This window comes from Abramis brama (genome assembly GCF_963993115.1).
Source record: "Abramis brama genome assembly, chromosome: 5".
Classification (NCBI taxonomy): Eukaryota; Metazoa; Chordata; class Actinopteri; order Cypriniformes; family Leuciscidae; genus Abramis; species Abramis brama.
In genome coordinates this window covers 3217695-3347244 of record NC_139967.1, presented here as the reverse complement: position 1 = coordinate 3347244, position 129550 = coordinate 3217695, and the positions used below count along the sequence as shown (strand labels likewise).

Below are 129550 nucleotides of genomic sequence, written 5' to 3'. Positions count from 1 at the left end.
AACTGAAATATAAAAATATATAAAAACTATATAGTCATATTTTAAAAACAAACTAATAAAAATGCAAAACACAACAAAATTACTAAAACATTTACTTAAATTAAAATGGAAACATGAAAATGCAAACATAATTAATTCAAAATATTAAAAACTATAATAGCAGCTAAAAAAGGATTATGATTTTTTCATAATATTGTGACATTATTTCCATGACAATTAAAAAATTTCCTCCATATTTAGCTTTTTTTTAAAGCAATAAACTGTAATACAGTGCTTGTGTGTGTGGGTGGGTGGGTGTGTATTGTCATTAAAATAATCTTAAAGGTACAAAATGAAAAAAAAAAAATATATATATATATATATATATAAATGAGGTTTTTGTTAGGTAGAATTGAATGCACAAATCACTGAATATTTGAATTCACCTAAACCCTGAAATAGTTTAGTTTTGCTCTATAAATGCAACATGTGTAATGTTGCTGTTCTAAGTTCTGGTGCCAATTTTAGAACCAGTTCTGGATGAAATTTAATTCTGATCTAGACTCTGGATGGGATCAATTTGGAAATTGGTGAGAGAAAAACGTTAGTTGATTTACAGTATATTACCCATATTAATGTAATGCATGCCACTTTGTAATATGGGGAATAAAAGGCATATCACATCATGCACATCAGTTTAACAAATACTTCATTGTTTGCTTCACTTTGCAACTCAAATCGAACCCACGTGTACTGTTAGATAAATGTATATGACCATGTATGTATGCTGTGCATGAAATCAGATGGATAAAATGTGATCACTCAGGTTTTTATGGTACACACGATGTACCAGTGCACATGATTAGTATTAGTATACAAGAATTTTTCCTTAGACTTTCACTTACAGCATGGGCAGAGAAAGCTTCCGAACTTTTGTTTGTGAATGCAACGGATTTCCACAATCTTAATAATAAAAAAATGTTGTCAAAAGGAATGTTTTATCTCATTTCATCTTTATTGAATTCTCATCAAGATGAATGAAAATGTAAATGTTTATTCTTTTGCATGTGTATCTTTAATTAGATGCTCTGACAAAATGTTGGGGTTTGAAACAAGGTATTCATTTGTAAGAATAAAAATCTAAAGAGCGTAATCCCTGACAATTTGTTTATACATTGTATAGACTAAACGGTTTCAACTAAGAAAAGCAAGAGTATCAGCAAAAAACATATCTTCTCTGTAATATTAGATGTTGTAGCTCACATAAAATTACAGTTGTGTGTTGATTTCCCACATTAAAGGGGTGGTATAATGCCCTTTTCACAAGATGTAAAATAAGTCTCTGATGTCCTCAGAGTGTGTGTGTGAAGTTTTAGCTCAAAATACCCCACAGATATTTATATATAGCATGTTAAAGTTGTCACTTTTTGAGGGTGAGCAAAAACACACGGTTTTTGTGTCTGTTCCTTTAAATGCAAATGAGCTGCTGCTCCCGGCACAGGGGGCGGAGCTTCAACAGCTTGCACTCACACACACATGCACTGAAAATTTCAAAAACTTTTAGCCTTTTATGTTCAAACCGGAGTCAGACAATGATGGAGAGACTCAAGAAGAAGTGACAACATGTAGAAGCAACAGGACATTTCTGAATGGTTAGTTGATGAATTTATGAAGCTGATGTGTAGTTCCCTTACGAGAACGTTCTCTCGTACTGCGTTGCAAACGCTGTGGGAAAACTCCTTTTCTCGAGAATATTGAAGCCTTTATTTTAAAACGCATTGCTGCAGCATAAGCGAGAGCATCAGGCTCGCGCGAGCTAGCTGATAGGCTATGCTGCATGCAACTGCACGAACCAATGGCAAGAGAGCAGAGGCGCACGAACCAATCAGAGAGCTTGGCGCCCTGCCATACTCGAGCGCGCCAGATAGGGCGTGGCAGAAGAGTATAAATACAGAGAAATCTCGCCATAAAACAGATCTAATCTCCTTCAGCTTCGAGACTCACCTCTTCGCTGAAATCTCCAGAGAGAAGCCGCTCGTCGTTGAGAAGCCCTTCAGCGGAACAGCTTCAGGTTTTGGCAGATCATCCTCGCAGATCGCCGGCTGAGCGTTTCCCTGTGGCATCCGACGAGTATCCTTTTTGCACTATCTAAAAGAGCATACCGCTGTTTTCACAGCGCGCGAACAGCGTTGTTTCAAATGTCTGTTTGCGAGTCCTGCGGGGTTTCCCTGCATGTGTCTGACAGACACACACTGTGCGCGGTCTGTCTCGGTCCTGAGCACACCGAGGCAGCGCTCACTAAAGGCGGCTGTCCACACTGCGACAGCATGACCATGGCGGTTCTCCGGTCACGTCTCGCCCTCGCTACTTCAGAGGGCGAACCCGCTTCACTTCCGTCTTCGGCGCCCCACGAGCCCCGTAGGAAGAAGCGACGAGATCAGAGGATCCCCGAAAGCGGTGAGGTTGAAGAGCTCACGCCGGGTCTCTCCCCGCGTGCTTCACCCGCCTCCCAATCCCCGGTTCTGTTCGTGAGAAGCGACCAACGCCCCTCTCTCGAAGCGGCGGGACTCGTTTCTTTTGGCGGATCGGCGGATGAGGATGACGCTGTTTCTGTGGCGGCATCCGAGAGCGAGGAATGGTCGGGCTCTGTGGACCCCGCCCCCTCTTCTCTGAGCGATCGTCCTGACACACGTGCGAACATCGACGCCGAACTTTTCCGTGTCATGTCTCGCGCTGTCGACGAACTAGGACTCAACTGGCTTTCCCCAGCTGAACCTGCAAGAGGCCGCCTCGACGAGTGGTACCTGCCGGGCCGCCAACAGGCCCCCCGTCAGCGCGCCGCTCCTTTTCTGCCGGAGGTCCACGAGGAGCTCACTAAAAGCTGGCGCGCGCCCTTTTCAGCGCGAACGCGCACTTCCGCTTCTCACACCCTCTCCTCTGTCGACGGCGCTGAAGAGAAGGGCTACGTGTCTCTTCCCCCCATCGAAGAAGCGGTCGCCGTCCATTTATGTCCTCCCACTGCAGGCAGTTGGAGGTCTAAGATGACGCTGCCGTCTAAGCCCTGCATGGCCAGTTTGATTGTGCTTGAGCGCCACCTGTGGCTTAACTTGACGGAGATCAAGGACGCAGATAGAACCGCCTTCTTAGACTCTCCGATCTCCACATCTGGTCTCTTCGGCCCATCTGTCAGCGGCTTCGCGGAGCGCTTCACCGAAGCACAGAAGGCTTCTAGTGCTATGAAGCACTTTCTCCCCAAACGCTCCAGCTCGGCTTCACGGCGTCCCAAGAGCGCGCCGCGGCCAGAGAAGTCAGTTCCTCAGGTTCATCAGCCCCGCCCAGCGGCTGAGACCGGTCAGCGCTTAAAGCCAGCGAAACGTTACCCTTTCCCTAAGCGCCAGGGACCCAGACCGAAGCTCACGCTCGACCTCGAGCCGAAGAAGCCGTCCTAACCGGCAGAAAGAGGGGTTCATGTCCCGCCGCGGCCGGACCAGCCCCGAAGATCGCTCGAACACTGCTCACAGCCCCCTCTTCAGTTCAGGCGGCTGGAGTAGTTTTAAATGCAGAAATAGGGCCTGCTATCTGTCATGCACCTCTGCACACAAACGCTGTTTTAACAGCGACCCACAAAAAGCACAAATCGAGCAAAATTTCACTTTCATGTCTAGTCGAGCCCCCGTCTCCGGGCGCTCAGTCTTCAGATATGATCATACCTCTGGTTCATCGGGCTCTGGCATGGCAGGCCATACCCGGAGTCTCAGAGTGGGTAATGAACATCATAAAGCGCGGTTACTCTCTTCAGTTCTCCCGCAGACCACCACGCTTTCGAGCGGTTATTCAAACTTCAGTAAGGAGCACACTAGTTCATGTCCTCCGCACCGAAGTACAGGGTCTGCTGGCAAAGGGGGCTATCGAGAGAGTTCCCGCTGCACTAAGCGAGTCAGGGTTTTACAGCCGTTACTTCCTCGTTCCGAAGAAGGACGGCGGCTTAAGACCCATTTTAGATCTCAGGCATCTGAACAAAGCCCTCATGACACGGCCGTTCAGAATGCTTACAACCAAACACATCCTGGCGCAAATTCGCCCAGGCGATTGGTTCTTTTCAGTGGATCTAAAAGACGCGTACTTTCACATCCAAGTGAACCCCCACCACAGGCCATTCTTGAGATTCGCCTTCGAGGGGCAGACATACCAGTACACAGTTCTACCTTTTGGACTGGCACTGGCACCTCGTACGTTCACGAAATGCATGGATGCAGCTCTCTCCCCCCTGAGACAGCGGGGAATGCGCATCCTGAACTACCTCGACGACTGGCTCATTTTGACTCAGTCAGAGGCGGAGTCCAATACTCACAAAGCCTGGCTTCTCAGTCATTTAGAATGCCTGGGGCTCAGGGTGAACTTCTCCAAGAGTATTCTGTCCCCCAGTCAGCGTATCACGTTCCTGGGAACAGTTCTAGACTCCGTACTTATGAGAGCGTGGCCCACTTCTACCCGCGCTCTCTCAATCCAACAGCTCGCCGCGTCGTTCACGAAGGGCACTCATGTACCCCTTCGAACGTATCAGAGGATTTTGGGCCTTATGGCTTCGGCAGCTTCAGTACTCCAACTAGGTCTACTGCGCATGCGTCCTCTTCAGCTGTGGCTAGCACCTCGGGTACCCCCTCACGCTTGGCGTACAGGTATCCTGAACATCAGGGTGGACCAGCATTGCATTCTAGCACTGGCCCCTTGGATGAACGCCAGCTGGTATCAGCAGGGCGTGAGCATGGGAGTGGTCTCAGAAAGAAGGGTCATTTCGACAGACGCCTCCAACTCAGGTTGGGGAGCCCTGTACGAGGGCAGGCCTGCCTCCGGCCTCTGGTCGAGCTCGGAGAAACGCCTACACATAAACTGCCTCGAGATGAGAGCAGTTTTTCTGGCCCTAAAAACCTTCCTTCCACACCTGGCAGGACACCATATCTTGGTCCGGACGGACAACATGTCAGTGGTGTCCTACATAAATCGCCAGGGCGGTCTCAGATCCCGCAATCTGCTCGCCATAGCTACCCAGCTGCTACTTTGGGCTCAGACCAATCTGCGCTCGCTCAGAGCAGCTCACGTGCCGGGCACGTTGAATACAGGAGCAGACATGCTCTCTCGGGGCAACGTTCCCCCAGAGGAATGGTCTCTCCACCCCCAGACAGTTCTCCTATTATGGGAAATCTTCGGACAGGCAGAGGTAGACCTCTTCGCCTCAGAAGACAACTGTCACTGCCCAATCTTCTTTTCGAAGAAAAAGGACGCGCTGGCCCACGACTGGCCCAATCGTCCCCTTTACGCGTTTCCTCCGGTCTCGATGCTGCCTCAGGTCATCGAACGGATCAGGAACACGGGATGTGCGATCCTCTTGATAGCTCCTCTCTGGCGGTCCCAATCTTGGTTCCCAGAGCTGATGCAGCTGTCAGTTTCAGACCCTTGGCCAATTCCTCTGAGGAGCGACTTATTGGCTCAAGCGAACAGAAGGATATGGCACCCCCGTCCCGACTTGTGGGCCCTTCATGCCTGGCCGCTCAACGGCTACCCCAGGACCTCCCAGAGGGCGTCCTGAATACTATTCTGGAGGCTAGAGCTCCGTCTACTAGACGTCTCTACCACCTTAAATGGTCAGTGTTTTCCAGCTGGTGTCAGGCTCGAAACCTCGACCCTCACTCTTGTGAAGTACCGTTGGTTCTTTCCTTTCTCCAGGAGCTGTTGGACGCGGGACGTTCCCCGTCCACACTCAAAGTGTACGTGGCAGCCATCGCGGCTTTTCACGTTTTGGTGGCTGGCTCTTCTCTGGGAAAATGCGACCTTATTGTTCGCTTCCTTAAAGGAGCCAGGAGGCTCAACCCGCCTCGGCCTCCCTCAGTGCCGGCCTGGGATCTTTCTCTGGTTCTACGGGCCCTCAAGGGGCCCCCCTTTGAACCCTTGGGGTCCACGGACCTAAAGTCCCTTTCCCTGAAAACTGCTCTGTTACTGGCACTGGCGTCAGTCAAAAGAGTAGGGGACTTACATGCGCTTTCCATAAGCGCTTCCTGTCTTGAGTTTGGCCCCAACGACTCTAAAGTCCTTTTGAAGCCAAAACACGGTTACGTGCCTAAGGTGCTCTCTACTCCGTTCAGAGCGCAGGTAATTTCGCTGTCGGCCCTCCCAGTTTCGGGAGAAGACAGTGATGCTCATACGCTCTGCCCTGTTAGAGCGTTGAGATTATACTTGGAGCGTTCGGCCTCGTTTAGGCAGTCCGAACAGCTCTTTGTCTGTTTCGGGGGCCGAACCAAAGGGTTGCCGGTCACGAAACTCACGCTATCCAGATGGATAGTTGATGCTATTGCTTTAGCATACACCTCACTGGGCCTTCCTTGCCCCATGGGTGTCAGAGCTCACTCCACGAGAGGCATCGCCTCCTCGTGGGCTTGGACTAGTGGTGTCTCTATTGAAGACATTTGTGCGGCGGCAGGCTGGTCAGCTCCGTCCACATTTGCGAGATTTTATAACTTAGAGGTCCCTGCTTTACAAGCACGGGTTCTCTCAATCTAACCTCGGCTCTCCGATCCGGGTTAAATATCTAAGTTGTATGGGAACTTTACATGGGCTGGCCCCTTTCGCCCTAGCCTATGTACACACCAAGTATCTTTAGACCCGATGTTCTGGTCTGTGGTATTCTGGCTACTTTCTATCCCGGAAATTCCTGGATTAGAGTAGCCACGAGACTTAGCACGGCGTTTTAAAAAGTGTTCCCACAGCGTTTGCAACGCAGTACGAGAGAACGTTCTCGTAAGGGAACGTACTTGGTTACTTACGTAACCTCGGTTCCCTTAGAGATAAGGGAACGAGTACTGCGTTGCCCTGCCGTGCTATCCTCGAACATCAGGTATTTTCGTTCAGTCGATTAGACCTGTTTTATGGCGAGATTTCTCTGTATTTATACTCTTCTGCCACGCCCTATCTGGCGCGCTCGAGTATGGCAGGGCGCCAAGCTCTCTGATTGGTTCGTGCGCCTCTGCTCTCTTGCCATTGGTTCGTGCAGTTGCATGCAGCATAGCCTATCAGCTAGCTCGCGCGAGCCTGATGCTCTCGCTTATGCTGCAGCAATGCGTTTTAAAATAAAGGCTTCAATATTCTCGAGAAAAGGAGTTTTCCCACAGCGTTTGCAACGCAGTACTCGTTCCCTTATCTCTAAGGGAACCGAGGTTACGTAAGTAACCAAGTACGTTATCTTCTAGTCATTGATTAGCATATTCTGTCATGATAATCTATAAATTGTGTTCCGGGGGAGGGGTTTATGTAAATTATAGGTTTGGTGATGTCACTAACCTGGGAGGAATGTGGTGTAGTAAAAGCGATTTCTTTAAAAGCAAATATCTCCCTTTGCTTTGAACTTTGAGTGTTGTAACTTTGCAGATGTTGTTTATGCTCAAACAGCAACATTACACACTAACTAAAGTTAGAAAAGTGAAATCATAATCAACCACCCCTTTAAACTTTTTTTGGTTTTTCAAAATTTAAGTAATGAAACAATACTATTAACTACAAGTTACTATTAAATACAATTAACTAATGAGACACATAGATGCAGTGTCTTTATGTAAAGTCAAATCTTTAGTTTGAAGTAAGTCATGTTGTTTGTGGAACCATCCTAAGGCCTAGATGATGCAGTCAGCGGAGATGTGCCGAGGAGGACCATTTCCCCTTGGCATGGTGGAGTCTTGACCTGCAAACAGAGGTGGACAGTAACAAAGTACATTTACTTGAGTACTGTACTTAAGTACACCTTTTGAGTATCTGTACTTGAGTATCATTTTTTCTGGAAACTTTTTACTTTAACTTCACTACATTTGAAAGACAAATATTGTACTTTTTACTCCACTACAATTCTGTCAAGGTCCTTGAGTAGAAAGTAACATCAGTCAGTGGATGATTTTGGTTGCAGGGGTTGCATTTTGGTTGAAAATGAAAGTCGGTTGACGTCAGAACCCGACTGATGTTGGTTTCTGACGTCAACCCGATTTTCATTTTCAGCCACAATACAGCGTCTGTCCAACGTTGGAGATCAACGTCAATCTGACATTGGATTCTGACATAAACCTGATTTTCATTTTCAACGTTGGGTTTGGTCTTCTAAATGCGAATTTTGTCACTTTTTTGGAGCACACTAGCTTATAGATAACAGTAAGGCTAACATTCATACTAAAAGCCAAAAAACTTTAAATAGGCAATATTTGAGGGAACAGCCATTTTGGGTGTCTGAAACCATTGTGGACGTTATTGAGTGACTTATTCAATCTCACATTCAATCTCACATTCAATCCCACTACTGAACTGTGTTCTAGAAATAAATGTGATATTGATATTAGTGCAGGCATAGATTCAGAGGCATAAGGTATTATAAGTATTACACACAACAATGCAACAATAATAAAACAATGCATTGACATTTACTTTTTACTTTTGATACTTAAGTACTTTTAAAAACGAGTACTTCTGTACTTTTACTTAAGTAAAAATAGGTCTTTACAACTTTTACTTGTAACGGAGTAATATTTGACCAGTAGTATCTATACTTTCACTCAAGTAAGGAAGTTGTGTAGTACTTCGTCCACCTCTGCCTGCAAAACACACACACATGCTGTATGAAACGGTGTATTTGTACACTCGTAAACTCTGATGTGCTATGTGACATCACTCACTGTTAGGATGTTGTGACATTACAAGGCTATTTCAATGACACACTCCACAAGATAATACATCTCGGATATCTCAGCTTAAAAGTGACTGAAACCTTCCGTTCGTCTCAGTATTATAAGGCTGATCTGAACAACAAAAGATAAAAAAAAAAAAGAAGTAATTACTCAACGAGTTAGTAATTCGGTTGCCCGTTCCTGATTTTAATGTACAAAGCAGCAGTCAGTAGGCTACACTATGTTATATACACTTTGAAGTATTATTGCAGTACATCATATTAGCTAAGAACTGAACAAAAAAAGCTAAATTTTTTATTTTTTTAAAGCGTTTTCTTTTAACACTCAAAGTGTTTCGTTCTTCATTATAATTATAGTAAATGTCACTACTTCAGCACAGAAGCCGTAGGGGTTGGGGTGCCACTTTTGCTTTATTGTGAACGTACTTGGTTACTTACGTAACCTCGGTTCCCTTAGAGATAAGGGAACGAGTACTGCGTTGCAAACGCTGTGGGAAAACTCCTTTTCTCGAGAATATTGAAGCCTTTATTTTAAAACGCATTGCTGCAGCATAAGCGAGAGCATCAGGCTCGCGCGAGCTAACTGATAGGCTATGCTGCATGCAACTGCACGAACCAATGGCGAGAGAGCAGAGGCGCACGAACCAATCAGAGAGCTTGGCGCCCTGCCATACTCGAGCGCGCCAGATAGGGCGTGGCAGAAGAGTATAAATACAGAGAAATCTCGCCATAAAACAGGTCTAATCGACTGAACGAAAATACCTGATGTTCGAGGATAGCACGGCAGGGCAACGCAGTACTCGTTCCCTTATCTCTAAGGGAACCGAGGTTACGTAAGTAACCAAGTACGTTCCCTTACGAGAACGTTCTCTCGTACTGCGTTGCAAACGCTGTGGGAACACTTTTTAAAACGCCGTGCTAAGTCTCGTGGCTACTCTAATCCAGGAATTTCCGGGATAGAAAGTAGCCAGAATACCACAGACCAGAACATCGGGTCTAAAGATACTTGGTGTGTACATAGGCTAGGGCGAAAGGGGCCAGCCCATGTAAAGTTCCCATACAACTTAGAAATTTAACCCGGATCGGAGAGCCGAGGTTAGATTGAGAGAACCCGTGCTTGTAAAGCAGGGACCTCTAAGTTATAAAATCTCGCAAATGTGGACGGAGCTGACCAGCCTGCCGCCGCACAAATGTCTTCAATAGAGACACCACTAGTCCAAGCCCACGAGGAGGCGATGCCTCTCGTGGAGTGAGCTCTGACACCCATGGGGCAAGGAAGGCCCAGTGAGGTGTATGCTAAAGCAATAGCATCAACTATCCATCTGGATAGCGTGAGTTTCGTGACCGGCAACCCTTTGGTTCGGCCCCCGAAACAGACAAAGAGCTGTTCGGACTGCCTAAACGAGGCCGAACGCTCCAAGTATAATCTCAACGCTCTAACAGGGCAGAGCGTATGAGCATCACTGTCTTCTCCCGAAACTGGGAGGGCCGACAGCGAAATTACCTGCGCTCTGAACGGAGTAGAGAGCACCTTAGGCACGTAACCGTGTTTTGGCTTCAAAAGGACTTTAGAGTCGTTGGGGCCAAACTCAAGACAGGAAGCGCTTATGGAAAGCGCATGTAAGTCCCCTACTCTTTTGACTGACGCCAGTGCCAGTAACAGAGCAGTTTTCAGGGAAAGGGACTTTAGGTCCGTGGACCCCAAGGGTTCAAAGGGGGGTCCCTTGAGGGCCCGTAGAACCAGAGAAAGATCCCAGGCCGGCACTGAGGGAGGCCGAGGCGGGTTGAGCCTCCTGGCTCCTTTAAGGAAGCGAACAATAAGGTCGCATTTTCCCAGAGAAGAGCCAGCCACCAAAACGTGAAAAGCCGCGATGGCTGCCACGTACACTTTGAGTGTGGACGGGGAACGTCCCGCGTCCAACAGCTCCTGGAGAAAGGAAAGAACCAACGGTACTTCACAAGAGTGAGGGTCGAGGTTTCGAGCCTGACACCAGCTGGAAAACACTGACCATTTAAGGTGGTAGAGACGTCTAGTAGACGGAGCTCTAGCCTCCAGAATAGTATTCAGGACGCCCTCTGGGAGGTCCTGGGGTAGCCGTTGAGCGGCCAGGCATGAAGGGCCCACAAGTCGGGACGGGGGTGCCATATCCTTCTGTTCGCTTGAGCCAATAAGTCGCTCCTCAGAGGAATTGGCCAAGGGTCTGAAACTGACAGCTGCATCAGCTCTGGGAACCAAGATTGGGACCGCCAGAGAGGAGCTATCAAGAGGATCGCACACCCCGTGTTCCTGATCCGTTCGATGACCTGAGGCAGCATCGAGACCGGAGGAAACGCGTAAAGGGGACGATTGGGCCAGTCGTGGGCCAGCGCGTCCTTTTTCTTCGAAAAGAAGATTGGGCAGTGACAGTTGTCTTCTGAGGCGAAGAGGTCTACCTCTGCCTGTCCGAAGATTTCCCATAATAGGAGAACTGTCTGGGGGTGGAGAGACCATTCCTCTGGGGGAACGTTGCCCCGAGAGAGCATGTCTGCTCCTGTATTCAACGTGCCCGGCACGTGAGCTGCTCTGAGCGAGCGCAGATTGGTCTGAGCCCAAAGTAGCAGCTGGGTAGCTATGGCGAGCAGATTGCGGGATCTGAGACCGCCCTGGCGATTTATGTAGGACACCACTGACATGTTGTCCGTCCGGACCAAGATATGGTGTCCTGCCAGGTGTGGAAGGAAGGTTTTTAGGGCCAGAAAAACTGCTCTCATCTCGAGGCAGTTTATGTGTAGGCGTTTCTCCGAGCTCGACCAGAGGCCGGAGGCAGGCCTGCCCTCGTACAGGGCTCCCCAACCTGAGTTGGAGGCATCTGTCGAAATGACCCTCCTTTCTGAGACCACTCCCATGCTCACGCCCTGCTGATACCAGCTGGCGTTCATCCAAGGGGCCAGTGCTAGAATGCAATGCTGGTCCACCCTGATGTTCAGGATACCTGTACGCCAAGCGTGAGGGGGTACCCGAGGTGCTAGCCACAGCTGAAGAGGACGCATGCGCAGTAGACCTAGTTGGAGTACTGAAGCTGCCGAAGCCATAAGGCCCAAAATCCTCTGATACGTTCGAAGGGGTACATGAGTGCCCTTCGTGAACGACGCGGCGAGCTGTTGGATTGAGAGAGCGCGGGTAGAAGTGGGCCACGCTCTCATAAGTACGGAGTCTAGAACTGTTCCCAGGAACGTGATACGCTGACTGGGGGACAGAATACTCTTGGAGAAGTTCACCCTGAGCCCCAGGCATTCTAAATGACTGAGAAGCCAGGCTTTGTGAGTATTGGACTCCGCCTCTGACTGAGTCAAAATGAGCCAGTCGTCGAGGTAGTTCAGGATGCGCATTCCCCGCTGTCTCAGGGGGGAGAGAGCTGCATCCATGCATTTCGTGAACGTACGAGGTGCCAGTGCCAGTCCAAAAGGTAGAACTGTGTACTGGTATGTCTGCCCCTCGAAGGCGAATCTCAAGAATGGCCTGTGGTGGGGGTTCACTTGGATGTGAAAGTACGCGTCTTTTAGATCCACTGAAAAGAACCAATCGCCTGGGCGAATTTGCGCCAGGATGTGTTTGGTTGTAAGCATTCTGAACGGCCGTGTCATGAGGGCTTTGTTCAGATGCCTGAGATCTAAAATGGGTCTTAAGCCGCCGTCCTTCTTCGGAACGAGGAAGTAACGGCTGTAAAACCCTGACTCGCTTAGTGCAGCGGGAACTCTCTCGATAGCCCCCTTTGCCAGCAGACCCTGTACTTCGGTGCGGAGGACATGAACTAGTGTGCTCCTTACTGAAGTTTGAATAACCGCTCGAAAGCGTGGTGGTCTGCGGGAGAACTGAAGCGAGTAACCGCGCTTTATGATGTTCATTACCCACTCTGAGACTCCGGGTATGGCCTGCCATGCCAGAGCCCGATGAACCAGAGGTATGATCATATCTGAAGACTGAGCGCCCGGAGACGGGGGCTCGACTAGACATGAAAGTGAAATTTTGCTCGATTTGTGCTTTTTGTGGGTCGCTGTTAAAACAGCGTTTGTGTGCAGAGGTGCATGACAGATAGCAGGCCCTATTTCTGCATTTAAAACTACTCCAGCCGCCTGAACTGAAGAGGGGGCTGTGAGCAGTGTTCGAGCGATCTTCGGGGCTGGTCCGGCCGCGGCGGGACATGAACCCCTCTTTCTGCCGGTTAGGACGGCTTCTTCGGCTCGAGGTCGAGCGTGAGCTTCGGTCTGGGTCCCTGGCGCTTAGGGAAAGGGTAACGTTTCGCTGGCTTTAAGCGCTGACCGGTCTCAGCCGCTGGGCGGGGCTGATGAACCTGAGGAACTGACTTCTCTGGCCGCGGCGCGCTCTTGGGACGCCGTGAAGCCGAGCTGGAGCGTTTGGGGAGAAAGTGCTTCATAGCACTAGAAGCCTTCTGTGCTTCGGTGAAGCGCTCCGCGAAGCCGCTGACAGATGGGCCGAAGAGACCAGATGTGGAGATCGGAGAGTCTAAGAAGGCGGTTCTATCTGCGTCCTTGATCTCCGTCAAGTTAAGCCACAGGTGGCGCTCAAGCACAATCAAACTGGCCATGCTGCGGCCGAGAGCTTGAGCGGTGGTCTTCGTGGCCCGAAGCGCCAAGTCTGAAGCGCTACGGAGGTCTTTCAGGGTGTCCGGGAAAGGGCCTGACTCATCCATGGAGCGGAGGAGTTTGGCCTGGAACGCCTGAAGTGTGGCCATGGCGTGAATCCCCGAGGCAGCTTGGCCAGCGGTGGCGTAGGCACGGGCGGCCAAAGCTGAAGTGGCCCTGCAGGGCTTAGACGGCAGCGTCATCTTAGACCTCCAACTGCCTGCAGTGGGAGGACATAAATGGACGGCGACCGCTTCTTCGATGGGGGGAAGAGACACGTAGCCCTTCTCTTCAGCGCCGTCGACAGAGGAGAGGGTGTGAGAAGCGGAAGTGCGCGTTCGCGCTGAAAAGGGCGCGCGCCAGCTTTTAGTGAGCTCCTCGTGGACCTCCGGCAGAAAAGGAGCGGCGAGTCCTAGTTCGTCGACAGCGCGAGACATGACACGGAAAAGTTCGGCGTCGATGTTCGCACGTGTGTCAGGACGATCGCTCAGAGAAGAGGGGGCGGGGTCCACAGAGCCCGACCATTCCTCGCTCTCGGATGCCGCCACAGAAACAGCGTCATCCTCATCCGCCGATCCGCCAAAAGAAACGAGTCCCGCCGCTTCGAGAGAGGGGCGTTGGTCGCTTCTCACGAACAGAACCGGGGATTGGGAGGCGGGTGAAGCACGCGGGGAGAGACCCGGCGTGAGCTCTTCAACCTCACCGCTTTCGGGGATCCTCTGATCTCGTCGCTTCTTCCTACGGGGCTCGTGGGGCGCCGAAGACGGAAGTGAAGCGGGTTCGCCCTCTGAAGTAGCGAGGGCGAGACGTGACCGGAGAACCGCCATGGTCATGCTGTCGCAGTGTGGACAGCCGCCTTTAGTGAGCGCTGCCTCGGTGTGCTCAGGACCGAGACAGACCGCGCACAGTGTGTGTCTGTCAGACACATGCAGGGAAACCCCGCAGGACTCGCAAACAGACATTTGAAACAACGCTGTTCGCGCGCTGTGAAAACAGCGGTATGCTCTTTTAGATAGTGCAAAAAGGATACTCGTCGGATGCCACAGGGAAACGCTCAGCCGGCGATCTGCGAGGATGATCTGCCAAAACCTGAAGCTGTTCCGCTGAAGGGCTTCTCAACGACGAGCGGCTTCTCTCTGGAGATTTCAGCGAAGAGGTGAGTCTCGAAGCTGAAGGAGATTAGATCTGTTTTATGGCGAGATTTCTCTGTATTTATACTCTTCTGCCACGCCCTATCTGGCGCGCTCGAGTATGGCAGGGCGCCAAGCTCTCTGATTGGTTCGTGCGCCTCTGCTCTCTCGCCATTGGTTCGTGCAGTTGCATGCAGCATAGCCTATCAGTTAGCTCGCGCGAGCCTGATGCTCTCGCTTATGCTGCAGCAATGCGTTTTAAAATAAAGGCTTCAATATTCTCGAGAAAAGGAGTTTTCCCACAGCGTTTGCAACGCAGTACGAGAGAACGTTCTCGTAAGGGAACATACGTTTTCTCCTGTTTTTGGCTAGTAAGGGAGTCAGTTCAGTCTGTATTTTTGTTTTCTTTTTCTTTGATAGGATACTAAGTTTTCTCTAAAAAAAGGTAGATTGAATTTTGTTTGTTATTTTGGCTTTCTCAACCCTGAAGTTAATTTGCTTCTATTTGATGTCTTGTGCTGCTGTTTTCCAATTTGAACAACTTGTTTCAAAGTAATAAAAGAAAAAGAAACAAGAAGTCAGTTGTATCAGAAATTATTTATGTTATTCTCCTGGACCCTAGACCTGGGACGTAACATTATATTTAACTTTTGTAGCCGACTACGCCACCTAGAGTGAAAATTGAGACCCCAGGAACTCAATATTAGAAACAGGTTCTTTATCGGAGAAGGGAACAGTGGAAAACAACACCCAGAAATAGCAGTAGAAAAACTATTTTATTACAATACAATTGTTGGCAAGAAAGATGAATCAAATGAATAAAAACAAAGGGAAGCAAGTCTAAAGTCCAGATCTTGTTCAGCTCAGTCTCTGCTAGGCATCTGTATTACAGCTGACGTCCATTTATGCTCAGTCCCACATAGAGGCCAGTATCAGCCCGATGCTGGAACGGACGAGAGCGAGCCTGCTTTGCACAATTAATTTTAGGCTACTTGAGTGACTTTTGAATCGGCCGATATTTTAAGGAAGTTCTAGTTTTACTTTATAAATTTATAAACTGTGCCGAGAAATCAAGGCACCAATCAGAAACGTTGAGGCGGGCTTTACACATGACGATCGCTCTGATTGGTTTTAGGTCTAGCCTATCCAGAGGCATTTGAGCGACGTCCGTTGGTGAAGCGCACCAACTTTTAAATGCATTATTATATTCAAATTGCAAACACATGACAGTCTCCATGAAAGACCCACTGGCAGATGAACGTGCTACTACATTTCTCTCCGAAACGGTAGGAAATTAAATTAGATTTAATAGAGGATTTTAACTGTGACAAGATGATTGACAGGGCAGTTTACATGACGGGATGCACGCGACAGATCCGTCCGATAAAGATGACGAAGTAGTATGTCCCAAAGTTGCCTACTTTTTTGCTACACATTCAAAAGTAAATACATTTTCTTCACAAAAAGAGTACATATGGTGTAGTGTAACCATAGACTGTAAAAAAATAGAGTGTAACAGGCGAATTGGGACGCAGCATATGGCTTTACACATGACGATCTCTGATTAGTTTTAGGTCTATCCAATAATCCCTACCACATGCATCATCTTCTGCCTATTTTTCTAAACTGCTTAAACAGTGCTGCTCTGTCATCAACATGTTAAGCCCACCCTGACTTTTTTAATCATAGTTAGGACATGCAGAGCAAATTAAAATTTTCTAGTGGTATGTATTCTAGTGGACTAGTGATGGGGACGAGACCGCCTATGCCGAGTCCGAGTCAAGACCGAGTCTTTGAAGGAACAAGTCCGAGACGAGTCCGAGAAAGCAGAAATCAGTCTCGAGACCGGTCATCACTAGTCAGCTGTAATACAGATGCCTAGCAGGATTGGACTCTACAGCCACCTACGAGTCAACAATAGATGAGCTGTGCAAAGTATCGTCGTCATCGTTATCGATGGACTACCAAGATAGATAGTCATCTGCTTCCTTCCCGTTATTTTATTTCCCTGATTTACAATCCTCTCAATATAATTCTTATTTTTCACATTCAGAGAATTAAACTAGCACAACAATGAAAAAGGAATATAGCGACTCAATACAGGATCTGTAGAACATTCACATCAATGTTTTATTCACATTAAGTCAAGTCAGCTTTATGTATATAGTGCTTTTTACAATACAGATTGTATCAAAGCAGCTTCACATTGATAACATGAAAATAATACAACAAAGTTTGTTTCTAGAAGTTTGTTTCTAAATAAGGCAGATCAATAATATTGTTGAATATTAAATGTCCCCAACTAAGTGGCCCCAGTGGCAAGGAACCAAAACTCAGGTGACAGAATGGAGAAATAAACCTTGGGAGAACCCAGGCTCAGTCGGGGGCCAGTTCTCCTCTGGCCAACGAGCGAACAGTGTATGATTATGATCCAGGCAGCGTTACAGGGCAGAAGTCAGATTGGTTGTGTCGATGAGACCTTCACAGGGCTGATGAAAAAGTGACTGAAACCTTCCGTTCGTCTCAGTATTATAAGGCTGATCTGAACAACAAAAGATAAAAATAAAAAAAAAGAAGTAATTACTCACCGAGTTAGTAATTCGGTTGCTCGTTCCTTATTTTAATGTACAAAGCAGCAGTCAGTAGGCTACACTATGTTATATACACTTTGAAGTATTATTGCAGTACATCATAGCTAAGAACTGAACAAAAAAAGCTAAATTTTTTATTTTTTTAAAGCGTTTTCTTTTAACACTCAAAGTGTTTCGATCTTCATTATAATTATAGTAAATGTCACTACTTCAGCACAGAAGCCGTAGGGGTTGGGGTGCCACTTTTGCTTTATTGTGAACATACGTTTTCTCCTGTTTTTGGCTAGTAAGGGAGTCAGTTCAGTCTGTATTTTTGTTTTCTTTTTCTTTGATAGGATACTAAGTTTTCTCTAAAAAAAGGTAGATTGAATTTTGTTTGTTATTTTGGCTTTCTCAACCCTGAAGTTAATTTGCTTCTATTTGATGTCTTGTGCTGCTGTTTTCCAATTTGAACAACTTGTTTCAAAGTAATAAAAGAAAAAGAAACAAGAAGTCAGTTGTATCAGAAATTATTTATGTTATTCTCCTGGACCCTAGACCTGGGACGTAACATTATATTTAACTTTTGTAGCCGACTACGCCACCTAGAGTGAAAACTGAGACCCCAGGAACTCAATATTAGAAACAGGTTCTTTATCGGAGAAGGGAACAGTGGAAAACAACACCCAGAAATAGCAGTAGAAAAACTATTTTATTACAATAAAATTGTTGGCAAGAAAGATGAATCAAATGAATAAAAACAAAGGGAAGCAAGTCTAAAGTCCAGATCTTGTTCAGCTCAGTCTCTGCTAGGCATCTGTATTACAGCTGACGTCCATTTATGCTCAGTCCCACTAGAGGCCAGTATCAGCCCGATGCTGGAACGGACGAGAGCGAGCCTGCTTTGCACAATTAATTTTAGGCTACTTGAGTGACTTTTGAATCGGCCGATATTTTAAGGAAGTTCTAGTTTTACTTTATAAATTTATAAACTGTGCCGAGAAATCAAGGCACCAATCAGAAACGTTGAGGCGGGCTTTACACATGACGATCGCTCTGATTGGTTTTAGGTCTAGCCTATCCAGAGGCATTTGAGCGACGCCTGTTGGTGAAGCGCACCAACTTTTAAATGCATTATTATATTCAAATTGCAAACACATGACAGTCTCCATGAAAGACCCACTGGCAGATGAACGTGCTACTACATTTCTCTCCGAAACGGTAGGAAATTAAATTAGATTTAATAGAGGATTTTAACTGTGACAAGATGATTGACAGGGCAGTTTACATGACGGGATGCACGCGACGGATCCGTCCGATAAAGATGACGAAGTAGTATGTCCCAAAGTTGCCTACTTTTTTGCTACACATTCAAAAGTAAATACATTTTCTTCACAAAAAGAGTACATATGGTGTAGTGTAACCATAGACTGTAAAAAAATAGAGTGTAACATAGGCGAATTGGGACGCAGCATATGGCTTTACACATGACGATCTCTGATTGGTTTTAGGAGTTTTAGGTCTATCCAATAATCCCTACCACATGCATCATCTTCTGCCTATTTTTCTAAACTGCTTAAACAGTGCTGCTCTGTCATCAACATGTTAAGCCCACCCAGACTTTTTTAATCATAGTTAGGACATGCAGAGCAAATTAAAATTTTCTAGTGGTATGTATTCTAGTGGACTAGTGATGGGGACGAGACCGCCTATGCCGAGTCGGAGTCAAGACCGAGTCTTTGAAGGGTCGAGTCCGAGTCAAGACCGAGTCTTTGAAGGAACAAGTCCGAGACGAGTCCGAGAAAGCAGAAATCAGTCTCGAGACCGGTCATCACTAGTCAGCTGTAATACAGATGCCTAGCAGGATTGGACTCTACAGCCACCTACGAGTCAACAATAGATGAGCTGTGCAAAGTATCGTCGTCATCGTTATCGATGGACTACCCAGATAGATAGTCATCTGCTTCCTTCCCGTTATTTTATTTCCCTGATTTACAATCCTCTCAATATAATTCTTATTTTTCACATTCAGAGAATTAAACTAGCACAACAATGAAAAAGGAATATAGCGACTCAATACAGGATCTGTAGAACATTCACATCAATGTTTTATTCACATTAAGTCAGCTTTATGTATATAGCGCTTTTTACAATACAGATTGTATCAAAGCAGCTTCACATTGATAACATGAAAATAATACAACAAAGTTTGTTTCTAGAAGTTTGTTTCTAAATAAGGCAGATCAATAATATTGTTGAATATTAAATGTCCCCAACTAAGTGGCCCCAGTGGCAAGGAACCAAAACTCAGGTGACAGAATGGAGAAATAAACCTTGGGAGAACCCAGGCTCAGTCGGGGGCCAGTTCTCCTCTGGCCAACGAGCGAACAGTGTATGATTATGATCCAGGCAGCGTTACAGGGCAGAAGTCAGATTGGTTGTGTCGATGAGACCTTCACAGGGCTGATGAAAAAGTGACTGAAACCTTCCGTTCGTCTCAGTATTATAAGGCTGATCTGAACAACAAAAGATTTTAAAAAAAGTAATTACTCAACGAGTTAGTAATTCGGTTGCCCGTTCTTGATTTTAAAGTACAAAGCAGCAGTCAGTGTATAGTGTATATTATATACACTTTGAAGTATTATATATTTAATATTGCAGTACATCATATTAGCTAAGAAATGAACAAAAAAAGCTAAATTTGTCTAAATTTGCCTCATATCCTTCAATTCTGGCCCAGTTCTTGCTGGGTCCTCAGCCCAAAAACTGGCCCACACACTGAAAACGGACCGGCCCAGATGTGGCTTACACCCTGTAAAATGACTCTTACTTAAAGGTGCCTTGTGTAAAAATAAATAAATTCATACTCCACATTCCATACCAGATGGGGGCAGTATACCTCCAGAAAGTGAGTTGGTCTACTCTAGAGTATGAATATCTTCAAGCTACTCCCCTTCACCTTTACCAGTGAATATGTTCATATTCGTTTTGTTCATATTACATTTTTATTGTTAGTTTGAATTACATTAATTTGACAGACAGCATTCGCTGATGTTGACCAAGCTAGCGCCAACGTAACCAGAGCTGCCAACTCTCACGCATTCACCGTGAGACACACGCAAACACTTTTCACATGCTCTCACGCCACACATCAATTTTCTCATGCACAGAAAAATCGCGAAGCAAAGAGGACACGGAGACCGACAGACTAGACAGAGCAGGTTAGTTATTATATAAAAAAAATCTCAGCTCTCAGATTCTGTCAATTTTATTACGCAATTCAAACAATAAATACCGTTTTGGCGCTTGTAAATGTTACACGACAGATCCCTAGCGCATGTGAACCGATCATCTCTACTAGCTAATAGTAAAAAAATCACGAACACTGAAAGATACAGTAACGTTAGGCTACAACTTACCAAAATGTATTCCTCATACATAATAAACCAATAGACCAATCAGTGTTTTTTATCAGCGTGAAGAGGTCAATAACACAGCTGGAGAACAATTATGTCAGATTTACCTCAGGAAAGCCATTTAATATAGCTACATAATATAGGTCACGTAGTTGGCAAGAAAAAAATAGCAATAGAGATTGTGCTATGTGTACTATATTACAATACTGTATTTTATGAACGTTATATACGTTTATCGAACAGCCTTCGATACATTTCTATGTTATAACTTCCCGAAAATCTACACAAACATATAAAACAAACTTCTAACGAAATACTAACAGCATCTTACTTACCAATCCAAACGAAATGTTGCAAGTTCGAAGTCAAACCTCATTTTTTTCATGTCCATTAGTTGTCTCCAGCGATGGAAAGCAGTGCCAATGTTTACTCTGGTTCTGTTCCTTTTTTATCAGATTTTATTTGAATGTAGTAGTGGGCTGTAGGCTACTTTCCACACGATTGACATCAGGTTCAAGTACGCCCACAAGCCGTGCGAGTTATTCGTGTATTGCATGTTTGACTGGTGGTTATGTTGCCGGCATACCGCCTCCCATGGCCGAAACTGGTATTACGACACCTGTCGGGCCGTGGCTAGTAATGCTAATGCTAATTCAGGTTGATATCTCTGCAGCACTATAACTTGACATTTTTTTAATGACATCATCGCCCTTATTTCTTCTCATTCTTTTGATGCGTGTAGCTCATTTTTGGGATATTTTTACCTCAATTTTTACATAAGGCACCTTTAATGATATGTCCCAATAGTGTTTACATGATAATCTATAATCTTTTTTAAAACATGTTTTGATCGAAACTGTAATCACTGATGTTTATGTCAGGACTCGAAAGACAGAAGGAAACAAGAGGCAAAAGGTTTGGTGTATCCAGAAAGAGCAACATACTTGTGTGCCGTCTGACTTTCGCATTCCTTCATGGACAATGCCATGGAAGCCCGATGCCAGTTTCTTTCCCACTTCATAAAGAGAGTCAAAGGATCCTGAAAAACACACAACAGCATGAGACTGAACTGCTTGTGACTAAATATGGAATTCCAAAGCTGCCAATATTAAAAATAAATAAATGCATAAATAAATATACAAATAAATGTAAAAAAGAAAAAATAAATAAATAAATAAATAAATATACATAGAAAAGCAAAAAAAAACGAAAATAAATAATTATTTATACATTTATTTCCTTATTTATGTATATATATATTTTTTCCATATTTATTTATTTATTCTTTTATTCATTTATACATTTATTCATTTATACATTTATTTATTTATACATTTATTTATTTTTACATTTATTTATTTCTACATTTATGTATTTCTACATTTATTTATTTATTTATTCATTTATTTCTTCCTACATTTCTTCCTGCGTAGGGTAATGAGGAGGGCGTGGTTTACCTCAGACATAGCAATCGAGCTCAGAGTAAGCGAAGGCGAAGGGTTGAGGCCACAGTGACACCCTGTGGCGAAATACAATAAGTATAGCTCACTGACGTTGATACGGTCTGTGACTGCGAGGTATATAGTCAAAATCCTAAATCTTACTGTGTGACATGGATAGGCTATAGGCTACTCTTTATTCCGGACATGGCCGTAGAACATCGTTTGGTCTGGATTTGTAAAATGTCCTGGGCTAACAAACATGAAACAGGGACTCTGAAACGGAAGCGCTTGATATTTTCCATTTTTCGGTCAGAACTCACGGAAAGGAAGCTGGGCACATATAGGCTACAGTGAAGTCGACGCAAGCATATTGAAACGACCAATGCTTTTGAAACGAGACCATTGCATTTTAATGTAGCCTAATTTCCAAAAACAATACTGACAGCAACAGAAACATTTTTTTTATTCTATTAAGCGGTGGTAGTCTTTAGCCTACCTCCATAAACTCATGTCCAGGGGCAACCTTATTAAATGTATGAACGTCACGTTAATCCACAAGCTGCTGAATTTTCTGCCGTGGCATGCAAAATTTATTTTGAATGGCAGATTCTGACATGATAGCCAGGGGACTAAGCTAAGGTTTGCACGGATGAAATAGTGCACATAGAAACGTCTCCGTGGACGGCGCCGTCTTTTATTTCAACCCGTTATATTCGCTGTAGGCTATCACTGCCATAGTTTGACCAAACTCCTCGCCACAATCATTCCCTTTAAATAGACTCCATAATGGTTTGCCAGCTGATGATGATGATGATGATAACAATAGCCTATAATAATAATAATAATAATAATAATAATAATAAAAAGAAAGAAAGAAAGAAAGAATGATAATAATAATACAAATTAAAAAGTTATGTAGGCTGCTAGCTATTTTTTGTTATGTTTTTGGGCTACAGAAATTTTTACAAAATTTAACAATAAATAATTTGATTTGATCTTTGAAGTAGCCTATTAGATAGAGATAGCTTCGATATTTGATCACTATGGTTGGTTACAAAGACTTTACTATTCTGAAAATAATAACGAGATACAAACCTGTAACTATTCAATCGACTTTTCTTAAATTCAAAACAAAATATTAATGCATTCGTAATTTCCATTTCTGAATAGTTGCTATATGGTCACGCAGGTTTGCGCATTAAACTCATGGCCCCGAAAAATAGCCTATCAACAATTATGTTGTTTCCCCGAACATGACCCCTCTCTGCCAACTTTTTGAACATTTGGTCTATTTATTTATTTATTATTATTATTATTATTTAAATAACGCATAGGCCTAAATAGAAATGATCAGAAACAAATCCACAGCTGAACCGCTTCAACGTCAAGTTGTTTTTGATTCTGTGTATTTTAAGGAATCAAACGAGTGGATTGAACTCACTCATTAAGACAGTGACTTTCTGCCACCTGGTGTCTGTTTTAGTTTCATATTAAACGTAGGCCTATCACTTCATTGATTCCATCATACATATTTATGTCTTCAAAATGTAAAACACTTCATAATATTTGTATGCACTTGTAGGCTAATTGCTGTGTAAATGCATTAAGATCTCTTCTGTATTGATGGCTCTGATGAAGCTCTGGTTGGATTTTAGTGGTAGGCTAACTGCCCTACAGTCTTATCCTCTAACTGAATTTATCGATGTGGATTAACGTGACGTTCATACATTTAATAAGGTTGCCCCTGGCCTGGACATGAGTTTATGGAGGTAGGCTAAAGACCACCGCTTAATAGAATAAAAAAAATGTTTCTGTTGCTGTCAGTATTGTTTTTGGAAATTAGGCTACATTAAAATGCAATGGTCTCGTTTCAAAAGCATTGGTCAATATGCTTGCGTCGACTTCACTGTAGCCTATATGTGCCCAGCTTCCTTTCCGTGAGTTCTGACCGAAAAATGGAAAATATCAAGCGCTTCCGTTTCAGAGTCCCTGTTTCATGTTTGTTAGCCCAGGACATTTTACAAATCCAGACCAAACGATGTTCTACGGCCATGTCCGGAATAAAGAGTAGCCTATAGCCTATCCATGTCACACAGTAAGATTTAGGATTTTGACTATATACCTCGCAGTCACAGACCGTATCAACGTCAGTGAGCTATACTTATTGTATTTCGCCACAGGGTGTCACTGTGGCCTCAACCCTTCGCCTTCGCTTACTCTGAGCTCGATTGCTATGTCTGAGGTAAACCACGCCCTCCTCATTACCCTACGCAGGAAGAAATGTAGGAAGAAATAAATGAAGAAATAAATAAATGTAGAAATACATAAATGTAGAAATAAATAAATGTAAAAATAAATAAAAGAATAAATAAATAAATATGGAAAAAAATAAATATATACATAAATAAGGAAATAAATGTATAAATAATTATTTATTTTCGTTTTTTTGCTTTTCTATGTATATTTATTTATATATATATATTTTTTTTACATTTATTTGTATATTTATTTATGTATTTATTTATTTTTAATATTGGCAGCTTTGGAATTCCATAACTAAACACACCTGTGTAGATCAGGCGAGGAACCAACCAGTGTGAAGATTACAAATAAAATCAGTAAACGGGCTGAAATTGACACATGAATAATTAGCAGGTTTTGCATTTAAGTTCATGTTCCTTCTCAGCCAATCTCCAAGAAAACTAGAGAGATTACAAGCACAGTCCTGATATACTGTGTTACATAGAAGTCACACAGTTATTATCTTCTATTTAATATCTGTATTTGTCCATTTCTATTCTTCCTTTTTTAGCTTTTTCTAAAATGAAGAAAAATGAATAGCAAATTATTAGAAACATCTCTGTGAATGCACCAACTAATCAATACAACTAAAGATGAAAATAGTACAACAAATATCATGTTCAGATTTTTAAGCAGTTAATGTCAAATCATATTTATCACCGAAAGTAATAACAAAAAGAATAGAAAATAACAGATGGTAGAAATAACATGAACCAACGTAATAATGACTCACTGTCATCTAAACTGGAGAGATCTGGCACAGCGGCAGCTCTTGATCCTGGAAGGACCTGGGACACACAGACTCCAGACCTTCTAGACCTGGCCTGGCACACACACCAACTCAGGATCTGCGTCCGGCGTTTGCTTGATCCTGGAAGGACCTGGAACACACAGAGACTCCCGCGGCCCGGGTCGGGCCGATATTTCCCGCCACTATCCTCGGGCCGGGGCGGGCCGGGCCCTTGATCAAGCATTTGAGTTTTTCTAATCATTACTCTATTAGCCTAATTGGCTGGGGAGAAAGCTATGCCATAATCAGAAATATTATATATATGTTAGGGGTGGAACGGTGCATGTATTCATATTGAACCGAAACGGTACGGGCGTCATGGTTCGGTGCATATTTACACAGAGAATACACGGTATAAAAATAAATAAAATTTGCGTGCAAATTAATTAATGTAATGCGGAGCTACTGTTAGATATGCGGGTTCTTTAGGGACACCTAATCTGTAGCTCCGCCTTAGCTCTGAAGCTCTGTGGCTATAATGAACAGGCTGCGATGTAAAGATTGCAATGCTGGATTATGTCGGAAAGTCGCAAAGTGTTTACTTATATTTGTGTGTGTGTGTGTGAGGCGCGGGCGCGATCGAACAGTGGAAACATAAAAACATACTCAGTCAATTTTGTTTATACAGGACAGCATTCAAACTGCAAAGTGTTTAAGTTACTGTTAATTAAAATGAAGGAAAATAAATATATTAATCTGAAATGTAGCAAATGAATTTTCAATTCATTCACGTACAATTACCAAACATATCAAGGTCTTTTTGTTTGTAAGAGTGCAAGGGCTTTAGATACTGCTTTGGATGCGACTAGCTTAGTGAACTCTGTACATTGTTCGGTTCCGGCTGAAGTAGAGCCCGTGCAGCAGGGCAATTGGGTGAAGGTGAGACGCTGTAGTCGCGGGACAAAACACTGCTCTTCTGTTCTGATAACAACATTAAACAGGTTCTCCCCACTCAGTGAAACACCCACTGAGAATCCTGTTGAATGTGCCCTAGTTATTGGTGACCACCAGCCACCAAAGTCACATGTTTGCCGGGAGCCAGGGCGCCTGACATCAAAGCAAATTTAAAAGTGCTGGCAAATGCTAATCGTAAATTCTGTACGATTATTATTCATGTCGGCACAAATGATGTTCGACTCTGCCAGTCGGAGATCACCAAAATTAATATAAAAGAGGTGTGTGAACTCGCAAGTACAATGTCAGGCACTGTAATTTGCTCTGGCCCCCTTCCTGTTCGCAGGAGTGATGAGAGAGTCAGTAGATTGTGTTCACTCAATGGCTGGCTGTCGAGGTGGTGTCCGCTTAATAATATAGAATTCATAGACAATTGGAAAAGTTTTTGGGGCAAACCTGACCTGTTGAAAAGAGATGGTATTCATCCCTCCTGGGATGGTGCTGCTCTTCTCTCTAGTAATATGGCTCATAGTCTTAGAGCTCAAACATGACAATCTGGGGCTTAGGTCAGGAAGCAGACAGACTGGCTAAACCGACCGTCTGCTAGCTGTCTCACGTCACCAAGGTCTGATAAATCCATTCACGTAGAGACTCTTTCACCAAGCTATCATCACATAGAGACTGTGTCTGTTCCCCGAATTTGGAAATCCAAAAAACGTTTCAACCCATCTAAGGTTAAAAATGTAATTGATGTTCAACAAATAAAAAATAGCTATAATACATGGCCCAGCCCCAGTCGTTGAATAGTTAGGCTGATTGGATTATCATCTATGCATTTGAATAGTTATGCTGATTGGATTAGGATTGGTGACACTCTAGAGTCTAGGGCGGGTTCCTAAACCTGTATACTTCATTTACATGCTTTGTTCAGAGTGTATTCACCTATATATAAATCCCTCCCCTTGAAATGTATATAAACTACAATGTCTACTGCCCTAGTTAGACTTGATCACTGCAGCTACCGACAGCTCGTGTTCTAAATAAAGAATCCTGCTGAAGAAATAACCAAGTCTCCTGGTCTCTGCTTTGACAAAGGAAAAGTTTCCAACAGATGTCTGAACCGAGGTATGAACCGAACCGTGACTTCTGTGTACCGTTAAACCCCTAAAATATATATATATATATATCTTAAGCAAAGTAAAGTAGGCCTAAGTAATGATAGATTTTGTATTTTCAGTCATCAGATTCATTTACATTGTGACTTAGATTTAATCAACTGAAAACAGTGGCTGTGTGAACCAAATGGCCCACAGTCATATGGCCCATACAGACAAATGGCCCATAGAAACTGATGGGTGTGAAACCACATTGCTCAAGGTAGATTGTAGTATAGATCGATCTCCTGTGGGAGGTCCTCACAGTTTTCCTTTGTTTGTAGCCCTTTTGTCTTCATGTATAAAGTTCTGTCTCAGACACAGAACGTTGGGTTAAGATTGTTGAAGGGCGACATGCTAACATCGCTGCTGAAGGACTGCTACACTACAAACCTTCAATAAATTCTTCTCCCCACAAGAACTCTGGTCAAGCTTACTTATTTTATGTATTGGAGAAATCTAATACATTGGCGAGCCACCCAAACGACTGCTCGGCCAAATACACCAAAATCTAACAGTAACATATGTGTACAAAGTTGCACAAGTTAGGCTACAAAGATAGAAAATGCAATATGTCACGTGTCTTGTGCAGCGTCTCCTCCACGCATCACTCCGGGCCGGCTGTGCTGTATTGTGTATCTTAAGTGCAACATGGACCTTGAAGACGTAAAGAAAAAAAGAAAAACAGGAGAATTAACTTTGAGCAAGTTTGGAGGAAAGTCGGAGGTATGGAACCATTTTAAACAAGTCGTGGGCAGTGACAACATGTGTGTTAATAAAGACTCACTGTTATTCTCAAATGCGTACACATTAAAAGATAATAAAAAGCTGGTTTCTAGATTGTATGATAGTATGCAAGCTTCCAAGAATCATTCATCAGTATACATTAAACAAAAATGGGAGAAAGAGTCTGACTCACAAATAACAGATGAAGACTGGACAGATATATGTGTGATACAGGCAAATACCACAAACTCAAGATCCTGGAGGGAATTTGGATGGAAGATTTTTTATAACTCCCAAATTAACAGCACTTTATACAGGCTCACAGAGCTGTGGCTTTTGCTGGAGGCAATGTGAAACCCTGATGGCTAATCACTATCATATTTTCTGGGCATGCCCAAAAATAAATTTATTTTGGCAAGGAGTAGTGGCAGAGATTGGGAAAATATTGGGAGTAGACGTTGATTTTTCGTTCACTACTATATATTTAGGTAAAATACCAGGAAATGTCTTAGACAAGGATAAATATTTATTAAAAATATTGTTAGCAAGCAGTAGGAAAGCAATAACCCGTAAATGGTTGCAGGTTGACCCTCCAACTAAGGATCAATGGCTAGGGATCGTAAATGAAATATACAGTATGGAGAGACTTACATTTATATTAAGGCTTAAATTTGACAAATGTAACAAGTTGTGGGGAAAATGGATTATGTATGTAAACCATTGAGGAAAGTGTGATATTGTATATCAAGATGTTGGAATTATTTTGTGATACTGTCTGATATTGTAGCATCCATGATAACTTTGTGTTCTTTGTTCCAATAAAAAAAAAGTAAAAAACAAACAAAATAAAGACTCACTGTCATCTAAACTGGAGAGATCTGGCACAGACGGCAACTCTTGATCCTGGAGGGACCTGGGACACACAGAGACTCCAGATCTTCTAGGCTTGACCTGGCACACACACCAACTCAGAATCATATTGCATCCCAAACAATAAGTGTAGGCTATTGTGATTGTCAGAACATTTGGTAGCCTAACTAAACACAATTTTATTGAGTTTAGTGACAGCATAGTGCATTAATTGGTATAGGCTTCTGCTTTTACTGTTGCTTGATACAAATTTTACAATTTCAGTTAAATTCTTGTGGTTTTATTCCGATCTTTATTCAGTTTGGATACGTATTGGATATAGTAGATACATGTTAATTTCTCTCAAGAAAGAAAATCACACCTAATGCTGTAAACATAGGCTACAGAGATCCCTTCATCTGGTATAATTAAAGGTTAAAAATAACTACTGTACTCAAGTACTGTACTTGTTTGTATCTCGAGTCTGCGTTTGTAAACTGTACCTCACTACTGTGTCTATAGACTGCGTGTTTGCACTACAGGAGGATAAATTCTGATAATTGCTGGACTGACCTGCTCTCACACATGCTCCCTGCCTGTGACGTCACGAACAGAACTGGCGCCTGTGACGGCTCGACACTCCTGGGGGACAGCGACGACTCCTCCGGGTTCGGGCAGCCGACAGGAGTTCCTCATTCACTGCTCCTCCCCATCAAGCAGACGGCAGCAGGCTCTGGCCCACGGCGAACGGTGGAGACTCCTCCGCTCCGTCCTCCCTGTCTGTAGATTCCTGTAGCTCAAACAGTAGAGCGTTGGTGCTTGCAACGTCAAGGTCATGGGTTCAATTCCCAGGGAAAGCAAGAACTAATAAGAATGTAAATGTGTAACTTGAAATGCAATGTAAGTCGCTTTGGATAAAAGCGTCTGCCAAATGCATAAATGTAAATGTGTCATGATTCACTGTAATGTAAATGTCCTCCTGTTCTCCACTGTCGTTGCTCCTCCGTGAGACACTCGAGACTGGTGCTCATCTCGGCCTCATCCTGCTTGCATCAGTAACTCAATTAAATAATGTTTAAAATATTAAGAATCATTAAAACTGCTCGACTGAAGAACTGGCTGTTGTGTGACAGTAATTTCATCTATTAAATTAATCTAGTTATTTATTAGTCTGCAGACCTGCCAACCTTGAAATTATTTTTGAGTACCATCAGTGGTACATTATAAACAGGACACGCATTAGCTGAATAAACGTTAGCCAATACAAGCATATTTATAGAAAACTGTTGACAATAGACAGGACCAATAGTAGCAAAACGAATAACTTATTCTAAAAAGAATATCAAGTAGGCCTATATAATAAGGGGTTTTGTTAACGGTATTTTAACGATTTTTAAAAATGGATAATGATGGATAATACAAAATGCTTTCTAATATTTGGACAGAAAAAAAACACAAGCAAGAACAAAATTTAGAGTATTTTAGAGCAGAAAAAATTTAGAGAAGAATTTTGCAAACTCGTTAAATCATCTAAATCGACAAGGTGTTTGTTGGACCCTATACCGACTAAACAACTGAAAGAGATGCTTCAAAATTAGTCAATTACAGGTCGATCTTGAATCTGCCTTTTCTGTCAAAGATGCTAGAAAAAGCAGTATCTTCACAACTGTTCCTTTCTTGAAAGAAATGATATCTGTGATGATTTTCAGTCAGGATTTAGACCGTACCATAGTACCGAGACAGCTCTCATTAGAGTCACAAATGATTTGCTCTTATCATCCGATCATGGTTGTATCTCTCTATTGGTGTTACTCGATCTTAGTGCTGCATTTGACACCATTGACCACAACATTCTTTTATAATAGACTCGAAAATTATGTTGGCATTAGTGGAATTGCATTAGCATGGTTTAAATCATACTTATCTGACCGTTATCAGTTTGTAGCAGTAAATGAAGAGATGTCTTATCGATCACAAGTTCAGTATGGCGTACCACAAGGCTCAGTACTAGGACCGCTGCTGTTCACTCTGTACATGCTACCATTAGGAGATATCATTAGGAAGCATGGAATTAGCTTTCACTGTTATGCCGATGATACTCAGCTGTATATTTCTTCACGCCCTGACGAAAACTACCAATTCACAAAATTAACGGAATGCATAGCTGATATAAAAAATTGGATGACTAGTAATTTCCTACTACTAAATTCTGAAAAAACAGAGATTCTAATTATTGGACAAAAAACTTCCTCACGTAATAATCTAGAATACTGTCTAACACTTGATGGCTGCTCTGTTAAGTCTTCGTCGTTGGTTAGGAACCTGGGTGTGCTCTTTGATACCAATCTTTCATTTGAAAGTCACGTGTCTAGTATCTGTAAAACCGCATTTTTCCATCTTAAAAATATATCTAAATTACGCCATATGCTCTCATTGACAAATGCGGAACAATTAGTCCATGCGTTCATGACCTCAAGGCTAGATTATTGTAATGCTCTACTGGGTGGTTGCCCTGCACGCTTAATAAACAAATTACAGCTAGTTCAAAACGCAGCAGCTCGAGTTCTTAGAACCAGGAAGTATGACCATATTAGCCCAGTTCTGTCAGGAAAATTCAGTTTGCGTATCTACCCCAAAGTGATAAAATTCTGTATCAAAAATTGTTTAGGCCAGACAAGTAGTTTTTTAAGGCTTGGTTTGTAGGGAATTACAAACCTGCGCACATATATTCAAACACGCATACCAATAGACTGAACTCGTAATGCGCATGTGCACGCCATTAGCGTTCTCACAGATTTTGCGTTTAAAGTCTGTGTAGAGTTTCCTGTTAAAACGGTGTCGTGTTAGCGGCCCCTAAGTTAATAACTAACGATCGTTGCGACGGAAGTGAATCAATCAAATTAACTTTAGCTGGAAAATAACTTTATTCAAGAACTGCTATAAAGCCAAAACAATCTCTGTTACTTTAAACTATCCTTGTATCTCTGTAAAGCCGCTTTGGAACAATCTATATTGTTAAAAGCGCTATATAAATGAAGATGACTTGACTAATGCTCATTCGTAGCCTAAATGGGTTCCATTCAGACCTTAACATTAAGTATTTTACTGTTATATGTCAACAAGATTCAACAAGACATTTTCACCTGGCTATACTAGGAACGCTGCTGTTCACTCTGTACATGCTACCATTAGGAGATATCATTAGGAAGCATGGAATTAGTTTTCACTGTTATGCCGACGATACTCAGCTCTATATTTCTTCACGCCGTGACGAAACCTACCAATTCACAAAATTAACGGAATGCATAGCTGATATAAAAAACTGGATGACAAGTTATTTCCTACTACTAAATTCAGAAAAAAACAGAGATTCTAATTATTGGACAAAAACGTCCACACGTAATAACCTAGAATACTGTCTAACACTTGATGGCTGCTCTATTAAGTCTTCGTCGTTGGTTAGGAACCTGGGTGTGCTCTTTGATACCAATCTTTCATTTGAAAGTCACGTGTCTAGTATCTGTAAAACCGCATTTTTCCATCTTAAAAATATATCTAAATTACGCCATATGCTCTCATTGACAAATGCGGAACAATTAGTTAATGCGTTCATGACCTCAAGGCTAGATTATTGTAATGCTCTACTGGGTGGTTGCCAGGCCGTATCCAGATCTGATGAAGGACCTGTGCCTGGACCCGATGACAACGCAGTGCTGAAGTGCCAACTAGTCTCTCCCCTGTGAAGGATCGTTTCCCACTCTACAGATAAACCGTTGTCGGAATAATTTCAGTTTCGCGTATCTACCCCGAAGTGATAAAATTCCATCCATCCATCCATCCATCCATCCATCCATCCATCTTCTTCCGCTTATCCGGGACCGGGTTGCAGGGGCAGCAGTCTAAGCAGGGATGCCCAGACTTCCCTCTCCCTAGACACCTCCTCCAGCTCTTCCGGGGGGACACCGAGGCGTTCCCAGGCCAGCCGGGAGACATAGTCCCTCCAGCGTGTCCTAGGTCTTCCCCGGGGTCTCCTCCCGGTGGGACATGCCCGGAACACCTTCCCGGGAAGGCGTCCAGGAGGCATCTGGAAAAGATGCCCGAGCCACTTCAGCTGGCCCCTCTCGATGTGGAGGAGCAGCGGCTCTACTCTGAGCTCCTCCCGAGTGACCGAGCTTCTCACCCTATCTCTAAGGGATCGCCCAGCCACCCTGCGGAGAAAGCTCATTTCGGCCGCCTGTATCCGGGATCTTGTCCTTTCGGTCATGACCCACAGCTCATGACCATAGGTGAGAGTAGGAACGTAGACTGACCGGTAAATCGAGAGCTTCGCCTTGCGGCTCAGCTCCTTCTTCACCACAACAGACCAGTACAGCAACCGCATTACTGCAGAAGCTGCACCGATCCGTCTGTCAATCTCCCGTTCCATCCTTCCCTCACTCGTGAACAAGACCCCAAGATACTTGAACTCCTCCACTTGAGGCAGGAACTCTCCACCAACCTGAAGTGGGCAAGCCACCCTTTTCCGACTAAGAACCATGGCCTCGGATTTGGAGGTGCTGATTCTCATCCCAGCCAATTCACACTCGGCTGCAAACCGTCCCAGTGCATGCTGAAGGTCCTGGTCTGATGGGGCCAGCACGACAACATCATCCGCAAAGAGCAGAGATGAAATCGTGTGGTCCCCAAACCTGACCCCCTCCGGCCCCTGGCTGCACCTAGAAATTCTGTCCATAAAAATTATGAACAGAACCGGCGACAAAGGGCAGCCATGCAGCCGGCAATGCGAACCAAGCTCCTGCTCCGGTCGTACAGGGAGCGGATAGCCCTTAGCAAAGGGCCCTGAACCCCATACTCCCAGAGCACCCTCCACAAGATGCCGCGAGGAACACAGTCGAATGCCTTCTCCAAATCCACAAAGCACATGTGGATTGGTTGGGCAAACTCCCATGAACCCTCCAGCACCCTGTTGAGGATATAGAGCTGGTCCAGTGTTCCACGACCGGGACGAAAACCACACTGTTCCTCCTGAATCCGAGGTTCTACTATCGGCCGGATTCTCCTCTCCAGTACCCTGGCATAGACTTTCCCGGGGAGGCTGAGAAGTGTGATCCCCTATAGTTGGAGCACACCCTCCGGTCCCCCTTCTTAAAAAGAGGGACCACCACCCCGGTCTGCCAGTCCAAAGGCACTGTCCCCGACCGCCACGCGATGCTGCAGAGGCGTGTCAGCCAAGACAGCCCCACAACATCCAGAGACTTGAGGTACTCAGGGCGGATCTCATCCACCCCCGGTGCCTTGCCACCGAGGAGTTTCTTGACTACCTCGGTGACTTCAGCTTGGGTGATGGACGAGTCCACCTCCGAGCCCTCAGCCTCTGCTTCCTCAATGGAAGACGTGACGGCGGGATTGAGGAGATCCTCGAAGTATTCCTTCCACCGTCCGGTGATATCCCCAGTCGAGGTCAACAGCTGCCCACCTCCACTGTAAACAGTGTTGGTAGGGCACTGCTTCCCCCTCCTGAGGCGCCGGACGGTTTGCCAGAATCTCTTCGAGGCCGACCGATAGTTCTTCTCCATGGCCTCACCGAACTCCTCCCAGGCCCGAGTTTTTGCCTCCACAACCACCCGGGCTGCAGTCCGCTTGGCCCGTCGGTACCCGTCAGCTGCCTCAGGAGTCCCACAAGCTAGCCAGGCCCGATAGGACTCCTTCTTCAGCTTGACGGCATCCCTTACTTCCGGTGTCCACCACCGGGTTCGGGGATTGCCGCCTCGACAGGCACCGGAGACCTTACGGCCACAGCTCCGAGTGGCCGCGTTGACAATGGAGGTGGAGAACATGGTCCACTCGGACTCAATATCTCCAGACTCCCTCGGGATCTGGTCGAAGCTCTGTCGGAGGTGGGAGTTGAAGATCTCTCTGACAGGGGATTCGGCCAAACTTTCTCAACAGACCCTCACAGTACGTTTGGGTCTGCCGAGTCTGTCCAACTTCCTCCCCCGCCATCGGATCCAACTCACCACCAGGTGGTGATCAGTTGACAGCTCCGCCCCTCTCTTCACCCGAATGTCCAAGACATACGGCCGGAGGTCAGATGAAACAACCACAAAGTCGATCATCGACCTCCGGCCTAGGGTGTCCTGGTGCCATGTGATAAAATTCTGTATCAAAATATTAAGGCCAGACAAGTAGTTTAAGGCTTGGTTTGTAGGGAATTACAAACCTGCGCACATATATTCAAATGCACATAACTATAGAATTAATTCTTGATGCGCACGTGAGCGGCAGTCTGTGTAGAGAGAATGATGTCGTTTCAGCGGCCTCTGATTTAATAACTAATGATCCTTGCGACGGAAGTGAATCAATCAAAACTAACTTTAGCTGGAAAATAACTTTATTAAAGAACCGCTATAAAGCCAAAACAATCTCTGTTACCTTAAATTATCCGTTTGTTACTGTAAAGCCGCTTTGAAACAATCTACATGGTTAAAAGCGCTAAATAAATGAAGATGACTAGACTTGACTCGCAGTTGTCAGTCATCCACAAGTCAGAGCACTTTCATAAAGCCAATTTCAAGTTTATTTAGATTATATTGTTCAGAGTGACTATGAATGACAGAGCGCATTTTTAGAGTCAATCCATGATGCGATCAAGCAGAGGATTAAGTAAACTCAAATTCAATATTTCAACAAATCTCCCCCAGCCTGTTTACCGTAAGGAGTCAGAAGCACCGAGACTACTGTCCTGTCCTCCTTTAAAGGGATACTCCACCGTTTTTTCATATTAAACTATGTTATTCCCTTAACTACTCTCTCGTCTCAGTGCGTGCACTAAATCGCTCTGTCTTGCGGCGAAACTTTGTTAGCACTTAGCTTAGCCCAGTTCATTCAATATGGGCCAAGCAGAGACGCTACCAAACACCTCCATGTTTTCCCTATTTAAATATAGTTACTCGCGTAGTGTAACTCGACCTAGGACGGTGACACAAAACAAAACGTTGCGCTTTTCTAAGCGTGTAAAATGGATAACTATATTGTATGGCGGAATACCATAGCAAGTGCTTGGAAGCACTTCGACTTGGCGCAGTAATATCTTCACTAGAGGGAGCGGGGGCCGGTGAGAGGATTTTTCACGAGTTAAGATATTACTGCGCCAAGTCGAAGTGCTCGCACTGCCTTTATTAAGGGAGAAGCCTATGGATATATAACAGACGTTTCAATATATAAGTGCATTTTCTGATCATTTATACTTCAAGTTTTGACTTGCAAATGTCACGTCCATAACGCTGGAATTGACCAATTTTAAAGAATTTATCCTCAACTATTTTTTTGGTGTAAGTCTATGTATTTTATAATGTTAACTTCAAATAATAGTGATATGAACATGTGGTAGCATTGGATCTGGACTTCTCACACTGCAACACAGGTTCGTGGATGGAGCGTCGGGATTTTGGTTTCATATTGCATATTGTTACACAGCCCTAGTCGTTTGTTTTAGAAATGTTAAGTTCTACTTCTGTAGTTATTTTGGTGAAAGTAACTGGAGTAGCTAATGCATTGCAATTCTGAGACAGCCTTTATTGTAAGGTAAATAATTACCTTTAAATAAAATTAACAAAGTAATCTATAATGTATTACAGTTTGGAAGTGCTGCTGATATTGTGAAAAATTATTAGCCTATAAATAGATATTTTCATATAATTAATATTTTAATGTTTTAATATAATTCAAATGTAATTTATTCCTGTAATGTCAAAGCTGAATTTTCTGTATCATTACTCCAGTTTTCAATATCACATTATTCTTTAGAAATCATAAGATGTTGATGTTGTGCTCAATTATTATTGGTGCTCACTGCTCAGTTAAGAAAGGCTCTTATTTTGTATTGTATTTTGTAATATTTTAATACATATTGCGTGTTTTTTTTTTTTTTTTTTGATGTTTAATATTTTTTGTGGAAAATTTAATTTTTGATAATTTTTTCACTTTTGATTAATTTAATCCGTTTCGGTCTTACCTTGTTACTTCAACTAGCTACTGTAAAAAATAAAAATAAAAAATAAAATAAAAATTAAAATAAATAAATAAATAAATAAATAAATATAGGCCTATATATATTTACTTTTTGCAGCACACACAAAGACAAACGATTGAGCATGTTTGGGGTGAATTTGGAGCAGGTGGGGGGCTGGTGAAGTCACCGTCTATAATTCGCTTTCATTCAGTGTCTAATATTTTAAAGGCCGATGCAGCACAAACGAAAATTGTACCGGCACAAACCAGCACAAACGGAGCACAAACGATTGCGTCTATTTTGGGTGAATTTGGAGCATGTGGGGGGGCTGGTGACGTCATCGTCTATAATTCAATTTCTGATATTTTAAAACCCGACGCAGCACAAACGAAAATTTTACCGGCACAAACCAGCACAAACGAAGCACAAACGAACGAGACTATTTTGGGTGAATTTGGAGCATGTGGGGGGGCTGAGTGACCTCAGAATGACCAAAAAATATTCTTTTAATATCTAAAAAACCGAAACAGCACAAACGAAAATTTTTACAGCACAAACGGAGCACAAACGATTGAGCATAGTTTGACGACGTTTTGCGTTGGGTGGGGGGCCAACTTCACGCAGGTTGTATCAACTCGTCTTAGTTAAGGGAATAACATAGTTTAATATGAAAAAACGGTGGAGTATCCCTTTAAGAAATCCGTCAGACGACGGGAGTGGAAGGGGGATCGAGCGGGATTCTGTATTGCTGTCTCTTTTCAATCATGAGCCTTAGCATTTGTCAATCATCCTGGCTTGCTATTTGGGGAATGAAGCAGCGCTATGATCGGTCAAACTGATTTGAGTACAGCGCGTGCACAAGGTTTTTATGTAGTTTAGAGTGACAAATCGTACCAGCGCACTTTGAGGTCAAAATACATACAGGTTGGCAGGTCTGAGTCTGTTCTATCTAAAATATGAAAATTCCATTGAATTTAACTGTATGCATTCTACCATAATAAATTAATAAATTTCTGTCCAAATATCACTTCTGTCACAAAATATGGAACCTTGAGACTCAGACCTTTCTGACAATATGTGTTTTGTCAAGATTATAAAATATTTTGATCATAAATTATGAAACATGACGACGCCCAAAAGGGGAGGAGCCTGATAAAATAATTTAGAGTACCGTTTCTATGGTAACACAATGTCCAATTTCAAAACAGTTTTCACAGGATGAATTCTGAGATCGTAAGCTTTCAAATGATACCTAATTTATGATAACTACTAAAATATGTGATGTAATAAAAAAGGCAATAAAAAAGATACAATTATATTTTAGAGGATAATATGTATATTATACTTTTTAGAGGATAATATTATTTTATATATTTTTTTTTATTGACAAATACTAGATTAAATGTTTTATTATGAACTTTTAGCATGAAAACCAAAGTTTCAGTTATTAAAAGTGTGTGCGTCGACTTTTTGTGACAAACGCCAGAAACGCCTGTTATGATGTCGATTTTTTGAGGTGCGCTCTTTTCATAAATTCATCTATTACTGTTCCTGCATAAATTGTAACAAAAAACAATGCTGAAATATCTATTAAGGAGTCTTAGACCTTTCCAACGATATATAGTTTGTCATGATTAAATTAGGATTTAATTGTAATATAGTGAAGTAAACTTAGGCGTCCCGTATACGGGACGGTGACAGTTAAAGCCTTAAGGCAGCGATGATATATCCACAAACCAGGGATGATCTGTCATGTTCTCTGAAGTCAAGTAGTCTTTTGCAGCAAGCCGAAATTCTGTGAAAGTTTTCAGAAGAAAGCGGATTAATCACATTTGACCTTTCTGTAGAAGGCTACACGTAAGGTGAATGTCACCATGAAATACAAAGCATTTGTTGCTGTTACTATGACATGAACATTTAATCACTGCTAACATTCATTATCAGTCCCCCGTGTTTTACACTTTGCTCATTCGTCAACAAGGTTTGACACTTTATATCATTTTACTGTCACTTTATGTGTCAGAGCTTTATATGTTTTCCAAGCAATGTTATTTCCACTTCGTTCTTGTTATCGAACTTACCTTTTCTTAGATCTGCCAGTACAAATAGAGCACTGTATTCGTAGGCCCAATCCTCCTCCTCCATTTCAATTCCTGCAAGCAATACATTTCTAGTGTTTAGTAAAACATCACCAGTCATCACCAGTCATCAGTCATCAGTGTTCAAAAAGCCAACTCACTTTTAAGGTCTTTTTCGCCAATGTTTGCATATTTTATATGCAGTGTTTCTGGGTTGATCAGTATCAGTCTCTTGAGTACTGGGTATAAAGGATCATTATCCAAGCAGTGATTCAGTGCAACCAAGATTTGTCTCATGATGCGGTTCACTGTCTCTTCAGTCAGGCTCCCTCCGTTTCTTCTGATGAACTCACTCCAGGTCACATAGGCAGGAAGATGTTCCATTATCAGGATGCTTTGGTCTTTCAAGATGAAACGCTCATATAACCGTATGAAATGGTCGCAAGTTGGAGCCTTTTGCATTTTCTGCAACGTAGTCCCGTCTTCAACAAACTCAGGCTGAAGAAAAGAGATTGACAAAACATTCACTAATTTCAAATCTCCTAATTAAAGAATGAGGGAAATGAAAGATGAAAGCATTAGCTATGTTTCCATCAGCCTGTTTTTATGCACTTTTTGAAGTCTCGCATCAGAAACGTGACGGAAGCGGCAAATGAGAAAAAAATAATGTTGCAAAAAAGTTCACACACTCGCTTGAGGAGGTTTTTGACTTGTGCGAAAACGGATTAATGCGAATATTGGGAGATGGAAATTTTCCAAAATTAATTTGATTTATATAGAACTATTGAAAATAAAACCACTGTAAGCATATGACACTTAAAACAGACCATATTTATACGGTTGTTAAAGGTCGTCCCTGCTCGATATGACAGTTTCACTTTACAAACTTCTACGTTCTGTCTTTAAGTTGTCTGTTAATAAAATGCATTCAAATGCTACGTCGTTTGCTTGTGTTACTGCTCATGTTTTCTGACCTGATATTAAGGATGAAAACACATCAAAATAACATTAAGCGAGTGACTACTTGACGTGTGGCTGAGCAGTGTAGCGAAAGGATAATCATATTATCCTTACTTGTATTAACATACAAAAATAGAAAAAGGGAAAACAGCTCTCAGGCGGGAACTGACTCTCACCGTTCTCTTAAAGCAGTCGCTCATTGAGTTGAACGACACACATCACTACTGTTTCGCTGACGGTGTTTCATTTACTGTTACCAATACCATGTCGTCCGCTCAAACAACCTGATGGAAACCCAGCTATTGGGAAAACTTTACATGAACTCTATAACAGATGCTTCTAGGCTTTGGTTGTGTAATTCAGTTATATCTCATACATACCGAATTTAACAAACCAATTCTTACTAGAGAATTTCATGAAGAATAAAGTCTTGTCAACTTACCGATGTTTCCCAAAGTCTGCACCTCTCAACAAATTTGATGTCAACCTAAAAAATAAAAGACAATTTTGTGCACATGATCATCAAGTCTTTACATTTTTTAAACACTTTTTGATCAAAACTGTCACTGATTTTTATGTCAAGACTCAAAGTTCACAGAAGGAAACAAGAGACGAAACGTTTGGTTATGGAGAAAGAGCAACATACTTTCTGGCCGTCCGATCTTCTAATTCCTTCATAGACGCGATCATCATATCCCTGTTTCTTTCCCACTTTATAAAGAGACCGAAAGTGTTGATATTGTTGTGTCGGTTCAGAAAACATGAAGCTCTCTGAAAAACACACAGCAACAACATGTTAACATACAGCATGAGACTGAACACACCAGTGCAGATCAGGTGAGGAGCCAGTATGAGTGGATATAACAAACAAAACCAGAACAACAGATTGAAATGGACATGAATCCAGTGGTACGTGAAACCTCTACTGTAAGTAAAAGTAGCATATATGTTCTCATTAACGTAACCGGAGCAGCAGGGGGCTGTTGCTATACTGAATTGTCTCTAGAACTAAGGGTGTAGAAATCTCTGTTTACTCGCTACAAAAAACTAGACTACAGCACTGCATGATAACTGGACACTCACGCTCTGCTGGCTCTTCTTCGGGAGATAACGCAGCGGCGCTGGTCGATGCCTCAGGGGTTTGTGGATTAGCGCTGGTCGATGGTTCAGGTGTTTGTGGATTAGCGCTGGTCGATGCCTCAGGTGTTTGTGGATTAGCGCTGGTCGATGGTTCAGGGGTTTGTGGATTAGCACTGATCGATGCCTCAGGGGTTTGTGGATTAGCGCTGGTCGATGCCTCAGGTGTTTGTGGATTAGCGCTGGTCGATGGTTCAGGTGTTTGTGGATTAGCGCTGGTCGATGGTTCAGGTGTTTGTGGATTAGCGCCGGTCGATGCCTCAGGGGTTTGTGGATTAGCGCTGGTCGATGCCTCAGGTGTTTGTGGATTAGCGCTGGTCGATGGTTCAGGGGTTTGTGGATTACCACTGATCGATGCCTCAGGGGTTTGTGGATTAGCGCTGGTCGATGCCTCAGGTGTTTGTGGATTAGCGCTGGTCGATGCCTCAGGTGTTTGTGGATTAGCGCTGGTCAATGCCTCAGGTGTTTGTGGATTAGCGCTGGTCGATGGTTCAGGGGTTTGTGGATTAGCGCTGGTCGATGCCTCAGGGGTTTGTGGATTAGCGCTGGTCGATGCCTCAGGGGTTTGTGGATTAGCGCTGGTCGATGCCTCAGGTGTTTGTGGATTAGCGCTGGTCGATGCCTCAAGTGTTTGTGGATTAGCGCTGGTCGATGCCTCAGGTGTTTGTGGATTAGCACTGATCGATGCCTCAGGGGTTTGTGGATTAGCGCTGGTCGATGCCTCAGGTGTTTGTGGATTAGCGCTGGTCGATGCCTCAGGTGTTTGTGGATTAGCGCTGGTCGATGGTTCAGGGGTTTGTGGATTAGCGCTGGTCGATGGTTCAGGGGTTTGTTGATTAGCGCTGGTCGATGTCTCAGGTGTTTGTGGATTAGCGCTGGTCGATGCCTCAGGTGTTTGTGGATTAGCGCTGGTCGATGCCTCAGGTGTTTGTGGATTAGCGCTGGTCGATGGTTCAGGGGTTTGTGGATTAGCACTGATCGATGCCTCAGGGGTTTGTGGATTAGCGCTGGTCGATGCCTCAGGTGTTTGTGGATTAGCGCTGGTCGATGCCTCAGGTGTTTGTGGATTAGCGCTGGTCGATGGTTCAGGGGTTTTAGCATGCCTCAGGGGTTTGTGGATTAGCGCTGGTCGATGGTTCAGGTGTTTGTGGATTAGCGCTGGTCGATGGTTCAGGTGTTTGTGGATTAGCGCCGGTCGATGCCTCAGGGGTTTGTGGATTAGCGCTGGTCGATGCCTCAGGTGTTTGTGGATTAGCGCTGGTCGATGGTTCAGGGGTTTGTGGATTAGCACTGATCGATGCCTCAGGGGTTTGTGGATTAGCGCTGGTCGATGGTTCAGGGGTTTGTGGATTAGCGCTGGTCGATGGTTCAGGTGTTTGTGGATTAGCGCTGGTCGATGGTTCAGGTGTTTGTGGATTAGCACTGATCGATGCCTCAGGGGTTTGTGGATTAGCGCTGGTCGATGGTTCAGGTGTTTGTGGATTAGCGCTGGTCGATGCCTCAGGTGTTTGTGGATTAGCGCTGGTCGATGGTTCAGGGGTTTGTGGATTAGCGCTGGTCGATGCCTCAGGTGTTTGTGGATTAGCGCTGGTCGATGGTTCAGGGGTTTGTGGATTAGCGCTGGTCGATGCCTCAGGTGTTTGTGGATTAGCGCTGGTCGATGCCTCAGGGGTTTGTGGATTAGCACTGATCGATGCCTCAGGGGTTTGTGGATTAGCGCTGGTCGATGCCTCAGGTGTTTGTAGATTAGCGCTGGTCGATGCCTCAGGGGTTTGTGGATTAGCGCTGGTCGATGCCTCAGGTGTTTTTGGATTAGCGCTGGTCGATGGTTCAGGGGTTTGTGGATTAGCGCTGATCGATGCCTCAGGGGTTTGTGGATTAGCGCTGGTCGATGGTTCAGGTGTTTGTGGATTAGCGCTGGTCGATGGTTCAGGTGTTTGTGGATTAGCGCCGGTCGATGCCTCAGGGGTTTGTGGATTAGCGCCGGTCGATGCCTCAGGGGTTTGTGGATTAGCGCTGGTCGATGGTTCAGGTGTTTGTGGATTAGCGCTGGTCGATGGTTCAGGTGTTTGTGGATTAGCGCCGGTCGACGCCTCAGGGGTTTGTGGATTAGCGCTGGTCGATGGTTCAGGTGTTTGTGGATTAGCGCTGGTCGATGGTTCAGGTGTTTGTGGATTAGCGCCGGTCGATGCCTCAGGGGTTTGTGGATTAGCGCCGGTCGATGCCTCAGGGGTTTGTGGATTAGCGCTGGTCGATGGTTCAGGTGTTTGTGGATTAGCGCTGGTCGATGGTTCAGGTATTTGTGGATTAGCGCTGGTCGATGGTTCAGGTATTTGTGGATTAGCGCTGGTCGATGGTTCAGGGGTTTGTGGATTAGCGCTGGTCGATGGTTCAGGGGTTTGTGGATTAGCGCCGGTCGATGCCTCAGGGGTTTGTGGATTAGCGCCGGTCGATGGTTCAGGTGTTTGTGGATTAGCGCTGGTCGATGGTTCAGGTATTTGTGGATTAGCGCTGGTCGATGGTTCAGGTATTTGTGGATTAGCGCTGGTCGATGGTTCAGGGGTTTGTGGATTAGCGCTGGTCGATGGTTCAGGGGTTTGTGGATTAGCGCTGGTCGATGGTTCACTGCTGCTAGTCATTCCTTCAGACTGCATGTAGCCTAAGGAAAAATTAAAACTAACATCAGAAACATCAGGCTGAAACAGACATGAATCAGAGTGGTAATAACCAGACTCACAAACTAAACAATAAGTGTAGGCTATTGATTGACAGAACATTTGGTAGCCTAACTAAACACTTTTATTTAGTTTATAGAGTTTAGTGACAGCATAGTGCAATAATTGGTATAGGCTACTGCTTTTAATATTGCTAGATACAAATTTTACAATTTCTTTAATTCTTTTAATTTCTTAATTTCAATTTCTTTTAATTCTTGTGGTTTTATTCCGATCTTGATTCAGTTTGGATTAAAATCTCAAACCTATGATATTCTCTGATTTAGATATCTGCACCTGATCATTACAATTATTCAAATTCTCTGTGTTAAGCACGATGGTATAGCATATCACACTGAAGTAGGCTGCTTTAAAATTAAAATGTATTTCAAATAAAAGTTTTTCTTTTGGCAAAATAACATTTCCTTAATACACTCTAATCAGAATAATTTTTTCTACCTTTATAAAGGGCATTTTCTCCGTAATTTTATTAAATGTATGCTTCATCTTTCATTTCAAATTCTTAAATCTGATCAATAAATTCAATTAGAATAATATGACACTATTTGGCTGTATCATTAAATGGTAACTTGTCTTTCTGTTGTTATTTTGTAGATGTCTGTTACAACTAGGCTTAAATGTAATTCAAGATACATACGTTAGTAAAACCATGGTTAAACTGTGGTAATACAACCAATTTGTTGTAACAACTACGAGAATGAACCAAACACAATTGAAGCTTTTAGGTGATTTTGTTCATACATAATCCCACAAAGAGTCTTCACATCCCAGACTCAAATCACAAACCAGAGCCATAAATCACCCAGGCTCCAGAGAGTCTCTAACCAAAGACTTTCATTGGTTAACTGAAGGAAGAACTGGTCAACGTTTGATAGTTTTGCAAGACGGATCGGTTCAGAGATGGTACTGCTGACCCCTGCGACTAACAGACCCCATCTTAGTCCCATGAGAGATGAACAAAACCTCTTTTCAGCAGGAACTATCCATGACCTCAGATTGGAATGTCTAAACTTTACACACCAAAAAGACTTTACATATCAAAATCCATTCAAGAACTCATTCAAGAACAATTTTCAATGGACTTATAAACATCATACACCATTCTATGTGTTTCTACGATATATGTGTCCATTTAATATGCTTTAATCCCATATAATTCATGTAATTGTATAACTATTAGGTGTGTGAATGAAAGTGTGTACTGTTTCATATCAATGCTATCTTACGAACACAACAAGCAAGATGGCTTGATCGAAATCTGGGTAAAATGTTTCGTATTCTTATAATAGTAATGATGTCTAAACTGTGGCCTCTGTACTCTCTGCTAGAGCTTGGAAAGTAAGGAGATCCCAGATAATGCATGATTTACGATGAGACAAACAAAGCCAGTGTCTAATTGGTCCGATCTCTTCAGGAGGGGGGACAAACTTTGAGTTTAAAATCTTAGACACGAAACAAAGCTCTCTCTCTCTCTCTCTGTGCTGCTCTATCTCTGTGCTCTCGCTCTCTGGGTTCACCCTCAAGAAACGCTCTGCTATCACTCTCAAGAGAGATGGGCAGAAAAAGATGAAGATCTAAACCAGACAAGTAACCATGTAACTGAGGAGCAGACCAACCCAAATTAAGATCAGATGGGTTAGATTCATTTTCAGTCATCTAACTACTCTCCGTATCTCATTTTATTTCTTTCTTTGTGTTATTTTCCTTTTCCGATTGAAAGTCTCGGTTTTAAGTTAAGTTTTGCTGCAAAGTTTCGGTCCACGATTCACGGCTGCAACGCACGCTTTCAACTTCAAAGACTTTTCAACCATCCGACATCCACGCCACAGACATCTATCCAGGCACGAGGAGACCACAGCCAACGAACGGGAAACCCAAGGGAATCCCCAAAAGCAAAGACGCAAGTACCTCCAGACTAAAACTGAACTGGTGCATTGATATAAATTTAATAACCTGCCTAAAACGACAGAAGGGTTGAATTAATGCTTGATGGTTCGTTCAGGTTATGTCTTCTAAGTGCATAGAATCTTGAGATTTCATCATCTCACTCTTAAACTCATTTTTTTCAAACTCTTTCTTTCTCACTCTCTTTCTTCAGCAACCTGTATGAATGTGTGTGTATGCGTGCGCGTGTGTTTGTGTTAGATATTAGCTTTATGTGTTAGTATATAATCAATAAAGTATTGTTTGTATTTGAAAAGAGATTACTTGTGTTATCTGCTTACGAATTTATTGTCTTGAACTTCGATTTAAGTTACCTATGCTTTTACCCTTAATTTACTTCGTAATTTATTGTTAGCTGGGGATATTCTTTCTTGGCCAGGAAGATATTATATTTCCTAGAGTTAATAATTGTTTATGCTTTCTGTTCATTGGATGAACCGATAAAATGATCATACTATTGATTCTGCTACAGTAAATTCTGAAAATAATTAAAATATTAATTATTGATCATAATCCATTATGAATAATAATTAATTATATTTATACGTGGGCGTATAAATGCTACATTGTGGTAACTTTACATGAACCATGGTTTAAAAAAAAAATCATTAGGAATATACATTTTCATGTGGAACACAGATTCGGGACAGATTTTGGACGAAAAATTTAGTACCAAGTCAAGTTGCGTTTGTTACCTTTTACTACCTTTCAAGGGCCTTAATTTTGGTAGATTCTTTTTATTACCTTTTACTACCGCGCGGACACCCTGAATAGTTTTCATAGATTCGATGAGCAAATCCTCAAGCCAGGGATGATCTGTCGTTTTCTCTGAAGTCAAGTAGACTTTTGCAGCAGCAAGCTGATGTTCTGTGAAAGTTTTCAGAAGAAAGCGGATTAATCACGTTTGACCTTTCTGTAGAAGGCTACACGTAAGGTGAATGTTACCATGAAATACAAAGCATTTGTTGCTGTTACTATGACATGAACATTTAATCACTGCTAACATTCATTATCAGTCCCCCGTGTTTTACACTTTGCTCATTCGTCAACAAGGTTTGACACTTTATATCATTTTACTGTCACTTTATGTGTCAGAGCTTTATATGTTTTCCAAGCAATGTTATTTCCACTTCGTTCTTGTTATCGAACTTACCTTTTCTTAGATCTGCCAGTACAAATAGAGCACTGTATTCGAAGGGCCAATCCTCCTCCTCCATGTGTTCAATTCCTGCAAGCAATACATTTCCAGTGTTTAGTAAAACATCACCAGTCATCACCAGTCATCAGTGATCTGTGTTCAAAAAGCCAACTCACTTTTAAGGTCTTTTTCGCCAATGTGTGCATATTTTATATGCAGGGTTTCTGGGTTGATCAGCATCAATCTCTTGAGTACTGGGTATAAAAAACCAATATCCAAGCAGTGATTCAGTGCAATGAAAATTTGGCTCAGGATGCGGTTCACTGTCTCTTCAGTCAGGCTCCCTCCGTTTCTTCTGATGAACTCACTCCAGGTCACATAGGCAGGAAGATGTTCCATTATCAGGATGCTTTGGTCTTTCAAGAAGAAACGCTCATATAACCGTATGAAATGGTCACAAGTTGGAGCCTTTTGCATTTTCCGCAATGTAGTTCCCTCTTCAACAAACTCAGGCTAAAGAAAAGAGATTGACAAAACATTCACTAATTTCAAATGTCCTAATTAAAGAATGAGGGAAATGAAAGATGAAAGCATTAGCTATGTTTCCATCAGCCTGTTTTTATGCACTTTTTGAAGTCTCGCATCAGAAACGTGACGGAAGCGGCAAATGAGAAAAAAATACTTAATGTTGCAAAAAAGTTCACACACTCGCTTGAGGAGGTTTTTGACTTGTGCGAAAAAGGAATAATGCGAATATTGGGAGATGGAAACGCATTTTCCAAATTAATTTGATTTATATGGAACTATTGAAAATAAAACCACTGTAAGCATATGACACTTAAAACAGACCATATTTATACGGTTGTTAAAGGTCGTCCCTGCTCGATATGACAGTTTCACTTTACAAACTGTCTTTAAGTTGTCTGTTAATAAAATGCATTCAAATGCTACGTCGTTTGCTTGTGTTACTGCTCATGTTTTCTGACCTGATATTAAGGATGAAAACACATCAAAATAACATTAAGCGAGTGACTACTTGACGTGTGGCTGAGCAGTGTAGCGAAAGGATAATCATATTATCCTTACTTGTATTAACATACAAAAATAGAAAAAAGGGAAAACAGCTCTCAGGCGGGAACTGACTCTCACCGTTCTCTTAAAGCAGTCGCTCATTGAGTCGAACGACACACATCACTACTGTTTCGCTGACGGTGTTTCATTTACTGTTACCAATACCATGTCGTCCGCTCAAACAACCTGATGGAAACCCAGCTACTGGGAAAACTTTACATGAACTCTATAACAGATGCTTCTAGGCTTTGGTTGTGTAATTCAGTTATATCTCATACATACCGAATTTAACAAACCAATTCTTACTAGAGAATTTCATGAAGAATAAAGTCTTGTCAACTTACCGATGTTTCCCAAAGTCTGCACCTCTCAACAAATTTGATGTCAACCTAAAAAATAAAAGACAATTTTGGATTTTTATGTCAAGACTCAAAGTTCACAGAAGGAAACAAGAGACGAAACGTTTGGTTATGGAGAAAGAGCAACATACTTTCTGGCCGTCCGATCTTCTAATTCCTTCATAGACGCGATCATCATATCCCTGTTTCTTTCCCACTTTATAAAGAGACCGAAAGTGTTGATATTGTTGTGTCGGTTCAGGAAACATGAAGCTCTCTGAAAAACACACAGCAACAACATGTTAACATACAGCATGAGACTGAACACACCAGTGCAGATCAGGTGAGGAGCCAGTATGAGTGGAGATTACAAACAAAACCAGAACAACAGATTGAAATGGACATGAATCCAGTGGTACGTGAAACCTCTACTGTAAGTAAAAGTAGCATATATGTTCTCATTAACGTAACCGGAGCAGCAGGGGGCTGTTGCTATACTGAATTGTCTCTAGAACTAAGGGTGTAGAAATCTCTGTTTACTCACTACAAAAAACTAGACTACAGCACTGCATGATAACTGGACACTCACGCTCTGCTGGATCTTCTTCGGGAGATAACGCAGCGGCGCTGGTCGATGCCTCAGGGGTTTGTGGATTAGCGCTGGTCGATGGTTCAGGTGTTTGTGGATTAGCGCTGGTCGATGCCTCAGGTGTTTGTGGATTAGCGCTGGTCGATGGTTCAGGTGTTTGTGGATTAGCGCTGGTTGATGGTTCAGGGGTTTGTGGATTAGCGCTGATCGATGGTTCAGGGGTTTGTGGATTAGCGCTGGTTGATGCTTCAGGGGTTTGTGGATTAGCGCTGATCGATGGTTCAGGGGTTTGTAGATTAGCGCTGGTTGATGGTTCAGGGGTTTGTGGATTAGCGCTGGTTGATGGTTCAGGGGTTTGTGGATTAGCGCTGATCGATGGTTCAGGTGTTTGTGGATTAGCGCTGGTCGATGCCTCAGGTGTTTGTGGATTAGCGCTGATCGATGGTTCAGGGGTTTGTGGATTAGCGCTGGTTGATGGTTCAGGGGTTTGTGGATTAGCGCTGATCGATGGTTCAGGGGTTTGTGGATTAGCGCTGGTTGATGCTTCAGGGGTTTGTGGATTAGCGCTGATCGATGGTTCAGGGGTTTGTAGATTAGCGCTGGTTGATGGTTCAGGGGTTTGTGGATTAGCGCTGGTTGATGGTTCAGGGGTTTGTGGATTAGCGCTGATCGATGGTTCAGGTGTTTGTGGATTAGCGCTGGTCGATGCCTCAGGTGTTTGTGGATTAGCGCTGATCGATGCTTCAGGTGTTTGTGGATTAGCGCTGGTTGATGGTTCAGGGGTTTGTGGATTAGCGCTGATCGATGGTTCAGGTGTTTGTGGATTAGTCTCAGTCTCAAGCGCATCTGAGGCTGAAGTCGGCTCCTGTCCGGCTGTTTTAAGAGACTCCTGCAATAACGCAGCATAATAACGCTGCATAATAATGCTGGTCGATGGCTGAGCACTGCTGCTATTCATTCCTTCAGACTGCATGAAGCCTAAGGAAAAATTAGAAAAATTAAAACTAACATCAGAAACATCAGGCTGAAACAGACATGAATCAGAGTGGTAAAAACCAGACTCACAAACAATAAGTGTAGGCTATTGTGATTGTCAGAACATTTGGTAGCCTAACTAAACACTATTTTATTTATAGAGTTTCTTGACAGCATAGTGCGATAATTGTTATAGGCTACTGCTTTTACTATTGCTAGATACAAATTTTACAATTTCAGTTTAATTCTTGTGGTTTTATTCCGATCATGATTCAGTTTGGATTAAAATCTCAAACCTATGATATTCTCTGATTTAGATATCTGCACCTGATCATTACAATTATTCTATCTATAAATTACAGGAACGTCTGTCTGTCTGTCTGTGTGTCTGTGTGTGTGTGTGTTAACCACATATCTCTCGAACCGTTAGTCCGATGGATTTCAAATTTGACAGGTGTCTTGCCACGGGCACGAGTAAGTGCAGTGCCAAGTTTGACGTTGTTTGGATGAGAAATGCTAAAGATATCGTTAAATATATCATTTTTAGAAGGTTGTGGTTTAAAAATAAACATTCTGACATAAACACTCAGTCAGCTACACTTTACTTCTGAATATTATAGTTTGGTTCCAGAACGTGATAAATCCATTTTGATTAATTTGAGTAAAAATGTGTTTTCTTTACCAAGAAAGCACTGCACTCAGTGTATATTCAGAAGTAAACAGCATAGCTGACTAATAGATTCAGTTTACATCCACAAATGAATAAGCGCGTTGATTCAGGGAGCAGTGCAAAGTGCCCGTGCAAAATCAGTTTTTGTGAGCTGATCGCTGAACAAAAAAGTTCAGGAGATATTTCTTAGCGATGGCTGATTTCAACAGTTTCAATATGATAAAAAATAACTTTTATATTGATTCAATGGATTAATTGCATTTTGGGAAAAAAAGTGTCATGAATTTATTGCATTTTTGGGAAAAAATAATCTGTTTTTATAATAAATCTTTGAAAATCAAAATCTGGATTTGAATTTGTTATGTTATTATAACCTAAAGATGCTATGTGAAAGTTTGAAACAGAAAATAGTGGTTTTCATCTTGCCACAAAACACATTTTTACTCAGATTAATCAAAATGGATTTATCACGTTCTGGAACCAAACTATAATATTCAGAACCAGAAGTAAACAGTGTAGCTGACTGAGTGTTTATGTCAGAATGTTTATTTTTAAACCACAACCTTCTTGGGGCTTCTTTGACCGAAACAACCCTCTAATGTCAGAATGTTTATTTTTAAACCACAACCTTGTAAAAATGATATATTTAACGATATCTTTTGCATTTCTCATCCAAACAACGTCAAACTTGGCACTGCACTTACTCGTGCCCGTGGCAAGACACCTGTCGAGTTTGAAATCCATCGGACTAACGGTTCGAGAGATATGCGGTTAACAGACACACACACACACAGACAGACAGACAGACAGACAGACAAACAGACACACACACACACACAGACAGACAGACGTTTCTGTAATTTATAGATAGATGTATGCTTCATCTTTCATTTCAAAATTCTTAAATCTGATCAATAAATTCAATTAGAATAATATGACACTATTTGTGTGTATCATTAAATATCAGTAACGTGTCTTTCTGTTGTTATTTTGTAGATGTTTGTTACAACTAGGCTTAAACAGTGGCGTGCACAGACCTCCTCCAGGGCAGGGGCGGAAGGACCAAAAAGAGCCCTTTTTTAAAAACGTTAAAAACTGTATTTAAAGCAGTACCCGTCTGTCTGTTGTGTTTTTATATATTTTAATGATTTCCTCACAATTATTTGGAATATCTCGCTCGATGGAGAGCAGCAGTCGGTCAGAGAGCCTCTCTTCATTACCAATGAAAAGACGTTGATACAATTAGAATGCATAACACATCAAACAAAAATAGGGAAATTATGATAATATTACTAAATAGTATTTACTTTACCAAACAAAACAGATAATCAAGTAGGTAATTAGTTAAATTTGTTAACATGAACTAATGAACTGCACTTCTACACCATTTATTAATCTTAGTTCATATTAATTTCAGAATTTACTAAAACATTATTAAAATCAAAAGTTGTATGTGTTAACATTAGTTAATGCACTGACTGTGACATAACATGAACAAACAATTAAAAGTTGTATTATTATTAACTAAGATTAACAAACAGGCCTACAGTAGCCTAACAAATGTTTTGCTCATGATAGTTAATATAAATAATAAACAATTGAACCTTATTGTAAAGTGGACTTTGAAATCAAAGGTATAAATTCCTTACAATTTAGAGCTGGACATGGACTTCAAATGTCCTTTCACTAGATGTAACGTTATTTCCCCAAACTAATAACACTTGCTTTGGTCTTGGACAAAAACGAATGACATTGTCAGACTCAGAATGCGGCTGCAATTAAGTTATACTTTTATGATTGTTAAGCATAACTCACATGCTGCCGCAACTTTTACAGTAGCATGGTAGGATAAATGTAACTTTTCCGTATTAGCTTAATGTTAACTTACCTGCTGCCCGTGCAATCTGAAAACTCCCGGCGAACCGCTGCGAACTTAGCGCTGCAAAGGAAACTCCGCCTGCCCCTTCACCTCTGCCCAAAGCCCGTGCACTCCTTGTCCTCTGGGCTTAAATGTATAATTCAAGATACATACGTTAGCAGCTAGTAAAACCATGGTTAAACTGTGGTAATGCAATTTGTGGTAACGTTACATGAACCATGGTTTTAAAAAAATCATTAGGAATATACATTTTCTTTTGGAACCCAGATTCGGGACAGATTTTGGACGAAATTCGGCACAACACATGATTTTGGGCCATCGTTGTCCCATTCACATCTTTTTGGCTACCTGGGACTGTTATTTCTGCATATGAGTTTTGATTTGTATTAATGTTAACGTTACCTGTCGTGTTCTGAGGCGCATCTGTTGAGCTGCTGCTGGGGTTTCTCTCAAATATAGCGGTGATACACCGGTTAATGAAATATATCCCATGCAACATGTTGCCTTTTATCTAAATAAAACAATTTAAACAATTGTATCTGGATATCTGTATTCTTCTTCTTTCAGGTTTTAATGGCGGTTGTTGAATATTATTTGTATCTGGATACTGCTATAAGTTATTTCACTGCTGTCAGTGTTTGTTGCTCTATGTGTTGCTTAGCAACCTAAACTTGGAACTATTCGGCTAAGTCGTGACGTAACCACTCTCCGATAATACTGCTTCTTCCGGGTCCAAAGGCCGGGTGTTCTGTGGCTCTGTCCAACCTTGTCAGATTTTACTGATTTTTATTTTATTTTTTATATACTGTCTATGGATTTTACTACCGTAGCGCAAAATAATAGCCATATCTATCGGTTCATCCTACCACATCGTAAAATCCTACTGTGCGTTTCTGCTTCGCGTCTGTGACCACATAGAATACTTGTGCAGTGTAACTTTACCGAATATCCTTAACGTTAGACCATGGTTCACGCTCTCACGCCACACATCCATTTTCTCACGCACAGAAAAAGCGCGAAGCAAAAGAGGACACGGAGACCGAGACAGACTAGACAGAGCAGGTTACTTATGATATAAAAAAAATCTCAGCTCTCAGATTCTGTCAAGTTTATTACGAAATTCAAACAATAAATACCGTTTTGGCGCTTGTAAATGTGACGTGACAGATCCCTAGCGGCACGTGACCCGATCATCTCTACTAGCTAATAGTAAATAAACACGAATGAACAGTTGAAAGATACAGTACAACTTACCGAAATGTATATTCCTCATACATAATATCGACCAATCAATCAAACAAAGGGGTCAATAAAACAGCTGGAGAACAATTATGTCACATAACATTTACCTCAGGAAAGCCATTTAATGACCATAATAGGCTAAAAAAAAAAAGAGCTATAGAGAGTATTTTGCTAGATATGTGTACTATATTACATATTTATTATATTTTTACTTATATCATTAAATAAAGTTGTTATTATAATAAAAAAACCCGCATTATATTCAATTTGAGTTACTGTTAACCTTAAATAGGGGAGAGTGGGGTGAGTTGTGCCAGTTTTTACTCAAAGTGACTTTAAAGTGAGGCCATGGCAGTAATGCCTTCAACTTAAGGATGTACATATATTTCAGGATGTGGTGCATCCCTGAGAACAATAACTTTGGATCTGAAATAAATTGTTTCAGAAATATAGCTCTTGGAAAAAAAGTGGTCTCATGGCACAACTTGCCCCTGGTGCGGGGGAAGTTGTGCCTTTGGGGGAATACATTGGGGGTAAATTGTGCCAGTGATTTCTGAAGTAAAACAGAACATTTTAATGTTATGAACCATACTGCTATATGAAAGCAAGATAAATTCAATACAAAATTACTAATTTAAGGTTTATTTAGATATTGTCACCCTGGAATACCATAGCATGTGTTTTTCCTACTATGGTCAATTGCATAGGGATTTTGTATTGAACATAACTCTGGATCACAGTGTCATAGAGACAAGGGGGCGGGCTCATTTTACTCAGACGACCAATAAGTCTCTCAGGATCATTGTGAAGCTATCAAGCTACGCCCTAGCAACCATTTAGAGCACCATAGCAACACAATATATGATATTTGTGAATCATTTCAGGCAAAAAGGCTTTGGCAATAGATGCCTGTTGACATAGCGCTTTCTGTCAATTATGTAACATATAAGAATAAAGTGACTAGGCTAATTTCTAAACATCCTATTGTGACATAGGCCACTTAAAAATGGAATAAAACTTCTCTTTAATAACATAGTGCAAACTCAAAACTGAAATTAGTGTTAGCTAAATTAAACAAATAGCAGGCAGGTCTAAGTCAAACAATGATGAGGCATGACCATCTCCTCACTTCTCAAGATTATCCCCTGTGAGAATGTGGTCTAGGTGGTCTGGATCTGGCACAACTTAACCCAGGCCCTTTGGCACAAATCACCCCAGACCCACAAGTTTGAAAAACTAGCATGATCCAGCAGTTAAGAGCTAACATCATGCTAACTGTATAGAGTCATTGTGTAGCCTACTAAAGCACTAAAACGTGTGAAATGTTTTCAAACTTGTCTATAATTGTTCAGACACTACAATCAAAAAACCTTAATCATAGAAATTTTACTTTGAAAGGGAAAAAACAGTTTTTTGCACTAAAATATGCTTAACTCTCATGCCATGTGTCTCTCTTCTTTGGAGGACGAGTAAAAGTGATTGCTTTTCAAAATTATGTGGTCACATGACCAATTTCTTCTATGGTTTTCCAGAAAGAAGGGTGGAACTACTTCCCCCCCCTGGCACAAATCACCCCACTCTCCCCTAATACTGCCAGCTGATAGGGCTCTCTGTATGTTTACAGCATTAGGTGAGTAGTTTTTTTCTTGAGAAAAATTAATAATCTTGTGTACCTAATATTTATCCAAATGAGTCAATATTAAATCAAATCACAATAATTGAATTGAAATAATAAAAAAGTGTAGCTTACCAGAAATTGTACCATGTAAACATTTTAACATGTTGTCACTAAACTTAATAAAATCTCATAAATCTCACTCCAATAACCCCCCCCCTCACTCCAAGCTAAACTCAAAAGGCAGCTATGTGATTTTACAGTGCAAAATACCTCATCAGATTGTCCTACCAGTGCGAAATAAACTGTAGGATGATTTTAAAAAACAGAATCAGAATTCCTCACAATGAATAAAATCAGTGAAATGCAAAATCAGAATACCACGTAAACCTCCAATAATTAAATATCTTAAATAAAACAAATATTTTTATGCATTTAATCTCACTTTATTGACAAATGTACTTGCTGCTGACCTTCAATGATTCAGTTAAACTGAAAGGATCTTCAGTTAGAAAATATAGAACATTAGCCCAAGGATAAAACATTTTTGTTATAAAAAAACAAGAAAAAACATGCCCAGCCCAGGTGAGAAGTAACGCAAAAGTTATGTAACTCATTACTTTCCTTTAAAAGGAACTAAGGTTGCCCCAGGCTAATAGTATAAAGACTGATGATGTTTTATTTTTGAATGGTGAATAACACTGAAATCCTCTGTAAATCAGGCTGGTGTGATCAGAAAGTGACAGCAGAGCAAGACTCGTGAGAACACTCCCTGCTGCTGCGTTAGGTAGGACCGTTTCAGACTATATCACTCCTCTACGTTACGCTTTTACATAATCATTCAGATTTTCTTTTTAATTGTTACTTTTTATGACTTTATGGTTGTTATATGATCCACAGATGACAGGCAGGATTCATCAGCATATGCACATGATATCATAATATGAACAATATATCAAAAAAACAAAACATTGTTTTTAAAAAATGGTATGAATTATTTAAGAAAGTTTTGCTTTTGTGTGATTTCAAGTAGTTTTAAGTTAATATTTCATGCTGTTCTTTGAATATCTACAGTGAAAGTGATATTTTATTTGTAATTATCTTATTTCAGTATTTATAAGCTTTATATATTTAAGTCAGATTTTAATTGCAGTGAAATTACCTGATTTGTTTTCAGCTTTTTTGAATTTGAATAAATGCAAAGCGAGTGAAAACCCTGATAAAGGCTGAACGAGTGTCATTGCTGTGTTTTGTGTTATTTTGATGGCATAGTGAAATTATGCTATTATAAACCTGCTCAAGTCATGATAAATGATTAATACACTAAATTTTAATTTCCCTTAGGATTTTATTCCTGTAACTCATACAGTACAGACTGTTTAAAAGGAGCTTGACAGTAATAAACAGGAAAATAACTCAAATATGAGCCGAATTCAAATTCTGCTGTAAATGAACTGCCGATGTCGAACACACCATCAGTGTCAGTGTGAGAGGGGGAGTGGCCAGCAGTGCTCACTCAGTGTGTGTGTGTGAGAGGGGAAGTGGCCAGCTGTGCTCACTCAGCTTCAGTGAGAGGGGGAGTGGCCAGCTGTGCTCACTCAGTGTGTGTGTGTGAGAGGGGGAGTGGCCAGCTGTGCTCGCTCAGTGTCAGTGTGAGAGGGGGAGTGGCCAGCTGTGCTCACTCAGTGTGTGTGTGTGAGAGGGGGAGTGGCCAGCTGTGCTCACTCAGTGTCAGTGTGAGAGGGGGAGTGGCCAGCTGTGCTCACTCAGTGTCAGTGTGAGGGGGGAGTGGCCAGCTGTGCTCACTCAGTGTCAGTGTGAGAGGGGGAGTGGCCAGCTGTGCTCGCTCAGTGTCAGTGTGAGAGGGGGAGTGGCCAGCTGTGCTCGCTCAGTGTCAGTGTGAGAGGGGGAGTGGCTAGCTGTGCTCACTCAGTGTCAGTGTGAGAGGGGGAGTGGCCAGCTGTGCTCACTCAGCTTCAGTGTGAGAGGGGGAGTGGCTAGCTGTGCTCACTCAGTGTCAGTGTGAGAGGGGGAGTGGCCAACAGTGCTCGCTCAGTGTCAGTGTGAGAGGGGGGAGTGGCCAGCGGTGCTCGCTCAGTGTCAGTGTGAGAGGAGGAGTGGCCAGCTGTGCTCACTCATGCTGCGTTCCAAACCGCATACTTCCCTACTATTTAGTATGGGAAAAAGAGTAGGCGAGCGAAAAAGTATGTACGAATCCAAAAGAGTAGGCGAGAATTACCTGGGTGACGTACTAATTATCGCGAGATTCGGACTTAAGTGCGTTCGAATATGCCTACTTTCCTACTATATAGTAGGCGAAAACAGTACGTGAAGGAAGCAGTACGTTCGAAACATCAGTATTCATAAAAGAGTAGGCGAGAAGTTCCCGGATGGCTTACTGCTTCCGGCCAGATTTTCGAGTGCTCAACCGATGGATACTCTTCTATTAATGTTTTATTTAATTGTTTGAAAGAAAATGTAGATATGTTCATTATATACACATCTAGAGTGTATTAAATCATGCATAGCTATGTCATATGATATACATTACATTTTGTTTGTTTTATTGAAATCATTTTCAGTAAAAAGTAATATAATTAAGTATTGGTCAGCATTTATCTTTGTTATTATTTTATGTTTTGGGGTGGGATAGCAATGCAATTCATTCTGGGGTAATATTAATTTTTAATATTAATGATACTTACATTTTTCGAGTACAAAATCAACAGTTTTCTCCAAAGGCGAATCTTCGCACAGCTGCCCTTTGTGCAGACATTACAAACGCTGAGGAAAACCATTCTAGGTAGGGCTGTCGAGTTACTGATGTTATGAGGTGTGTATATATATATATATATATATATATATATATATATATATATATATATATTATGGGTTTGCATACATATATGAGATTTTTTACACAGGATAAAGAACCTACAAGGTTGAATATCTTAATATATATTCTTAAATAATTCATTATAATACATTTAAAAAAAAAAGCTTTTTTTGTTTTGTTATTTATAAGCATGAGGGATGAAACGAGAGTTAAATTCAACAAGAAAAAGAGGAATACATAAAGCAGTGAGCCACTTTGGCTTGTGGATGAAAATGTTTGGATATTAAATAAAATAAAATTAACAACATATTCAAGAGATGACAATTTTGGGATTTCGTAATAAAAATAAATAATATCGTTAAGGATAAAACGGTGGGTCACATTAGTAGGGTTAAATATAAGAACTTAAATCAACCCTAAATGTATTCACAAAATAAATGGGCAGCAGTTTCTTCAAAAAGACCACACAATGAGCAAGTTTAATCAATATCAAGATATTTACAGATAGATGAATTAAACGTGTCCGTTCGAATCTTTTAAGTTGTTGCGCGTGTGATAACGCGTCGTAGGTCACATGATAACGTAAACATGGCAGATGTCCGGTTCGCATTCATACTCAACGAGATCTGGCTATAAAGTACCTACTCTTTTAGCGCTCGTTAAGTAAGTACTTATTGAAATTAAGTACCTACTCATTGAGTATGCGGTTTGGGACGCAGCCTCAGTGTCAGTGTGAGAGGGGGAGTGGCCAGCTGTGCTCGCTCAGCTTCAGTGTGAGAGGGGGAGTGGCCAGCGGCTAGAGCGGCAAAAGCCAATGTGTGCTTCTTTTACCGATATATTTACCGATATCTTTTGCATTTCTAATCCAAACAACGGCAAACTTGGCACTGCACTTACTCGTGCCCGTAGTGAAACACCTGTCGAGTTTGAAATCCATTGGACTAACGGTTCAAGAGATATGCTAATAACAGACAGTCAGACGTTCCTGTAATTTATAGATAGATTCTGCCTCCATAAAACCTGTCTATGATATAACTGGGCCATAGTCATCTGCTTCCTTCCCGTTATTTTATTTCCTCTCAATATAATTCTTATTTTTCACATTCAGAGAATTAAACAACAATGAAAAGGATTATAGCGACTCATAAAGGATCTGTAGAACATTCACAATCAATGTTTTATTCACATTAAATGACCTTAGTTTCCGCAAACAATACAATCTTTGCTGCCCCCTCTTACAAAAAGCATCAGTATTTGGGGAAAAAGTCAATTTGTTATCTAAGACAGTACCCAAATCTTGTACTGTTCAACACTCTGAATACCCTGCGTTGAGGTGTTCAACTACAAGATCGTCCATAAAAATCTCAACCTTGTCTGTTACATCAACATTTCTTATTTCTGGGTCTTCTCCATCCGTTACATTCAAAGCATGCAGATAGTCTTTAATATATACCATTTCTGGGGATTCATCAAAAGAATTCATAATCATTTGTTCTCCATTTCCAATATTTATTACAAGATATTAATGTTGAGTTAGCTGTGTTAAACTATTTAATGAACTGTAAGCTGTAAGTTTTTTTAGGCCCATCCTGGATTAACTACTGAGACACAAATAGATCTTTATGTAAAGTCAAATCTTTAGTTTGAAGCAAGTCATGTTGTATGTGCAGTCAATTCTTTGTGGAACCATCCTAAGGCCTAGATGATGCAGTCAGCGGAGATGTGCCGAGGAGGACCATTTCCCCTTGGCATGGTGGAGTCTTTACCTGCAAAACACACAAACATGCTGTATGAAACGGTGCATTTGTACAACTCTGATATGCTATGTGACATCACTCACTGTTAGGATGTTGTGACATTACAAGGCCATTTCAATGACACACTCCACAAGATAATACATCTCGGATATCTCAGCCCAAAAGTGACTGAAACCTTCCGTTCATCTCAGTATTATAAGGCTGATCTGAACAACAAAATATTTTAAAAAAAGTAATTACTCAACGAGTTAGTAATCGTTTGCCCGTTCCTGATTTTAATGTACAAAGCAGCAGTCAGTACACTATATTATATACACTTTGAAGTATTATATATATTGCAGTACATCATATTAGCTAAGAACTGAACAAAAAAAGCTCAATTTGTCTGGCCCACCTCTGGGCCTCATATCCTTCAATTCTTGCTGGTTCTTCGGCCCAAAACTGGCTCACACACTGAAAACGGACACAAACAATTTCCTCCGGCCCAGATGTGACTTACAGAATAAAATGATTCTTACTTGATGATATGTCCCAATAGTGTTTACATGATAATCTACAATCTTCTTTAAAACATGTTACAAGCACAGTCCTGATATACTGTGTTACATAGAAGTCACACAGTTATTATCTTCTTTTTAATATCTGTATTTACAAACCCCATTCCAAAAAAGTGGGACACTGTACAAATTGTGAGTAAAAAAGGAAAGGAATAATTTACAAATCTCATAAACTTATATTTTATTCACAATAGAATATAGATAACATATCAAATGTTGAAAGTGAGACATTTTGAAATGTCATGCCAAATATTGGCTCATTTTGGATTTCATGAGAGCTACACATTCCAAAAAAGTTGGGACAGGTAGCAATAAGAGGCTGGAAAAGTTAAATGTACATATAAGGAACAGCTGGAGGACCAATTTGCAACTTATTAGGTCGATTGGCAACATGATTGGGTATAAAAAGAGCCTCTCAGAGTGGCAGTGTCTCTCAGAAGTCAAGATGGGCAGAGGATCACCAATTCCCCCAATGCTGCGGTGAAAAATAGTGGAGTAATATCAGAAAGGAGTTTCTCAGAGAAAAATTGCAAAGAGTTTGAAGTTATCATCATCTACAGTGCATAATATCATCCAAAGGTTCAGAGAATCTGGAACAATCTCTGTGCGTAAGGGTCAAGGCCGGAAAACCATACTGGATGCCCGTGATCTTCGGGTCCTTAGACGGCACTGCATCACATACAGGAATGCTACTGTAATGGAAATCACAACATGAGCTCAGGAATACTTCCAGAAAACATTGTCGGTGAACACAATCCACCGTGTCATTCGCGGTTGCCGGCTAAAACTCTATAGGTCAAAAAAGAAGCCATATCTAAACAGGATCCAGAAGCGCAGGCATTTTCTCTGGGCCAAGGCTCACTTAAAATGGACTGTGGCAAAGTGGAAAACTGTTCTGTGGTCAGACGAATCAAAATTTGAAGTTCTTTTTGGAAAACTGGGACGCCATGTCATCCGGACTAAAGAGGACAAGGACAACCCAAGTTGTTATCAGTGCTCAGTTTAGAAGCCTGCATCTCTGATGGTATGGGGTTGCATGAGTGCGTGTGGCATGGGCAGCTTACACATCTGGAAAGGCACCATCAATGCTGAAAGGTATATCCAAGTTCTAGAACAGGGATGGGCAACTTCGGTCCTGGAGGGCCACTGTCCTACAGAGTTTAGCTCCAACCCTGAAAAAATCACCTGCCTGTAATTTTCTAGTAATCCTGAGGACCTTGATTAGCTTGTTCAGGTGTGTTTGATTAGGGTTGAAGCTAAACTCTGTAGGACAGTGGCCCTCCAGGACCGAAGTTGCCCATCCCTGTTCTAGAACAACATATGCTCCCATCCAGACGTCGTCTCTTTCAGGGAAGACCTTGCATTTTCCAACATGACAATACCAGACCACATACTGCATCAATTACAATATCATGGCTGCGTAGAAGAAGGATCCGGGTACTGAAATGGCCAGCCTGCAGTCCAGATCAAAACATTTGGCGCATCATAAAGAGGAAGATGCGACAAAGAAGACCTAAGACAGTTGAGCAACTAGAAGCCTGTATTAGACAAGAATGGGACAACATTCCTATTCCTAAACTTGAGCAACTTGTCTCCTCAGTCCCCAGATGTTTGCAGACTGTTATAAAAAGAAGAGGGGATGCCACACAGTGGTAAACATGGCCTTGTCCCAAGTTTTTTGAGATGTGTTGATGCCATGAAATGTAAAATCAACTTATTTTTCCCTTAAAATGATACATTTTCTCAGTTTAAACATTTGATATGTCATCTATGTTGTATTCTGAATAAAATATTGAAATTTGAAACTTCCACATCATTGCATTCTGTTTCTATTCACAATTTGTACAGTGTCCCAACTTTTTTGGAATCGGGTTTGTATGTCCATTTATATTCTTTCTTTTTTTAGCTTTTTCTAAAATGAAGAAAAATGAATAGCAAATTATTAGAAACATCTCTGTGAATGACTATTAGACCAGCACCAACCAATCAATACAATTAAAGATCAAAATAGTACAACAAATATCATGTTCAGATTTTTAAGCAGTTAATGTCAAATCATATTTATCATATTTATTCTTAACAAAAAGAATAGAACATAGAAAATAACAGATGGTAGAAATAACATGAACCAGCGTAATAATGACTCACTGTCATCTAAACTGGAGAGATCTGGCACAGCGGCAGCTCTTGATCCTGGAGGGACCTGGGACACACAGAGACTCCAGATCTTCTAGACCTGGCCTGGCACACACACCAACTCAGGATCTGCAGGATCTGCGTCCGGTGTTTGCTTGATCCTGGAGGGACCTGGAACACACAGAGACTCCCGCCGGGCCGGGCCCTTGATCAAGCATTTGTGTTTTTCTAATCATTACTTTATTAGACTAATTGGCTGGGGAGAAAGCTATGCCATAATCAGAAATATTATATATATATTAGGGGTGGAACGGTACATGTATCCGTATTGAACCGAAACGGTACGGGCGTCATGGTTCGGTGCATATTTACACAGAGAATACACGGTATAAAAATAAATAAAACTTGCGTGCAAATTAATTAATGTAATGCGGAGCTACTGTTAGATATGCGGGTTCTTTAGGGAAACACCTAATCTGTAGCTCCGCTCTGAAGCTCTGTGGCTATAATGAACAGGCTGCGATGTAAAGATTGCAATGCTGGAACATGTCGAAAAGTCGCAAAGTGTTTACTTATATTTGTGTGTGTGTGTGTGTGAGAGGCGCGGGCGCGATCGAACAGTGGAAACATAAAAACATACTCCGTCATTTTGTTCATACAGGACATCATTCAAACTGCAAAGTGTTTAAGTTACTGTTAATTAAAATGAAGGAAAACAAATATATTAATCTGAAATGTAGCAAATTGATTTTCAATTCATTCAGGTACAATTACCAAACATATCTCAAGGTCTTTTTGTCTTTTTATTAATTTAATTAATAAACTAATTATATAAAACTATTGTCAGTGCACTACAAATAAACTGGTTCTATGCCTTTACTTTATTAATAAAACTTATTTAAAAAATACAAGGCTTAAGTAATTAAAACAAGGCTCCTGTCGATTGCTCCTGTCTGCCTCGTTGCGCGTCTGAAAGCTTTGTATATCTTTCTGTTTTGAATCATTATTTACTATCATTCCTTGTTTATACTGTTAAATAAAACTTACTCAACATCACACATTAACCTGACATAGCTAGCTTCAATCTAAATTGTTATTGCTAGTACAACACGCTAGTAATTCGCTAGCCTGTTAGCGTGCCATCCGCGCGCTCTTTATTTATTTATTTATTTATTGTTCTTGCGCCTTTTACGAGTCCATCAAACAACTTAAGTGAGTAAGATCAGTCAACAAACACGGTAAGTCATGTCATCTTCTCCTCTTATTGTTACTTGCACCTCATGAAACATGTTTAGCATATCCTTCTCTGTCAGCACAGGATTTACATATGATAAATGCAGGGAGATATTAAAGCTGACAGGGAAGATTTCAGAACTAGAGACACGCATCCAAACTTTAATCGAGGATAGTAAGAGTGCAAGGGCTTTAGATACTGCTTTGGATGCGACTAGCTTAGTGAACTCTGTACATTGTTCGGTTCCGGCTGAAGTAGAGCCCGTGCAGCAGGGCAATTGGGTGATGGTGAGACGCTGTAGTCGCGGGACAAAACACCGCTCTTCCGTTCCGATAACAACATTAAACAGGTTCTCCCCACTCAGTGAAACACCCACTGAGAATCCTGTTGATTGTGCCCTAGTTATTGGCGATTCTATTACACGGAACGTGAAAATAGAGACACCAGCCACCAGTCACATGTTTGACGGGAGCCAGAGCGCCTTACATCAAAGCAAATTTAAAAGTGCTGGCTAATGCTAATCGTAAACTCTCTAAGATTATTATTCACGTCGGCACAAATGATGTTCGACTCCACCAGTCAGAGATCACCAAAATTAATATTAAAGAGGTGTGTGAACTTGCAAGTACGATGTCAGGCACTGTAATTTGCTCTAGCCCCCTTCCTGTTCGCAGGAGTGATGAGCAGCCCAAAAAATGGAGCGCAACTGGAAGAAAACAAAACTAGAGGTATTTTGCATTTCATGGAAAGAGAGCACGATTGCATACAGAGAGGCCTTAAAAGCTGCTAGATCTGCTTATTTTTCAACCATTTATTTGAAACAGTGGCTAAACTAACGAAAAAGAAAGCTTCAAGCCCAGAAATTTCCAAGCAACACAGCAGTAATGACTTTATGAACTTCTTCACTTATAAGATTGATAATATCAGGGACATAATTATAACTATGCCACCGTCTACTACAGTATCGCATCAGGGAGTGCATTGTAGTCTCCCTAAGGAAAATTCGATTAATTTATTGCTATAGAAGAGGAAGAATTCGCTAAACTGGCTAAACACCAGGAAGGCACTTAAGTATCTCCTTCTCCCTTTCCTTTCCCACTTTTATCTTATTTTCACCTTACGCAACATGTGCTTTCAATACATTCCTGTTATCTCTCGGCAACGCCCTTTCATCACGCGCAAAAGGCAGCGCAATACTGCTAATCTGCGTCCCATTCTCTCATCCTCACACACACCTCTCTCTCTTTCCGTGGGTCTATGGAATTGTCAGTCAGCAGTCAATAAAGCTGACTTTATTCCAGCCTTTGCATCTCATTCTACTCTTAGTATCTTGGGCTTGACTGAGACCTGGATTCGTCCAGAAGACTCAGCAACCCCCGCTGCTCTCTCTAGCAATTTCTCTTTCTCTCACTCCCCTCGCCAGTCTGGGAGGTGTAGGGGGAAAAGGGTTTCTCATTTCTAACAATTGGAAATACTCAGCGCTCTCCTTTCTATGCAACAACAACTCATTTGAATATCATGCTATTACACTTACAGATCCCAATAAGATCCATATTGTAGTCATTTATCGCCCCTCAGGTCAGCTGGGTAACTTCGTAGAGGAGCTGGATGTGCTGCTGTCCTCCTTCCCTGAGGACGGCACCCCACTTGTAGTCTTTGGTGACTTCAACATTCATCTTGAAAAGCCACATGCAACAGACTTCATCTCTATGTACCGAACTCAGGGCAGCGGAGAGGAAATGGCGCAAATCAAATGACACATCTGACCTGAGTATTTACAAATCTCTCCTCTCTTCCTTTTCTGTGGATGTTCATGCTGCAAAATCTTCCTACTTCCACAACAAGATCAACAGCTCCTCTAACACACGATCACTCTTCAAGACATTCAACTCTCTCCTCTGTCCACCTCCACCACCACCCGCCTCCTCCTTAACTGCTGATGATTTTGCTAACTTCTTCACCAACAAAACAACAACTATCAGCAGTCAGTTCTCAGCTTCACACACACAGGAACCCAGACCGACCCCTTCCACAGCTAATAACCCTCTCCCCTCCTTCTCTCCGTTAACCGAGGAAGAAGTATCTACACTTCTCCTCTCCAGTCATCCTACCACCTGCCCTCTAGACCCAATCCCCTCATACCTTCTACAAGCCATCTCTCCCACACTTCTACCAGCACTCACACACATCATCAACTCATCCCTCCAGACTGGCACTTTCCCTACTGCATTCAAGCAGCTCGGGTAACTCCACTGCTTAAACACATCATTTGTAGAGAATTACAGACCTATCTCTCTTCTACCATTCATTGCGAAAACACTTGAAAGAGCTGTTTTCAACCAAGTAACATCCTTCTTGTCTCTGAACAACCAGCTGGATGTCAACCAATCCGGCTTCAAGAAAGGGCATTCAACTGAGACTACATTACTGTCGGTCACAGAAGCCCTACGGATCGCAAAAGCTGCTTCCAAATCCTCAGTTCTCATTCTCCTGGATCTGTCTGCTGCCTTCGACACTGTGAATCATCAGATCCTTCTGTCCAGCCTCTCATCACTGGGCATCACAGGAACTTACCTCCACTGGTTTGAGTCCTATCTCACAGTTAGGTCCTTCAGGGTCGCATGGAGAGGCGAGGTATCCAGAGCACATCAACTGACCACAGGTGTTCCTCAGGGCTCAGTGCTGGGACCGCTCCTCTTCTCCATCTACACCACATCACTGGGACACATCATACAGGCACACGGTTTCTCTTACCACTGCTATGCTGATGACACACAGCTCTTCCTCTCATTTCAACCAGATGATCCCACAGTAGCTCCACGTATCTCAAGCTGTCTGGCGGACATCTCAACATGGATGAAGGAACATCACCTGCAGCTCAACCTGGCAAAGACTGAGCTTCTCGTCCTCCCTGCCAATCCATCTCTACAGCACGACTTCACTATCCAGCTAGATTCATCATCAATCACCCCATCAAGGTCGGTCAGAAATCTTGGAGTAACATTTGATGACCAGCTGACCTTCACAGACCACATTTCAAAGACAGCTCGATCATGCAGGTTTGCACTGCACAACATCAGGAAGATCAGGCCTTTCTTAACTGAGCATGCAACACAACTTCTCGTCCAGGCCCTAGTCATCTCTAGGCTTGACTACTGCAATGCTCTTCTGGCTGGACTTCCATCATGTGCAACTAAACCTCTACAAATGATTCAGAATGCTGCAGCTCGTCTTGTCTTCAATGAGCCCAAGAGGGCCCACGTCACTCCTCTGTTCATCTCTCTGCACTGGCTACCTCTCGCTGCTCGCATCAAGTTCAAGGCACTGACGCTTGTTTACAGATCTATCACAGGTTTAGCTCCCTCCTACTTTCACTCACTCCTACGAATCTACATCCCTGCCAGAAGAGCCACAAAATCACTTTCCAGAACATTCTCATTCACAGTTCCATGCTGGTGGAATGATCTCCCCACCCTCATCCGGAATGCAGAATCCCTGACAACATTCAAAAGACAGCTGAAAACCCATCTCTTCCGTGAGCACTTAACCTCATAAAAAATAAAAAATAAACAAAAAAACCCCTTTCCTTTTCCTTTAAATCCTCGCTTATCGGGCTGATGCTACTCTGAATAATGCCTGAACTTTGTATTTTGAGCACTTCTTGCGTTGTTTTTGGCTCTTCACTATGACTCGCTTAACTTAGTCCTTATTTGTAAGTCGCTTTGGACAAAAGCGTCTGCTAAATGACTAAATGTAAATGTAAACTCATTAAATCATCTAAACCGACAACATGTTAGACCCTATACCGACTATAAGCTACTGAAAGAGATGCTTCCAGAGGTCATAGATCCTCTTCTTACTATCATTAATTCATCTTTGTCTCTAGGATACGTACCTTTAAGCTGGCAATGATTAAACTGCTTGTTAAAAAAACGCAACTTGATCCTACAAAATTAGTCAATTACAGGCGGATCTCGAATCTACCCTTTCTGTCAACGATACTAGAAAAGGCAGTATCTTCACAAGTATGTTCCTTTTTTAGAAAGAAATGATATCTGCGAGGATTTTCAGTCAGGATTTAAACCGTACCATAGTACAGAGACAGCTCAGTAGTCGGTAGATTGTGTTCACTCAATGGCTGGCTGTCGAAGTGGTGTCCGCAAAATAATATAGAATTCATAGACAATTGGAAAAGTTTCTGGGGGCAGGCCTGACCTGTTGAAAAGAGATGGTATTCATCCCTCCTGGGATGGTGCTGCTCTTCTCTCTAGTAATATGACAAACAACAAATAAAAAACAGCTATAATACATGCCCCAGCCCCAGTCGTTGAATTGTTAGGCTGGTCTTTAATGGCTCTTGGTGCCCGAGCCCCAGCCCCAGTCGCTGAATAGTTAGGCTGATTGGATTAGCATCTATGCATTTGAATAGTTAGGCTGATTGGATTAGCATCTATGCATTTGAATAGTTATGCTGATTGGATTAGGATTGGTGACACTCTAGAGTCTAGGGCGGGTTCCTAAACCTGTATACTTAGTTTACATGCTTTGTTCAGAGTGTATCCACCTCTATGTAAATCCCTCCCCTTGAAATGTATATAAACTACAATGTCTACTGCCCTAGTTAGACTTGATCACTGCAGCTACCGACAACTCGTGTTCTAAATAAAGAATCCTGCTGAAGAAATAACCAAGTCTCCTGGTCTCTGCTTTGACGAAGGAAAAGTTTCCAACAGATGTCTGAACCGAGGTATGAACCGAACCGTGACTTCTGTGTACCGTTCCACCCCTGATAATAATATATATATCTTAAGCAAAGTAGGCCTAAGTAACAAATATGTACAAAGTTGCACAAGTTAGGCTACAAAGATACAAAATGCAATATGTCACGTGTCGTGCGCAGCGTCTCCTCCACTCGCACACATCACTCCGGGCCGGCTGTGCTGTATTGTGTAGCTTAAGTGCAACATGGAGCTTGAAGACGTAAAGAAAAAAAGAAAAACAGGAGAATTAACTTTTAGCAAGTTTGGAGGAAAGTCGGAGATATGGAACCATTTTAAACGAGTCGTGGGCAGTGACAACATGTGTGTTAATAATGACTCACTGTCATCTAAACTGGAGAGATCTGGCACAGGCGGCAACTCTTGATCCTGGAGGGACCTCGGACACACAGAGACTCCAGATCTTCTAGACCTGGCCTGGCGCACACAAGCAATCCTTTTAATAGTCAATTTCATTTAAAAATGTAAACCCAACAGGTATAAAATGTCAGAAAGAGAAAAATACTGTTCATAAGAAGACGAGCATACAGGACTGCCGCAGCTTAGTGGATAAATATATTTAGCTATTTATTATTCACAATGCACAGTTGGAATATTTATAGGAACATTTCAGCAGGCTCAAGATAATTAATACAGAGATCATTATTCACTGTTTTAATCAATTGGCAGCCATAAAACACAATGATAATAATCTGCATTCTCATGCGTGGAGGTGCACTGAACGCTCTAACCGGAAACTTCCGATTTGTACTAATTAGAACGCGCAAGTAGTTGTGCAAGTAGTTCATTGACGTGCTACATGTAAACGATATTATTTGTATTGTCCTGTAAAAATAATGCAGTTCATTAAAATTATTCAGCCTTTATGAGCAAGAAACAAATGCGCCAACGGCAATCTCAGTACTGTAAACTGTAGCATATATGTTCTCATTAACGTAACCGGAGCAGCAGGGGGCTGTTGCTATACTGAATTGTCTCTAGAACTAAGGGTGTAGAAATCTCTGTTTACTCGCTACAAAAAACTAGACTACAGCACTGCATGATAACTGGACACTCACGCTCTGCTGGCTCTTCTTCGGGAGATAACGCAGCGGCGCTGGTCGATGGTTCAGGTGTTTGTGGATTAGCACTGATCGATGCCTCAGGTGTTTGTGGATTAGCGCTGGTCGATGGTTCAGGGGTTTGTGGATTAGCGCTGGTCGATGGTTCAGGTGTTTGTGGATTAGCGCTGGTCGATGCCTCAGGTGTTTGTGGATTAGCGCTGGTCGACGCCTCAGGTGTTTGTGGATTAGCGCTGGTCGATGGTTCAGGTGTTTGTGGATTAGCGCTGGTCGACGGTTCAGGTGTTTGTGGATTAGCGCTGGTCGATGCCTCAGGTGTTTGTGGATTAGCGCTGGTCGACGCCTCAGGTGTTTGTGGATTAGCGCTGGTCGATGGTTCAGGGGTTTGTGGATTAGCGCTGGTCGACGCCTCAGGTGTTTGTGGATTAGCGCTGGTCGATGGTCCAGGTGTTTGTGGATTAGCGCTGGTCGATGGTTCCGGTGTTTGTGGATTATGCTTCACTTCAACGCATAGTGAGAGCAGCTGAGAAGATCATTGGTGTCTCTCTCCCATCCATCCAGGACATTTACAGCACCCGTCTCACCCGCAAAGCCCTGCGCATTGCAGGTGATCCCACCCACCCGACACACAGCTTTTTCTGTCTGCTGCCATCAGGGAGGAGACTGCGGAGTCTCCGGGCGAGGACCAGCAGACTGAAGGACAGTTTCATACATCAGGCTGTCAGGAAGCTGAACTCCCTCCCATCCTTGCCCCCCCTCCCCTTTTTTACCCCCAGGTAACATTGAACTCTGACTCTGATCCCCTCTGACCCCCCCCCCCCCCCCCCCCCCCCCCCCCCATTGAACTGCAATCACTATCTCACCCAGCTCTGTCTGTTAACTACCTCGGATAGTCCGATGATAAGGACTGTTCTCCTGTCACTTTCAACAGACTGATAAGCTATTACTGCACTACACAATTACCAGCACAGTTTTGTTTTTGTTTTTGTTTTATTTAAATGGTTTGCACTTCAACTGCCATGTGCCTTATGCCACTTTATCTCTTTTTTATTTTTCTACAATGTCCTCAGTGTATATGTGTATATGTATATGTGTATATTTGTATATTGTATATTGTATATTGTATAGTTGTATGTACACATGTCTAAGACTGTATTTATCTGTACTTGAACGTCTACTGTCAGTGTTTAATGTTAACTGTATGCACCTAGGGTCTGAGAGTAACGATATTTCTATTCTCTGTATGTATGTACTGTACATGTAGTAGAATTGACAATAAAGTAGACTTGACTTGACTTGATTAGCGCTGGTCGATGGTCCAGGTGTTTGTGGATTAGCGCTGGTCGATGCCTCAGGTGTTTGTGGATTAGCGCTGGTCGACGGTCCAGGTGTTTGTGGATTAGCGCTGGTCGATGGTTCAGGTGTTTGTGGATTAGCGCTGGTCGATGCCTCAGGTGTTTGTGGATTAGCGCTGGTCGATGGTTCAGGTGTTTGTGGATTAGCGCTGGTCGATGCCTCAGGTGTTTGTGGATTAGCGCTGGTCGATGGTCCAGGTGTTTGTGGATTAGCGCTGGTCGATGGTTCAGGTGTTTGTGGATTAGCGCTGGTCGATGCCTCAGGTGTTTGTGGATTAGCGCTGGTCGATGGTTTGTGGATTGTGGATTAGCGCTGGTCGACGCCTCAGGTGTTTGTGGATTAGCGCTGGTCGACGGTTCAGGTGTTTGTGGATTAGCGCTGGTCGACGGTTCAGGTGTTTGTGGATTAGCGCTGGTCGACGGTTCAGGTGTTTGTGGATTAGCGCTGGTCGACGGTTGTGGATTAGCGCTGGTCGACGGTCCAGGTGTTTGTGGATTAGCGCTGGTCGACGGTTCAGGTGTTTGTGGATTAGCGCTGGTCGACGCCTCAGGTGTTTGTGGATTAGCGCTGGTCGACGGTTCAGGTGTTTGTGGATTAGCGCTGGTCGACGGTTCAGGTGTTTGTGGATTAGCGCTGGTCGACGGTTCAGGTGTTTGTGGATTAGCGCTGGTCGACGGTTCAGGTGTTTGTGGATTAGCGCTGGTCGACGGTTCAGGTGTTTGTGGATTAGCGCTGGTCGACGGTTCAGGTGTTTGTGGATTAGCGCTGGTCGACGGTTCAGGTGTTTGTGGATTAGCGCTGGTCGACGGTTCAGGTGTTTGTGGATTAGCGCTGGTCGACGGTTCAGGTGTTTGTGGATTAGCGCTGGTCGACGGTTCAGGTGTTTGTGGATTAGCGCTGGTCGACGGTTCAGGTGTTTGTGGATTAGCGCTGGTCGACGGTTCAGGTGTTTGTTGATTAGCGCTGGTCGACGGTTCAGGTGTTTGTGGATTAGCGCTGGTCGACGGTTCAGGTGTTTGTGGATTAGCGCTGGTCGACGGTTCAGGTGTTTGTGGATTAGCGCTGGTCGACGCCTCAGGTGTTTGTGGATTAGCGCTGGTTGACGGTTCAGGTGTTTGTGGATAAGTGCTAGTCGACGCCTCAGGTGTTTGTGGATTAGCGCTGATCGATGGTTCAGGTGTTTGTGGATTAGCGCTGGGCGATGCCTCAGGTGAAACACGGTCAAGTGTTGCTGTGAGATGCGTTACGGTTCTGCTGTGATCTTTGTTTGGAACTATTTTTGCTGCTGAAACAGAACAAAAACAGTCAATATTGTGTCTTTTTGATCAAAACTGTCAACACTGATTTTTATGTCAAGACTCAAAGTTCACAGAAGGAAACAAGAGACGAAACGTTTGGTTATGGAGAAAGAGCAACATACTTTCTGGCCGTCCGATCTTCTAATTCCTTCATAGACACGATCATCATATCCCTGTTTCTTTCCCACTTTATAAAGAGAGGTTAAGTACTCGTAAGTAATCATATAGTAGTGTTGGTTCAGGAAACATGAAGCTCCCTGAAAAACAAACAGCAACAACGTGTTAACATACAGCAAAAAAAAAAAAACGCACCAGTGCAGATCAGGGGTCTCATTTATAAAACTGTGCGTAGGATCCTTACTAAAAGTGTACGTGCGCCCGAAAGCCAAAAATGGCGTACGCAAAAAAATATTCAGACTTATAAAACCGTTCGTACGGCAGAACCTGCGCAGAATTCACTTTATAAATCCCAGTCAGCGGAAGATTGTGCGCACATGCTTCTCCACCCCGAAATAACCATATATGGAGCTTACAATGCCTAGTTTTACTATGCAGATCCTCATCTGCATATCATTTGCATATGATTATTCATCCACGTGATAACGTTTAACGGTTTAAGACTCATTACATTAATAAAAATCAAGTAGTTGCCTATCCTTGCCTTGTTTTTTAATAGCCTACATAAATCAAATAATGTAAAATACATTTCAGAGAAAGTTTTTCTCAATCTTTTCCACTGGCCGAATTGTATTTTTAATTGATTTATATTTTTAATGTAAACAGATGTGCCTTGGGCATTATTTGCACAAAACTATTTTCTCAGACAATCTGGTATTATCATGATAAGCAATTATCTCTGTGGTTAAAACATTAAAACACAGCACGCCACAGGAAAAGTGTTCAAAAACAATCGCATCCACAACAAATATTTCTATTGATTGAATATAATTTTTTTTTGTAACTTTTCAGTAATGATTTCATGTTAAGTGTTTAACTCCATTAATTTGAATGGCATATTTAATCTAAATGTTTATATCAGAAGTAAAAAATAGTTTAAATCATTATTTTATTTATTTAAACTGCGAGAGTTTCACTAAACGGCCCAACGCGCTCGCTGGCGCGGACATTTAAGAAGGGATGGATATTTGCTTCAAGTGACAGGCTTGGTGCGTGAAATTATATTTGTATTATCTTTCTGTATATGTTTCATTTTCTTTAGATTTTCTGTCTAAAAGTGACTAAAAAGACACTTAACTCCAGCTCACCATCGGTGTCGCCAAACTGCTCCATCTCTAAAACGTTTGTACGCATGGGTCAGAGTTTGCGTGCAGGTGCGCAAATTTTCCTGTCAAGTTTGTTTTTATAAATCACAACTTATGCGTCGGAAGTGGCGTACGCCTCTTTCAGGGCCTGTTTTGTGCGTACGCAACGGTTATAAATGAGACCCCTGGTGAGGAGAATCAAAACCAGAACAACAGATTGAAATGGACATGAATCCAGTGGTACGTGAAACCTCTACTGTAAGTAAAAGTAGCATATATGTTCTCATTAGCGTAACCGGAGCAGCAGGGGGCTGTTGCTATACTGAATTGTCTCTAGAACTAAGGGTGTAGAAATCTCTGTTTACTCGCTACAAAAAACTAGACTACAGCACTGCATGATAACTGGACACTCACGCTCTGCTGGCTCTTCTTCGGGCGATAACGCAGTGGCGCTGGTCGATGCCTCAGGTGTTTGTGGATTAGCGCTGGTCGATGGTTCAGGTGTTTGTGGATTAGCGCTGGTCGATGCCTCAGGTGTTTGTGGATTAGCGCTGGTCGATGGTTCAGGTGTTTGTGGATTAGCGCTGGTCGATGGTCCAGGTGTTTGTGGATTAGCGCTGATCGATGGTCCAGGTGTTTGTGGATTAGCGCTGGTCGATAGTTCAGGTGTTTCTGGATTAGCGCTGGTCGATGGTTCAGGTGTTTGTGGATTAGCGCTGGTCGAAGGTTCAGGTGTTTGTGGATTAGTGCTGGTCGATGCCTCAGGTGTTTGTGGATTAGCGCTGGTCGATGGTTCAGGTGTTTGTGGATTAGCGCTGGTCGATGGTCCAGGTGTTTGTGGATTAGCGCTGATCGATGGTCCAGGTGTTTGTGGATTAGCGCTGGTCGATGCCTCAGGTGTTTGTGGATTAGCGCTGGTCGATGGTTCAGGTGTTTGTGGATTAGCGCTGGTCGATGCCTCAGGTGTTTGTGGATTAGCACTGGTCGATGGTTCAGGTGTTTGTGGATTAGCGCTGGTCGATGGTTCAGGTGTTTGTGGATTAGCGCTGGTCGATGGTTCAGGTGTTTGTGGATTAGCGCTGATTGATGGTTCAGGTGTTTGTGGATTAGCGCTGGTCGACGCCTCAGGTGTTTGTGGATTAGCGCTGGTCGATGGTTCAGGTGTTTGTGGATTAGCGCTGGTCGATGGTTCAGGTGTTTGTGGATTAGTGCTGGTCGATGGTTCTGGTGTTTGTGGATTAGCGCTGGTCGATGGTTCAGGTGTTTGTGGATTAGCGCTGGTCAATGGTTCAGGTGTTTGTGGATTAGAGCTGGTCGATGCCTCAGGTGTTTGTGGATTAGCACTGGTCGATGGTTCAGGGTTTTTTTTCTTCTTTTTTTTCTTTTTTCTTTTTTTGGTCGATGGTTCAGGTGTTTGTGGATTAGCGCTGGTCGATGCCTCAGGTGTTTGTGGATTAGCGCTGGTCGACGGTCCAGGTGTTTGTGGATTAGCGCTGGTCGGTGGTCCAGGTGTTTGTGGATTAGCGCTGGTCGATGGTTCAGGTGTTTGTGGATTAGCGCTGGTCGATGGTCCAGGTGTTTGTGGATTAGCGCTGATTGATGGTTCAGGTGTTTGTGGATTAGCGCTGGTCGACGCCTCAGGTGTTTGTGGATTAGCGCTGGTCGATGGTTCAGGTGTTTGTGGATTAGCGCTGGTCGATGGTTCAGGTGTTTGTGGATTAACGCTGGTCGATGCCTCAGGTGTTTGTGGATTAGCGCTGGTCGATGGTTCTGGTGTTTGTGGATTAGCGCTGGTCGATGGTTCAGGTGTTTGTGGATTAGCGCTGGTCGATGCCTCAGGTGTTTGTGGATTAGCGCTGGTCGATGGTTCAGGGTTTTTTTTTTTCTTTTTTTTTTTGGTCGATGGTTCAGGTGTTTGTGGATTAGCGCTGGTCGATGCCTCAGGTGTTTGTGGATTAGCGCTGGTCGACGGTCCAGGTGTTTGTGGATTAGCGCTGGTCGGTGGTCCAGGTGTTTGTGGATTAGCGCTGGTCGACGGTTCAGGTGTTTGTGGATTAGCGCTGATTGATGGTTCAGGTGTTTGTGGATTAGCGCTGGTTGATGCCTCAGGTGTTTGTAGATTAGCGCTGGTCGATGGTTCAGGTGTTTGTGGATTAGCGCTGGTCGATGCCTCAGGTGTTTGTGGATTAGCGCTGGTCGACGGTTCAGGTGTTTGTGGATTAGCGCTGGTCGATGGTTCAGGTGTTTGTGGATTAGCGCTGGTCGACGCCTCAGGTGTTTGTGGATTAGCGCTGGTCGACGGTTCAGGTGTTTGTGGATTAGCGCTGGTCGACGCCTCAGGTGTTTGTGGATTAGCGCTGGTCGACGCCTCAGGTGTTTGTGGATTAGCGCTGGTCGACGGTTCAGGTGTTTGTGGATTAGCGCTGTTCGATGCCTCAGGTGAAACACGGTCAAGTGTTGCTGTGAGATGCGTTACGGTTCTGCTGTGATCTTGGTTTGGAAATATTTTTGCGGCTGAAACAGAACAAAAACAGTCAATATTGTGTCTAAAATGTAAGTGACTTAATTTGAACTGTTTATTGAACTGTTGTATCAAAAGCAATGTCACATTTTCAGTCGTGATGGTACTCAAGAAAACAGCACTCGTCGTGTGAGGTTGCTAAACTGTATCATATGTTAAATATATTAAAACACATTTTGAATTTTGACACTGGCAGTATGTTGTTAACTGAGTTTAAACTGAGTTTACATTTGTTTGGATTTCTCCTCGAGAGGCTGCGCGAGCCTCAACAGCACAACCTTGTTACCATCACTAATAGCCTAACGTTACTTATCCAATATCAATCGCAACTTACAATAAATATAATACAATCAGAATCATTCTCTCATTTTAGTGATTCCCTAGTTTGTTTGTTTTTTGTTATTAACGTTCAGGCTACTTGTCCGGTCGGGCAAGTAAAATTCTCTTTTACTTGTCCCTTCAAAAAATCCACTTGTCCCGGACAAGCGTTAATGTCGAGCCCGTCAGGTCCTGTTGTTAGCACCGTATATATTTTTAAATTATGCTCCATGAAGTTAAAATATGGAGACACAAATATTAAGCAAAAAAATGGAAACTCGTATATTAAGGTGGTGATGAAAAATGTACTACCAAGTCAAATTGCGTTTGTTACCTTTTACTACCTTTCAAGGGCCTTAATTTTGGTAGATTCTTTTTACCTTTTACTATCGCGCGGACACCCTGAATAGTTTTCATAGATTCGATGAGGAAATCCACAATCCAGGGATGATCTGTCATGTTCTCTGAAGTCAAGTACTCTTTTGCAGCAGCAAGCCGACGTTCTGTGAAAGTTTTCAGAAGAGAGCGGATTAATCACATTTGACCTTTCTGTAGAAGGCTACACGTAAGGTGAATGTTACCATTAAATACAAAGCATTTGTTGCTGTTACTATGACATGAACATTTAATCACTGCTAACATTCATTATCAGTCCCCCGTGTTTTACACTTTGCTCATTCGTCAACAAGGTTTGACACTTATCATTTTACTGTCACTTTATGTGTCAGAGCTTTATATGTTTTCCAAGCAATGTTATTTCCTCTTCGTTCTTGTTATCGAACTTACCTTTTCTCAGACTTGCCAGTAAAGATCTTAGAGCACTGTATTCGTAGACCATATTCCTCCCCTCCGTGTGTTCAATTCCTGCAAGCAATACATTTCCAGTGTTTAGTAAAACATCACCAGTCATCACCAGTCATCACCAGTCATCACCAGTCATCACCAGTCATCAGTGTTCAAAAAGCCAACTCACTTTCAAGGTCTTTTTCGCCAATGTGTGCATATTTTATATGCAGGGTTTCTGGGTTGATCAGTATCAGTCTCTTGAGTACTGGGTATAAAAAACCAACATCCGAGCAGTGACGCACTGCAACCAAGATTTGGCTCATGATGAGGTTCACTGTCTCTTCAGTCAGGCTCCCTCCGTTTCTTCTGATGAACTCACTCCAGGTCACATAGGCAGGAAGATGTTCCATTATCAGGATGCTTTGGTCTTTCAAGAAGAAACGCTCATATAACCGTATGAAATGGTCGCAAGTTGGAGCCTTTTGCATTTTCCGCAATGTAGTTCCCTCTTCAACAAACTCAGGCTGAAGAAAAGAGATTGACAAAACATTCGCTAATTTCAAATCTCCAAATTAAAGAGTGAGGGAAATGAAAGATGAAAGCATTAGCTATGTTTCCATCAGCCTGTTTTTATGCACTTTTTGAAGTCTCGCATCAGAAACGTGACGGAAGCGGCAAATGAGAAAAAAATCCCTCAAGTCGCAAAAAAGTTCACACACTCGCTTGAGGAGGTTTTTGACTTGTGCGAAAAAGGATTAATGCGAATATTGAGAGATGGAAACGCATTTGCCAAATTAATTTGATTTATATTGAACTACTGAAAATAAAACCCTTGTAAGCACATCACACTTAAACCACAGGGTTGTTAAAGGTCGTCCCTGCTCGATATGACAGTTTCACTTTACAAACTGTCTTTAAGTTGTCTGTTAATAAAATGCATTCAAATGCTACTTCGTTTGCTTGTGTTACTGCTCTTGTTTTCTGACCTGATATTAAGGATGAAAACACATCAAAATAACATTAAGCGAGTGACTACTTGTCGTGTGGCTGAGCAGTGTAGCGAAAGGATAATCATATTATCCTTACTTGTATTAACATACAAAAATACACAAAGAGAAAACAGCTCTCAGGCGGGAACTGACTCTCACCGTTCTCTTAAAGGTTGGATCAGCGATTTCAGGCCTAAACATAAATGATCACATTCATCTAATCTTTCCTAACGATCCGCTAGCTGTCCGCCCCATAAGCGTCTCTGTAGGCAGCCTAGGCTCTGAGATATGCACACAAAAACAATTGGTTTCACCAACCACTCAAAACCAAAATAAATAGTGTTCCAACCAATCACCGACAGGGGGAGGGTGTTGTGAGGTTTTGCGCTCGTGTTTTGCGCTCGTGCAAAACCTCACAACACCCACAAAACACAACTGTTTTTGTGTGCAGATGATCGTTGCAACGGAAGCGAATCAATCAAAACTAACTTTAGCTGGAAAATAACTTTATTAAAGAACCGCTATAAAGCCAAAACAATCTTACCTTAAATTATACGTTTATCTCTGTAAAGCTGCTTTGAAACAATCTACATTGTTAAAAGCGCTATATAAATGAAGATCACTTGACTTGACTTGACTTGCAGATCTCAGAGCCTAGGCTGCCTACAGAGACGCGTTTTTTTGACAGCTAGCGGATCGTTGGGAAAGATTAGATGAATGTGATCATGTATGTTTGGGCCTGAAATCGCTGATACAACCTTTAAAGCAGTCGCTCATTGAGTCGAACGACACACATCACTACTGTTTCGCTGACGGTGTTTCATTTACTGTTACCAATACCACGTCGTCCGCTCAAACAACCTGATGGAAACCCAGCTACTGGGAAAACTTTACATGAACTCTATAACAGATGCTTCTAGGCTTTGGTTGTGTAATTCAGTTATATCTCATACATACCGAATTTAACAAACCAATTCTTACTAGATAATTTCATGAAGAATAAAGTCTTGTCAACTTACCGATGTTTCCCAAAGTCTGCACCTCTCAACAAATTTGATGTCAACCTAAAAAATAAAGACAATTTTGTGCACATGATCATCAAGTCTTTACATTTTTTAAACACTTTTTGATTAAAACTGTCAACACTGATTTTTATGTCAAGACTCAAAGTTCACAGAAGGAAACAAGAGACGAAACGTTTGGTTATGGAGAAAGAGCAACATACTTTCTGGCCGTCCGATCTTCTAATTCCTTCATAGACACGATCATCATATCCCTGTTTCTTTCCCACTTTATAAAGAGACCGAAAGTGTTGATATAGTAGTGTTGGTTCAGGAAACATTAAGCTCACTGAAAAACAAACAGCAACAACGTGTTAACATACAGCATGAGACTGAACGCACCAGTGCAGATCAGGTGAGGAGCCAGTATGAGTGGAGATTACAAACAAAACCAGAACAACAGATTGAAATGGACATGAATCCAGTGGTACGTGAAACCTCTACTGTAAGTAAAAGTAGCATATATGTTCTCATTAGCGTAACCGGAGCAGCAGGGGGCTGTTGCTATACTGAATTGTCTCTAGAACTAAGGGTGTAGAAATCTCTGTTTACTCGCTACAAAAAACTAGACTACAGCACTGCATGATAACTGGACACTCACGCTCTGCTGGCTCTTCTTCGGGAGATAACGCAGCGGCGCTGGTCGATGGTTCAGGTGTTTGTGGATTAGCGCTGGTCGATGCCTCAGGTGTTTGTGGATTAGCGCTGGTCGATGGTTCAGGGGTTTGTGGATTAGCGCTGGTCGATGGTTCAGGTGTTTGTGGATTAGCGCTGGTCGATGCCTCAGGTGTTTGTGGATTAGCGCTGGTCGATGGTTCAGGTGTTTGTGGATTAGCGCTGTTCGATGCCTCAGGTGTTTGTGGATTAGCGCTGGTCGATGCCTCAGGGGTTTGTGGATTAGCGCTGGTCGATGGTTTACTGCTGCTAGTCATTCCTTCAGACTGCATGTAGCCTAAGGAAAAATTAAAACTAACATCAGAAACATCAGGCTGAAACAGACATGAATCAGAGTGGTAATAACCAGACTCACAAACTAAACAATAAGTGTAGGCTATTGATTGACAGAACATTTGGTAGCCTAACTAAACACTATTTTATTTAGTTTATAGAGTTTAGTGACAGCATAGTGCAATAATTGGTATAGGCTACTGCTTTTAAAGGAGAACTCTGGTCAATTTTAACATTGAGCTAATTTTTTGGTAAATTTGGAGTGCTGTCAGTACAGAGAACAACGACAAGTCCACAGTAGTCGATTGTCGAGTTCTCCACTGTTGCTTAGTTACCTATGATCACAACTCGACAATCGACTACTGTGGACTTTGACCGTAAACAGGATGTAAATACAGGTATGAGCGCTGGCTGAATTAACTTCATTTTTATTCATATCTTTCACATCTACTGCAGTCAGATTCACCGTGTTCACTCTGAAGGAATCACTCACATTGGCTGTGCACTTGTAATGACACATCAAGGATGTTAAGAGGCTAAAAGCAGGTTTAAAACTTGCCCCATTGAAGTCAACAGGGTGCAAATTTTAAAAAGAGGATAACACGGTGTAGGCAACACCGATTTTTGTCGTTGTTCTCTGTACTGACAGCACTCCAAATTTACAAAAAAAATTTGCTCAATGTTAAAATTGACCGGAGTTCTCCTTTACAATTTCAGTTTAATTCTTGATGTTTTATTCCGATCTTGATTCAGTTTGGATTAAAATCTCAAACCTATGATATTCTCTGATTTAGATATCTGCACCTGATCATTACAATTATTCAAATTCTCTGTGTTAAGCACGATGGTATAGCATATCACACTGAAGTAGGCTGCTTTAAAATTAAAATGTATTTCAAATAAAAGTTTTTCTTTTGGCTAAATTACATTTCCTTAATACACTCTTATCAGAATAATTTTTTCTACCTTTATAAAGGGCATTTTCCCCGTAATTTTATTAAACTAGTGCAAAATGCCCGTGCAAAATCAGTTTTTGTGTGTTTTTAGTAATTGTTGGTTTGGTGTGTTTGAGTGCTCATTGTTACAATTGCACAGCAAAAGTTCAGTGACATTTTTATTTGTGAATGGTAGAAAGCACACAGTGAACTCCGAGAAAACGCTATGCTTAAGCAAACAGTTTGTGAATAGGCTACTATAAATGATGCCCGTGAAAGAGACTGTGAACACATTGAATAGGATGTGTTTAGTTGTGTTTATTTGTGCATGGTAGAAAGCAAATACTGATACTGACATAATGACATACAATAAATGTGGAACACTGAACTACACGATTCAGGGAGCAGGATACACAGGGAACTCCAAGCTACTTAAGCTCCACTGCTTTCTTCGACCCTCTCTGTGAGGGTCCTAAGCCAGTGTGTGCTTCTTTTACCGATATATATTTACCGATATTTTTTGCATTTCCAATCCAAACAATGTCAAACTTGGCACTGCACTTTCTCATGCCCGTAGCGAGACACCTGTCAAGTTTGAAATCCATAACGGTTCAGAGATATGCGAATAACACACACACACACACACACAAACACACACACACACACACACACACACACAGACAGACAGACAGACAGAAAGACGTTCCCGTAATTTATAGATAGATATAATATACAGAAGTAAACGGCGTAGGTGACTTACAGATTTCAGGGAGCAGGCTACACAGTACTCGAAAAAATGCTACGCTTGAGCAAACAGTTTGTGAATAGCTTACTACAAATGATGACCGTGAATAAAATATAATATTCAGAAGTAAACAGTGTAGCTTATCAGAATGTTTATTTTTAAACCACAACCTTCTAAGTGCTTCTTTTACTGATATTTTTAACGATATCTTTAGCATTTCTCATCCAAACAATGTCAAACTTGGCACTGCACTTACTCGTGCCCGTAGCGAGACACCTGTCGAGTTTGAAATCCATCGGACTAACGGTTCGAGAGATATGCGGTTAACAGACACACACACACACACAGACAGACAGACAGACACACACACACAGACAGACAGACAGACAGACAGACAAACAGACACACACACACACACACAGACAGACAGACACACACACAGACAGACAGACAGACAGACAAACAGACACACACACACACACAGACAGACAGACGTTTCTGTAATTTATAGATAGATGTATGCTTCATCTTTCATTTCAAAATTCTTAAATCTGATCAATAAATTCAATTAGAATAATATGACACTATTTGGCTGTATCATTAAATATCAGTAACGTGTCTTTCTGTTGTTATTTTGTAGATGTTTGTTACAACTAGGCTTAAACAGTGGCGTGCACAGACCTCCTCCAGGGCAGGGGCGGAAGGACCAAAAAGAGCCCTTTTTTAAAAACGTTAAAAACTGTATTTAAAGCAGTACCCGTCTGTCTGTTGTGTTTTTATATATTTTAATGATTTCCTCACAATTATTTGGAATATCTCGCTCGATGGAGAGCAGCAGTCGGTCAGAGAGCCTCTCTTCATTACCAATGAAAAGACGTTGATACAATTAGAATGCATAACACATCAAACAAAAATAGGGAAATGATGATAATATTACTAAATATTATTTACTTTACCAAACAAAACAGATAATCAAGTAGGTAATTATGAGGAATTCATGTTTAGTTATGTCGATGTTATAAATTTTATGTAGGCTATGTATTCATTAAAGTGTTAGCTATCATGAAATCAGTAACACTTTACAATAAGGTTTCATTAGTTAAATTTGTTAACATGAACTAATGAACTGCACTTCTACACCATTTATTAATCTTAGTTCATATTAATTTCAGAATTTACTAAAACATTATTAAAATCAAAAGTTGTATGCGTTAACATTAGTTAATGCACTGACTGTGACATAACATGAACAAACATTTAAAAGTTGTATTATTATTAACTAAGATTAACAAACAGGCCTACAGTAGCCTAACAAATGTTTTGCTCATGATAGTTAATATAAATAATAAACAAATGAACCTTATTGTAAAGTGGACTTTGAAATCAAAGCAGTGGCGGTTCTAGGATTTTTCTGTAACAGGGGCCATTAAGGGGCCACATGTTACAATCAGGGGCCAAATACAGGGTACATTCAAGCACACAAAATAATTTATTCAGTACGGTGCAAATACATTTCGGCAGTCATTCCTTTTTCAAACGCTCTAATAAAAAATTATGAGCCAGTAAATTTCTTAATGATTTTTGTCATTTATTTATACTGTGCATAAAGGACACAATGCACTTCTTTCTGAATTCCACATTTTAAGTTTCATAATCATGTCGTCGCTTATAAACAGTAAATTATTGTTAATTGTTTGGGGGTGGAATTGCATCTGTGATAATTGTGAAGAATTCTCCAGTTGCTCTTCTCGTCGACGATTGATGGGTGGGAATCTCTAGGCACCTCACGATTTGATTCGATTACGATTACGATTCAGAGGGTAACGATTATCGATTATTAACGATTTTTTTTTTTTTTTACTACTTGGTACTTTTAAAGCAAAGTATTTATGATGACCCATAACGAACTTACTTCCAATACTTCGTATATTAATTTTATTAATAAAACAAATGGAACTGATTTGGCAAGTCAACTGTAAGGTTACATTTGCCAGCATTTGTCCCAACATTGCAAAGAACCAACAGGAAAATAAATGTGTGCCTGTACTAGCAGCGTAGGCCTACTTGTAGTAAATTAATACAAACTTCAGCATATACTGAATCTCTAGCATTTAATAATAGACTTCTAACCAACATCCTCTAGTTATTTCCAATGAGCATAATCCTTCAGACAAAAAACAAAACAAAACATTTTGCTGTTGCAAATTCACAAACAGTTTTCGTTCAAAAATATAGAATGATGTAGCAGCTCTCATATAATGCTTGTGGACTTATGCATATTCTGAATAATTAGTAACATACAAAGCCGCTCTTAATCACAACTAAATAATAAAGAGTTATGACTTGAAATGTTTGCTGTATACCACAATCAAAAACAGCTTAATACAAAAAAAGTGAATTAACATCTGCAGAGAGCACAGTCAAAATGTAACTTTTTGTGACTGGCATTGCACATATTGCAGGGCAGTATAACGTACTTATAACAGATCGGTTTACAACATATTGATACAAAATATAAGCTCTCATACAAAAAATACTAAATAGGTAACAATGAAATTGCCAATTTTCCATACGTTAGCTTTTAACGAAGAGGGTGCCGTTCGGATTTGGCGCTCAGCCATCATGCTTCTGTTATGTGCGTGACTCTGTTATGCGCGCGCCACAGAATGTCCGCGCACTGCACGTCCGCTTTAGAGTTCCGCCTTTTGCGTTCCGTCAATATTACGTTATTAGGAAAATATATATATATATATATATATATATATTTTAGAAAATCGATTTTTGACATTTGTGAATCGATTCAGAATCATAGTCCACGTCCGCATCGCGATGCATCTAAGAATCGATTTTTCCCCCACCCCAGGAACGGGGGCCAATCAGGGGCCAATCAGATTTCAGCAGGGGCCAGGGCCCCTGTGGCCCCGCCTCTAGAACCGCCCCTGAATCAAAGGTATAAATTCCTTACAATTTAGAGCTGGACATGGACTTCAAATGTCCTTTCACTAGATGTAACGTTATTTCCCCAAGCTAATAACACTTGCTTTGGTCTTGGACAAAAACGAATGACATTGTCAGACTCAGAATGCGGCTGCAATTAAGTTATACTTTTATGATTGTTAAGCATAACGCACATGCTGCCGCAACTTTTACAGTAGCATGGTAGGATAAATGTAACTTTTCCGTATTAGCTTAATGTTAACTTACCTGCTGCCCGTGCAATCTGAAAACTCCCGGCGAACCGCTGCGAACTTAGCGCTGCAAAGGAAACTCCGCCTGCCCCTTCACCTCTGCCCAAAGCCCGTGCACTCCTTGTCCTCTGGGCTTAAATGTATAATTCAAGATACATACGTTAGCAGCTAGTAAAACCATGGTTAAACTGTGGTAATGCAATTTGTGGTAACGTTACATGAACCATGGTTTTAAAAAAATCATTAGGAATATACATTTTCATTTGGAATCCAGATTCGGGACAGATTTTGGACGAAATTCGGCACAACACATGATTTTGGGCCATCGTTGTCCCATTCACATCTTTTTGGCTACCTGGGACTGTTATTTCTGCATATGAGTTTTGATTTGTATTAATGTTAACGTTACCTGTCGTGTTCTGAGGCGCATCTGTTGAGCTGCTGCTGGGGTTTCTCTCAAATATAGCGGTGATACACCGGTTAATGAAATATATCCCATGCAACATGTTGCCTTTTATTTGTATCTGGATATCTGTATTCTTCTTATTATTCTTTTAGGTTTTAATGGCGGTTGTTGAATATTATTTGTATCTGGATACTGCTATAAGTTATTTCACTGCTGTCAGTGTTTGTTGCTCTATGTGTTGCTTAGCAACTTAAACTTGGAACTATTCGGCTAAGTCGTGACGTAACCACATGCAGCCTGTAGCACGATGACGTAGCTGGATGATCCAATACGTACTGGATGGGGAAGTTCGGATCATTTTGCTTGACTCTCTTGTTCGAGCTCGTTCATCAAAATGAATGAATCTTTTTTCGAGTAATTTCGTTCATTTAAGGGGCTTTAAATGTTATACTTTTAACTGGCAAATTCCCTGAACACGTCCACCTACGCAATCTTGATAATATTCTGAATTAAGAAATCATTATAATGCAGTCAAAAATAATTTACAGGGAACATCAACATACATAATTACTTTACCTTCCGAGTCTTGTTTAAATGTTTAAATGTCATCCGAGGAAATGGACTCTTGGACATGGATTATCGTGATGATAACTACCTAACATAATAAACACGTTTGGAGAAACTGTATTTTTGTAACATTTAATATTTAGATTTAACTATTTAAAATATCTCTAAGTTGACAAATATTGTTGTAAATGTGCTAAAAAGTGACCGTCAAAAATCCATACCAGTTTTTTAAACATTGTTTGTAGCTAAATGTGACAAAACGTTGCTGTTATTTTCAGCGTGAGCCGCTTTACAAACGGCGCCCATAATACTAATAGCAAATATAAAAATATCAGTTTCATAATTAGTAGAGAAGCTCATTGCATGATTGCATTTTAGCGTCTTTGTTTCTATATCGACAGAGTTTTATGTATGTAAAAAAACAAAAAAAAAACAGCATTTAAGCATTTTGCATTTAAGTGTAATATGCAAACTAATCATAGCAGTCAGATCACGCAGTTGTCACTCGAGTGATCATTTATATTTAGCTTAAATTCAGTTTTTTTTTATTTATTTTTTATTTGTACAGACCAAAACACACCACCGCGCATGCGTGTCCAGTACGTGTCGGATCCATAGCAGAGGTAACGTCTTCAGCTGGTCAGCTTGAGATCCTTTCCATCCAACCTGGTTATATCTCTTAAGCCTAGTACTGAATGTTTTATGAACAGTATGATAATCTCTCCTTTTTAGTTATGAGAAAGAAGAACCATATTAATCCACACAGCCATAAAGAACGTAAGCAATTTTTGTATTTAAAAATGTGTAGCCGCTAGAGGGCCAAAAGTTATACATAGTGTACCTTGATTGTATGATAAACAATCACATCTGATTATTTAAAACCATTAACCTTCCCATATTATCAAATAAAGATGTGAAAAAGTTACATACAGTGACCCAAAAAGTATTTGGACACTTAAACCCACAGACAAATATGCCTTTTATTATCTAATATAAAATGATTTTGAGAATGTCTGCATATCTCTCGTGTAGTTGTGAGGCTGCATGAAGAAAACCTGAAGGTCATGTTAAATATATTTACTCATTTGACACCTTTTCTTTTCTTTCAAACTTTGGAAATCCCCAAAACTTTAAGCTAATTTTCCAAACTAAAATGAAAAGGATGGATATTCAGATGCTGCATATACAAAACATAAACAATGCAAAAACCACATAAGAGAATTATGCAAATTTATTTAAGTCTTACATTATAGAAATTTACAGCGTCTTTAAGTACACATAATTTCCTTTAGCTGAACACGTTTTATTTCAAAAGTCAGTGAACGTTTAAGCGTTTAACACCATGTGACACCATGAAACACCCAAACACATGTCAGAACTGCCCGCGTATCACGTGACAGCAGCAGAATGCGGAACAGATGCGCATGCGCGCGCCTCGAACTGAACGACATCAACATTCAGTGGGTCGGGGAAAAGGCAAAACAGACATTTGGACCACGATCCGGTTTCACTCATCAATTTCCAGTATGTGCGGCCTGATTCTGTAAAGCATTACAAAACAAAGCATTAGGAATATTTGCAAAAAAAAAAAAAAAAATGCATTCGATGTGTTATTACATAATTACAACAGGAGATGAATGTATTGGTGGATGTAATCTAGTGGAAATTTGATCCCTAGTGGTTACATAAAATAGCAGTTGGAGCACAAAGAGGGTGGAGGATTTGCCTAGACATGTCGCTAAACACATTTTACATTTATAAAGGCATTATATATTTACATATATAAAGGCAAATACATACAGTTACAACTCAAAACAGAATTAAACAACAATAATAGCATTATAAACAGTAGATAAAAAATAAACAGTAAAATAAACAGACAAAAAACAACAACAACATTGAGCAAGGGGTAATAATAATTTAAAATAAATTAAATTCAAGAGAGAGAGAGAGAGAGAGATAAATGCCTTGAGTCCCATTTTTCCATTATAAAAAAACATAAATATGATCTGATCATACTTACCTCGATGCATTTTCCTCAAGATGTCGCGCTCTTGGTTCTCTTGCGTTTTATTTCACTGTTTTGCAGTTTTTCTGCTATTTTCCTCTCGTGTCCAGCCGGGGAATGGCGATTAGTGTTCAGTCCGATCTCTTTCTTACTTCTGCCTTTTCCTCCGGCATGGCAGGGATATTCCTCCAGGTTATAATAATCATATTGATCATAATGGGCTTCTTCAAATGACACTAATCTATCGATGTCCGCGGCGGCCATGTTTATTAGAATATAATCTTGCTAAAAGACTATAGAATTGGCTTTGCTGCACGAGCTCTTCTCTTCTGTGAGTAAACAACACTGATGTCACACAGTTTTCTGAAACCCCAATGTCACGTGGGTGTTAGAGCTCGTCGGTGATTGGCGGAGAGTTCTTGCCGTCGTGTGAGTGGCTGCATTTTTAATACAATTCGTCTGATTGGTTAATTTAAAGCTATTGTGATTGGCTGAACGCTAGGTTGTTTTTATCCATGAATCCATGCAGAAAGAAAGCGCACTTCCGTATTTTTCTTCTTTTTCTATTGACAGAAGTACATTCAACGTGCAAAAGTCATACAGGACTATATATGGTTATTTTTCATAAATACAAATTTTAATAAATGCTCATATATTACAAAATCCACACTACATTCCTGTGTAGTTATGCAGTTCTGTATGATATAAATGATTGGTTTTGTTTTGTTTTCCAACCATTTCAAATGAAAAATCCTCCATAAAAATGTATTACAAAAGAAACATTTACATTATTGCCTTCCTGAGTTTCCTTCATACTTATGCACAGTATATTATCCCTATCCTAATCATGCTAACAACATGTTAAAACATGCTAACAATATGTTAAAACATGCTAGCAAAAAGCTACTCATGCTAGCGACATGTTAACATGTCCTAACAGTGTATTAACAATGCATTAAACCATGTTAATGTAACAAAGTTTTTGTTTTAGGTACTGTAACTGTAGGTTTGCTTGAACAGTTATTTTAAACAGTAAATCTGTCAAACCATGGTTGTGAAATCGTGAAAAAACGTGCATTTAACCGATGTTAAGGGCATTATATTGCCTATTTGTTACTTCTCATTTTATAAAACCAAAGCAGTGGAATATATGAAGAGTTCAGATGCAAAAGCCTCTAAATGCCATCTGAAATTTTCTTATAGAATGATCATTTTTATCAAGCTTGTATATTTAAATTCAATAATTTCACTTAAATGGCAATGAAGATTACCTATTTATTGTCATTTAAGTGAAATTACTGAACTTAAATATACAAGCTTGATAAAAATGATCATTCTATAAGAAAATTTCAGATGGCATTTAGAGGCTTTTGCATCTGAACTCTTCATATATATATATATATATATATATATATATATATATATATATATATATATATATATATATATAATGCAAGCATGTGGTGCAGCAGAAAGAAGCCACAATGTGGCAGTGTGGCTTCACTACATGGTGTAATTTCATTTATGCCAGTGTCATTATGGCTTGACAGAGTGTCTGGCTTCCGGTGTCATTCGCGCCTGATATTGCAGACTGGTATTTCTTACCATATTATTTTAATGCATTGTCTTAACTATATACACGCTAGTTGGTAGCGCAGACAGTTTTACAGTTTACTGCACCTTGATATATTCTTCTCACTATTTCTCTGTAGCGGCTAATAAATCTGAAGTCTCGCACATTCACAAAAAACATCTTAATGTTGAAAAATAAGGTGGATAGAGTATTTACCACTAGTAAAGCTTGTCGACTATCCCAGGGCAGCATGCAAAAAAAAAAAAAAAAAATGCTATAACAATATGCTAACAATGTGTTAAAATATGCTAGTAACATGCTAAATCATGTTAGCAGCATGTTTTTACTTTTTCTGAGTAAAACCTCCAAACTTTAAGCTTTTACGTTATTTTGAACTTTCATCAAAGTTTGTCATGAAACTTTACTCTAGTTTAAACTAAAGTAGCACTTCAAACTCTGATTATTGATGTCTGTTATACTGTAAAAAAATGCAATTCCAAATAACCAAATAATGCAAATCAATACAAAACACACAATATATGACACATTTTAAGATTCAGTCATTTCTTTATGCATGCATAAATGTCATTCGTGTTACCTTTTTGTTCCTCATGTTACCTTTTTGTTACCTTACATTTTACCTTCATGTTACCTTGGTAATATGGTATATACATGGTATATATATATATATATATATATATATATATATATATATATATATATATAAAGTTTCCCTACTGTCCACCACAGTGACCCTCAGTAATGTGTGTGTTTGTTTGTGTGTTAAAACTATCAAATGTGTACACGTTCTAATTTGTTACACTGTGTATTGAAATGTATGTTATAATATTTTCTTCTATTATTTTGATGTTTTTATTATCATTCTATGTATTCCAAGCTTTGGCAATATTGTATTATTTTTACAGTCATGCCAATAAAGCAATTTTGAATTTGAATTTAATATTTTCAAGGTCAAGGTAACTTTATTGTCCCTGAGGGGCAATTATTTGTACAGCCAGCAGATAAACACAAGGACACAACAATACAACAATATTTTGTTAAGTTAATCAAAAGTTCTCTCTCTCTGTATACCTGCCTGCAGCTTTACAACATGCGGGTGTGAAATCAGAGTGCAAAGGGCCACACAAAGACGCCCTGAATTTTATTCTACTATAAAAGCCCCCACTAACACAAGAATGGCGAGACGCTTGATAGACACAAGCTCTGTCGAACAGACCACGCCCCCATTCAACCAAAGCCACGCCCCCATGGTCTGATGACACGTCCCGACGCTTTTCCACGTCGCGCGCCCAACGGTTGAGGCAGGGGAGGCTGCGCGCGTTCGTGCTTAGGCCGGGAAAAAATGGCGGCGCCCGTCTTGCGAGTGTCCACTCCTCGCTGGGAGCGGATAGTCCGGCTTCTCGTGTGTCTCTCAGGAATCCTGATATCCCTGTACGCTTTCCATGTGGAGAGGGAAAAGACTCGCGACGCCAGTTACCGCGCCATGTGCGACCTGAGCAGCTCCATCAGCTGCTCCAAAGTCTTCACGTCCAGGTGAGAGAGAGAGGGACAGTGTGTCAAAACCTAGCGAGTTCCCTAAATAGACAACGTTAGTGTCTGTCATATGTGCGTTTTAGCGCTCGAAAACAACATTTCGACCCCTTTTGTTTCTTTTTAGTTCATTTTAGGGGCGTTGCACAGTTTAAATTCGCGTGTGAAGAGCTGAAAGTACTGTCTAGATAGGGGGTGTCGGTTGGTTTTGACACACAGCCGGAGAGTCGCTCCGGGCCGCCTTACTGAATGAGAATTTTATCAAATAAAAATATTAGTCTTGTATTTATGGTGTTTTCTTGAAAAGCGTATTGGTGTAGGCCATACATCTAGATATAAATGAAACGACTTTCTTTTAAAGCTGTATTTGAATGTGGCTTTTGTCTTGTGAAACACAAACACAGTGCGATAGCAGCTAATGCTAACCGCGCTAATGAGTGAATGAGTTCAATATCAGTGCGGTGAATGTTGTAATAATACACATATTTTTTCATATGCGTTTATTTATGAGAATAAATTTAAATAAATTGTGTTCTCGGGGTGAAAACAAAGACACTCATTTATTTATAAGCATCTTAAGCTAACTTGACAGCACATCCCTTATATGAGTACAACAGGCTGTTTCATACCTGTCATCAGTTTCATAACATATTTGTTTTTCTTCATGTTTTGAGTGTGACGTTTAAATGTGTTATTGATGTATGAAGTGGATTGGTTTGATGATGATCTGGGTTCAACTTTGTTTTAGTAACCTTTGAAATCATTGTGGGTTATTTATGAGAAGTCAGTTCCTGATTTTACTACTGAAGGATACACCCTCACACATGATCTGACCATTAATGGTGTGGTTTAGCAATTATTTATAGTGCTTACTTTATTCGTATGGTATAAACTATGATAATATCATAGTTTATACCGATAAGAATAAAGTAATAATGATAATGTAATGATAACATGTGAGGGTGCATCCTTCATTTTATATATATATATATATATATATATATATATATATATTATTAGATAATCAATTTAAATATCCGGATTCTGCATTGCTTTTAAGTATAGTTTTTCCCGTTAATTCTGTGATAACAAGCCCACTTCTTTTGAGCAACTTGTTGAGGGAAAAAAAGATGCTGATATGGTTGTCAGGAGTCATGTGAAGTTCTCACACACACACACACACACACACACACAGACACACTTTCAGGAAAACAACATTTGTTTTGTGAAAACAAACCACCACATGCTTACCAAAATCATATCAGCATAGATCAGCTGTCATAAGGGATTATTTTTTGTTGATAACTCAGTGTGGTTCTTTCGCTCATCGAGATGATGACAGTTTTGGATGTGCTTCATGTGTCTTGCAGGGATCTGGTATTAATAGAGTCTCTGGCTTTATCTGTGGATCTGTAGATGTGCCCACTCATCACTGAGATAAATAGGACATCATTATATATCATGGTCACTTATTTTTATTACCATCAAGTGTAGTTAAAGAGATACAAAAGCTGTGTATTAGCATATCTAAGTTTATGAAATCGCCAATGGTTATTTGCTCACAGAGGGACGTTCCCGGTGTTCAACAGGGAAAACAACCAAACAAAACTCCCAGCTGGGTGAAGGTTTTCAGGAACGTTACATAATCAGGCTTAAGGTCTCGCTCTTAAAGGGAACCGGCATTTATAAGACTTTAATGTGCAGCAGAACTGACTTCAGATGATCAGATGGCTTTACGTGATCGAGATCTTTTGTTAGGCGTATATGTTTCTCTGTTGGGAATCCACACAGCGTTGATCATTGAGTCTTCACTGCGCTCCTGTCTAAAGGAAAAGGAAAGGTTTGTGGAAGGATTTCTAAGTGTTCCTGCAGGAGAAAGATGTTATTTTATGCTGTAAGAGGAGTGTATATTGGAATATATATCTAATCTTGATTGGAGTTGCCAGACGAACCAAAGATAGTCTAATGACTCAATGCACGTAGCTTGTTTGCATTTCAGACCAGTGAACTCTTGTATTTAAAGTTCAGAGTATAGTTGAATCGTGCAGCAAACCTGAAATACAGACACTAGAACAGCATTATTTTGATGCATGTGTTGGTATCAGAAATTGAATTAAATTTATTTTCTTCATAAGGAAATTGATTTTTAACAGTAATGTACAAAGCTTTACAGACTAGCCTGATCTTCAGGTCTGAAGGTCTGGACTCCATCGCATCTTTAATTGGCCAATAACTTCGAAGAGGCCGTCTGACTGACATGTAAAGCAACCAATCACAGTTTGTTTTGTTCAGTGTCATGTTTAGGGGCGTGAACATGTAAATTTGATGTCCCTACAAACAATAAAAGACCGGCGTGTAAAACTCTTGGATGTATTTTACAGAGCTTATGCCGTTAAAGCAACACCAAAGATTCTTTTGTACCTTAAAATAATGGTTTCACTGGTTCATCAACTGGTAACAGGGTGAACGGCACTTCTGTGTCGCTTTGCGACCCTCTATCGGCTATAACCACACTATGCCAGATCGGATAGCGGATCTGTAGTTCGAATGAGACATAAGAAACTACAAATTTAACTTGCTTTACGGCAAGCGTTACTATAGCCGATTGGTGGAGCCTATATAAAAAATAGCCGTTTCTGATGTCGCAATACATCATACTTTCATAAAATCATGCAACATACTTTACTTTCTCTGTGGACATCGTTATTTCCAAAGCCGGTGCTGGATAAACAAATAGCGTGTGTGTAACGGTAGGCTAAATTATTTACGACAGCGGTAATGGACAATTCCGCTTCCAACCTGTAGGGGGACCGAAGAGGAAAAGTGCTTTGGTGTTGCTTTAACTTCACATGCTTGACATAATTGAAAATCCAGTGTTTAGTTGATCCTGATAAACGCTCATTATCACAGTTATAAACAAAACAGCCTTCGTTTTCCATGAGGGGGTTTGGCATCACGACGGCTTTGTTTCCAGGCAGACCGTTAACGAAAGCGACACGCACGTCTCCCGAAAATCCTGTAGAATTCAACCAGTCAGATGATGACTTTGAAACTCCTGAAGTGTTTCCAATTTTGTGTGCCTTATGCATCAGACGTTCAACGGTTTGTGTGCGTGACGTCTGAGACTGGGACCTGCTGATGTACAAGCCACAAGTCCTAATGATTTTAACTTTAAGAAATCATTTTTAAAAGGCAAAATCCCAGTGAGGAACTAGACTACCCCATAATCCTGCAGAGATCCACCAATCAGAGAAATCACTGTTACCTTGGCAATGAACGTCACTTTAAAAGAGCTTTTCAGAGAACGCCCAATCCCATGAAGCATTGTGGGTGATCAAGCTTATGCAATTGCTATGTATAGGCCAACTAATTATATGCTATATATTTGTTGTTTGATTGTTTTATATTGTTAGATTGTCATTGTTTATATCCTATTGTTTTATATTGTTACATTGTTTATAGGGCAGGGCAAAAAAATCGATTTTTCGATTAATCGTTTTTTAAAATGTGGTCAATTCAAAATCGATTCTCAAAGGCCACAAATCGATTTTTTCCATATTTATTTATCTATCACCCAAAAGCCAGTATTAGTTTTCCTCCACTGTTCATAGGCTTGCAGTCTCCATGTTACAGCGAATGCTGTGAGATTTTATGTGTTTTATCTTCAACATAAAATAACCTGATCCTGTTTGATCAAGGCTTGCGACTGTTCTGACTTGTCCAATTTTCAGCATAAATTTTTCATCTTGCATCAAAATCCTGTCTATTCATTGTATGCATTTGAAATATAGAGTTGGGTTCTGTTTTAATGTACCCAAGTGTACCTAAAATAAAAGTTTTTTATTTTTTAGTTTAAGAGTTCTTTATTTCTTTTTATTAATTAACCACTTGTAAACTTATGTTCACTGTTCTTTTTTTATAAATATAGGATTTAAATTAAATCTATATTCATTGAGTCGAATCGAAATCAAAAATCGAATTTAGAATCGAATTCGAGAATCGAAATCGAATCGAATTGGAACATCTGAATCGATACCCAGCCCTAATTGTTTATTGTTTCATAATCAATAACTACATCTATTTTAATTTTGTACAGTTGTTTGTGATTCCATTGTGGCTCATTCACTCATCAAATAATTTTGCACTTTTTCTTATTCTAATCAACATTGCAATGCTGTAATTTATTAATCTTTGAGCTGGTTGGTTTGGTTGCTTAGACTTAGTTATTGAGGAATCTTTTAAAATGCCTATGGACAGTGAACTGGAAAACATGCTTCTTGTTCCAGTTATTCTTCCACAATCCTTCAGTTGTCTTTGCATGTTTTGAGAGTAGAGTCGGTGAGTGAGCATTAGACGTCTCGAAAAAGTGAAAAATGTATTGCACATGTCTGGTATGCAGACTTTGCCTGCTAATAATCGTGATATTTTTGTTGTGTTGGAGACACTGAAGCTTTGATGCAATATTGCTCGAAACAGAATCATGATTGTACTGCATTATTACTCATGTGTGATCATGACATATGGAAGAGATTGGGCATGACCTCTGGTGTTTGGCACGGTTGGCTCTTTGATGAACACATTGGAAGGAAGTTATGAAGCTGAAGTGCTGTTACACGCCTTTTTCAGGGTTATTTTCAAACACTTCAGACCCATATAAGAATCAGACTCCAGTTCTACATAAACCGTAATTAGAATCCAGTTGCTACGTTCTAAAGTTTACTCTTAAAGTGTAACTTCATTAATTTTCAACCCGCTGTGTATTGTGTTGGTAGTATATGTAAATGAACAATGTTTACTCGTTCTCCATGATACCTGGACCGAGAAATTCACCTAATTTGCCTGACTTAAACTACCGGACAGAAGCTTACCTGTAGCTCAAACAGTAGAGCACTTGCAACGCCAAGGTCACGGGTTCGATTCCCAGGGAAAGAACTGATAAGAATGTAAATGTGTAACTTGAAATGCCAAATCCATTAATGTAAATGTAAAGATTATACTTCCACATTTTTGCATCCCTGCATCCTTGCCCACGGAATCTCTGTTACTTTAATTTCCTATTATCAATGTAAAGCCGCTTTGCAATCTACATTGTTAAAAGCGCTATATAAATGAAGATGACTTGACTTGACGGACATGTCGGATCATCAGAGGGTTATTAAAGGTATAGCGGAGGATTTTTTTACTTCCGGGTGGATCGCCTATACTATTGGTCCTCCTAATTGTCAATCATTCTGGTGAATCAATCAAACTTTTCAAAAAGTGGAGAGGGCGGGTCTTATCTAAAATTCGGAAAGATCCTCCGCTATACCTTTAACAGAAGAGTTACTGTAAAGGCCATTGCACACTGAGTCCGAAATTCGCATCCGAAATTTTCGCACGTAAAAAAAAAAATCGCCCTCACGTTATGTCAATCACGCTTGCACACTGTCTACGAAACTTTCGTCCGTAATAAAAAAATTCGGATCAGGTTCGATTTTCTGCGTTTTTCGCATCCACAGCCAGTATTTTGAGAGTTTTTTTGACAATTCAGAGCCACTGTACAAGCGAACGACAAAATCGAGCACCCAATTTGATTACTAATCATGTATTATTTGGGTATAAAATATAACCTGTATACAGCTGTTCTGTCTGCCCAGCGCTTCCGCCGGCCATGTGTGTGTCTGTGCGTGCGTGCGTGCGCAGGCTATGTGTATGTGTGTGTGTGTGTGTGTGCCCATACCTTAGACATATACTGCCAGTCTCTGTTCAGGATCGATTGGTTCACGGAAATTGGTGGTCTTCTTTTTAATATGTGGCTCCAGTATCGCTAGCAAAGCATCAAACTGTTCCACTGACATTCTGAGGTAAATTTTGAATCGTTTGGGATAATTTCGCAACTCCTTGATAAGGAGGTGAAACTCTCCTTCCTCTCGGCGCAATCTCAGGATTGGATGGACCCAATATTTCCTTTTTCTTTTTCTCTTTTTAAGAAGAAAGAGGGCAACAAAAACAAAATCATCCTCGCTGCTTGACGAATCCATTTTGTATTTTTTGCGTTTTTTTCCGCAAAGGTTTAATAAATACGCATCGGACTCAGTGTGCAAGGTTTCTGTGCGTGACGAATTTTAAGGCTGACGAACACGAAAAAACGCATACGAAAATTTCGGACTCAGTGTGCAATGGCCTTAAGTATAGGTTTATCACTGAAAATTATATCATACTTTTCTCTATCATACTTTTTAAACAACATTATCGTAAAAATGTTACACTACGACAACAGCTTTCTTACCTGAACGCGATACGTTTTGCAATAATTGTTGTCAATTACATCGTAACGCCACCAGGTGACCAAGTGACTTAATGTGTCATTGAATCGTTCATTCAAAACAACTTATTTTTTAAAATAATTCAACATTTCAAATAGACTGCAGCAATTCATATTTTGTCAGAACCTCTAGTAAATGACATGTTATTTTGTTTAGTTGCCTGTTCAGAATTGTGGGAGAATCGTGATCTCTATTCAAAACAAAAAATCGTGATTCTCAACTTATCCAGAATTGTGCAGCTCTACTTCACTAGAAGCTGAAAGTAACTCATGGTGCGTTCAAGTCATGTTTACGACGGCAGGCGTGTTCAAGTCACTTTCGGCGGAGTACTTTCTCTTAATTAATTACACAAACATACAGCAATGTTCTTAGAGTCTAGTCATATAAAATGAAGAACAAGGAACGTGCATCAGGTTTGTTTTGCTTTTTTATGCTTTTAATTCATCTATGAAGCCACTGTATACTTTATCGTTACATATTATATTGTTATATTGTAATGCTATAATATATGTGACCCTGGATCACGTCACCAGTCTCGAGTCGCACGGGTATATTTGTGGCAATATCCAACAATACATTGTATGGGTCAAAATTACAGAATTTTCATTTATGCCAAAATCATTAGGATATTAAGTAAAGATCATGTTCCATGAAGATATTTTGTAAATGTCCTACTGTACATATATAAAACATGTATTTTCGTGAGTGAATGCAGCACAATCGCCAACATAAATGAACAACTTTAAAGGAGATTTTCAATGTTTAAATTTTTTTTTTTTCACCCTCAGATTCCAGATCAATAGTTGCATCTCGGCCAAATATTGTCCTACCATAACAAACCATAACATCAATGGAAAGCTTATTTAGTCAGCTTTCATATGATGCATAAATCTCAATTTAAAAAAAAAAATGACCCATGTGACTGGTTTTGTGGTGCAGAGTCACATATCGTTGTAGGCAATACTTCACTGTGAATAGAAAAGTTTGACAATATCACTGCTAAATACCTTTAAGTATTGTGGTATTTCCACCATGTTTCTCACTGACACGCCCTCAACTCGTAAAGATCGGGACTTCCCACTCGTATTTATGACATGGTGGTGGCGTTCATCTGCGTTTAACCTGTAAATACGATCTTGAACGCTCCATCACTCCCACTGAACCTTTACTCTTTGAATTCTTGCATCCGAGAACAAGTCGACAGCATTAAGACTAAAAGTTTGCTAAGGAGTATTTCCTACTAAAGCAAGGCAGTATTTGACTCCGTTAAGCGTATCCATAGCAGACTGGTGGGCGTGGCCTTGGACGGCAACATGTCCAGTGCATTATGGGTGTTGAAGTTTTCTATCTATTTGACAAAAGGGAAGAAAACAGTCTTTTTTCAAATTAGAAAACGCCTTGCGATGAGCCTTAATCCAAGATAATGGCCAAGAGAAATGTTTTTTACATACTTGATGTCGCTTGCACACTAAAAAGCAAATATAATGCAGTTAAAATGGACTATTTTACCCAATGTTTATGTTTGCTGTGTTTGGACTGCAAATGCTGGAATTGGATGTGACTGGAAACCACCACATTTCTCCTTTGTTGGTGTAATTTCAAACAATTTGGGTCAGAAATCTCTGTTCGCACCAATAAACGGAAACTGCTGCCTTGATCATTGTATAGTTTTGATTTAGGCCAAATATTGTGTCTTAATGTTCTTGTGTTCCCAAGAGGAGCCCAGAGCGCTAATATATCATTATATATTTTTAGTTCTCCTCTCTCGTGTTGTCTGCTTTCAACTTCTGCTTTTTTTACGGTTTCTTTCTGTTGTGTTTTCATCTTCTCTCTAGATGGGGTCGAGGATTTGGACTGTTGGGATCCATTTTTGGGAACGACAGTGCAGTAAACCAGCCAAACAGTGTCTATGGAATTTTCTTTTATGTCTTTCAGCTGTTACTAGGTAAGAACATCATAAACCGCACTGATGTGCAGATAATGCCAGTGTTTCACATGAACAGGTACTTTATAGGGATGCTTGGATGGGCTATTATTTCGTCCGCAACTGCATCACAAAACTCATCATCCGTTCGCACCAAAGTTTTTTGACCAATTTTCAAAGCCGCACCTTATTGTATTAAAGGGATAGTTCGCCCAAAAATGATATTTAAGCCATGATTTACTCACCCTCAAGCCGTTCGAGATGCATATGTCAATCTTTTTTCAGACGAACACATTTTCAGTTATTTTAGAAATGATCTTTCAGTGGTTATAATGTGAATCAATGGGGTCCAGCAGATTCAAGTCGCAAAATGTGCATGTATCCTTCACAAAAATAATCCATCCGGCTCCAGGGGGATAAACGAAGGCCTTCTGAGGGTAATCCGTGCAGTTTTGTCGTAAAAATATACATATTTAAAACTTTATAAACGAAAATAACTGGCTTCCGGTGGCGGTCGGTGCGCGTTCATGGAGATGGTTGCTGGCATATGACGTAGGACGTAACGCAGGAAGCGTCGTGACGTAGACCGAGCGTGACAGCGCAGCCAGAGAGCAGAGCAAAACAAAACTCTACGTTCGCTCTGTCACGACGTCATTCATCTCCATGAACGCGCGCCGACCGCCACCGGAAGCCAGTTATTTTCGTTTATAAAGTTTTAAATATGTATATTTTTACGACAAAACTGCACGGATTACCCTCAGAAGGCCTTTGTTTATCCCCCTGGAGCCGGATGGATTATTTTTGTGAAGGATGCATGCCCATTTTGCGACTTGAATCTGCTGGACCCCATTGCTTCACATTATAACCACTGAAAGATCTAAGACATTTTCTAAAATAACTGAAAATGTGTTCGTCTGAAAAAAGATTGAAATATGCATCTCGAACGGCTTGAGGGTGAGTAAATCATGGCTTAAATATCATTTTTGGGCGAACTATCCCTTTAAGGTCTAAGGCTCCGCGAGGCTAGAAAGCTCTTGCCTGTTTTAGAAATGATACTGATGCAATGCAGCAAAGATATTTAAAGGTCCCATATTGTCAAAACTGAAATTTCCTGGCTTTTTTCATAGTAGCTGTGCCTTTTCACGAGCTGTTGTGACTTCCGTATAAATGTGATGTCAGAACTACTGTCAACGCCTTCAGTCACCGCCCCCACCAATGGTGGGTCACTCAGAAAACAACAGGCCAATCAGAAGAGAGGCTCATGAATATTAAGTAGACGGGCCAAAATCGACCTGTTCTTGGCAGAGCTCCTGAGAAAAGAGCTGTAAAAATATATTGAGATACTTATACTGCAAATATATATTCTTAAGGACATCAAAACCTAAAATAAAACTTCAGAAATGTGTACAATATGGCACCTTTAAAGGCTAAAGTCCCTACTAGTATAGTCTAGTGGCTATGTTGTATCCCCAGAATATCAGCAGTGAACTCCGTCTCCGATCGGCGCACAGCGACACAAATAAATAAATAGCCTAAATAAAACGCACATCGGCAAACCTGACCTTACCTGACTAGGCTACTGTACAATTTTATCATTGTAATAGAAAAACGCAGTTTGGCACATCATTTCAACATGCTGCTATTTAGCCTACTACTAATTAATGCCTATTGCACTTTATTTTTTTGCAAAAAGAAAGAAAGCTTGAATAAATAACAAGTCATTCACATTATAGGCTAATGAACTCTACGCACTGTCATGTCAGGGTGACGACCAGGACGAGCCTGTTCTGAAGACTCACGTTAAGTTTGACTGCATGGGAAGAGACAGTGCAGCTCATTTTATACCAGCAGGCCTAACAATCATCTGATTGGTTCAACCGCTACCCGCCTGAATTTAATTAAAATATTATTTTTCGTCAACCCAATCCGTAACGTGTCTATTGGTCTGATGAATGTCTTTGGTCATTGCGTGCACTGTTGTTTACTATCCATTCTGCATCAAGTTCACCTTTTATAAGAATGTGTTGAGATTTCTGCGTGCACTTTTGTTCAGTTTAGCTGTATTTAAACTAGGGCTATTTTCACTTACAATTTCTCAACCGCTTGATTGTTTATATCGTTGCAAAATGTGTTATCGTCCAGCTCTTTATTTAATATTGATACATAAGGTATCACGTAGAGCGATATAAACTGCTTGTATCGTAGCAAAATGTAAACCATATTATCGCCCAGCTCTAATCTGATGAATGCAACTGAGGCATGAAGATATTATAAACATTAACATCATGCTTTGAAATAGTGTATGTGAAAACACTATACAAATAAAAGTACTTGACTTGATTTTGACAATTATGAAAACAAGATAATTGAGATAAAACTATTATGGGTGTTTAGTAGTTTTCAGTAGGTTGTGGAAGTGCAACATAGGTGATCTTATTTAATTTGATATTATAAATTAGTTTTTATTGTTTTTGATATTTATTTATTGTGTATATATTATATAGTTCATATGTTTGTTTGTTTATTTTTTTACATTTTTATGCTTTTCAGTTGAATTATATATTCAAAGATCAATGAAATCCACTGATAAAGACAATTAAAAATAAAATAGGTGGTTTCCAAAGTCAGTGGTGTTGAATTACGAATTTATTTTTTTTAACGTTTTTATGTTTTTCAGTTGAATTATATATTCAAATATCAATGAAATTCACTGATAAAACGACAATAAAAAAAAAAAAATCAAATAAAAAATATGTGAAGTTTCCAAAGTCAATGGTGTTAAATTACGATTTTTCCCATAATCAAGCAGCCATAATTTAAACACAAGAACACACATGGTGTTTCCAGCCCCTTAAACTACATTTACTAGTGTGGGAATTATGTTGAAACTCGTAGGTGATAACATTCCTGTCTCCGTCCAGGTGTATTTGTGAAACACCTGATAGTTCACATCAGCTTGTGCAGTGTTACAGCGTCTGGTATTAGCCAGAGATGAAAGTTAACTCGTATCGTTTCCTGAAACAGGATTGAGACCGATACGAGTTCGAGCGTCTCAGGTTATAGTATATGGGAAGCAATATTCAGTTTGAAATGTAATATGCAAAATGACAATGCATTTCTGTATTTAAATGTACATTTTCCATTACATTTGTGCAACGTTGGTGCAAAATGAAAAATCAAAAAATCAAATATATAATTTACATTTGCCATTTCATACACTAGTTTTAATATGTAAATACTGCTACCCATATGCTTCCAGAATAGTAGGAACTTTAATGTGTGTGATCTAAAGCGGCCTCACAGACTCACAGAATTAACGCCCTCACTTGTGCATATCTGTAAATCTCCAGGCGTTTCAATGATAAAGCACATGTCAAACATTCACAACCTTAACGACTCTTACGCGCCAATCTCCTCTCTTGACAGATTGTTAGGCAAACGACTCAGACTATGTGTTTGAGTTACTCAGCTTCTCTTAATATTTCTTATTCCCCTCGTCTGGGTATATTATCATCATAACTAAAACAGTGCAAAAAGTCAAAGTAAAAACTCATACTCGTTCAGTTTCTCCATAGGGATGTCTAACTTTGCCATGGTTGTCTGATAGGGATGTCATAATTTTTCAATGTCATAAAAAATTATGTTGCCATGTCAAAAACCGTATGATCCTAAAATAATCTTTTTGCTTCTGGGATGAAATATGACCTAGACATTTTTTTATTTTTTTAGAGATTCAATGAAATAACCACAACCTGAATTTGCGCAAAACAATTACAGTCGTCGCTAAAAACCAGATATGCATGTAATCCATGATAATGGGAGCGTGAAATACATATTTCCGTAAAGTCATCACCCTTTAAAAAACCACAAACATTTAAAGCTAAACATCTAGAGACACTAGTTCACTAATCGGCTACTGGATACGGCTGCACGATATTGAAGAAAAGTGCGATATGCGATAATAACTAGTGGTCGACCGATATATCGGCCGATATTTGGCATTTTTGAAATATCGGCATCGGCCGATAAGTTTTTCTGATTGGCTGATGTGTTGGAAGCGGGACTTTTATTTTGACGGCGCTCCGGACTTTTATTTTGACGGGCGGCGCTGAGAACACCAGCGCCAGAAGAGAACGGCAACGGCAGCTCCTCAGATCAAACAGCGCTCACTCACATTCTCCGTCTTCATAAATTTACGATCTCTGTCAGTCATATCTAATACTTTGTTAGACAGAACTGGTGAACAAAGAAAGTAAATGGTAACTTATGCGAAGCAAGTTAAGTGAAGCGTTTGCTTTTATATTATTTGTAACAGAAAAGGCAAAAAATCAGGCTAAAATACTTTCTCATTTGCCGTCGACATTCAGCAAATGCGCATCTACGTCATTTAAACAAATCTCTGAATATCTAATAAACATTTAATTTCACAAACCTTGCAGATTTAATCGAATCCAACTGTGATATCTTGTGAAGTGTGCATTACTGTCTGAAAGGTCGGTCTGTGCGAAGTGAGTGAATACGAACAGAAGATCAGCTTCACGGGAGACGCGATCGAAAAACTTTAAATCCTTCATTTTAAAATATGCTGATATATAACCAGTTGCCAACTGTGTCATATTCATATCATTTTCACTGTGCTGTATGTAAAATTAGCGTTACCTTGTCTTTATTTGAAAAAATATGATTACCAGATTACTGAGTGCCGTTACAGTGTTTACATACTTTTTAATCACATATTCATATATTTCTAAACAATTACTTTGTGAAAAATACTGTAATAGGATTGCAAATTTAAGAAGTTGCCATCTAAAGTATAAAAGCATGTTTATTTTAAAAAATTGTTTTATAATTTATTTATAATTTATTAAATATTGATTAAAATAAATATATATAAAAATAATATCGGCTTTATATCGGCCACCCTGCTCTCTAAGATATCGGCATCGGCCATCAAAAAACCAATATCGGTCGACCACTAATAATAACTCATTAAATAATGCGATATTCAATATGCCATGCGATAATGCTTAAAGTGTGTAAAATAAACTTAAATTATCTTTAAAATTAAAATGTTTCACATTGATTTTGTGACAAGAAAACATCCCTACAGCTTCTGAAAGTGAACAGCAGTGTTTTACTGAAACATAAGAAGTGTTATTTTAACATCAGTGGGGTTTAGGGTTCAGGTTATTCTACATTAGGGTTATTTAACAACAGAAACTGAATAATCAAATGTAAAAATAAAACACTGCTTAGTTTTCACTGTATGAATTAAATATATCCTGATTCTTATTAAAGCTACAAACGTTATTCAGCCAAGAGCAGCGAGTGATTTTCTCTTTGTCTTTAGTTCATGACCCGTTATTGCAAGCCGTCGCGATATATACGTTTGTGATATTTCGATATATTGTGCAGCCCTAGGACTGGGTTGTTGGATGTCTAGTCCTCCTGATTCCTACACGCACGCCTGCCTCATAACGTGCCGTTCTTCATTCCTCAGCGGTCATGTGGGCTGTGCTGACTCAAGGTCTTCTGCGTGTTTGGCTCTGCTGATCTGTCCTCAGGTTCATTGTGCTTCTGTAACTGGCCACACTGAGGTCTTTCTTCACACTTCACACATTTGCATAATGCCAGCGTGCGGTCGGCTCTCTTGAGTGATGGACGGTTGCAGGCGAGGAATCGTTTTGCACTTCCTTTAAACTGTTTTACATTTATTGTGCAGTTTCTCTTCTTATTTTCTTATCGACACGTGAATGAATGGAGAGGCTGTTAGTTCAGTGACTCAAACAAACGGCCAAACCTTATAAAGTGGCAATTAAAGACTGTATTGTGGCAAGTAGCAAGTCAGTTTTAATTTTTACACCCACATTTTCCATTTTAATGAAAGAAACTACAGGCAAACTTTTTTTTTTTTTTTTTTTTTAATGCACCGGTTAATTTTGAGTTTTGCTTTCATGACATGTCCAAAGATTTAAGTGTTTATCTTATTGGACTTTATCTATTTGTGTCTGTAGATTTTAAATTTCAATCCATATCATTAAAGTCAGAAATCTCCACTTCAGGAGCTTAACACACACTTTTATTCCTACTTATATATTCTGAAGATGATCATTTGCTTGGTATTCCTAAAAACATTGTTAATGTATATTTTCTGATTTCTGCAGTGATAAAAAAGATAGATCCAAAAAACACTCTGTAAAAAAAAAATAACCTGTGTTTATCCAGTGTTCAGATGCTGTTCTGGAAATGTATGCCAATTAGTTTTATATTTAATTGACGAAATGCTTCATTTTCTTATTTAAACAAGAATTCAGAAAATTTGTAATACACAATTTTTCAAAAGATAAATTAGATCCTTTTTACCCTATTCACGTGTGGTGTCTCGCTTTAATTGTTTAATTCAAGTTTAATCAGAAAACTTTAACAATTGAATCATTCAATACTTGTATTTCTTTCCCAAACTCCATGTTATTTCTGTGTTTTATGCTTTACTACAAATTTATCATCAAAAACGGTGGTAATCAAATTAATTTATGAATTACACTTTTATTCCTACCTATATATTCTGAAGATGTTCATATATCATTTGCTTGGTATTCCTAAAAACATTGTTAATGTATTTTTCAGTCTGTTGACAGTATATTTTCTGATTTCTGGAGTGATAAAAAAAAGATAGATCCAAAATCCACTGCGTAAAAACCTTTAATATGTCAACAAGATGGGAAAAAACCCTTGGTTTATCCAGTGTTCAGATGCTGTTCTGGAAAAGTATGCCAATTAGTTTTATATTTAATTGACAAAATGCTTCATTTTCTTATTTAAACAAGAATTCAGATAAATAAGATAAATTAGATCCTAGATTCACATGTGGTGTCTTGCTTTAATTGTTTAATTAAAGTTTAATCAGAAAACTTTAACAATTTAATCAGAAAACTTTAACAATTTAATCAGCAAACTTTAACAATTTAATCAGCAAACTTTAACAATTTAATAATTTAATACTTTAACAATAATAGGTCCCTATGAAATCTGTCGTATTTCTTTCCCAAACTCCATGTTGTTTCTGTGTTTTATGCTTTTCTACAAATTCATCATCAAAAACGGTGGTAATCAAATGAATTTATAAAACTTTTAACAGCTTAATGAATCAAGTGAAAATATAACAATTCCTTTTCCAAAACATATTGCATTTTGTTTGTCAGATAAGGTTTAATGTATGAATTAAAACATGGATGGAAAAAATTACATTTCATTTCTGTTATAAAGTGTCCTTTAACGGCTGCCGTCTCTGTAGAGCTCACTGGGTTTTGCAACAGATCCCTCGTGTGTGTGTGTGTGTGTGTGTGTGTAGCCTTGAACCAACAGACACTTGAACATGTTTTTAATTTCTGAAATCTTGATCTCCACTATGACCCGAATCTCAGACGTGAGTCTGAAGTTCTTCCTCTCTCCTGTCCTTGTCTGCTGCGTCAATGTGTGTGTGTGTGATCTTTTTGTCCTGCTCTGCCCTAATGAAATTTCATGACTATGAATAGCCAGACTGTGCCTGTGTGTGTGTGTGTGTTGAATGCCCTCTGTTCAGGAGAAACGTTCCCTTTTCCAAAGGGGTCAAGTGATGATTAGTGGAGGAAAGGTCAAGCCTGGCAATGCCCCGCCCCCTCACCACAAGCCACACCCCCTCATCATAAGCCCCACCCACTCTTTTACACTCAGCCAATTTAGCTGCATGTCTATGAAGGCGCTTATCTTTAATTTAAAGCATCATCTAACTGCAATGCGAGCTCATGAGTGTGTGATTTGAAACTCTACATAGGCAGAATCTCAGTGCGTTACAGAAATAGAAACAGCCTGAGTGACAATACGTGTCATTCGTTCAGTATTCATTGTTTTGGCATGTGAAGTGACAAGTGAAGGAGTGGAGTACATTTAGCTTGGGTTTTTCTTCTAACACACCAGCAAGATCTGGATTTCAGTGTGATTTATAGAGAAATTATTAGTGTTTAAAGAAACTCGAAATCTGAAATTTGTTTATTTTATGGTGATTCAACTGATTACATAATTTGTTTTTGTTATAAGAAGAATATTGTTTATTATTATTTCCATATTTGATTGTATATTTACGCATATATGCATGTGTGTGTACAAAATAAGTCTTTATATTATATGTCTTTGCTGATGTGGCATTAAAATAACTATACAAATAAAGAAATTGTTTTTTATATAGTGGCTTTTCTATAAGAATTATATAGTTTATTACTATTATTTCCAGATTTTGTGTGTATATATATATATATATATATATATATATATATATATATATATATATATATATATATATATAAATAATGGCATTAAAATAACTACAAAAACGAAGAAATAACAAAATAGTAATCTTTTTTTATTTATGAAATGACTTTTTGCAGTTGATTTTTATAATGCAAATGGTTTAATTGTATATTGCATTCTTTTAGTTATTAAAGAGGAGTTTCAGTGAATATAGCTTTTTAATGATGAATAAATAATTTGCTGCATCATTTTTATCTTCATATTCTTACACATACCATCATGTGTGAAGGTTATTATATTGAATGCAGTGGCAGTGCTTAAGTGCATTAACTGCTGTGTGTGTGTGTGTGTGTGTGTGTAGGTTTGACGGCCAGTGCGATGGCCGCTCTGATTCTCATGACCACCTCCATCGCGTCAGTGATGGGCTCGCTGTACCTGGGCTACATCCTCTACTTCGTCCTTAAGGACTTCTGCTTCATCTGCGTCACCACGTACCTACTGAACTTCATCTTGTTTGTGCTCAACTACAAGCGACTGGTTTACTTGAACGAGGCCTGGAAGCAGCAGCTCCAAGACAAGCGGGACTAGACACACAACCACAACCACAACAACAACAACAACCACCACAACAAGTATAGAAGGAGAACAAATCATCCAACACGTGGGGGAAATGTGACCTCTGAAAATTTGTGACTTGCCACCAGGAGACCTTGCTTCCAAACAAATGTTCATTCTGTTGTGTGTGTGTGTGTGTGTGTGTGCTAAGCGAAACAAAAAATTAAACAAGGAAAAGAAAACGTGTAACTTTAGGGGCCACAGATCACAGGTTTATTGGAAGGATTGGAAAACAGAAACACAAATCTTTGTCCGTTTTGATTTTTTGTTGGTTTTCTTTGTTCCCTGAGATGAAAATGAGGTTTTCTTTTCTTTGATCGCGAGAGAGAGAGAGAGAGAGCGCAGTCAGAAAGCTCTTAGGAAACTTCCAGTCAGTACAAACGGAAGAAGGCGTGCTTTCCCTGAGGAGTAAAATAATGGAGAAAACAATGTGAGACTTAGAAATTCTGTTTACTTGAATCCACTGGGAAAACCCGTTGCTCTTTGGGAGCAGCTGATTCCAGCAGGACTGAATTTAAAGGTTTATAAAGGGTAAACACGAGTGATCATGAGGCTAATGTACTCCTCGCAGAGATGATTCCACGAAAACGACAAATAAAGTGTAATTTTTTATGTTTACAGGTTTTTTTATTATTATTGTTTTGGAAGAGGACCACTCAAAACACGCAAGAATGTGAGCTGTGTGTGTGTAGATCAGATTAATCTGTGACTACTTTACTTTATTTTTATTTGTTTGTTTCGCAGTTCTGTAAATAGCTGCCGCAAAGCAATATTCCAGACTAGTTTGTGTTTTACCGTCGAAACATTAAAAAGTCCCAATCCACGGCATGTCCGTCACTTCCAGTGAGTGTTTCAACAGCGACTGTGAGAGTTATTCTTCATGCGTTTGTGCTCATTATGTTGGGGGTCTTGATCCAGATTAAATGCTGCATTTATGTCCTGTTGGAATTACTGTAATTATGAGATGAATGACTGCAATCTTTCCAGCGGTCGTCTTCGAGGATTTATTTATGTCTTCGCCAGCTTTCGTACGACCAAAATCGACGCAAGTGACTTCTTGCCAGATTTATAAAATGTGTAGTTCACCCAAAAATTACAATTCTGTGGTCATTTACTCGCCCTCACGTCGCTCCAAACCCGCGAGACTTTCATTCATCGTGAAATCGGAGAGATATCAGATGCGGTGAACGATTGCGCAAGCATGCGAGAACCAATGAGGTTCATTCTCACGCATCAAGAACTCGAAAAATTTGAATATCGTGCAAAAAAAGTTCAGTAATTCAACTTAAAAGGTGAAACTAATATATTATATAGACTCATTACATGCAAAGTGAGATATTTCAAGCCTTTTTTTGTTATAATTTGAATGATTACAGCTTATGAAAACCCCAAATTCAAAATGTTCATAAGCTGTAAGCCATAATAAAATTTATAACACAAAAAGGCTTCAAATCTCTCACTTTGCATGTAATGAGTCTATATAATATATTAGTTTCACCTTTTAAGTTGAATTACTGAACTTTTTTTGCACGATATTCAAATTTTTCGAGTTCTTGATGCGTGAGAATGAACCTCATTGGAACCTCATTACTGACAAAAATGAACTTTTTGCACGATATTCAAGTTTTTCCAGTGTCACCTGTACAGTTGAGCTTCTGTTTTATATTCACTGATCAATGTATATGTGAATAAAAGCCTAAATTCAATCCGTTCAGCGTATAAAGCGACCGTGTCTTTTCAGAAAATTACAAGCAAGTACAGATGAAACTCGAAAAATTAGGATATTGTGCAAAAAAAGTTCATTTATTTCAGTAATTCAACTTAAAAAGTGAAACTAATATATTATATAGACTCATTTACATGCAAAGTGAGATATTTCAAGCCTTTTTTTGTTATAATTTTAATGATTATGGCTTACAGCTTATGAAAACCCCAAATTCAAAATCTCAGATATTTTGAAAATGTTCATAAGCTGTGAGCCATAATCAAAATTTTGGCTTGAAATATCTCACTTTGCATGGAATGAGTCTATATCATATATTAGTTTCACCTTTTAAGTTGAATTACTGAAATAAATGAACTTTTTGCACGATATTCAGATTTTCTGAGTGTCACCTGTACAGTTGAGCTTCTGTTTTATGTTCGCTGATCAATGTTTATATGTGAATAAAAGCCTAAACTCAATCCGTTCAGCGTATAAAGCGAAATGTTGAGTAAACCGAGATCTTCATTCGTGTTCTGAAGACGAACGAAAGTCTTACATGTTTGGAACGACATGAGCGTCATGTTTTTAGTTATTGGGTGAACCAGCCCTTCATCTACGCATGTATTGCTGAGGTTTAAGGCGTTTATATAACGTCAACGACCTGCACTTTCAGAATTTAGAGCGTTGCAAAATTCCTCATCAGTAACTCATAATTGTGGAAATTCCGACAAATTCCCATTGAAAAGACCAGTGTGTTCCTGGAGTTAACTACTTATACTTTCATTATTGGTTTCGTAAGTACACTAGTCAGTCTCTCCCAGGTTTCCACCCTTTGTGTTCGAGTTTAGCTCTATTTTAATTCAACTTGTCTCTATAGTTTCTTATTTTTGTGTCTCATTGAAGATTTGTTATGTTGTAGCATGAGTGACATCACATCTACTGTACTACTTTTGTGTAATTTACCCCTCTGCTGTTACCCATAAACCCCTCTGCCCGCCGTCACCCTTGACATTCCTACAAAATTACAAGTAATTCATTTTTTCTCACCGCTACCTCTCAGTATTTGTCTCCAGCTGTTGGGATGATGCAACATCTAATTGTCCACATGAGTCAAAAACCTGCTGGTTTTCGTCCCTCTTTTAATTTATTTCGAGTTCAAGTATGTCCAACTTTTCCCGTCTATGTCTTGTGCTGTCATGTTGGACACTGAAAGTCATTATTTTGTTGGTTCACAATGAAAACTTGATCTGAATTCACCAACTATCCAATCCAGTATTGGACGAGTCAAGCTACTCGTCAGTGTTGAGCTAGCTTCAGTTTTCGAGCGGCTATGTGACGTTACGATAAACACCCAGATGAATTAGTTTAGTGAACTTGTGAATGAAAATAAGGTTGTGATGGACATTGAAAATACTCCCTCCTTTTGTTTTCAGACAAACACCTGATTTTTGGACACAAATCTGCATTTTTATCCCTCACAGTCTTGCGTTAGGCTAATTCACATCAATTTAAAAACGGTATCTCCTACCCAAACTGAAGTCTAAGGCTTGGTGATGATGTTATTTCCTAATTTATTGACCGTTCATTGGAAACCGTGTATTGAGCACGACTTGTGGTTGATGTCTCTGTCTATATGGTCCATCTTCGTTAAGTGTTACCAGCCAAGCCTGAGTGGTCAGAGCGGACGAATCGAAATGTAGTTAGAGTTACACAGCTCAATTCCACAAGAGTTGATCGGATTTGTAGATTAGCGTCCGAGTCGTGTGTGAGTTATGTCGGTTTTATATATTCAACGCAGAGAAGTTGATGCCAGAAACACAGTTTCTCCCATCAAAGTCGACATGAAACCTTTTGCAACCCGTTTTACTTGAGTACTGTGACGTGTTTTAGAGTGAAAAGGGACAATTCAGTGTCAAGAGATTGAGTTTATCCATTAGGGATTGTGAAAAGGACCTTTTTTTTTAATTAACCAATAGCCTGAACGATCTAGATGGCATTATCGTCAAAGTAAAGTAACTTCAAATGCATTTCAAGTTATTATACGCTCTTAAAAATAAAGGTTCTTTATTGGTGTTAATGGTTCCATTTAGAACCTTTAACATCAATGGAATGGAATCTTTCCATTCCACAAGTGGAAATAAGATTATTTTGCACAAAGACCTTTTCACTGAAAGGTTCTTTGAGGAACCAAAAATGGTTCTTCCATCTATAGAATTGCTGTGAAAACCCTCTTTTGGAGCCTTTATTTTCAAGATGACATTGTAATAATGTGCACGGACCAATCATTAAAGAGCAGGAACGTGACGTGAATGGTCGGTTTTGAATTTATATTGACTTTAGAGATGGCTTTTTAAATTTATGTCCAATTCAAATGACAAGATCCCCCAAAAATGACTAAAAAAGGCTTGCCTTCACAACTTTAAATTTCATTAAAAGTGCCTTCTGTATGTCCACTGGGCCTTGGAGAAACTGCAGCCTCGATTCTGAACCGCTTCGGTTTAAGTCTGTCCTTAGATTGGTGATCTATCTCGGTATTGTCTCATAATAACCAGTATCCTTAACTCGATATCTCACTGTTAAAAAATAAAAGCAAAAACACTGTAAACCCAAGTCCAAACAGCGATTTGGTTGATCCTTCACTCATCTTTGTATTATCTCTGATGTCTTCTGCTAAACGCACCACGTCAGTCCTGAGAATTGTACAATGTGAGTTTCAGTTTTTCCATTCTGCTTTTTATTTCCTGATGTAATTGTCGGGGCGTCTCGATGACGACGAGCCCCCTGTAGATGTACAGACTGTTAACGTTAAAGCATATTTTAGTAGATAAACAGAAATGAGAAATGGACGGATTGGAGATTTCATGTTTGGCGTCGTTTTTTTTATTTTTTATTTCGAACGCACCTTTTTCGGGGTATTTCTTTTGTGGAAAATGAACTGTGTTTCGGTTTTGCTTCTGTATTTGCCAAATATGAATTTAAGTTAAATGCTGTGTTTTTCCTACATGGATTTACTACGTGTTATGGAGAACGCAGAAGGACATCGGATGTGAGATCTGTGTCTGGGAATCAGCGGGAGGACACACTGCAGTGAACATTAACGCGTGTCGTTGTTGTGTGGATTTGATCTGCCATTAAAACATTCCCCCAGACGTCTTTGACCCCCTTTTGTCCTTTGACCTCTGTCCGTGTGAGAGAAATGTGTTGAGAACTGATGTTTGGAATAGCATACTGTGATGCACTCTTAAAGGGGTGGTTGATTATGATTTCACTTTTCTAGCTTTAGTTAGTGTGTAATGTTGCTGTTTGAGCATAAACAACATCTGCAAAGTTACAACGCTCAAAGTTCAAAGCAAAGGGAGATATTTGCTTTTAAAGAAATCGCTTTTTAAGGACTACAACAAACGGCTGGTAGAGACTACACCACATTCCTCCCGGGTTAGTGACATCACCAACCCTAGAATTTACATAAACCCCGCCCCCTGAACACAATTTATAGATTATCAAGACAGAATATGCTAATCAATGACTAGAAGATAACTACACATCAGCTTCATAAATTCATCAACTAACCATTCAGAAATGTCCTGTTGCTTCTACATGTTGTCACTTCTTCTTGAGTCTCTCCATCATTGTCTGACTCCGGTTTGAACATAAAAGGCTAAAAGTTTTTGAAATTTTCAGTGTGTGTGTGTGTGAGGTAAAAGTACACAAGCTGTTGAAGCTCCGCCCCCTGTGCCGGGAGCAGCAGCTCATTTGCATTTAAAGGAACAGACATAAAACTGTGTTTTTGCATGCAATTTTAACATGCTATATAAAAATATCTGTGGGGTATTTTGAGCTAAAACTTCACACACACTCATCAGAGACTTATCTTACATCTTGTGAAAAGGGCATTATACCACCTCTTTAAGAATAAAAGTTCCAAATGGGTTTGTTTTAGCAGAGATTCTATAAAAGAACCATTTTTGCTTCCCCAAAGAACCTTTCAGTGAATATTTTTTCTTACTGTGAAGAACATTTTAATAATCTGAAGAATGCATTTCCACTATAAAGAACCTTTAGTGCTTCCATGGATGTTATGGAACCATCAATGCCAGTAAAGAACCTTTATTTTTTTAAAGGTGAAGTACTGGGTTCTCTTAACCTAGTTTTTTTGTTCATTGACTACTATTACTAATATCTAGATAACTAATGGAACGCAGGAGAAAAAAGTTCAACACTGTTGCTTAAAAAAAAAAAAAAAAAGTGTGTAGCTAAAGCCATTTTTGCTTATTTATATGGTTGATTTGGATCATCGAAGGTCTGCAGAACAGACATTGCTCAATAAAGTGGGATTAAGCACATAAAGTATATTTGTGTAATTTAATTGTAATATTCTGAGTTTGAATTTCACCGTTTTCATTCATCTGAAACTAAATGTGAGCATTTACTCGTCTTAATGCAGTCTAAAACTACAATAAGCATTATACACACTCACAGCGCACACACTCGCCTCTGCACTTACGATTTCTCTCAACACCGGAGAGCTGTCAGTCAATACATGGGAAAACAAAGTAGCTTGCATTATTTATTTGAAAAAGTAACTCATATTTAAAGGAACAGGTCACCCAAAAACAAAAATTGTCATTAAGTACTCACCCTCACGTCGTTCCAAACCTGTAGGATCTTCATTCATCTTCAGAACACAAATGAAGATCTTAAAGGGTTAGTTCACCCAAAAATGAAAATTCTGTCAGTAATTACTCACCCTCATGTTGTTCCAACCGCGTAAGACCTTCGTTCATCTTCGGAACACAAATTAAGATATTTTTGATGAAATCTGAGAGCTGATCACTCCTCCATAGGCTGCTAGGTGACCGAAACTTGCTGGCCCAGAAAAGTTATTAAAGAGATCGTTAATATAGTCCAAGTGACTACAGTGGCTCAATCTTAAGTATATCAAGCGACGAAAATACTTTTTGTGCGCAAAAACAAACAAAAATAACGACTTTATTCCACTATTCATTTCCTTCTCTCTGGGCCTCTAGTTGGTTCACGTAGTGTTTTTGCGCTGCGCGTCTGTGTTACACGTCACCACGTAGGCTCACTATTGGCCGACGCTGGTCATGTGTGTGATGCGTGATGACGTGTAACACAGACGCGCTGCGCAAAAACACTACGAGGCCCAGAGAGAAGGAAATGAATAGTGGAATAAAGTCGTTATTTTTGTTTGTTTTTGCGCACAAAAAGTATTTTTGTCGCTTGATATACTTAAGATTGAGCCACTGTACTCACTTGGACTATATTAACGATCTCTTTAATAACTTTTCTGGGCCAGCAAGTTTCGGTCACCTAGCAGCCTATGGAGGAGTGATCAGCTCTCAGATTTCATCAAAAATATCTTAATTTGTGTTCCGAAGATGAACGAAGGTCTTACGCGGTTGGAACAACATGAGGGTGAGTAATTACTGACAGAATTTTCATTTTTGGGTGAACTAACCCTTTAATGAAACCTGAGAGCGATCGGTCCCTCCATTGACAGCTACGCAACTACCACTCTAACGCTTCAAAAAGTTAATGAAGAGTAAAACTTATCCATATTAATTGAGCGGTTTAGTCCAAATGTTCTGAAGACTCGATCCCTTTATATGATGAACAGATTTAATTTAGGTTTTAATTGGCATAAAACATCGTCGCACATCAGTTCAGTCTCGTGTTACGCAGCACGTTTGAGCTTCTGCGAGAACCAAGGGACATTTTTAAAGAAACTCTCCTTTTGTGGCTCATGAAATAAAGAAGGGCTTCCTCCATCAGTACAACACCAGGGTGAGTAAATGATGACTTAATTTTCATTTTAGGGTGAACTATCCCCTTTAAGTCTTGTGATTATGCATTTAAACCAGAGTGTATTTTAAAATTTTTATCATGGTGTCAGACTTCCTCCGTCTACTATAATTAAACACTCTTTCCAGACTTAAAAACCAGCATGAAGTAAAGCTGTTTCCATGGCAACAATCTACAGCAATGATGCATCGCAGTACGTTATTTAATGAAGCACACGCTGCATTAACACTGGACAGTAAACAGCTGTCAGACGCAGTGCGAGTCGTGTTCAGTAGATGTTAAACCTTAAATAAGTGCAATAACAGCTGTCAAACCAACATGAATTATCATTCTTGCTGTCTATATGATATATCATCTTATCCACGTCTGAACCGAGGCACATGTTTGTCTGCTGAATCATGTTACTTGAGCGTTTACTCTTGAAAAGGTACAGTATGTATTAATAAATCTGAAGTGAATCTAGGAAATGTTTCTGATGGCAATAACATGAACATCCATAAATCTCAGGAATGATCTTGTGGAATGTTGTTTATTTTGACATCATTGAGGAAATTGTCTGGAATGCCCACAAAACAAAGCACTCATAGAATTGCTTATTATTAAGTAATTAACTCTTCCCCCGCCATTGATGACATTTTCCGGCAATCCATGTTTTAACTGTTATACAGTAGGGGGCGCTATTACACGTCTTCTGTGCAGAATCTCCAGATCAAAACACAAGAGAAGAAGAAGCAGAAACAAGCGATAGAGGCATTGCTTACGCGCGATCATCAAACATTACGCTAGTGACGGGAGAAACAAAGCTTTTCCAAACTTTCGCTTTGCAAAATAATTCACTGTTTTGAAGTGTTTGAAATGCCACAAGATGGCGACCCCTGCTGGTCAAACGGTGTAAATGCAACGAAAGCTCATCCAAAACACCTTGTGCAGATGTTTTATTGAAAATGGCAATTAACAAAGCATCTAGTATCATTCAATATTAAGTGTCTGTATAATATGTGTTATTTTCTTGAATTGTAGGGTTTGTCTGACGGAGAACTTGGTTAATCAGGCCAATAAGAGACTATTAACTCAAACTCTTCCTTTTTAATCTACAAATGTGTCATTAAAAATGGCAACGAATTTATGAAACTTTTTAAAAACTATATAGACACTGGTTCAGGGGTTAAGTATAACAGTTAAAGGATAACTGTCGCCAAAATGCAACCTAGGGTCTTTTTGTTAATCTACAAGAGGCAAACTTTCATTTAAAAGCATAATTAGGATGGAAACGCCACTTTTAAGTTTGACCGTATTTTCGTTTTCGGTCAAATTGCCTTTTGAATGGGAGTGAATGGGGCACGACTATGATAGCATCAAAATCGCTATTTTTAAAACACTAAGAAGGCTCGACACAACATGAAACTGTGCTGGAAGTCTCACCAGGGGCTCTACACATGAACTCCAGCATTGAGAACAGTGTTTGTGTACACAGAGTTTACTAAAAAGAAAGATTTTGAACAACTCACTGTCGCTGTGTCCGCCGCCATTTTGTCAGTCAAAAATAGTCGATCTCCGAATGTGAATGAACTGACTCTGAATTTTAGGATTGTTTCTTATATGAGGATCTTTTTTCAAATACAAGGTCAATATTGATTTTCACTAACGACAAAACAACAAATTAACCGTGAATTTATATGGAACTAAGCTTTAGGAGCTTTCCATCTTTACTCTCCTCCCTGTTACGGTGCATTCGGAGATCGACTATTTTTGACTGTCAAAATGGCGGCGGACACAGAGACAGTGAGTTGTTCAAAATCTTTCTTTTTAGTAAACTCTGTGAACACAAACACTGTTCTCAATGCTGGAGTTCATGTGTAGAGCCTCTGGTGAGACTTCCAGCACAGTTTCATGTTGTGTCGAGCCTTCTTAGTGTTTTAAAAATAGCGATTTTGATGCTATCATAGTCGTGCCCCAAGCACTCCCATTCACAAGGCAATTTGACCGAAAATGAAAATACGGTCAAACTTAAAAGTGCCGTTTCCATTCTAATTATGCTTTTAAACTAAAGTTTGCCTCGGGGAGATTCACAAAAAGAGCCTAGGTTGCATTTTGGCGAGAGTTATCCTTTAATGTAACAAAGCCTTGTTTTCTGAAATCACATTTTGATATCACTGGTTCGAAACAAATGATTCGCAAAGGTTTCGAAGCTTTTTGAAAGCGCCCATTACTACATTGACCAGCAAATAAACTGGAAACTTTTTTAAAAACACTGGCAGGGAGAGAGTTAAAGTAAAGTTCACTCTTCTATCATACAAATCAACACAACACTGGTCACACAGATGAAACTACAAACGTGAAATATAGTGGTCATGAAACACTGGAGACAATTATTACGAGCTGATTCAAATTCATAGTTTAGAAAAACTACTTCCAGTGAAATACCCAGAGGCCTTATGGGAAATATGAAGGTCTTATGAGTAGAAACTTGTTTCAGTGAATCTCAGGAAAACACGTCCAGGTCACATTTCACCTCAAAAGATTTTATTTATTTATTTTTGTTTATACTTTGTAATTTTATTTTGTATTTTGACATTTTTACGAAAATTATTTTTTCTCACTGTATAATTGTATTTTTTTTTTTTTTTGCAATTCTCATTAAATATCCATAAAAGGCAGTAGAACAAATATTACCATAATTTATAAATACGGTAACACTTTACAGTAAGGTTTCATTTGTTAACATACACCAGTAAACATGAACTAACAATGCAACATAATTCTAAAGCATTTATTAATCTTAGTTGATGTTAATTTCAACATTTAATAATACATTAACATTATTAAAGGTGCATTGCGCAACATTTCATGTTAAAAATACCCGTTTTTTAACCCATACATGCTTAAACAATTGCCTGATGGGCTGAATGAGCCCTTCTCTGATCACTGCGATTGCCTCTATAATCCTGTACAGTAAAATAAATAAGAGGGATTCGGGACGGAATTTGAGACTGGGCGTGACGCCATGCGCGTTCACGCTCACCTGGTAATGTCTGGCAGGTTTGTGTATTCGCTGCCATTCTCCATATCAGCGAAGACAACTCGAGCGACAAAACAAAACTTTAGTCAACTTTCGACAAAAGTAAAAGATGGATTCAAAGAGACCGGCTTGTAGTTCATTCCAAACCCCAACGCAAACTCCACGTAAGACAAAGAAAAGAAAACTTTTGTCTAGTGCCACAGGCGTCGGAATAAGACGAGAGTCAACATCGGGAAGGCTTTCAACAAATGGAGAGATCCCGGTCTGCTACACACACTAGGAAGCGCCCGCGCCCGCGCCCTCAGATCACTTGGACGTGGCTGTGTACAAAAGGTAAAAACGATATAAATACTGTTCGTTGGAATCTCCGGTCTGCTCTAGGGCTCAAACGGGATCCTCAGTTGGCTTGTTTCTTGATAAAACGGTAAGATATAGCCCAGTCTCTAATGTCTGATACGGCAAATCTATGACAACAAATTATGTAATAATCTACGAATATTACCTTGAGACATTTGAGTGTACTTTGTTGACCAACTGTGTATGGTATGATTATTATTTTGAGCTTTTACAAAGTAATAACTTATATTGTTCATGAACGTGTTTCCATAATAATACAATCATAAGTGGATACAGTAAACACATAAAACAGTTCAACATGGAGATAGATGGAAACAAAAACCGAAGTTTTCTACTACCGCCGTTTTCCCCTCACACATAAGTGTGTCATTTACTCAAATGCCTTTCCTTTCACATATTTAAAATGACTTGCAGATTTATAACTTTATTACCTCTGAAGACATTATGACTGTAAACAAAAGATTTGTGCGGCTGATGCTCCTTTGGTTATGAACAGCTCGTGCTCGTGCAAGCGTGCGTGTGCGTGTGGTCCATGAGCGTGGCTGCAGTTTCGCTTGTCGCCAGAGGGGGCATAGTTCTGCAAAAACTCAGAGACTTGCGCAATGCATCTTTAAAATCTATTATTTAATGGACCTGAGCTGACAAAGATGAATAAATACTGTAACATATGCATTGCTCGTTGTTAGTTAATATTAGTTAATGCATTAAATAACATTAATGCAACCTTACTGCAGTGTTACCATAAATACATTACAATTTAAATGTTTTTCCCCTTAAATTCTCATTGCATTAAATTGATGTTTTTATTTTTCTCATCGACGATCCCTATTAGATGCTCATTAGATACTGCTATTACTGCGATGCAAGTATTTCTTGCATTAAAGTAATGAATTTGGCAAGAAATGTGTCTCGCAAATTCTAATGCAAATAATCTTTCCGGTCCTAAAACCGGCTTATTTTATTTCTTTCGAGGTCAAACATGAGCTGGACTCATACTTTGAGATTCACTCATTTGAATATCACTGCAAACATTCACAACATGAATTCCAGCATAAGGCACATTTAAGGAAAGACATTCCCGTTCCAGTTTAATAGTGTTGCCGCGTTTATTAAGCGCACAAACGTTTTTGTAACTTGGACGTTTGCAATAAAAAGCTGAGTGTCTTTACAAAGATCCAGCAGCGCATGGATTCATCACAGCATTACAACAGATCTGTGTGATTGTCACAGTGTAGGAAGTGTGAGGCACTGTTACTTGATAAACGGCTCATTCCCACCAGGTCTTCCTGGTACCCAGCATGCCCAGGAACAGTGGATCGGCTCACTGGCAGGGATACCTGGTCCAGATGGGCAACACACCGGTCTCGTTGGCGATCCTCCAGTATCGCTCCCGCAGGAGAAACGCTCCGGCTTTGGGCTGCCGCTGCCGAGTGAAGATCCCTTTCTTATTCCCGACCACTCGAGTGATGGCTGGAGACAGAGAGAGATGAAACCATCAGGACTTGTAACGCTTTATGACCCTTTTAAATCAAACTAATAGCATATGTGACCCTGGACCACAAAACCAGTCACATGGGTCAGTTTTCTGAAACTGAGATGTATGCATCATCTGAAAACTGAATGTATAAGCTTTCCATTGATGTATGGTTTGTTAGGATAGGACAATATTTGGCTGAGATACAACTATTGAAAACTATTGATCTGGAATATGAGGGTGCAAAAAAATTTAAACATTGAGAAAATCTCCTTTAAAGTTGTTCATTTATGTTGGCGATTGTGCTGTATTCACTCACAAAAATGTATTTTTTATATATTTACAGTAGGAAATTTACAAAATATCTTCATGGAACATGATCTTTACTTAATATCCTAATGATTTTTGGCATAAAAGAAAAAACAATCATTTTTACCCATACTGTTGGCTATTGCCACAAATATACCCGTGCGACTCGAGACTGGTTTTGTGATCCAGGGTGTCATATGTGTGGGGAAGATCAATGTCTACGGAAACATCCTAAAGCGTAAAATGACTGTAAAAATAATATTTCAGCCTTTAACCCATTTTTAAAGAAAAGTAAGGATTCAAAATTATATGATATCTTTTGAGAGTGTGAACACAATGGCCAATCAGAGGCGTTTAAGAATCCACTCAACAGCGCTCAAAATGCTAGAGGGAAATGCTGGTATCGTCACATTTTTTAAAATTGAAATACCGACTTGGTACCGAAGTCGGTATTTTTGACAACACTATATATATACAACAATATATATATGTATGTATATGTGACCCTGGACCACGTCACCAGTCTCGAGTCGCACGGGTATATTTGTGGCAATAGCCAACAATACATTGTATGGGTCAAAATTATCCATTTTTCTTTTATGCCAAAAATCATTAGGATATTAAGATCATGTTCCATGAAGATATTTTGTAAATTTCCTACCGTAAATATATAAAACGTTTATTTGTGTGAGTGAATGCAGCACAATCGCCAACATAAATGATCAACTTTAAAGGAGATTTTCTCAATGTTTCGATTTTTTTTCACCCTCAGATTCCAGATTTACAATAGTTGTATCTCAGCCAAATATTGTCATATCCTAACAAACCACACATCAATGGAAAGTTGGTGTATATATCTCAAATTTAAAAAATTGACCCATGTGACTGGTTTTGTGGCCCAGGGTCACATATACACATGATGAAGAGATGTAATTTAGGCTTTTCTTCACATATAAACTGTTCTCGCGCATCAAGCAAGCACGGTTGATATTCTGTTTATGTTCGCTGATCAATGTTTATTTGTGAATAAAAGCCTAAATTCAATCTTCATCATATAAAGCGATCAAAACTCTCTTCAGAACATTTGGACTAAACCGCTCAATTAATATGGATTCGTTTTACGATCTCTTTATGAACTTCTTGAAGCGTTAAAGTGGCATAGACTGTCAATGGAGGGACAGAACGTTCTCAGATTCTATAGTAAGTACATGTAGTTAATTATGATTACTCAGTACATAAATGTATAATTACACTGTAATACTGACACCTTCAAATAAAGTGTAACCAGATCTTCATTTGTGTTCTGAAGATGAACGAAAGTTAGGAACGACATGAGGCCGAGTAATTAATGACAGAATTTTCATTTTTGGGTGAACTAACACTTATAATAATCAATCAATCACATTAAGCTCTATATCGTGTTTCCAATTTTTCTGTCCCCAAATTTAAGATCTCTTGAAAATGATAATTAAGATTCTTCTTATATCACTTATGATATGTAAGACTTTAATCAAACTGAATGAAGCACCTGAAGGGACCCTGTGGATGCTTTCCTTCAATTTCAAAACTACGAGTTGCATGAAAATGTACAGATAAAGTCTGGCGGACCTGCTGATAACCAGCGATCCATTCTGGCACGTGTTCATTCTTTCATCAAAAGCGTGCGTGAGTGAACAGTAAACGCCTGTTGATGTGTTCCAGAAAAACTTGTTCGGATCAAAGGGAAAAGGCTGTGGTTATTTCCTACTTTGCGCCGTCATGAAGTCGGCAAAGTTCCAGATCAGTTCTCCTATGACGAACTCCTTCCTCTTCTGGTCAAACACGTTGTGGTAGTTCTGCAGGACCGTCTTCTGATACTCCTCTGAGAACATCATAGGCGGATCCTACAGGACAACACACACACGACAAACCAGGTTTGAGTTTTCACACACCTGTCAATGATGGATAAACAGAACAACCGCAACTATGAAACTGTAAAAAAAAATGTTTTTTAAATAATATATATATATTATATATAAATAATACAAATATTCTTATATCATAAATGATTTGCATAAATGTATGATTCACTTATAATATATATATATATATTGTTAGTTTAACTGCTTTTATTCTTCCCATTTGTAAGTCACTAAATGAATAAATGTAACATTTCATATATATATATATATTTACACACACACACAATATATATATATATATATATATATATATATATATATATATATATATATATATATATATAATATTTAAATTCTCAAGACAAAAGATTTGCATAATTCCTTTATTGAACCAAAAAATATATAACCCCCCCTCAAATTCAGTGTATAAAATATCCATAATCTTATGATATAAAATCTGATTTGCATAATTGTTTTATGTAGATATTTGTATATATAGACCTATTTATCATAGAAGTATAGCATAGAAGTAAAAAGTCTAATTAAATAATCTAAATATCATATCTAAATATATATATATACAATAAATGTTTGTAAAACAAAATGTCTAATATGCATAATTCCTTAAGTGAATAAAAAAAATCTATATCTATATATTTCAGTTAAAAAAGTATATAAAATATAACTTCTTACGACAAAAGTTCTGATTTCTTTAGTGAATCAAATGTCTATTTTAAATATATATAATATTCTTACGACACAAGATCTGATTTGCATAATTCCCTTTAGTAAGTGCAGCGCGTGCAAATACATGATGCCATCAGCAGGAGCAATTCATTCTTACCCAGTGAAGCCAGACAGGCTAGACAAGGTTCAAATGAAGCATTTAATGAAACGTGTGCTCAGACATGCTCAGATTATTGTGTTTCGTATAGACCTTATGTAGCTCCGCCCCTTTTCAGCGCGGCGCTCGTTGTCTTTTGTCTTCCGGTCTGTATTTTCACAGCGATCTTGCATATTTATGAATGAATGGCTCGTTTTAAATTTTCCCGGTCGACTGACATTTGTTAAGTCATCTGCTTTAAACACTACAATCCTCATGATAACTTTCGTTAACTTTACATTAAGTAAATCTGTGGAAAACTGTAGGAACTTTATACAGCTTTTTACAGCGGGTGCCATTGGAAACACGGCGAGTCCGTCCCTCACAGCCTCACTTTCATCCCTGTCATGGCGCTGCTCTGAATAAGGTCTATTAATGTGGACTTACGCTGTGTAGACCAGCAACAGCATCCGCTCCGTACTCGCTCTGGATTATGGGCTTCTTGTATTTCCCATACCAGTTATCAAACTGAGTGCTGAGCTGAAGACCGATGACCTCTGTGTGACCCGGGTCATGATACCACGAGAAATAGCTGTTTACACAAATAACGTCCACATACGGGGCCTGAGGATGAGAACACGTCAACACAAACAGCATTTATAACACAGTAAAAAATATTAAAAATAAATACATACACATACATATATATATATATATATATATATATGTTAGGGGCGTAACAATATATCATGTCACAATATACCGCAATACAAAAATGCAACAATATTTATCATGGATAGTGACAATATGTATTGTGTATAGTTTACCCAAAATAAAGTTTTCAGTGTTTTAGTGTCAGTACTACATTAAACTACTATTTACAGTGCTATGCATAAGTTTAGACACCCATGCTAAAGTTGACTAAAAAGAGGAATAAAAAATCATCTTTTGGAAATTGAACTTAATGCCTTAATTAAAAAAAATCCAACCTTTAAGGACACCAATTTTCTTTTTGAATGAATAATGTATCGTAAATAAATAAATGTTCTTCCTTAAAATACAGGGTGCATAAGTCTGGACACCCCTATGTTATACCTAGAGATTGGCATGGGGTACTTTCCATAAGATCATCTCTCAATGCAAATCAATCCAGCTTTTAGGCTAACTGAAATAAAACCATGCCAATCTCTAGGTATGGTGAAGGCTATGTGATGATGTGGGGCTATTTTAATTCCAAAGGCCAAGGGAACTTTATCAGGATGCATAGTATCCTGGATCCATGAAGTAACTGGCCTTTAAAAATAAAAATCTGCCTGTCTCTATGGGAATTTAACATAGGGGTGTCCAGACTTATGCACCCTGTATTTTAAGGAAGAACATTTATTTATTTACGATACATTATTCATTCACAAAGAAAATTGGTGTCCTTAACCCTCTGGGGTCTAAGGTGTTTTTGGGGTCCTTGAGATGTTCTGACTGACATGCCCTGACATTTGTGCTTTTTTCAGTTGCTTATAAACATATTAATGGCAAAAAAAAATGCACACTATTTAGCACAAACAGGGCTACCATAATATGTGAGCAACAAGAATGTACATGTCTGCATTTTTGAGAGAATAATGTTTATTCGTGGTTACTGAAAAAACTAAAAACTAAAGTTTCTGAAATAAGACCACAAAACACATACTAAATATGTGCCAATAAGAATAATGTCATCGCCTAGTGTTTTTTCTTCAAAATGATGTGAAAATCACCCTGCCTAATCATTCACAGAACACAATACATTGATTTGAATTTTGCAAAGCACTTTCTGTTTGGAAAGGCAATATTCGAGTGGGCGTCAACGATCATGCATATTTAGTGGTTCACACCTGAGGAGACAATGGGGCCCGCATACTTAATGAGCCATTCATTCAGGTGAGTCACTGAGCCACAAGAATGCAAGAGCAACAGTTGGAAGCATCTCAATTCTTTTTTATTTTTCCACAAATTGTGCTTGCAAATTGGCCTATAATATCCAAGGAAAACATGTCTAGTAATTGTGCAGTTAATTCTCATACTGTATTTTCAGTTTTGGAATATTTATCCTCTCCCCAAATTTGTCACTAATAAAACACAATAAAAATTATTTAAAGAAAAGGCTTATATTTACCTTTTAATAGTTTGTTTACATCTACCTTGTAAATATCTTTTTTTTTTATTAAAAAGGTTACAATTACAACAACAATTCAAGTGTAATCTTTTTTTGTAATTGGATTTTTCCTAATTTTTTTAATTAAGGCATTAAGTTCAATTTCCAAAAGATGATTATTTATTCCTCTTTTTAGTCAACTTTAGCATGGGTGTCTAAACTTATGCATAGCACTGTATAATGTTGAATATAATGTATAATAATGCAATGGGGGAATATCTGTGTAAAAAGTGGCCAAAATTATTTTAAATATATCTAGTCAGTGACGGAGATCAAGCATATTCGTCTAAAATAATTCTGTATTTTCAGCTTCAGAATCATGAATATTGTTATTCTGGTGTCTCTATTGTCCTGCATTGGGTTCCAGCACAAAGTCCAAGCCTATTCATTTACACACACAATGATTTATCAAATTTAGCATGTCAATCAGCAGTAAATGTTTTGTAAACCTTTTATCATATGTCTTGGAATATCGCAATAATATCATATTGTGAGTTCAGTATCGTGATGTGTATCGAATCGTGACATGAGGGTATCGTTACACCCCTAATATATAATATATATATATATATATATATATATATATAAAATCAGGTCTGTATGTTTGCAGTGTTCAGGGGGAAGTAAATTAATCTAAAGTAAACTTAAATGGTGCAGATCTACTGTAGTTCAACTCAACATGATAGCATGAAATATAAGATAAGACTTGTTTAAACAGCTGGAATAAGAAGGTCAGAAGGTACTAGGTTGTGAAATGATTACTTTGCAACATATTAGTTACTTAAAAATAAACGTATAAATGTGTAGTTTATGTCTCACCCCTAGATCTCTGGCGTAGTTACTGTTTGTGATGAATGTGACCGGCCGGGTGGAATCCAGAGATTTCGTATGAGACACGAGTTCCCTACGGAAAAATAACAGGAAAAAGAAAAAACTGGTTAAGACGTGTTTTCTGACACTACGAATTCAGTCCAAGTTTAGTACGAATTAGAAAATGACCTATTCTCCGTTTAAAAACAGGATTTAAACAGTTATTTGCCATTTTTTTCATGATTACTGCATAAGGAAGTCTCATTTTATTTAAAATAAATAATATATAAAAATAATATATAATGATTAATGATTCACCATAAGAAATTTCTGGCTGATTAAATATACATTTTTATTGATTTCTATGACTTTCCAGGACATGTGATACTTTATTTAAAGTTAAATATTTAATTGTTACTATCATTTATTTTTATTTAATTTATATCATAAACTTATTGTTAACATTTAATAACATTAGTTATCTATACGAGTTAACATGAACTAACAACGGAAAATACGTTTTTCAACATTTACTTATATATTAATAAAATCAAGTCGTATATATTTAATGGACATGAACTAACAATGACCAGTTGTATTTTTATTAACTGACGTTAACAAAACATTAAAGATTAATAAATACTGTAAGAAATTGCAGTTTGTAAAAAAAGTATTGCTCATTGTTAGTTAAAACATTAACTAATGGGACCTGATTGTAAAGTATTACCAAAGTATTTATTTATTTTATTTAATTAGTATTTATTTATTTTAATGAATTAATTCATATTATTTTTCAACCATTTATTATATATATATATATATATATATATATATATATATATATATATATATAATGGTTGAAAAATAATATTATTATATATATATATATATATATATATATATTTTTTTTTTTTTTATATATATAATATAATATAAAAATATAATATATATACACATATAATTTCCAGGTGTGAAATTTTACCATTTCCAGATTTTCTACGGGAAAGGGAACAAGAAACTAGTCAAACGTCAGTGATGCAGACAGAAGGGACATTAACATCATGGCATTAAGTTTAATATTGTACTAGTAAGCATTAATAATTCAAACGGATGTTATTTGCATCACTAGCATGCATGAAGAGCTAAAGCTGTTGAGACTCAGTGAATCGTACATTAGACCATGAGAACGTGGCGTCTTTAGGATGCTCAGGTATGTTAATGAGTGTCAGAGCAGGTGTTTCTCCCTGAAGACATTCTTCACACTCGCTGAACAAGACTCGACAAACAATCACACACAAACACCCTCATTATGATGCATTATTACTGTCAAAACAACAGCTTGACATGAACACAATGTTCATCCACCAAAACACACATGTAGACACAATTCACATTGAGAATTTTTGCTCTCTTAAAGGGATCATGACATGAGAAATCCAAATTTTCCTTTGATCTTTTGACATATAAGAGGTCTTTGTACCATTAAAACATCCTGCAAGTTTCATATCTTAAAACGTCCTCCTCATTATAAACAAAGCATTTATTTAATCAAGCTCCAAAAACAGTTTGTTTGGATATTGTAGGATCTGTGACGTCACATGGGCAAATACATTTGCATATGACCGCCTCCAGAGCAAAACATCGACGAATCGTTATAGATCATCACACCATAGGCTCCGCCCACTAACGTTCAGTCACTTAACGGCTGACTCGTGTCTGTCGCCAACAGGACAAACGTTCGCTTAGATGCGTCCAGTTTAAACAGATCGTTTGAATCTCTGTACAGACTTCAGGAGGATCCCAGTGTCGGAAACAAGTGGATGGTTTATTATAATGGCGTCCCGGATCACGTCGGAGGATTATATGTTTGTTCGGAGCATTTGACTGAAGATGGTTTTGTAAACGAGGCACAGTGTAATGGAGAGTCAGTCCGCTGTATTGGATCTGACAGCAGCTGCATCACAAAAAGTCAGTCAATTATTTCATAATGCTTTATATGGGTTTATATGGATAATATTTTACTCCTGAAATAGCGAGTGTTCATTGATACCGTTTCCTATGCAATGACGTTAGCCAATCATAACAGTGGCTTTTACTGAGAAGGCCTTGAAAACTGATCATTTCAGACAGAGGCTCAGAATGAGGGTTGAAAATAATATTTTTTCCGCATATATATATATACTGTATATACTGAAGGAACATTTTAAAAATAATAATAAAATCCATGTCATGACCCTTTTAAAACAAGATTTAAGACTTTACATGATTTGAATCACGCTACAACAACAGAAGGTCAGTGTTTCATCTGAAACCGTTAAATAAATCAATCATATTTAGTGTGTCTCACTTGAAATAGAGTCCCGCGGGCGGCATTTCAGACGCAGGCTCATTGGCCACAGACCACATGACCACAGAGGGATGGTTTTTATCACGTCTGACCAACTCTTCCATGACGATCAGGTGATGAGCCAGAGAAACGTTCCCGAAACTGTGTCTGAGGGCGACACACACACACACACACACACACACACACACACACACACACACATGCGCACACATGATCAAGATATAATAATAAAACCAGCTCATACCAAAGCACTTCAAATAGATTGATACCAAAGCACTTCGAATAGATTAAAATAACATTTGAATAAAAACATTGAAATAAAAACATTTGAATGTTAGATTGAAATATGAAAATAAAAAATACAAATGCTGTCTTGGCAATGAACTGAAATAAGTTTAAGCACTAAAACTGACAAAAGCTAAAACGGCAAAAAAGAATTATAATAATTAAAAAAAAAAAAATCACATAACTAAAATTAAAATGAAAACTAGAAATACATAAAATAAAGGCTAATTCAAAATATGAATAAAGACTACAATAGTATATAGTTAGTTCACTCAAACTAAATGTATTAAAAATCATTTTCAGTATTTGAAATTAAATAAAAATATTAGATGAAAAACTGAAATAAACATAAATTAAGAGCTAATTCAAAATATGAATAAATACTATCATATTTCATAAAAACGAGGTGGGAGAGAGACGGGGGATGGGATCGGGAAAGGTCCACGAGCCGGGACTCGAACTCGGGCCGCCCGAGCACAAAAGCGCTATATGTCGGCGCACTGACCACGAGGCCATTGGCACCGACCATATTT

At 39.9% G+C, this 129550-nt stretch overlaps 6 protein-coding genes and 3 long non-coding RNA genes across 9 annotated transcripts in view; 2 read left to right on the top strand and 7 right to left on the bottom strand.

Moving 5' to 3' along the window:
• dhx33 (DEAH (Asp-Glu-Ala-His) box polypeptide 33) overlaps nt 1-328 on the top strand; it is a 19451-nt gene extending 19123 nt beyond the window's left edge. Inside the window, exon 12 of the mRNA XM_084115139.1 lies at nt 1-328. This exon is cut by the window's left edge and continues 1054 nt beyond it. The gene's annotated coding sequence lies outside the window, so the exon portion shown is untranslated.
• Nucleotides 329-19242: 18914 nt separating this feature from the next.
• Nucleotides 19243-24932, bottom strand: LOC311083165. Its single transcript, XR_014606215.1, has 3 exons — nt 24911-24932; nt 21379-21473; nt 19243-19534 (listed from the first exon to the last, which is right to left on the bottom strand). It is a non-coding gene; the product is annotated as an uncharacterized lncRNA (long non-coding RNA).
• A 2151-nt stretch (nt 24933-27083) lies between these two features.
• On the bottom strand, nt 27084-30132 carry LOC311083166. The gene is made up of 3 exons (XR_014606216.1): nt 29164-30132; nt 28599-28692; nt 27084-27672 (listed from the first exon to the last, which is right to left on the bottom strand). It is a non-coding gene; the product is annotated as an uncharacterized lncRNA (long non-coding RNA).
• An 8178-nt stretch (nt 30133-38310) lies between these two features.
• On the bottom strand, nt 38311-41877 carry LOC311083050 (uncharacterized protein; the record flags this gene model as incomplete). The annotated part of the gene is made up of 7 exons (XM_084114300.1): nt 38311-38396; nt 38683-38754; nt 38841-39177; nt 40082-40126; nt 40286-40410; nt 40723-41189; nt 41849-41877. The coding sequence occupies 7 exons, from the start codon at nt 41875-41877 to the stop codon at nt 38311-38313; spliced, it is 1161 nt and encodes a 386-aa protein (XP_083970426.1).
• Nucleotides 41878-46349: 4472 nt separating this feature from the next.
• On the bottom strand, nt 46350-70041 carry LOC311083049 (uncharacterized protein; the record flags this gene model as incomplete). The annotated part of the gene is made up of 7 exons (XM_084114299.1): nt 46350-46378; nt 46609-46683; nt 46770-47106; nt 48009-48053; nt 48155-48279; nt 69329-69854; nt 69916-70041. The coding sequence occupies 7 exons, from the start codon at nt 70039-70041 to the stop codon at nt 46350-46352; spliced, it is 1263 nt and encodes a 420-aa protein (XP_083970425.1).
• A 1800-nt stretch (nt 70042-71841) lies between these two features.
• On the bottom strand, nt 71842-84189 carry LOC311083535 (uncharacterized protein). The gene is made up of 10 exons (XM_084115134.1): nt 84124-84189; nt 79524-79874; nt 79087-79211; nt 78881-78925; nt 77060-77396; nt 76873-76950; nt 76467-76589; nt 73662-75761; nt 72108-72242; nt 71842-71972 (listed from the first exon to the last, which is right to left on the bottom strand). The coding sequence occupies exons 2-9, from the start codon at nt 79867-79869 to the stop codon at nt 72175-72177; spliced, it is 3222 nt and encodes a 1073-aa protein (XP_083971260.1). The 5' UTR covers nt 79870-79874; nt 84124-84189; the 3' UTR covers nt 71842-71972; nt 72108-72174.
• A 2735-nt stretch (nt 84190-86924) lies between these two features.
• LOC311083378 lies at nt 86925-88084 on the bottom strand. The gene is made up of 2 exons (XR_014606276.1): nt 87735-88084; nt 86925-87252 (listed from the first exon to the last, which is right to left on the bottom strand). It is a non-coding gene; the product is annotated as an uncharacterized lncRNA (long non-coding RNA).
• Nucleotides 88085-90581: 2497 nt separating this feature from the next.
• Nucleotides 90582-112827, top strand: vkorc1l1 (vitamin K epoxide reductase complex, subunit 1-like 1). The gene is made up of 3 exons (XM_084113964.1): nt 90582-90846; nt 98984-99093; nt 107720-112827. Exons 1-3 carry the CDS (start codon nt 90656-90658, stop codon nt 107944-107946), a joined length of 528 nt encoding a protein of 175 aa, XP_083970090.1. The 5' UTR covers nt 90582-90655; the 3' UTR covers nt 107947-112827.
• Nucleotides 112828-119655: 6828 nt separating this feature from the next.
• The window catches only part of gusb (glucuronidase, beta), an 18994-nt gene continuing 9099 nt past the window's right edge, over nt 119656-129550 (bottom strand). Inside the window, exons 8-12 of the mRNA XM_084115140.1 lie at nt 128733-128879; nt 126395-126479; nt 123832-124008; nt 122408-122543; nt 119656-120347 (exon numbers count right to left, since the gene is read on the bottom strand). Coding sequence (XP_083971266.1) covers nt 120199-120347; nt 122408-122543; nt 123832-124008; nt 126395-126479; nt 128733-128879 — 694 coding nt within the window. The 3' untranslated portion in view covers nt 119656-120198. The remainder of the gene's footprint in view (nt 120348-122407; nt 122544-123831; nt 124009-126394; nt 126480-128732; nt 128880-129550) is intronic.

Coding starts and splice junctions, on each gene's coding strand:
- vkorc1l1 (XM_084113964.1), top strand. CDS start 90,656: ATGGCGGCGCCCGTCTTGCGAGTGTCCACTCCTCGCTGGGAGCGGATA. Junction 90,847..98,983: donor TCCAAAGTCTTCACGTCCAG/GTGAGAGAGAGA, acceptor TCTTCTCTCTAG/ATGGGGTCGAGGATTTGGAC. Junction 99,094..107,719: donor TGTCTTTCAGCTGTTACTAG/GTAAGAACATCA, acceptor GTGTGTGTGTAG/GTTTGACGGCCAGTGCGATG.
- LOC311083535 (XM_084115134.1), bottom strand. CDS start 79,869: ATGCAGTCTGAAGGAATGACTAGCAGCAGTAAACCATCGACCAGCGCT. Junction 76,590..76,872: donor ACTGGCAAGTCTGAGAAAAG/GTAAGTTCGATA, acceptor AAACTTTCACAG/AACGTCGGCTTGCTGCTGCA. Junction 75,762..76,466: donor TGTCCGCGCGATAGTAAAAG/GTAAAAAGAATC, acceptor GTTCTGTTTCAG/CCGCAAAAATATTTCCAAAC.